Source organism: Mytilus galloprovincialis, chromosome 2, assembly GCF_965363235.1.
Source record: "Mytilus galloprovincialis chromosome 2, xbMytGall1.hap1.1, whole genome shotgun sequence".
Classification (NCBI taxonomy): Eukaryota; Metazoa; Mollusca; class Bivalvia; order Mytilida; family Mytilidae; genus Mytilus; species Mytilus galloprovincialis.
The window spans coordinates 46325271-46432683 of NC_134839.1; the positions used below are offsets into that span (position 1 = coordinate 46325271).

General features: G+C 32.5%; 3 protein-coding genes and 1 long non-coding RNA gene across 6 annotated transcripts; 2 read left to right on the forward strand and 2 right to left on the reverse strand.

Moving 5' to 3' along the window:
- Positions 1 to 12664: 12664 nt before the first annotated feature.
- Positions 12665 to 16509, forward strand: LOC143063695 (cytochrome P450 2E1-like). Its single transcript, XM_076236010.1, has 4 exons — positions 12665 to 13100; positions 13548 to 14066; positions 14875 to 15315; positions 15793 to 16509. Exons 1-4 carry the CDS (start codon positions 12710 to 12712, stop codon positions 15972 to 15974), a joined length of 1533 nt encoding a protein of 510 aa, XP_076092125.1. The 5' UTR covers positions 12665 to 12709; the 3' UTR covers positions 15975 to 16509.
- Positions 16510 to 21239: 4730 nt separating this feature from the next.
- On the reverse strand, positions 21240 to 29624 carry LOC143063696 (uncharacterized). The gene is made up of 4 exons (XR_012975079.1): positions 29490 to 29624; positions 23008 to 23153; positions 22116 to 22355; positions 21240 to 21411 (listed from the first exon to the last, which is right to left on the reverse strand). It is a non-coding gene; the product is annotated as an uncharacterized LOC143063696 (long non-coding RNA).
- Positions 29625 to 32604: 2980 nt separating this feature from the next.
- On the forward strand, positions 32605 to 42766 carry LOC143062037 (uncharacterized). The gene is made up of 7 exons (XM_076233888.1): positions 32605 to 32710; positions 33457 to 33526; positions 34233 to 34481; positions 37530 to 37670; positions 38053 to 38077; positions 38649 to 38922; positions 42362 to 42766. The coding sequence occupies exons 2-7, from the start codon at positions 33463 to 33465 to the stop codon at positions 42641 to 42643; spliced, it is 1035 nt and encodes a 344-aa protein (XP_076090003.1). The 5' UTR covers positions 32605 to 32710; positions 33457 to 33462; the 3' UTR covers positions 42644 to 42766.
- A 5122-nt stretch (positions 42767 to 47888) lies between these two features.
- Positions 47889 to 75002, reverse strand: LOC143063697 (uncharacterized). Of its 3 annotated transcripts, XM_076236012.1 has the most exons (10): positions 74936 to 74980; positions 71343 to 71400; positions 66756 to 66988; positions 63791 to 63910; positions 60584 to 60762; positions 58306 to 59244; positions 55873 to 57363; positions 53879 to 54039; positions 52889 to 53004; positions 47889 to 48904 (listed from the first exon to the last, which is right to left on the reverse strand). In XM_076236012.1, exons 3-10 carry the CDS (start codon positions 66985 to 66987, stop codon positions 48759 to 48761), a joined length of 3384 nt encoding a protein of 1127 aa, XP_076092127.1. In that variant the 5' UTR covers position 66988; positions 71343 to 71400; positions 74936 to 74980; the 3' UTR covers positions 47889 to 48758. The 3 variants fall into 3 exon arrangements, with proteins under 3 accessions (XP_076092127.1, XP_076092128.1, XP_076092126.1); XM_076236013.1 differs by lacking the exon at positions 71343 to 71400 and having other exon boundaries at positions 74936 to 75002; XM_076236011.1 differs by lacking the exon at positions 74936 to 74980 and having other exon boundaries at positions 71343 to 71472.
- Positions 75003 to 107413: the final 32411 nt, after the last annotated feature.

Here is a 107413-nt window from a genome sequence, read left to right on the forward strand (position 1 = left end):
ATAATGTGTAATACAAACCCATTCTGATTCACACCAAGAATTCAAATAAATTTTGACTTTGCAGTATTTTAATAACATGTATTTGAGGCCTTGTATCTACTTATCATGTTTGCGGTCAGTTTTCATGTTGCCGTTTAACATTTAAAAATATGATAAATGAATTATATTCCTGGTATTGAAACGATTTATATCCAACCCACAAGAAAATGCTCGGATAAAAGTGGATCGTTCAGTTAACCTTTAAAGGGCAACACCCACGTTTTAATGCACATGTCGCTGATTATACATCATTGATATTCCTTCCAAAAGATCAGTATAATATGTAATGCAAATTACCGATTAGAATATGTAATTAGTAAATAACACTTCTACTTCCGAAGCAAGGTCGTCCATTCTCCAAAGTTTTGCGATGATTGCGGAGTATATGACAGTCCGTCCTTTCTAGAAAGTTTATTAACACTTTTCACATTAGTTAATTGAAATGCAGACTGGTTCTAAATTATACAAATTGAAACGTCGACTATGGAATGCATGATAAGTTGAAAAAAGATTTACGATCGTTTGAAACAAATTTGTAATGAAAAATTCACTTTTTACATCAATATTTTAGCTTATCAAAAGATAAAAAATTAAACGTAAACAAAAGATTCAAGAATACTAATAATGCACAAATTTTGCTCCTTCTGCTATGTCTTCATTGCCGATAAAAAGATTAATCCCTCCAACGAGAAATAGCTCGTGCAATCGATCTCTAATATAGTGTCAACTATATATATATCTATACTATTAAACGAGAAGACCCCATTTTTGGTGTCGCTTCTCTTCTTTCCACAATAAATTAATCAACACGACTCTGTGTCCTACATGTACAGTGCATAGTTGCATTTGTCATCCATTCATATGATTATTCAGATTGAGTTATTATGGGAGAAAAACGAGAAAAAAGGCATCCGGATATTGTCCCGTCATTGGACGAAATTTTAAGTCAGATTATACTTCCGGTTTGCGTTTTTCTGTATACTTTGAACAAACAAATAGTACGAATAAGGTGTATTTTAATTCTGTTCAGAGTTTATTAAATGGAGAGGGTCTGTATACTATGTCAATTGACCACCATGGATCGATTACTAAACGAAGAATTGAAAGTAAATACACTTTATTTATATAGTAATATACAGATAAGCGCTAAAATTATTCATGTGAACTTTTGATACCTTTTCTGAAATTCTCCATTCATTAAATATTTTACAAAATTCATTGATTACAAAAAAAAAAGATGTGGTATGATTGCCATGTTGAGACAACTCTCCACAAGAGACCAAAATGACACAGAAATTTACGACTATAGGTCACCGTACGGCCTTCAACAACGAGCAAAGCCCATACCGCATACTCAGCTTTAAAAGGCCCCGAAATGACGATGTAAAAAAATTCAAACGAGAAAACTAGCGGCCTTATTTATGTACAAAAAAGGAACGAAAAACAAATATGTAACACACTGACACAAACAAACAACAACCACTGAACTACAGGCTCCTTACTTAAATGTTCATAACATACTAAATGTATGTTCATATTGAAATTGATAGAAAACCAAAAATTGAGAATTTTGGAAATGAAGGAGGAGGTATAAAATTTCTAACAACACTTTACATACTTTTAACTCCGCTTTGAATGCCCGCGATTTCGCGGGTGTGTTCTATTCTAGTATATATATATATAAGTACGTCTGAGTCAGTGACAACTCTACAACAGATGTATCCATCGGATCGCCATCATGGCTGTGTACATAATGTATATACAACTCGTCTAAACATCACCCAACAATGTTAGATCTGTAAATTTGCTTTCGCAAATTTTTGGTTCTTCCCTCGCCGGGATTCGAACCCATGCTACTGTGATATCGTGACACCAAATCGCCTGCACTGCAGCCGCCCTGCTAGACAACACGACCACCTGGGCTCTAAAAAAAAGAGCTTTCGCTGGCCGTGTGTTACCTTTCCTCGTCAGTTTTAATCTAGCGGCGTACTACAGTACATGATATATAAGGCATGAAGATGTTATAACATATATATATATACGTAATTGATAAATATAGTATTGCGATATAAATACTGCAAAGGGACATATGCATACCATGTAAATAACAGCTAGCATTTGCTATTTTTATAATAATTTTTCGCAGCAGAAACTTAAGACAGATGTTTGAATCTAAAAACTTCGCTTTTGTTTCACTTTTTATTTAAAACTTTGTCATCTTAATATGTACGCTATATTTGCTACTGGGCGTTCAGTGAACAACCCGCAGACCTTAAGCAGACAAAAAATAATCGAAGTTAAGCTTGATAGACTTTCGCATAACATTGATGAGGTACCTACATATGCATGCCGAAGACAAATGCTAGTGTACCATTGATCCATCAGATATACTTACAGCATATGTCGATTACTAGCAAAATTCTCCCAGTAATGGACTTCTGTTAATAGGTTTTATCGCTATTTTCTGCATTTTTCCTTTGATATTTTTTTGTGATAATTTTAATATCATGCTACTCGCTTGAGATGGAAAATTATCGCTAGAAACTAAGCATGCACGTGGCGTTGCTAACGAAATTGACATGAAATTGGCATGAAGTTGACAACGTCGCCATAGGTAAAATAGCGATAAAAAGATTATCATTTATCATCTCAACTCGAATGTCTTTCTCGCTTTCGCCGTACCCGGCTCAAGCGAGAAAATCAATCTCGTTGAGATGATCACCGATAATCTATCAATATAAGTTAAGGGTTGTGTTCAATATCGTAGCAGCTACGTAGCTGCTATCAATATCTATGTAGCAGCTAGTTCTATGGCTACACGTTCAATAGTCAAAATCTACGTAGCACTAAGTAGCAGCTACGATATTGAACGCGACCAAGTTCTAGCTTGCTTGCAGTAAGCGTTTTGCTCATTGTTTAAAGTCTTACGATGACAGATAATGTCTACGTCATTTTGTCATTGGGGACGTGTTGTCTCATTTGCAATCAAATGACTTTTCACCAGTTGAGCTATAATTTTTAAACCATAATTGCATACAAAACTTCATTTTTTGAATTAATTTAGAACACATCTTTAACATTCTCTGCTTGCAATGAATTCATTTTTGACAATCTTAATACTCCATCCTAATTGAGAGTAAAAAGTAAAATCACAAAAATACTCAGAGGAAAATCTAATCGGAAAGTCCATAATGACAGTCACATGGCAAAATCAAATGACAAAAACACATAACGAATGGACAAGAACTGTCATATTCCTGACTTGGTACAGGCATTTTCAAATTTCATCGAATAATTTTATTTGGCAACGTACTAACTATACGATATTCATATCGTAATGTATGGATTGGGTTTCACCGTGGCAGCCAGATACAATATGATACAAGATTCAGTGCTTATTCTTCTAAATCAAAAGGACTGTAACTGTAGTTTCTTGGTTTACAACTACAACTCAATATTCTTGTTGTAAAACGCGTGTATGTTACCAAATACCAGTCTCTATATAGTTAATTGTTTGTATTTTCTATAGAATAACAAGCCCGCCCCTTAACTCCATAATGATTAATAACCGAGTGTGCCTTATAATTGAATTATAAATTGTCATGACCATCACTACGAGTATCACGACTGGGTCATTATTAGCCTCCCTTGCAGAAACAAACGAGTTTACTCCGTGATTCACGATGGTTCATGTGCACAATCTATAGTTTCCTTTAGTTTTTCTTGGACTGTTGTTTAGTTTTTTGCAACAATCAACCAAAAGCATATTTTAAATGTACTAAGTGTCTGTTTAACTTTCGAAGAGACGCCTTCAAATCCTTAGTCAAGAAACCATTGTTTATCGAACTAAGTTTTATTTCTGGAATTGATCCCAAAAGATTGCTGTATCTTATAACAGTTGACACTTGAATAATGATTACTTTTTTGGCTTTAAAAAATAGTTATTTCACATGAAGTGACCTGATTGCATAAAACATTTGTAATATATTTCCGGGATCTATTTCGAAGAAACGCCTTCAAATACCTAGTCAAGAAACCATCGTTTATCGAACTAAGTTTTATGTTTGGAATTGTTCCCAAAAGATTGCTGTATGTTAAGATTTTTATAATAACTATTTTGGCTTTAACAAATATTTATTTCACATGGAGTGACCTGATTGCATAAAACGTTTGTAATATATTTCCGGGAATGTTTATTGCCAGATCTATTGCATTTTAAAGAGACGTAGACAAGTCATACGTGTAAAGATTATTATCTTATTTAGAATAAAGCTAAAGAGATTTTTAAAAGGTCAACTTTACAAAGAACAATTGCAGAACAATTTAGTGATTTTTGTCCTTTAAAGGATCTGTTTAAGGAGTTCCTTTCAAAGGTTATACCAAAAAATTCTTTCCAAATCGGCAAATTCTCCATTTACATTCGACTCATTCTCGGGAATCCTTTTTTTTAGATCTATTTCATTAAAGGTGTACCAGAAAAGGTTTCGTACGTGCATTCATTGAGTTCTCATTTTAAAATAAATCTGAATATGTTTTAAAATGTTTAACTTTACAAAGAATAATTTCAAAACTATTTAGTAATACTTCTATTTAAAAAGTTATTTTTTCGAGGATTTCATATTAAATGTTACACCCAAGAAATTGTTTCCAAATCAGCTAATTCTAGTTTTCCTTTTATTTAACATGCTTCCTGAAAAAAGTACAAACCAAAATGTCTCCGATGAAGAAATACTGGATATTATCATCCCATTTTCCGTCCGTCTGTCCGTCCGTCAGATCGATCGACAGTCCCATACAATTTTTGTTACATTTGTTCTTCTTTCTGTAAATCAGAGCGTCTTGAAATTTGATGCCAAGCTGTATGTGAGCATAGCAAATTGTGCTGTGCATTTTCATATTTATCGCTCAACAATTGCCTGTTTACCATTTTTTTTCTTCAAATAATGACCATCTTGATATGCAGTTTTTGTAAGCATTCTTTACCATGTGATCCGTTCTCCCATCCATTGCTTACCAACTTCCTATTTACCATATCTTTTAGCCGGGTATCATTCATGAGCAAAGACTCACAGTTCAATTTCTTTAATATTCCGATGGTACAACTTAAACGGATAACCTCTTCATATTTTTATGTTTTATGTTTTAATGGTTCACGGACTATACCAAACACCTAATTTTAGAAATATCTAGAAATATGTCCTACAATCAATGGATATAAAAAGGAGCAAGTAAGAAGACCTAAGATATAAAACACTTGCTTTATAGAATTGATACTGACATTTTCCTCCGACATTATTGATGTACAACTAAAGCGCGAAGACAAACTTAAGTTATTGCCAAAATCAAATGCTCTCCAACATGATGGTGATGAAAGTGCATGGTCGTATAGCACCGCATGATGCCAGTGACAAGTTGAGTGCATATTTAGGAAAAGACTAAAGTCACAATATGAATCTCTGCAGGACTAGTCACCCTTCCGGACTCTTTGTTTTGACTTTTTTGCTGGGCTTTCTCCTGAATGTCGAACGCTAAGCGAAGAAGAAGCAAATACATATTTCCAGGTCTTTGGTTTGACCTGACAGGGGATAAAAGCAACAACCTCCTGCATTAGAGGCGAGAACGGTATTAACAGACAGGGGATAAAAGCAACAACCTCCTGCATTAGAGGCGAAAACGGTATTAACAGACCAGTCAAGGTGGCTACAAATGAAATTACGAACTATTCACAATACGTTAAAATAAAATTTTGCAAAAAGAATCTTTCGTCATCCTCCTTTTATACTTTCTTTGTTGTAAAGAAATTGCAATACACTTCTTATTTTACCTATCTTCGTGATCTATTTACGGCTATTACAATACAAGAACATCTGTTCTCAAACATTTTAAATTGATTTTAACACATTAAACCATACATGGTTATTTAGATTAAATTTACGAGCTGAATATTCAAATGTGGTTACCTGTCACATTACTTAAACTTTTATGAATGACTGAAGTTTAAAACTTTAACTATATATGTCTTGGCATTAATTTCAATATTTTGATATGTAATTCAGTGAAACATATATTTATATATCTTACATAAAACACGTTATCAAATAAGGGAATTTCAAAGCTTAAAATTAACTCCCGAATGAAAATATCAGCAATTTTGCTATCTACAATGTAATCTAGAAAACTCTACGGGAATGATCAATCAGTACATGGTGATCTCAGGGTGCAGTCAGCTCCATATAAGGTTGCTTCCTTCGTGGTGAGACTATCTCCTTTAAAGGAATCATTCAGACAACATATTATTCAAGTGTATGTCTAAATGAACGATATTATCGCCAAACCACCATCTTAAAATTATGGATGGACAATGCGTAATAGCTCCATAGTTCTAGTATTTTTTGAAAGTTCAATGTACGCTGATTTTGTACTGAACAAACATGTTTGCACATCCATATGTAAAACCATTTGTAGCAAATCTCGCGTATGCTACAGACACTATTTGTCTTGCACAAACATTTGTTATTGTCAGGACAGTGATCATCAGAATGTTTTTAAAGATTATCTCTCTCTCTCGATCGTTCGACCCTCATGGGTAGCCAATGTCGTTTGAAATCACTTCAAGTCAAGTCAAGAGTCTGCAACATATTATACTGTTTAAGTTGTTTAGATAATAAGAGGGACACACGATGTTAATATGCTATTGGTCTAGTACTGACTGACCTATTTACATAAAAAACTAATTTCAAATTTCATGTTAATGTTGACATTTCTGCATCAAGACTATTATCTTTTATTTTTCCAACATTCATATAGGTTTGGAAAACTAATATTTACATGAAATTGTCTGTAAAAGTTGCCATTTATATTCATTTTCTTACATATTGGAAGCGGGTATCTACGTCAGAAGTCTCTGCCAACCAGGCTTATAGCCTGTAATTCAGTGGTTGTCGTTTGTTTATGTGTTACATATTTGTTTTTCGTTCATTTTTTTATACAAATAAGGCCGTAAGTTTTCTCGTTTGAATTGTTTTACATTGTCATATCGGGGCCTTTAATAGCTGACTATGCGGTATGGGCTTTGCCTATTGTTGAAGGCCGTACGGTGATAGTTGTTAATGTCTGTGTCATTTTGGTCTCTTGAGGACAGTTGTCTCAATCATACCACATCTTCTTTTTTATATTAAGATATGACAAGCTGAATTTGTGCAACATTTCTAAAGCATGGTTTCCTAGAAAATTATTATGGAGACGAATCACCGTGAAATTGTCCAATATGCAAATAATTTTTTGTACACCCCCCTACGGACCCGTTACCACAATTTTCAAAAATCAGTACAACTTTGGTACTCTTATACAGGCATTAATCAAACGGAATCATATTCATCCCCAAAATGAGATCCAAAATTAGCCGTGACTGAGTTTTTTGGTCCATTGACGTTTTGTTTTTAAATTTCCCTGCTTGTCACCGTACTATAAGAAAGTATTACCGTATACCAATAGATTTAAAAGAATGAGTAATGGGTTTGATGCATGTCATGTGATAGACTATTAACAAAATTTTCCCACAGGTATTTTTAATTCGATTCATTCATATTTATTGTGAAAGAATAAGGAACGGTTGTATTATCATTGCATCACTCATAAGAGTCTGCAGGAGATTTCTGTAAAAATGTGGAACGATAAAAAAAAGTACTATTGCAAAATTTTTGAAACATAAGCATGTGATACTGATTGCAGTGCAGACGACATGTTTCGAAATAAATGTCGTTACGTACTAATAAGGAGAACACATATCTCGAGATTTATTCAAATAAAATAAACAAAACAAAGCCGAGTAAGAACCATAAAACAACCCCTAAATGTCACAAAATAACTTGGATGAAGTGAGGTAAAATACTGAAATTTAAAATGAAAATGTATCATCAAATGATGACACTATCGGTGGTTTTATCAGGGGTCAATCAGGTTTTAGGGACCATGGGAATGACGGATAGAAAGTGGGACTCCAGTGGCTGGGAGAAGAGGGAAAGGTATTCAATAGAAAAGGGGAAGTAAATACTAGTAATGGTATTTTTAACGATTTGTGTCTTGTAGTAATGGGGAGGGAATTTAGAACAGAGGAGAGGGAAGTGCGAGTAATCTACGTTATGGTAGAAGTAGAACATTCGTTTTAAACGCAGAACATGAGTGACTGCATGTACCACGAAGCAGTCCAGTAAAGTTTAAAGTATGTGTTGCCATTTCATAGTCTGCTATGACATCAGTATTGGACCCCTTATTGAAAAACATCTATCCTACCTCCATGACAAATATGTTGTAACAGTGTTGTCCCCGCAGACAAAGCCCCAAACAACATCGTTTTTGTGAGTAAAACTCATTACATTAACTGCTTGATAAACGAATTAGGTATTGACAATTCACTTGGAAACTCAACATATACCCTCACGACACTTACCAAAGAGGAAATCCTGGATAATCATAGGTCTGTTCTATGTTCCTTTGGAATTTCAACCAAAGATGAAGAACTGGATCTTCCATCACTGTATTGGATACCTAAACTACATATGTGTTCTTACAAACAACGGTATATTGCTGGGTCTTTCAAGTGCTCCAAGAAAAAACCTCTTTCTAACATCTTTTTTTTTTATCAGCAATCAAAGACGGGCTTCAAAGTTATTGTGAAACTGCCTATTCTAGAGGTGGCGTGAATCAGATGTGGATACTTAAAAATTCCAAAGATCTTTTAGAGTACATACAATCTAACTCTCTTTCATCTTGTAACGGTATTAAAACATTTGACTTTTCTACTCGTTACACAAGTATTCCACATTCCAAACTAAAAGACAAATTGAAAGAGTTGGTATTGCTTTGCTTCATAAAAAAGAATGGCCAACGTAGATACAAGTATCTTGTCTTAGGAAGGGATAAATCCTACTTTGTAAAGGATCACTCTGATTCAAACAAAAAATTCTCTGAAACTGCTATTATCAAGATGCTTGATTTCTTGATTGACAACATATTTGTTACGTTCGGAGGACGTGTTTTTCAACAGACTGTCGGCATTCCAATAGGAACAAACTGTGCCCCTCGACTTGCCGACTTGTTTCTTTATTATTATGAGGCTGACCTCATGCAGGAACTTCTTAGGAAGAAAGATAAGAAGTTAGCAATATCCTTTAACTCTACTTTCCGCTATATAGATGATGTTCTTTCACTAAATAATTCTAAATTTGGTGACTATGTGGAACGCATATATCCCATCAAACTAGAAATAAAGGATACTAAAGATACAGTAAAGTCGGCCTCATATCTTGACTTATATCTAGAAATTGACAATGAGGGTCGGTTGAACACAAAACTTTACGACAAAAGAGATGATTTCAGCTTTCCAATTGTGAACTTTCCATTTCTAAATAGCAACATTCCAGCAGCACCTGCATACGAGGTATATATCTCCCAATTGATACGATATTCCCGTGCTTGTATTTCCTATCATGATTTTCTTGATAGAGGGTTGCTGCTCACAAGGAATGTGCCCTACCGAATTGGACTATTTACCGGATTTGTTATCACATAAGCAACACGATTGGTGCCACATGTGGAGCAGGATCTGCTTATCCTTCCGGAGCACCTGAGATCACCCCTAGTTTTTGTTGGGGTTCGTGTTGTTTATTCTTTAGTTTTCTATGTTGTGTCATGTGTACTATTGTTTGTCTGTTTGTCTTTTTTTATTTTTAGCCATGGCGTTGTTAGTTTATTATAGATTTATGAGTTTGACTGTCCCTATGGTATCTTTCGTCCCTCTTTTATTGCCTTTCAAATAACCATTTTATAAAACATCGTTAGATTTTAATTAAATGGTGATAACGAAGCTTTTTTGTGATAATGTATCTAAAGGTATATGCAGATTCCACGTAATATTATTTCACACTTGAAGGCAATATGATTAAAATCGACCCAATAGAAAGGGTATGAAATCATAGTTTTTCAATATATGAATAAATAACCTTTCCAGAATTTTATACCTTTGACACACAAAGCAACAGAACAGAAGAACTGCTTCGATACAATAATATTGTATATGACTGATTATAACCAATGCAATAGTATATCATTAAAATGCGTAGGGCACCATGATTGCGTTGTCCATTTAGGGACAGTCTCGCAGATCTTTTGATTACGATGCAAGTTTCTGTTTAATTGGCCTTTCAGAGAGTGCCTACTTACAAATGAAACATACTAAAAAATAATAAGATTAAGAGATTGATATGATTTGAAATAGTTTGGACCAGCATAAAAAAAACATTTAAAACCGAAAAAAATGTCAGACCGGAACAAGCAAATTACCATTAAACGTCATCATTGCTTGTAGGCACAATAACTATAATGTTGTTTTTTTTGGTGTTTTTGTTTTTGTTTCAAATTATATCACTGTTCATACATGATCACTTTTGCATTGCTGATATAAACGAAACAGCACTTGCAATGTATTAAACAACAAGGGTGATACGCCTGTTGAAATCGGCTGCTCAAGCAATTACAACAGCCGGCCAATATCGGCTTCTCAAGCAATTACAACAGCCGGCTGATATCTGCTTCTCAAACAATTTCAACAGTCGTCTGATATCAGCTTCTCAAGTTATTTCAACAGTCGGCTAATAACAGCTTCTCAATCAATTTCAATAGTCGGCTGATATCGGTTTCTAAAGCAATTTCAACAGCCGGCTGATATCAGCTTCTCAAGCAATTTCAACAGCCAACTGATATCAGCTTCTAAAGCAATTTCAACAGTCGGCTGATATCGGCTTCTCAAGCAATTTCAACAGCCGGCTGATATCAGCTTCTCAAGCAAGTTCAACAGCCGGCTGATTCGGCTTCTCATACAATTTCAACAGGAAGTTAATATATGTCTAAGACTTTAAGTGCAAAATCCATACCAGTTTCTTAATTTTTAAAAACAACATGTTCAATCCGCGAGACTTACTTGATATGACATTGACCTTATTATGGGTTTATAAAACTGTTTGAACAGTGCACGTTCAAATACAATAACTGTTTCATCTATTTCAAAATAACGTCAGATTTCCTTAAAGTTGAAAAAGTCGTCTTATATGTTGTACTAGGCACTTGCCTTTTCTTTTCTACATGCGAATTCAGCAAATGGAATTCCTCTATTCGATCCCTTTATAATTTTGAAGCCGTCATCAGTCTCCTTCTACAATGTAAATGGATGTCCAGGTGACATTGCCCAAACGGTTACTATTTCATGAGGACAATGAATTGTTTGATCCCAACAACGCCTCACTTTAAGGCGTAGTCACGTGCATGATATGTGTGAATGTGTCTCTGATTGGATCAAGAGAAACGGACCAGTTTTAGAGTACCGAGTGACCTTGATGATCCACTGACCGACGTGTGTATTGAATTATAGGGGAACAATTGGAACGGTTAACAATGTACCTCTCCCCCAACATTATAAAACTTCTCTAATTGAAGAAAATCTAAATCGGCTTTATTAGATCAAATTTACCTTTGATAACCTGCCTTTAACATGGCATTTCCATTTTTCATATAGAATGGTGACATTTTAAAGTTATAGATTAACCACTGAAATAATTTGTTCACACTACAGGGCATGCATCAGGCCAAGCAGACAAGTCTATTAAGTTTCGATATTGGTAGACATTATGTTTACAATATGCTTCTATTTTCGTGAGGAGTTGATTACTTGTTCCGCCAACATTTGATGTGTTGTTCACACCGAATACTTATAATTGTATGCTGTACTTTCATGAACTTTCAAATTAAAGCTGATTTTTATTAAGACTGAATTTAATAAATTATAGTTTATTTATTCCGCGACTTATAAAACTCGCTTGAACTCACCTTGATAAATAGAAGTGTTCATGTGATAATTTATGTGTTTATAACGGTAAAAAGTACATCAAGTGTGTTGAATATATATTTAAAATGATTTGAGGCATAAGGAAAAAATAAAATGAAAAATAGTTTATGAACTGAAATCTTTTGATGTAAATAATAATAAAAAAAAACATTGCAAGTTTGTTCAGCAGTCAAAAATAGAGATTCTGAATTTTTAAGTTTCTACTTGTACGTTCAGCTTTGATAACGATTTAATATTTTTTGCATTCCTTTGCAGATATTTTAAAAACGTAAATGATTTAAATGATCAATTGCGTGATATTTGAAGGCCCAAAAAATAAACTTACTGTATATAAGTGTATGTTGTGAATTTTTTAAATTCATTAAATTGCTGCGATAATCAATTATAATATCTCATTAAAACAACACTTCTATGACCGCATACGTCATTAAATACAAATGTCAAGATAAAACAAATAAGTTAATGCGACGTTGCAATGTTCACGTATTGTACTGATGATTGAAGAAGAGTCTAGATATTGTAACATCTCACTTCATTCATGATCTCTCCTGATATGGAAAACGCCAGATCAGATTTACTGGGTGTTCTATTTTTAGCTAGATTGTCGTCATACTTTGGGAGATTTAACAATGGATCGACTTATTAATCTTAACAACCATACACAATTATATTGAAAATGTGTATTACAAAATTTGATATTTATATATAATTTACATACTAAATAAACCGCCCCGGAAACTCACCCAAGTTGTAAGTTCCAGTATAAATACGATGCCCCATCTCCAAAAAAGTCAGTTTCATGAACAACTTGCAACCATGTTAAACTTTATAGATACTCTGGGTTACTTGAATTCTACATTACTTATAAGCATCATATTGGTTGTTCTATTATGGATCCGAAGCAGACGACCGACACATTTTCCTCCAGGACCAACACCTTTTCCAATTATTGGTAATTTTCACACCTTAGTTAAAGGAGATCTGTTCAAAGTAATGCGTGGCCTGCGAAAGGAATATGGTGATATCTTCAGTCTTTCCTTAGGAAAACAATGGGTGACTGTCATTAATGGAAACGAAAATTTGCGTGAACTATTGGTAAAAAGAGCTGATGTTACAACTGACAGGCCATCATGTTTTGTTTTCCGCCAAGGAAAAAATAAAGGTATGCATTTGAGATAAACAAAAGTTCATATTAGTATTATAAATTTGAAAACTTGCAATAAAATTTGCAGAAAGTGTCTTTTTCATTTATTGTCCGTACCTTCAGTGCCATTTTCATAACAAAGTAAAAAATCTAAATTAATAAATAAATACGCAATTTTGTTTGACTTACTTGATATACAAACAAGAAGGTAAAATATCCAACACCTTCACATTGATAATGATTTAAAACACTATAAGTTAAGCAACGATAGACGGTCGAAGGACCCAACTGGGGATCCCGGGTGGTAAAGACAAAATAGAGATACTAGACAGGACAAATAAAAATATCCCCAATAACCTGACTGACCAATTTTTTAGTTTTTTTCAATATTAATTCTTTTTCATAACTATTGTATGTACAGCAATAAATTTTTTTGTTATCACGTTGTAATATTTAATATTCTAGGTATTGTAAGTGCCAGTGGATCGTCCTGGAAGCAGCAAAGGGCATTCGCTGTTTCAAAGCTGCGAGACTTTGGGTTTGGAAAGCGAAGTTTTGAATCCAGCGTGTCAGAAGAAGTTGAACAACTCTGTAATTTGATAAACAGCTTTAATGGCAAATCATTTGACATATCTGGCATAATTCACACGAGCATATCAAATAATGTGATGTCTATTACCGTTGGGCGACGATTTGACTATGATGATCCTAAATTTCAGCAATTTGTTTATCTTCTAAATGAAAACGCTAAAAACTCTGCGTTAGTAGGACCATTAAACTTTGCTCCGTTTTTAAGGAAAATTCCTGGAGACCCTTTTGGGGCTAAACAGATATCAAACAATGTAAGAGAGACATTCAAGTTTTTCCGAACAGAAATCAACGAACACGAAAAAACATTGGATACAGATAATTTACGTGACTTCATTGATATTTACTTAAAAGAAATAAAGAACCAGGAAGAGGAGGAAACCAGTGAGTTTACAGGTACGTCAATAAACCAACTGTAATTGTATATAAAATAGCATATGAACGACCTATTAATTAAACTGTTAGAATCAGACATATTAACATTTTTGAATTAAATAGAATTATATCTTTATTTTTTTTTATTAATTCGCACGAAGCTAAACACTTGGACAAATGAGCGCAAGAAAAGCGAAAAAACGACAAGAATAGCACAATAAAAATAGTATACGAACTCCCACATGTGAATTTAGTTTGAACCCAATTACCTTTTGACAATACATTTATGAGCTATGTAAAGCTTTCCGATTCCTTAAAATAATATATAAATGAAAATTCTAAGCGATATGAAAATATTTAATGTAATTGACGCAAACGATTGCAATGAAAATTAAAGTTATAATAATGTTTATTTAAAGTGCCCATCAATGTGTTATTATATCATGAAACAGTTTGAGTTTATCCATTAATAGAATGGTCATACAAAAAGAAACACTGCTTGTTTGTATCCAAGTTCTTTCAAAGTCTCTTTAGTATTGTGTTTTGTTTTACTGTATCTATCAGTTACCTTAACCTTACCTTGACCTGATGTTTTGATATACATCTCAATTACCAAAAACTATAAATGAATTTAAAAGTTTAGAAAAATATCCAAATTACCCGATCGTCTGATATCGCAATTAATCCCGACCTAGCTTTGATCTTCCAAACAAAAATGTGCTTCAAAAAGGCATATATATAAGTCATACTTTTTATTACTTCTTTAATTATTGTATATCATTTTGAATGTATGCGCATAGACGTAATATTCATTTATTTTAAATTTTAGCTGGACAGCTGCTGACCATAATGGCCGATTTATTCGTAGCTGGAACAGAAACTACTGCGACAACAATAAGATGGGCGATCATGTATCTCCTAAATAATATGGATATTCAAAAGAAAATGCACAAAGAAATCGAAGACGTTATTGGAAGTGGACGTCCACCCTGTATGTCAGATAAACCAAATCTTCCATATTGTGAGGCTGTTATTTTAGAATCTCTCAGACTTGGCAATGTTGTGCCATATGCCTTGCCACATAAAGCTTCTGACGATATTGTTTACAAAGGATTTACTATTCCAAAAGATTCAATAATTCTTCCAAGTCTAGATTCCGTAGCATTCGATGAAAATCTTTTCCCTGATGCACATTCTTTCAAACCTGAACGTTTCATAGACGAAAATGGTAGACTCTGTGGCCAAGACAAAGTTTTATCGTTTTCTTTGGGTAGGTTGATATTAATTAAAATACAATTTCGCCTTTTTTTTCTTTTTTCATTTTTGCATTTTCAATATTGTGATGGAATTTAATAGTAACCTTGATGAAACTTACAAGAATCTGCAATACGAAGGAAGTTCTAAATAAGATTTTGACTTTTTGTTGGAATAAAATTGAGAATGGAAATGGGGAATGTGTCAAAGAGACAACAACCTGATGAAAGAGCAGACATTTAAAAGAATGTAGTAGATGATTGACTCGTATCTTCAATCAAATATGGTTCAAAAATATAAACCAAACGAAATAATAATAATAATAAATTGAGAATTACATAATATATATATACAATAAATTTGAATAGCAACAATTTCTTTTAACATTCTTGACGATCATTCACTACGATGTTTTACATTCAAACTTTTTAAAATAAACATTTGAGTTAAAAGAGCGATAATCGTTATTAAAATTTCAAATTGTTTATTACAGGTCGAAGAGTATGCCTAGGAGAAGCTCTTGCCAGAATGGAATTGTTTTTATACATAACATCCCTTGTACAGAGATTTGAATTCCTTCCGCAAGAAGGCAACAATCCACCAGCAATCAAAGGAAATCTCGGTGTAACATATTGCCCAGAAGCTTTCGAATTTAGAGCGGTCTCAAGGAGTTAAAAACTGAAAAATGAATGGTTATTGTATTTCACTTGTTGTATCATATTGTATCATATTTTCATGTTTTCAAATTTTAAAATTTCACATATTTCATAATTTCATATATTTCATATATTTCATATATTTCATATATTTCAAATATTTCATATTTTCATATTTCATATATTTCATGTAACATATATTTCAGATATTTCATATCACATATATTTCATATTTCATATATATCATGTATTTCATTTTTCATTTAAATGAATTGCAAGTTCATTGTTGTAATAGATTTTTTCTGTTAATGTACTACATGTATATTTGAAATAGGTGCTGTGAATGTACTACATTAGTCAATAACGTTTAACATATCAAGTTTATATACTATGTTTTTATTATGCTATAATAAGTGCTATCAGAGGTGGTAAATTTAGCTGCATCTGACAAAGATCTCATCTCAGTGAAATTCTTATGCCAAAGTTAATCACTGAATTATATACTGTTATTTTGTTGAATAAAATTATTGTTATAATAAAACTAATCAATGCTACACAGGTTTTATTCGTTATTAATGCATTCTTCGGAACAAGTAAAAAAATACATGGCTTAAATACATATTTTGATGAAACCCATGCTCTGTATTATGACAGGGTTTTAGAGGCTTTCTTGGTCAATAAAAGAACGATGTGGGAAAAAATCAAACACAGAAGAAATACAACAAAGGTCTTGACTTTTTACAGTGTTTTCTTTTTTTCTATGTTATTCGATTTTGTGCTTCGTATCAATCTGTTATCTTCAGCCAATTTCAATTGATTTTCAGTTTGTTCTTATATTGTGTTGTTACACCTCTATCGCTGGTTAGGACAAAGTTGAGCGCTCTTAACCCCCCCCCCCCCTCCCCATTCTTAATGTTGCCGACCCTTATAAAAAGTCGGTCATTCAGTGTTATTTGTTGCTGTTTGTTAGATTTGTTTTTTGTTAATAATTTTGTAATAAATAAGGCTATTGGTTTTCTCATCTGAGTTATTTCACATTTTGTCGTGTAAGAATCTTTTACACTAGTAGCTAACTATAGAGTAAGGAATTTGCTTATAGTTGATGTCCGAACAGTTCTCTTAGCTCCGCGTATTGGGGACTCCAATAAAAAAAATGACTTATTGGCAACCATTCCACCATCTCCTTTTTGTATATAAATAATATTCACAATCTTGGTTGCATTTAAAAAAAAAAAAAAACAGCTGCGCAAGGGTCCCAAGATATACTCATGGTTTACATATCAACTTGATGCAAGTATAAACTGGAATAAAATAAATAAAACATTAAATCAAAAGTCATGAACATTTCATTACAGAAATACTTTGGATATCCAATTGCGTATATAAGTAAAAACGTCCACATCTCTGGAAAAAAACACCCAAAAACTGGATATGTTTCAATCCTAACAACAATGACGAATTGTGTTGTAAATAAATTCGAGCACACTCAAGTTAGTGCATTACAAATGATATATTAACTCTAAAATTTGATGGTTTAATCCCATAACTCGAGCATGATAAATTGGAAATTATTTATCATCGGAGGGAAGCTTGACTCTACCAATCTAAAAAGAGGTGTTTCAAGTAAACCGACAGAACATACTCTGTCTACGAAATGTGCAAATCAAACATTGTCAAACCTAAATATGATGGTAAGAGTCCTTTTATTCTGAAACGACAAATATTTTATACAGGTCGGGATATAGGTTTCATGAGCAAACACGTCAAGATACCAGCCTTATAATTTGGTACACCTGACGTACGTCACTAGATATAAGAAGATGTGGTGTGAGTGCCAATGTGACAACTCTCCTACCATGTCACAATTTATAAAAAAATAAATAAACCATTGTAGGTGTTACGTCTACATACGACTCATAAGTGACGATAAAAACATTCCAAAGGCAAAATCAAAAACGGATGTTGACGTTCGGACGGAGGGACAGATTAACCATGGTATCTATGATGAGTTTATATACATTAAAATACAAGTACATTCCATCGTAGACGGGCGTATAAAAACTGACAACATGAATCGCATTAAATAGTACACTGTAAAGCACTGAAGCACGTTATACTTTTTGTATGCATTGAAAGATATTGTTTACACTTCGTATTATTGTTGTCCACCTTCAGATGGTGCGTTGCATATAATTCAGTCTGATTTTATGCATGGTCAATGTGATTGTGTCGGTCTCAGAACTTTTGAATGCCTTGAAAGGACCTTGTTTTATTGTTTCCTATAAAACTCTTGTGTTTTTGTTGTGTGTGTTTTTGTTGTGAACAAGGTTAAAATGACCGAATTCAAGGTCAACATGGTCAAGATCATTACTTTGTATATAAAGAATAATAATACAAGGGTGGGAATGCATTTTATGAGTTTTGCTACCTTACCATCTAATAGTAGTTGGAATGTCTGAATAGGTAAGTTAGTTTTTACCAAAATCATAATGTCTGTCTTGTTATCCTTTAAATCACAATTGAAATACTTGAAGCTGAATATGGTGAGACGAAAACATTAATTTTTTTTAACCTTGAAATTTAATTAACCGGGGGTACCACCTGGTGGCAAAAGATCTCCTTTTTAGCTCACCTGGCCTAAAAGGCCAAGTGAGCTTTTCTCATCACTTGGCGTCCGTCGTCCGTCGTCGTCCGTCGTCCGTCGTCGTCCGTCGTCCGTCGTCGTCGTTAACTTTTACAAAAATCTACTGGGCCAAATTAAACCAAACTTGCCCACAATCATCATTTGGGTATCTAGTTTAAAAAATGTGTCCGGTGACCCGGCCAACCATCCAAGATGGCCGCCATGGCTAAAAATAGAACATAGGGGTAAAATGCAGTTTTTGGCTTATAACTCAAAAACCAAAGCATTTAGAGCAAATCTGACATGGGGTAGAATTGTTAAACAGGTGAATATCTATCTGCCCTAAAATTTTAAGATGAATTGGATAACCCGTTGTTGGGTTGCTGCCCCTGAATTAGTAAGTTTAAGGAAATTTTGCTGTTTTTGGTTATTATCTTGAATATTATTATAGATAGAGATAAACAGTAAACAGCAATAATGTTCACCAAAGTAAGATTTACAAATAAGTCAACATGACTGAAATGGTCAGTTGACCCCTTTAGGAGTTATTGCCCTTTATAGTCAATCTTTAACCATTTTTCGTAAATCTCAGTAATCTTTTACAAAAATCTTCTCCTCTGAAACTACTTGGCCAAATTAATCCAAACTTGGCCACAATCATCTTGTGGGTAAGTAGTTTGAAAAATGTGTCCGGTGACCCGGCCATCCAACCAAGATGGCCGCCATGGCTAAAAATAGAACATGGGGTAAAATGCAGTTTTTGGCTTATTTCTCAAAACTCAAAGCATTTAGAGCAAATTTGTCAAGGAGTAAAATTGTTTATCAGGTCAACATTTATCTGCTCTGAAATTTTTAGATGAATCGGACAACCCGTTATTGGGTTGCTGACCCTGAATTGTTAGTTTAAGGAAATTTTGTTGTTTTTGGTCATTATATTGAATATCATTATTGATAGAGATAAACTGTAAACAACAATAATGTTCAGCAAAGTAAGATTTACAAATAAGTCAATATGACCGAAACGGTCAATTGACCCCCTTAGGAGTTATTGTTCTTTATAGTCAATTTTTAACAATTTTCATAAAATTTGTAAATTTTTACTAACATTTTCCACTGAAACTAATGGGCCAAGTTCATTATAGATAGAGATAATTTTAAGCAGCAAGAATGTTCAGTAAAGTAAGATGTACAAACACATCACCATCACCAAAACACAATTTTGTCATGAATCCACCTGCTTCCTTTAATATTCACATAGACCAAGGTGAGCGACACAGGCTCTTTAGAGCCTCTAGTTTAAATTTTTAATTAGTATGTTGTGTGTATTTCAAGACCTTGACTGCGATTAAGCCCTCGCACGGCCGGTATACAATTCAATATAAATATCTGAATTATTTCAAGAATTAAAATATGTAACCAAGCATATAAAATAAAAACGACAGTTGATTTTACCATCATAAAAGTAATTGAATGTCCAAGACAACTATTATATTTTTTTTTATTAAGATGTAGTATGACTGCGAATGAATGAGACAATATAGCTCTTCATCAAAATAAATTCTGTATAGATGTGTTACGAGTTGGCTTTTGGAAGTATATTTGTTAGCCTGAAAGAGTAACTCAATTGGTTATCAAAACAGAAGAGTGAAGTTAACTCTCAGCCATATAAAAATAAGGAGATGTGGTAGAAATTTTGTTTTTAACTGTAAAATATAGCTACACCTTTCACTTTAGAAATACATATTTTGGCTGCAAAATAATTATCCAAGGAAAAATTTCGTTTTTTAAAAGTTGCATAACACGTTTTGGATTTCTGTAACTTTGGCTGTTACCTTAAGTTTTCAGTAATGTTACAATAATCATTTAATATTGAAAATAAGCTTCAACTTCAAAATTGTCTCAATACTCAAGTATAATTCATTTTTCATGTGAAAAAATCTGTTCTTTTCATTTTTAATTTTTTCTTCTACTATAGCCGGTACTTCAATAGCCGGTAGTATATGATTTAAAATCTTCATCAACTAACAAACTATACATAATAATATCTAACACATACAGTAGGCTAATATAGGTTGCTAAGGTAGGTATGGATAAGAAATGGAGAAAGGGAGACATTGCAAAATTTAAGAGTAAATAATGAAAGTGGTATCTAAAGATGTAAATTCTGTGGAGTGCAGAATGAAGAATTGAGAGGATGAGGATTATGCTGATATTGGTAGGCAAAGAAGGAAGTTTGAGAGAGAATGATAATTTCTCTGAAAGGGTTTGTTGTGCTGGTCTAATGGTGGTGCAGTTTTCTAGTTTATCAAGAAATCTGTTCACATTCTAATTTCTGAAATAACTGCTGTGTAAAAATTTACAAGTTAACAGCCTTTCTTGTTACTGATTATGTGATGTTTTTATATAAACATTGTAGCACTTCTGAGTGACTAGATAGGGTTGCAGCTTTTCGTCAATTTTACCAGCATCCGCTTTACAGTTATATATGCACAGATATATATATTGTAATCATTAACAATTCATATATGCTTTTTTTTTCATTTTGAGAAATTTTGCTTTTAGTCTTTTAAAACGTATGCTTAGCATCTTTTTATATTTTCTTGTGTGGCCTTAAGGTTCATCATAACAAACTTTTGAAAAAATAAAAAAAAAATATTTAAAAATATTTCTGCTCAACAATTTATGACTTATTACATATCAATGTGTTCGTCATGGTCATTACTATCATATTGTCACATTGATTTGAATATAAAATGTCAAACAAAAGTAATATAATACCAAATGTAAGTCCTTTTGTAGAAAAAATGCCCTGTATATCTTCTGTCTTCTAAAACTATGAAAAATAAACAAAAACATTCTTTGTAACTATATCTATGTGCTACCAAGGTTATTTAATGCATTAATTGCTTGATTTCAATTAAATTCTAATGTTAGTGTTTGGTTTTTATTTGAAAAAATATATGAAATCTTCCATCTTGGAACTACTTTTGGGAAAAGTATGGAAAGCATGTTTTCAAAAATCATTTAATGGTAAAATGTTATATAATATAAATGAAGTTAGAAAGTTAACTTGGTCGGTGCTTAAATTGAACGGTATTTTACAAAAACAATGAACTACATCATTGGATAAAGGAAATATCTTGTTTTTTTTGGGTAAAATCAGAAAATATAATTTTTAATGCTTCTTACCTCCCTTTTTACATATTAAATTTAAGTATGTATACCAACAGTTAGGAAAACATTATGAACTATGTGCATTTGTTCCATGCGAAAGGCCATACATTGAACATAGTTTGTTTGAATCAATAGTTTTTTGTTTCTTGATTATATTGTTCTCTCTGGCAATCATACCACCAATGTCATATACATTTTATATTTGAAATATTGCTTGTTTCTTTGTTTGGATTATTTTTTTGATTATCTAGATCAAGCTCAGACATTGATATTTTTGTAGTATTGTTGTAGAATTAAATTATTTGTGAGAAACACATCCTCATGAAGCTATTGGTGCACATTAAATTATCATATTGTACTTACATCTATAAATCAATCAATTTCAAAGAGGAATTTGTAAAATCCTCTAACAAATGATCAATCTCATAAGGTTCATCACAGTCTTCATATAGAACTTCATATACAGCATCTTTGTCTCCATCTTTATTCTGGATTACAGAAATTACCCTGCCTTTATACCACTTTCTGTTGCTGTTTTCCTCCACCCATTCATGCAATATTTCTCTCCCTACAAATTTTGGTCCAGAACATTTGCGTTTTGATCTGAAAATAAAAGAAAAATTAATTATTTTTAATCTTCACTTACAATTTTAATAACAATTTTTATCATATAAGTACATGGGATGATGGCATTTTTTGTTAATATAATAAATCAACATTTATATGTGTTAACACTGATAAGGGACAACTTTAATTTGTGTATACGTAGGCCATAACTATCCTTTTAATCACCTGAGGTATATGAAAATTGTCCTTAAATTTATCAAAACTTTATTGTATAGTTATAAGTAAGATATTTTCATCCAAAACATGTGTTTTTCTACTTGATGCTAATCCTTTTTTTTCTGAAAATTAACCGACTAAATTACACATAGCACCAGGTTTGTAGTAAAAATAGCAACATGATGGGTGCCACATGTGGAACAGGATCTGCTTACCCTGCAAGACGATCAGAGTTCAAACCCAGTTTTTGGTGGGGTTGGTTTTGCTTGTCTTTAGTTTTCTATGTTGTGTTTTGTGAGAAGTTGTCTTTATAACTTATTTTTTTTGCCATGCTGCTGTCTGTTTATTTTGAAATTATGATTTGAAAACTCTTTCGCATTATTCCAATGTCTTTTGCAACCATACAAAATGTACTGTTACTTTTGATTTTTAGTAAACATTTAAATAATGTTATATTTTATAATAATTATACCTTTTAACAATTTTACTGGTAGTTGTTACCACTGGTTCATCTATCTCTGTGTCACTTTCAACAGTCAAGGATTTTCTCTGTCTTGTCTTCACTTTACCAGATGTCTGTTGACTTGAAGCGCTCCCTAAATATGGTACCTCAGTGTACTGAAATAATAAAGGAAAATGTAAAAACTAATTACTGATTGGTTGTTGATTTTTTATTTCTAATGTTCTAATAGTCGATCAAAATATTTTAACATACTTTAATTTGTACAGTACACAATAGGAAATTTTACATTGCCTATATTTTAATTGTGTTGTGCAAAATATCTGAACAAAATGTATGGTACCATCATAATTTTAATATATTAAGTGGACAAAGCCACAATTATTTCAAGCCAAATAATTCAGTTTTATTCATATTTTACAATAAAAAAATTTGCATAGTTGTTCTAGTATTAATTACTCCTTGCTTTATACTATTTTCTGCATTGTGTGAAAACTCTGAATGCCTATATTGCATGCATCAATAAAGAGATAAAAAAAATTAGCCTTATTTTAACACTATTGTTGTTCCCCTGTCTACATATACATCAGTTCCAAATACATTACAGTATTTGACTAAATGGATTTCAACAGTTAAATAGTCAATGCTTTGGTAAGGCTATATTTACTAACCATTTTTTTTTACTAAAAATTTGTATATATACTTTTACCTAAAATTAATATATGGATATAGGAACATGTGGTATGAGTGCCAATGAGACAACTCCCCATCCAACTCTCCATATATATATTTATAAACAAACTAAGTACAAAACTCTCTAAGGTAAACTTCACCTTAAAAAGATTTAGCTATTATATATGTTACTTTTGATTATATCAATATTCACATATATAAGTACAATATGGGATTTTTGGGGGGGGACATGACTGTACATGTGGAAAATTATTCCTACACGTTAAAAAGAAAGCAAAATAACCGTGTCAAACACTTCCTTACCCATATGCCAGGTTCTCTTATTCCAGGATATTTATTGTAGCGTGGTGAAACTAACTCTGGAAGTAAAGCATTATGGTAGAATGCTGTTAATTTAGGTATCATCTTGGTTTGCCAAAGTACTGTGTCCTTATATATTCTTTCTATATGTATATCATACGGATTTAATGTTCGCACCACAAAATCTATCCATGGTAAATTGCATACATTCAACAAACCCTGGCATTGAAAGTAATAGTTATGGTTTGTTTTCAGTTTTAAGTTGTTTGATATATTTTCTAGGCAAAAGTTTTTTACTGACATTGAAGCTTGTGTCAAATTAATATTCTTGTCATGAACTAGATTTTTAATTTCAATTAGTCCTTTAGCATTGTTTTCAGTGACTACACCGTCTGGACTTCCTCCTAAAAATTTATGATGTTTGTCAATGACAAGTCCTGATTGTTCAACCTTGGTGTGTATATTTTGTTTCTGTTTAATATTGACATACTCAGTAATGGTAACTTTTTCCTCTTTTAATCCAATTCTTGTAGTTTTGTTGCCTTTGAATGTACTGTACAGGAGTTGTTTAATCAATGGTGCTATTTTAATTTTTGAATTTCTTTTTACGACTGAGCCAAAATTTGATGCTGTAATGCGTTTTTTTCTTTCATCTTTCCAAATTTCAGAACATAGTTGAGACGTAGTGTTTTTTTCAATTTTGATGATTTCAGTTTCAGGAATATCTATGTTTTTATTCAAATAGTTAACTTTTAATTTTCCTAATTCTTCAGACGCAATATCTGTTTCGACCTGCAAAGATTCTTTTCCATAATGTTGTTTTGCTTTCTTGGTATTTGATTCTTTTATTGATGACATCTTTCTTTTCCATCGGTTTTGTTTAATAGTGCACTTGTCTTTGGTGGTATTGTTATTGTTAATGCATTGTTTGCGTTGTTCATATAGTTTTTCAAAATATGCACCAGGTGTTGATTCGGTAGCTTGCTCCCACACATTTGGAGACCAAGTTGGCCCTTTGTTAAATCTTAAAGCAGTGGCATAGCATCTTGTATGCCATGATCCTCTATTGCAGTGGTTAAGTATCTTTCCGCCATCAAATTTTGTTCTCATATGCATCCAACACTCCGCCAAATTAGTTGTAAAGTTACCTAATAAAGACCTAGCCTTACGTGCAACATTGTTCAGGAGGAGAGCAAGATCCTGTCTCATTCCAGATTGTAAATCAGAATTGGAAAGCATGTAGGAGCCTCTTGACTGCTCTTGAGCCTGTAAGGATGTACCTTGAGTCCACATTTCCGATTGTTGGAGAAAAATGTCATCATCACCATTATCATCATCATTATCATCATCAACTGCATCTGTTTGTGCTCCATTACTGTGGTTTTTATCTAAAGTCTGTTTTACCTTGCAAAAATCTTCATTGCATCTAGTGTGATCACCATAGATGTGTGATGTTGTATTTCTAATATCGTGTTCTAAATTTTTGATGGCTAGTGTTTTATTTTTTTCGGAGGACCTTCTTCTTATGGAACACCGGACAGCACTAACAATTCTTATTCTTGTCCTTTTGCACAACTTGCCTTTACCTTTATAACTTGGATTTTCATTTACTAAATTTTCTAAATTACCCCTAAGACACTTTGTAATATGATTAGCACACTCCATCTTTTGAACAAATTTTCCCCAAACAGGTACACGTTCCATAATTTGTGCATGAATAGATGAGTCGCCATCTGCAATAAAATGCATATAACGGACTCCAAAATCGTTAGCCTTCAAAAAACCTTCCACAATTATGTCAGACTCCATAGATTGACTTGATTCAGTCCAGTTTTTGAAGCATTCATGGTCTTTAGGTGTTATTCCTAGGGAGTTACATCTATTGCAAATGTAGCAGTATTTATTTCGGATACCTATGTGCAAGATTTTTTTAGTTTCTGCACCAATTACAACGGCAACGCCTCCAAGAGCATTATATGAGTGCTTGTGCGACCTTTTGCTCCATCCACCATCACAAATGACTGTTATGGATGGAATATCTAGAAGGAAATGTTTATTTATTAAAGTCATGATAGTATGATACTAAACCCCTAACAGGAGGGATTGTGCCTGATATTCATATGATGAAAACATAATCTTTCAATCAGTTTAATTGAGGTCTGGAGCTGGCATGTCATTGAACTGCTAGTAGTATGTTGTTATTTATGTATAATTGTTGTTTTATTTGTTTATTTTTTTTACATCTTCTAATATCGGACTCGGACTTCTTTTGAACTGAATTTTAATGTGCGTATTGTTATAATAGAGGTACATGTATTGGGGGAGGGTTGCGATCCCATAAACATGTTTAACCTCGCCGCAATTTTGGCGTGTCACAAGTCAGGAGCATCTGGCCTTTGTTAATCTTGTTTGATCTTTATTTCAGTTTCTTGTGTATAATTCTGAGTTTAGTATGCTTGTTTTTCCACATTTTTCGGCCCGTAATTTCTTCATGAATTGGACAATTACCCAAACTCAATCCCAATAAAATTAACGGTATCAATTTTCTTGCACCAGATGCGCATTTCGACAATACATGTCTCTTCAGTGATGCTCGTGGCCAAAATATTTGAAATCCAAAGCTTATTTAAAAGATGAAGAGCTATAATCCAAAAGGTCCAAAAAGTATAGCCAAATCCGTGAAAGGAATCAGAGCTTTGCATGAGGGAGATACATTCCTTAATTTATAATTATTTCTATCATTTTGTAACAGCAAATTTTAATAACACAAAAAAAATCCGTATTTTCATGCCAGTACCGAAGTACTGGCTACTGGGCTGGTGATACCCTCGGGGACTAATAGTCCACCAGCAGAGGCATCGACCCAGTGATAGTAATAAAATTAACGGTATCAATTTTCTTGCACCAGATGCGCATTTCGACAATACATGTCTCTTCAGTGATGTTCCCTTTGTGATATAGAATTTCTTGGTCAAATTGTTATACTGTAATTGTCCAGGAATATGCAAGAAATATATGCCACTGGGTGTTCAATAAGTTACAGAAATATATGCCACTGGATGTTCAATAAGTTATAATTAGTTTTCTGTGGTTGATTTAATCTGTTAACTGTTTGATGGTTCCCAACTGTTTTAATACTTATTTACCATTTTTGTATAAAGTATGTATCTGACAAAAGGGTGGTTGCTTGTGTCATCAAATCATATATGTGTATTATCAGCTCTTGATAAAACAGGATGAATGACCATGAGTGTTATTTTATACATCTGAAATCGGATTAATCCAATATAAAATCAGAATGGACGTTACAAATGTGAATCTTGTGCGATATGTTGATACTACACTGAGTCCTATAGTCTCTGCACCCTGAATAACCAATGTAACAAGTTTTTAGGGGCCATATTAATTGCGGAGCCTTATTCCAGTTAAATAAAATCACAATCTTTGTGCTAAACAACTGGCCAATCACCAAAGTTTCTTAAATTTCTGCTTGTAAAAATCATCTGTACAGGCCAACATAATAATAAATGTTGCTAAATATTTAATGAAATTGACATTCAGTTCTGTAGATTCTAAATTTATCGTGAAGACTTTTAAATCATTAAAAAATATTATGTAGAGCCCAATACATTGCAATAACAAATACTTGTCAATGTTCATTTGGGCCCCTATAATACAGGTGCTAATGGGCCTTTTGCTTTTGGTGATTTTTTACATTCTGGAAGGTTAGTTCTCTGTATGAAGATATATTTTCTTTATAAAAATTTATTATTCATTATATCGTCATTGTCCACCAACCTTATTAAGTGGCAGAAAGTGGAAGTTTTAACTGCCTTAGAGGGGGCCAACTCTGGTCATGCTTCATTGATTCCCTAAATAATCAACTATTTTTTTCAGCAAAAGTGGGGGTCCCCTCCCCCTTTAGAAAAAATATAAATCTTTCTCTTACAACATAAATTTTATAGTTGCTATTGAACATTATTCAAACAATAATAAATCGATCAATCATGTAAGGGATACTGTTATGAAATGCAGGACTGTTCCGCTCTATAATTATTATATTGGGGTTGTAAACCTATGAAAATCAATGGACATTTAATGTCTAAAATTAAGAAGTGCAACTACACCCATTAAATAATTATCTTACATTTTGTATATTTTACAAATGTAACTATTACACTTTTTGGTTTAGTTTTTTTAAATTTTATTTTATAATGATTGTCATTTTTCAATAATTATAGTAATTTTGGGGCCCTTTATAGCTTGTTGTTCGGTGTGAGCCAAGGCTCCGTGTTGAAGGCCGTACATTGACCTATAATGGTTTACTTTTTTTAAATTGTTATTTGGATGGAGAGTTGTCTCATTGGCACTCACACCACATATTCCTATATCTGTGAATAACTGTATTAAAATTATGCACACCTTCATGATATCTATTCTTTTCTATTGCTATCTTTTTTTCCAAGTCTATGGCTGATGCCATTTCTTCTTCTACCATCACTTTCCACCACTGATTTATTTCTTTTTCGATAACACTGAATGTATTCTGTGCCATAGTTGGGGAATCCATGCTTGCCAATTGTTCATTTAGATGAGCTAAACCGTTCCCGCTTACTATTGAACCCCACACAGCTCTGACATTGATGTCATAGTGACGTGTTCCACCGTTTAACAATTTGGGGCTAGTCTCAAAATGAAATTTTTTTCCACATCCTGTACATTTGGCAGCGAGAATTACAGCTAGTCCAAAATGAGCTACCTGAGATTCCAAAATTATTGGCACTGCACCTGAAATAGCCTTTTCTCTTGCTTTATCACAAAGAATAGCATGACATGTTATCTCGGAAACATGTTTTTGCAAACACTGTAAGTTGATTATTCTGTATCCTGTTGCAGCTATATTGTTAATTTCAACACTTCTGAGTACTCCATCGACAGACCTGTACACCTGGAATTTCTTCTTTATAGTTGGCTTTAATAGTTTCATAATCATTCTGTTGTTAGCAATTGCTCTACGCTTCTTTATAATTCTAACTCCAGCCCCCTCTTTCAAAGTACACTTGAACACATGTTTTACATTGCCTGAACCTACTCGTATTCTTTGTCGTTTTGCTCTGTGTTTACCAGGAGCTAAACCAAATATTCGGGACTCTTTCTTTATTCTTGCCATTGTGTAAACCACAATAAATAAATTGAAAATAACTATCTACAATGTAACCTATTGTAATGGCAACCAGATGCTCTCCATAGAAAGTGGAACTTAAAATATATATAAAAGAACACACACTTTTTTTTAAATTATATTTTTATTAATCTTTCATGTAAAATAGATAACTGTATATGCTGTAATATAAAACAAAATTCATTTATAACAATAAATATTGTATGACCTCGTCATACATGATCAATAGATCAACGGACATAACATGGGCTTCATGGGAGATCGAATGAATGGTTTTGTAATCAGTCCATGCATTTCAACAAAAAACATAGTATCTTACCACAATTCAATCTGTTTTTCAAATATTAATAACTGTTTTACTAAATTTCATTAGGTTTCACTTTGTGAAGATCTGTGATCAGCCTGTCAACAACTTCCGGTAAAATCAGGATATCACTACGCCTAAATATTCCCTACAAAAATACGGATAATTTATAGAATTTATGATCGTTTCCAACCAACAAACATATCACTGTGAATTTTTGTATGATTAATTAAATAATATTTTGTTCATCATAAAAAATCCATCATTATAATTGTGCGTAGGAATATTGAACTTTAAAAAGAAAGTAGAGACGAAGACAAATCAAAACAAACTGCTACACATGTTTATAATTTAGGTTTTACATGGTAATTGAAATTGTGATTGTGCATTGAATACGGCTAACATGTTCCGTTTGTTGAAAAAAAATCAATGTTACCTAAAAATAATCCTACTTATGAAAGGTTAATAATATTGATAAAGTAACTTTTGCACTACGCTGAAAAAAATGGCCACCTCCATGATTTCTCACATGTTGGTACGCAAATTGACATTTTAATTCATTTATCCCAATCTAAGGACATTTTCAAGTCTTGTATCCCATAGATGTAAACCCAAGGTATTGTAAATTTATTTAATATATATTTGAAACCCTCGTATATAGGCGTCCCATTTTTTTCCCAGAGCTGTGTATGAAAAAATCTAGCGTTGATTTCTTTTTTTGATAACTTTTAATCAATAACGTCTTATGCTTTTGCCATTGGATTATTATACAAAATGGGATGAATATTTATAGGAAACAACTAGAAATCAATGTTTGGATATGATATAATATAATTTTGAGGGCATTGAAAAGTTGGCCATTTTTTTATTCTTCAACAATTCTGTTTGTTATGATGAACCTTAATTTTTCTTTGTGCATCTTTGCTGTCAAGTTAATTTTTCTTTTTTTATCATATGTGTTTTATACCTGTCTTGAAATGCTGTATTTTTTTCTGTAAATTTCTACCAATTTTAAGAATACAAAATGGTTCACTTAGGCATTCTATTGATAACATTAACGGTACCAATTTTTCTGCACCAGATGCGCATTTCGACAAATAATATCTCTTCAGTGATGCTCGTGGCCAAAATATGTAAAATCCAAAGCTTATATAAAAGATGTAGAGCTACATGCATTATGGTATATTCAAGTATCTTTTAAATTGCCTCTGTGGTCCTGTGGTAGTTTTTGCCTCGGTGAAAAATGTTCTCAGTGTTTGAAGTCCAGCAGAGTCGAACTAGAATTGGCATATGCTGCTTCTTTCCTAAGCACATTGCGTTAAGAAGAAATAGCCAAGACTGGTCGGCTTAGAGTCGCCATAATGTTGTGAACTATCATTATAAATTCCAGCTTAGCGTGTTTGTCTACCACTAAGAAGGGTTTTAAAAGATACTTAAACACATTATCAACAAAGGTGAAATTGTAAGTTACTTTCGTATATAAGATATTGATGAGTGACGATTTTTAACCATTAATAATCTTGTATTTTTGCCAAAAAAACTATACTGGACCGAGTGAAATCAAAATAGAAAAAATATCAACAATAATATTATTTGGTTCCAGATACCAGAAGCATAAAATAAAACGGTTATATGACTAAATCAAATACAAAATAAACAAGCATTAAAAACGAAGATTCCGAAAAGTTGTACCAAACATACATTTTGTAGCTGAGACAAGATAAAATACTAACCTTCAAGTTAAAATGTGGTATCGTTAATTTCAAGTTTATTGGGGCAAATGCAGTCAACATAGTTAAAAAAACTTTAATCATTTTGTAAGATTACGTCATCTATACAGCGAAAAGTGAAGATAGAGGATAATGGTAGCTTTTTTTTTATCCTTCCTGAGAAAATAAAAAATAAAAAAATAAAAAGGTTTACTAGCATAAAAACCATATTTAAGTGTGTCTTCAATAAATATCAGCAGGTAGACTCAAATCTAAAAGTATAAGGTATTAAAATGCACAAAACATGTAGTTGTAAGGAGTCGTTCTGCTCATGTCCCAAATCAATTATAGTAAGAGTTTCGTTTCATAATGCAATCTCCAACGCTATTGTCATGTGCCTAATCAGCAATCAGGATTTCAGATCGCAATCGCCAGTCCTGCTTTGTCTTTTTATCAAACTTGTTTTAAATCACTATAAATAGGAATTAATTCTTAATGTTGACATTTTCATTGTTAAAAACCAAATAGTGATCATCTGTCCAGTGACCAGTATTTCAGAATGGACTTGATTTTACGATACATTTTGTATTGTTTAAACTAAGGTTGCAAATATATCTCCGCCAGTTTTGAATATTTTGTTAAGTTTAATGTCTTTTAATGTTCTAAAACAATTGATGGTTTTCGAACACTTGGTCATTCGTGGTGATGATGTTTATCCAGAAACACACATTTTTTTTTATCACTGATGTTTTTCAGTGAAAGTACAACCTTCTACACGATCACACTTCAATGCAAGTTCAGTGAAAGGTCACTTGTGAGAGAAAATCTTGTCTAAATACCTACCACGCTGAATGTACCTCTCCCTCTCTCTAAATGCGTTCTCTTCTTGAATTAGAACTTCTGATATGACACTTACAATGTAACTCGTTTTTGGATAAAAAAAACAAAACAACAACACTATATCTTTTGACCTGATTGTCTTATTTCGCTTTAAAAGTCTCTGTACAGAATTAATAAGGTTTGCTTGCTATTATTTGCAAGATTTTTGGTCTTTTTTTTTGTTAATGCAAATTCGAAACAGGATACCAACATACTGAAGTCAGAAACATAGGATCAAACTGAAAACTATAATACTATAGAGCTGTTACCCCGGTTAAGCACAGATCATGTTTTAATAACTTTTTATTCAAAACAATAATTATACATTTATAATTTTCTGTGTTGGTATTCTACGTTTATTACATATGTGTTTTACAACATTGTTTCGTTAGTACACAAGTAAATTTTTTCTTCATTTCATGCAACAGGACCATGTTATATTTATATAACTTACATTTTTACACCTTACATGCATTTTGTACATAGTAACTAATACATATATTATGTATGACATTGTAAGACCATTCCTTTTTTACATCGACAATTAACAAATCATGTCAAATTAATACATATATTTCGTAGTATCAGTGAAAAAAACATGTTTACTATATATCAACGTACAAGAACATTTAGTTAGTGCAATACACGGTAAGTTTGTTTTTGATTTTGGATAATATGCAATTTAAAAGAAAATCGTTAAACAAAGAATATTGCCAAGTTCAATTTCATTTAATTGTGTCTGCTAAAAAAAGAAACCACAAGTGCGTAGGATGTACCCTCGTTAATTATTTTCTGTGCTGCAGACATTCTAAAAAAATGAATCTTATTACTATTTTGTCTATTATCTTTTACTTGACTTAGTCTTGCTTATACCAACAATATCTTGCATCTAAAAGACATATTTTTGATTAAGGAATGTATTTCCCTCATGCATATCTTAGGTCTTTCGGGTGTGAGTCTTAATTTTGTTTTTTATGTGTATCAGCTCTTCAAGTGGAAGACTTCAATGTTTCTATGAGAATTTCGATTTTAATATATTTTGGCTCTTAGAGTCACTGAAGGAACATTACATGTGTAACTGGTGCGGTATATTTTGTTCCGTTTATGTCATAACTGCGATTAATGGAAGGTATCTGCACGGAAGAACGCGAAATATAATTGCCATTTCACGATGAACGAACAATTAAAAATTTCTTGCACGTTGATCTTTTTACCGATTTCATGAAACACGGTGAATAACGAACCATTTCACGGCTGCACGTCAAATAAAAATGGCAAAACACGTTGCACGAAAATAACCTTTTACCACCCTCATCTCCGTGTTATTTTCATCATTGACATGCTTGCGTTTCAATCACCTAAAGAAGTAACCACCACTTCACTTTTCCTTCCAGATAAAAATGAAATTCCTGCAAAAGCTGACCATAGTCTTAACAACGTTATCTATTTCATCTGGTCTTAAAAGTAAGATATTTTTTTTAGATTTGAATCTCTGTGTACAAAAACGATTTTATATCTGTAGAAGAACTCTTGAGTCTCGTCACATTCTTGTAAAGACTTCGACATTTTGTAAAATATTCGGATACAATAAAAATAAAGTCTTTAGTTGACTCATAAAAACTGCACCCAAGCTCATATAAAAATATCAAACATTTCCACACAAATAAAAGGATGGGACAAGTACTTGTATATAAATTAAATTTCACAATGAACCAATCTGTTTTTGCTTTATTTGCTCAAAATCGATAGGTCAGAAAAAATTTAGAAAGCAAAGGAAAGGGTATGATATCAAGCAAACCCTAAATTCTACCACAAAAATCAAGATGTTAATCATAATAAGGTGAGATCATATCTACTTGGTAAAATTACTCTACATTTTCTTATATAAAATGAAGGGTTCTGACCTATTTATTTCTGAATTATAGTACTTTTTTTTTAAGCAAAAATAACGTTTTCATTGCTGTTCTTCATCACTACAAGGCCTTCATCGTTGAGCAAAAGCTTTTAAATTATAACAAGTTCAAGAGACCCTTTATTTTAATCAAACTGATTTAAATGAATAAATCAATCTACATGTTGAAATCAAAGATAAAAAGTTTTGAACTCATTTCTGTATATCAATATATACTATAATGCAGCAAGAAAAAGCTTAATTTTGTATTTTGCCTAGTGTATATGGAAGAACGATGTGGAAAGAAGATCAGCATGGATGGATTAGGTATAACCTGGATGCGACTGAAACCGTCAAGACGTGTCCACTATTCCCCAAACCTGAATTGTACAGTCAACATTGAGACCGAACTGAATAAGCAAATAGTAATTGTGTTTATGTCCATAGACATTGAATTTGAACCTCATTGTGATGACGACTTTCTGCTCCTGTATGATGGAAACAGTACCAAAAGTAAACTTGTTAATGGTAAATATGAATACCTATATTAGATTTTTACACAAAAGCACTGCAAAAAGTATCCGACAGTAAATGAATATCTACCATGCAATTTGAAGTAGCTTTTAATGGAAGATAACACAAGGAAAAACATTCATTATACAAATTTTATTAAATCAACAACGTGCAGTTTTTTTAATGTAAAATTATATCACCTTTAACCTTATGATAAAAAAAATCCCAACATCTTAATGAAAGTTAGAAATGTGTCTAGTGGAGCCTGTTTTACGATAAGAAGTTAGCAACATCCTTTAACTTTACTTGCTATATAGAGATGTTCTCACGCTAAATAATTAAACATTTGGTGACTATGTTGAACGCATCTATGACATCGAACTAGAGATAAAAGATACAACAGATACAGTTAAGTCTGCCTCATATCTTGACTTACATCTAGAAATTGACAATAAGGGTCGGTTGAAAGCAACACTTTACGACAAAAGAGATGATTTCAGCTTCCCAATTGTGAACTTTCCATTTCTATGTAGCAACATTCGAGCAGCGCCTGCATACGGAGTATATATCTCCCAATTGATACGATATTCCCGGGATTATATTCCTATCAGGATTTCCTTTAAAGAGGGTTGCTGCTAACAAGCTTTTAAACTAAGTGTTCCAAATGAAGAAGTTGAAATCATCCCTTCGTAAATGTTAAGGCTGTCATCACGAGTTGGTTGACCGTTATGTAATAACCGTTTCACAGATGACATCGGATATGTTCCTTACGTCATAACTACAATCCCCTTCCCTTTTCGTGAATGTGACCTACCGAATTAGACTTTTACCGGGTTTGTTATAACATGAGCAACACGACGGGTGCCACATGTGGAACAGAATCTGCTTACCCTTCCGGAGCACCGGAGATCACCCCAAGTGTTTGGTGGGGTTCGTGTTGTTTATTCTTTAGTTTTCTATGTTGTGTCATGTGTACTATTGTTTGTCTGTTTGTCTTTTTTATTTTTAGCCATGGCGTTGTCAGTTTATTATAGATTTATGAGTTCGACTGTCCCTATGGTATCTTTCGTCCCTCTTTTATTGTCTTTAGTTTTCTATGTTGTGTCTTGTGTACTATTTTTGTTTTTCATTTTTAGCCATGGCGTTGTCAATTTATTTTCGATATACTAGTATGAGTTTGACTGTCCCTCCAGTCTCTTTCGTCCCTCTTTTAAAAATTATAACATCACAATACCCAATTTGCACCAAGTACCAAATGTTCACCAATTTTTGCACTAAAAAACATTTACCGATGGGTTTTCTAAGAGACTAAATAAATTTTTACATTTATCGTTATTTAAACAATCGTTTAACATAGCTTAATATTCCTAAAGATACACAGAACGGTCAGATTATACATCAGACGAATTCTCTATTCAAAAATGCAAAATTTAGGAAACGTTGCATGTGACGTCTACAAAAGGTCGACTTAAAAAATGAAAAATGAAAATATGGAGCAGACATCCATTTATTCAAAGTACATAATAAGCATGGACTATTGTCAAATAGTTAAAACAAATGTGAAGAAATAAAACAATCAGTTGTTTGTTTTAGATTTATGAGTTTGACTGTCCCTTTGGTATCTTTCGTCCCTCTTTTATTTGATTTTAACAGATATATTGTTGAGCATGTGCGCAATGTGGTTACTCATCATTACACCATCTATCAGTTCCATAGGGTGTCAATTCCTGTGCTTCAAATGGAATGATTAAAATTGTTCATTTTGTTTTTTATTTCTAGTAATCAAAAACCATAATTCGTAGAAAAAAGACAACACCAAGGCCAACAAAAAAAAAAAAAAAACGACGAAAAGCCACAAAGTGCAAATAGAACACGAAAGATTTAACAAACAAAGCATGTTAAAAATTAACCGAAAGCGTGTGATCGCCATGTTTTTTTTTAAATTTTAAATGTACAAGTTTAACACACAACAGATACTACTAATGGATCAGGAATGGCTTATCCTTTCGGAATACACGAGGTTACAACTGGTCTTAGTAATTGTGGAACTCAAACTTTCGTTTTATACTGATACTTTATGGACTGTAAAAGAGGGGCGAAATAAATCAGAGGGACATTCAAACTCATAAGACGAAAATAAACTGATAAAGTCATGACTAAAAAAGACAAACAGACAAACAATGGTTCACCAGTTTATTTTCGCAAAACGCAACATAGAAAACTAAAGACTAAGCAACGCGGACATCACAAAAAATTGGATGTGATCCCAGGTACTCGGAAGGATAAGCAGATCCTGCGCCGCATATAGCACCCGTCGTGTTGCTCATATTTGAAAATACCCGGTAATAAATCGAATTCGGTAGGTCACATCCGTGAAAAAAGAATGGATTTTAGGCACAGCCTTATGAACATATCCAATATTATATGTGAAACGGATATTTCATAACGGTCAACCAAATCGTGATGGTGTCTATAAAATTATGAATTCAAATACAATTTCAACCAAATCGTGATGGTGTCTATAAAATTATGAATTCAAATACAACATTTGGAACTTTTGGTTTAACAGCTTCCTTGTGAATAGCAACCATCTTTCAAGGAAATCATAATAAGAAATACAAGCCCTGGAATATCGTAACAGTTGAGAGATATAAACTCCGTATGCAGGCACTGCTTGAATGTTGCTACATAAACATGGAAAGTTCACAATTGGGAAGCTGAAATCATCTCTTTTGTTGTAAAGTTTTGTTTTCAACCGACCCTTATTTTCAATTTCTAGAAGTAAGTCAAAATATGAGGCAGACTTAACTGATCTGTTGTATCCTTTATCTCAAGTTCGATGTGATAGATGCGTTTAACAGAGTCACCAAATTTTGAATGCTTTAGTGAGAGAATGTCATCTTTATAGCGGTAAGTAAAGTTAAAGGATACTGTTACCGTCTTTTCTTTCTTCCTGAGAAGTTCCTGTATATAGTCATGTAAGTTGTGTTTTTCGTCGTTTTTTCTTTTTGTCATGATATTATCTTTTTTTTCGACTTATTAGGATATTTGCCACTTTTACAGGTTTAAGAAGAAAAGTTTGTGGGTCAATTTCGCCTTCGGGGTCATTCATAACAACGTCAAACATGTTGTCAGTCTATTTCAAATCCGATTCATGGTCCAATGAGAATGGATTCAACCTTGTTATTACAAGCTTTCACGAAGGTACGTTTCGTTGAGAAAAATACTAGTAAAAAAAAAGTAACGATAAACACGTTTGAACTCCAATTTATCATAAAATATTATGAAAAGGAAAAACTATCAAATTTTCCAACGAAAAACATTCATTTACAAAGCAAATGCATGTAATCAAAAGAATTCGACTTAATTGGACAGTGAGAAAAAAACGTGTTATTGAACACAGGGGTCAAATACATTTTGCAGAAAAAAATGAGTACAAAAGCCACTTAATTTCAAACATGAGAATAAAGTATTCCAATATCTGCAACAGCATTCAAAATTTTAAGCAGAACATATTTAATTGTAAAGTTTTAAGTTATTATATCGATTTTGAATTTTGATAAGAAATTAACTTTGTAAATTTTAGACCATTTGGGCACTTATTTACCTTGGTACAGTGTTTCGAATTTCACTACAAATAAAAAATACAGTGGCTGGTATCGTTTCATTTGTTAAAAAGTATACATTACTGATGTGTCGTATAGCATCTGAAGGCATTTGGAGATAATCCATCGTTACTTTATATGGGTGTACGTTCGTCTGATCTATCTATATCTATCTGTTAGATACTTTATGATTCGTTGCATACAATTCAGTTACTTTTTATCATCGGTCGGTGTACGTTTGTCTGATCTCCCTCTATCTATCTTCGATACTTTATCCTTTTATCTTTGAAATTGCTGGCTTATATCTGACAGCACACTTGTGTTGATAAGACTTTCGTCCTTCAGGCTTCAAACAAATAATTGTTCACAAATGACAACCCAGAGATAATAACATTGCGCTACTGGAATCAAAGTTTAAACAGGAGGTTACCTCTGGTTATTTGCTAGTATTATGGATTATTGCAACGATCGTGTTTTTTTTTGCGATTGGAATCAGTTTGTGTAAAAAAAACTTATTTAAAAGCCTACATTGAGGATTTAACATTAATAATGGACTCATGATACATTAAAAACAAAGTGTATACCATATGATATTCAAAATTGTTCCTCATGTGACAGGCATATGTAAAGCAAATGAGTTCCACTGTGAGAATGGAAGATGCATATCTGATTACTTGACTAATGATGGAATGAATAACTGTGGGGATGGCAGTGATGAATTTGATCTCAGCATTGGAGCTATCTGGGGAGTTGTAGTTGGAGTTTTCATAGTAACAACTATAGGTGTATGCATCGCAATAACCTCAAGAAGAAGGAAAAGAAAAACATCAAAAACTGTAAAAGACAAAAAGGTATGATTAAAGCTAATCTTTTGGTTTAATTTTGTGAACAATTGAAGACAGACTCTTTTCATCTTTTAAGGGTATTTGCATTGATAAGAGCACATATTATTGCAAGAAGAACTGGTGCATGGTTCTAAAGTAATGGAAAATATCTTCCGAGGAAGTTGTGCAAACGACACTAAATACATATAAAATTTATATTCGGGTCATAGGTTTACAATATCCAATGAGAGGTGAGATTGAAGAACATAAATAATCTTATATTCTCACAAATAGTACATATGCCATATTACTCTAGCAGCACGTGTCATGGTTATCATGGGGTTTTAAAAGTCAACGACATGTATTTTCGGTGAAATTTAATGAAATATCTGTATTAAATAAAAATAAAAAAATATTGACGCATTTTTTAAATATTTTTGTTTGATTGGAGTAGTACAGTAGTAGTATGCCTTAATCTTTTCCGAAATCAAATAATTGTTTTTTTCGTTAGCCATTGTTTTATTTTACGAACAAATTTTAATTAAGCGTTTGCAATTGCATTGAAGTTAACTATGGCCTATACCTATGTAAAAAGATTAAGAACTCAAAATTTTCGATAATTTTCCATATCATTGCATGAAGCGATGTCCCTTAATTGTATGTATTTCAACATATATTAAAATATTTGAAATCCTAATGATTGGCATTTTCCCTGGATTAAGTTTTATTTTGTTAGTCCTGTTTTGATTCCTCATAGTTACTTTCACAAATTCGTTATGTTTCACGTGCTTAACAATTTTATTGGTTTATTAACCACACGTGGTACAAGTCTTCTTAAAAAAGATTTTAATGTCTGTCATTTCTTCAAAGTATCAGGTTTTCTTTGACAAAACGCTACATAACGCCTATGAAATTGACACTAGACATATAACTATAACAGAATCCCTTCATAATTTTTAAAATTTAGTCTACAAACATAATAATTAAACTTAAAAATGTCATGATATATACCCACTTTATCAAAAGATAATTTATGATGAATTTGATATAAGTTATATTCTGATGTTAAAGGACAATGTGTAGTAAAATATTGTGTCTCGTATCTAGATATTTAAAGAAGATGTGAACAAATTTTGAAGATCAAAATCAAGTATTTAGAGCTTAAAACACACGATGGCAACTTTATGGAAAGTTTGATCCCTGTTTCATGATGCACCCTTTACAGCCCGTAACAGAGAAGTGATCGAATTGATGTTTCTTTACCGTCAAAATTAGCTACGTTATCGACAAACTTAATTGAGTAATGACCGAACTATTGGTACTTTAACGTTAAAAAGATTGACAATGCTGACAAACTTTCATGTGTCTATAATCAAGTTTAATACCGATAATATTGAAAATAATTCTAATAATATGAAACAAAATATGTCAATGCACCATTTCGATTGGGCGAAAAGTAGTCATTTCTTCAAAGTCAGAACAGAAAAAAAAGGTTTATGGAAGGACGTCTTGATAGTATTATTTCCTTTACAATTTTACCCAAAACTAAAAGAAATATACTGGTAAACAATTAAAAAGGTGTTTGATAGGAATGAAGTCCTTTATTTTTTCGGACTACAATGTGTACCGTATGTGTGATGGATTTGAATTCAATCAATAACTTTGATATGTTTTCTCATATGTATACACAAAAGGGAGGACTGGTATTTGTACTTCTGTTAGAATATGTCTTCGTCCGTTTCACATGCCAAATTTTTTTCTTGTACAGTTTAAACGGGAAAATTTTGTTGAGAATTTTTTTTAATATGACAAAATAACGAGCAAAACTATTTCTTGCAATGGCACACACAGAGAACATTTCCGTACATTAAATCTTAGGACGGTCAGAAAATTTTAAGGACGCAACAGATCGAAGTACAATTTTAAGTAGTACATAGATGTGCAATAATTCAGCTTCCTGTACATGTTCATGAAGTTCTAAATTTTGAATGTTGATTTCTTTAAAAAAAACACCATTTTTTTACAATAAAAAATCTCAAAATGTCCGTTAAAGATGAAAAAGTTTGACCATGAAAAATCACATATCTAAGAAAAGCAGTCGTTTAAATGATTATAAGAAAGTTTCAGTATATCATGTCAAATTTCTTTAATTTGAGAGTTTTCCTTTAGTTACAAATGTAGCTCCATGTCTGATGGTGAAATAAAAATGAATGTCTCAGAAAGTGGTGAATTAGTTTTCATAAATGACAGATGAATCGGGCCAAGCTTAGTAACTTACAGTAAACAGACTACTGTAACATTGACGCACTCGTCGAACTGTTTAAAAGATTTGTGTTTATGACCAAAAATTTATACACAACTTCATTTATAAATTAATCTGAATTTCATAGCGCGTCGTCACAATAATGAAAGTTATAAAATAAAATCTATAACCAGCAGATCTATACTTCTATAAGGAAAGTATTCTTGTACAAAACGGTATTTTTTTATAAAATGGTCCTAACTATAGAATAGATAGTTTACCACAGAAATCTTAAACGGAAGTTTCGACAATTTTAAACAGAAGAGATTTGAAAATAAATTTAACTTTAAACACTGAAATAATTTTAATACCTCGAAGGTGTAAAGAATAAACAAACAATCTCAATCTTTTAAAGTGTCTTAATTGCACTAATCGACGAGTTCATGTTTACAGTAGAAACAGTGGATGTGACTCCAATAAATTCATTATCATTGTAGTCATGAATATTTATCGAAAAACTAAGAAATATATGAGAAAGGGAAAGAAAAAAAATAAAGAAAAAATACACTGTAATTAAAGGGAACTATATTCGTAGGACAACGAAAAGCGGGATCATTAATTGTGGTCTTGGGCCTCCTTTGTATTTCATAATATGTGTCATGAACAAAGACATATATTCGATTGAATAATGATTTCCTCGTAACAAATGATAGAAATTTCGGAGATCCCGTATTTGATCCTTTACCGTTAAAATGAAAATGCCAATGACAAAGTTGGTTATAAAAAATGTTTTACTGTGTTAAAAAAATTTCGACTTAAACAATGAAAACTTACACGTTGGACATGAAATATTTTGTCGATGAAAAAAATAAAACTATGTCACTTCTGAAATAAGTTTGTCGATAACGTAACTTATTCTGACGGTAAAGAAACGCGAATTCGATCACTACTCTGTTACGGGCTGTATCTCTTTTAATTCATAATTTGATAAAAAAAAAAATGAATTTGCACACTTTGTTAGACGGTATTTTTTTCTAATGTGAATGCCGTCTAAACTTTAATTTTCAAACAGTTGAAAATTAATGAAATGAGTTTGCAATCTATTTCTGTTCCTAAATTTGTATTTTCAAGTTTTTTTTTAATATTAAAAAGTTTTACAAATGAAATTGAAACTGAGTGATAATATTATTGCCATTACTTCCTATATCTTTTTTTTTAATATAGAATCAAGTTAAAAATGAAAAACCTTGGAAACCGGAAGAAATTTCCCCGCCTGAAGGACGAAAAACTTACCAACAATGTGTGCAATCAGATATTAGCCAGCAATTTCCAGGTATCCAAGAAAACAGTCAAAATATTCACATGGAGTCAGACGATGGCAATCACAATTATAACACTGTAAACTGTGATAATAACTCTCATATGAATTTCAGTAATACTCAAATGGAAGAATATGTACGTGAGATATTTGAGTTAAAGAGTAAACGAAGTCAATCAGTTTGGTAAAATTAATTTCACGTGGTAAATTTGGTAAATTTATACTGCTTTAATCGTCCAGATTATTCTTCAAATACGATTGCTTTTGATGCAATCCCAATCATAATTAATAAAGGTATTCCTCTTTTTCAACTGTTTTATAGCATCGTTACAAACATATATTCATTGTGTTTGTGATCAAACAATAAACATACAATAAGTGATTAAAATTGGTATTTTTTTATCAATAACTATAGTTACCTTAATTGACGTATGTACCTTGACGCTGAATCGTTGTCGGTTATACAGTGCCTGTACTTCAATACAATTCAAAAGATTATAAAAACATATATAACGGTTTTTGTAACATTCGCATGTATTTTATTTCAATTAAGAATTATAAAAAAGTAGCTAACATATTTTTTTTAGATATTGCAACAATATGGAAGGTTGCAAGATATATTATTATTCAGTTCAGGTTTATGATGGGGTTTCAATGATTAACGTTTGGGTTTTGTGCAAGTCGAGTGGTAGTAATAGTAGTAAGTGTATGTCACAATAAAATATGGTCAAGTTACTTTAAGTGAATGATTTTCCAATGAAACTTTAAACGATTTTTTTTCATAAATTTTAGTCCGCTGTTTTTTCTTCTTCTAGGTTTTTTGTTTTTAGCCATCAGTGTACTCTTTCATAATTCTGAAAAGCAGCTCACACGACAGTAATGTGTAATTAGAAAGAGGCATAGTTTATGTCGATCATCAGACCATTCTTAAACTTCTATTAAGTATTGTGTACATAATGGAGATTTTCTACACCAGCTCTTCAACTTCGTACTTTATTTGGCTTTTTACTTTTTTTTAATTCTTGGTCACCGGTTAGTCTTTTCTAGATAAAACGCGCGCTTTGTGTGAAGAAAAATATAAGCCTTTTAACTTTGATGTCTTTTTTTACCATTGCATACCAACAGGAATAACATAAATAAAATTTATTAGTAACAATTCGTACAGTCTATAATGATTTGCCAGTTTTATCACAAAAAAACTTATCATATACGGCTCTCAACTTAAATTTAAAATAAAAGATGCTGATAATATTTTCAAAAGTGCAGACTTAATGTAAAATAATTTCAAGTTTGCACTCCAAGCTGTTCAGTTGTAATGTCAAATTGCGTCTTTATAGAGACAATCAAATAAAATTGTGAACATTTTCGTTCACCAGAAGCACATTTCGAAAATTAATGATGTATTTTCATTGACACTTGCGGTCAAAATACATGAAAACCAACAGGAAAAAAAAAAAAACGGCGGAGAGCTGATATTTATTAGTTACGAAAATACCGAGCTCCTAAAAAATAGATTAAAAACAGATAGGCGATAATTAAATTGCAAAATCAAAAGCTCAAACACATCAAACAAATGGATAATAACTGTCATATTTCTGACTTGTACATGCATTTTCTTATGAAGTAAATAGAGGATTAAACTTGGATTTATAGTTAGCTAACTCTTTCTTATATGATAGTCGCATAAAATTCCATTATATTGACAATGATGTGTGAACAAAACAGACAGATATAATATGTGAAAATAAGGGCACAACAGTCAACATTGTTTAGAAATACTATATCCCTTCTGTAGATAAGCTCTTACAGGGACAAATTATTCTTCTGTTGATTAGGGACTAAAGGAATGAACACTGTCACAATGAAAAATCATAGAGCGATACTAGAACCAGATAATATGATGTTGACACGAGACTTGAACAAAGTAACTTTGTCACAAAAAGAAATCCATTGTACTGTACAAAAAAAAACATAGAACATGTTGTTTTATCGAGTAGCGGTTGGTGAAGAAGCAACAATATCGTGTCGTAAAATCCATATTATAATACATTTTTATGTAACAATTTTTTGTTTTGCATTACCTTAAATGTACCGTAATATCAACAATTTTCTTGAATTCAGAAATGTTCGATAAATACAAAATCATAGAAAAAAAACCATAACTTTCATAATATTTTTTCATCCAAATCTGAATCGTATGTACATGATGTAGGTAACGAAATAACTTTCAGTTTTAAAGTTTTGCCATGGTGTTTATGCGCCAAATTCATTAATGTAGTTTCGCGGAATCTATTTTATCTGAAATCTATATAATAAATTAATATTTTCCAAGCTGTAATGTAAAATATTTTTCTGTGATGCATTAGAATATGATTAATAGTATTGTATTTCAAGGTCGCATATATCTGTTTTACTGGCTCCAGTACGCGTTGTAAGTAACACTACATTAACGATGGTCAAATCATCAATGGACGACGACAAGTTTCAAACTACAACATTGTTATATATGTAAAATTTGAAATTACAAAGGTTTCAACTCCCTCAGTCAAAGATTTCAAGTAATTTACGTCATTTTGTATTATATAGCTCTATGTCTTTTGATTGAGTAAAGACATTTTAATTGATATTGTATAGTGTGTCTTTCTATGTTGTGATGTAGTATTATTGTATCAGGTAAGGGTGAACTTGAACCTATTAAAACGTTTAAACCCGCTGCATTTGTTTGCACCTGTCCTAAACCAGGAACCTAATGTTCAGTGGTTGTTGTTTGTTGGTGTGGTTCATAAGTATTTTTCGTTACTAGTTTTGTTATATGGAGAAGATCATTGGTTTTTCCGTTTGAATAGTTTTACACTAGACATTTTTTTTTTGCCCTTAATAGCTTGATATTCGGTGTTTAGTGAAGGTTCCTTGTTGAATACCGTACTGTGACCTATAATGGTTTACTTTTACAAATTGTGATTTGCAAGGAGAGTTGTCTCATTGGCACTCATACCACATATTCTTATATTTATCTATATTGTCTCCTTGGCACTCATACCAAACATTCTTATATCTATCTACAACTGATTTGGTTTTATATATCATTGGCTTTCAAATATTGGGGTAAAAGGTTTCTGATGAAGGTAAATCCAGAAAAGCGCTTCAGACGCATTAAATTGATAACGTGTTGTTTGCAATTTTGCAACACTGTGTCGATACATCTGCTGGTGGATTATCAGTACCCGAGGGTATCATCAGCTCAGTAGTCAGTACTTCGGTACTGACATGATTAATACCAAATCTTTCTAAATTTGCTCGTCTATACACTTTGAAATAATGAACAAAACTAAGGTTTCAACTCTCCAGCCAAAGATGTCCTTAGAAGAATTTGACTATTATTTTTGGACTTTTTTTTAATTATTATTTAGCTCTCCAACTGATTCGGTTTTATATATCCTTGGATTTCAAATATTTGGCTATATGCGTTCCTGATTAAGGTAAATCCTGAAAAACGCTTCGAACGCATTAACTTAATAGCGTGTTGTTTCATTATTACAACACTTGGTTGATACCTCGACTGGTAGACTATCAGTCCCCGAGGGAAACATATTATCATCAGCCCAGTAGTCAATACTTCGGTACTGACATAGTTTTAACAAACTATTCTAAAATTGCTCGTTTATAAATTTTGAAATTACAAAGAAACTAAGGTTTCAACTACCTCAGCCAAAATTGTCCTTAGAAGGATTCGGCTATTTTTTAGGCCATGTTTTATTATATAGCTATCCAACTGATTTGGTTTTATATATTCTTGTCTTTTAATGTTTTAAGAATTGAATGCTTCTTTTTGGAAATTCATTGAGGTGTAGAAGCGTTGACCGAATTACATTTTGTATGAAGCGCGGAAACGTACATGCAATGTAATAATTCGGCTACGAGAGTTCCTGATGATGACATATCCAGAAAAGCGTTTCGGTCGCATTAAATTATTAACGTGTTGTTTTCATTATTATTCCTTAAGTTTAATACAAGAACGAGCAAACCAGTCTTTCTGTCGAGTAGAAACTAGTGCAATAGCAACCGTTTGTCAGAATAAAAGAAATGCATAGTACGATACTTGAACGAGACAACTTCTAACCATTCTGTCGAGTAGAGACTTGTAAAAAAACGTTTGTCACAATGAAAAATCTACAGTATGATACAAAAACGATACAAGAACGAGTTAACGTGTATTTCTTTCTAGTAGATACTGGTGCAGTAGCAACCATGTCACAGTGAGAGAAAAAAACATAGAACGATACAGGAACGAACGAATCTGTATTTCTGTGGAGTAGATACAAAAGTAACTACCAGTGTTTCAAAATAAAAAAAAATCCATAGTACGATACAAGAACAAAAGAACATGCCAATCCATAGTAGGAACTAGTCAACGCAGGAACTACCCTTAAATAAAAAATATGATCAATATAGGAGTACGTAGACAACAAACAACATTGAAACTAATCCTAGACAAAACAAACTCGTATAAATTAGATAATTCATCAGTGATGAAGCTTAATGTATAAATTACATCAAACATTACCAGTTTGTGTTTTATAGATAACGTGTTTCAAGCTAATAACTTATTTCGAAAATTGAAGTCATAATTCCTGATTTAAAGCATGTTTAGAGTTGTATATGATTTTCAGAAAGTTTTGTAAATCATTGAAGGACTTATTTTTATTTTCAATCGACTACTCTTCAACTTTAGACTTGCAGTAAAATGAGAGCGTAACGTAGTTGATTGTTCCAAATAACCATTTTCGGAATATACATCTCAAATCTTTAAGAGAGGCGAAAAATACTAAAAGGACATTCAAACTAATAGGTCGAAAATAAAGTGACAAAACCGAAAAGCAAATGGCTAAAAGATAAATAGCATTAGTACACAGAACACAACATAGAATACTTAGGACTGCGCAACACGAACTCTACCGAAAACCGGAAATGATCTTAGGTTCCTTGGAAGGGTAAGCAGAACCATCATACACTAGCGGATTTGTAATTCACTCTTATCTAACTCTAGGCCAAATATTTTATCATCGGTTATGTAAAACTTTCTAACCCTGAAACTAGACCGAATGTAAAATTTTGAAATTAAAACATGTTTTTTTCCGGAAAGAAGATAGTAAGGATAGTTAAGCAGCATAAAAAAATCACCAAATGTTCAATTACTAAAGAATAACATGCATAATTGACAGACGAAAGACACCCAGTATGTCAATTTATTAACGCATACCTTGTTTCAACTTATATCACTATTGGCAATATTTTTATTAAGACCATTTTTCGTACTTGTTTGAATGAAAATGGACATAAGAGACACAGACACTGTAGAAGTCCTTCATTAACATGATGATAATAAACATACCGTTTACCATATCTCTTTGTTTGCTTTCAATTAAATACATATAGAATCATGATGATTTATTTATATACATTAACAAATATTCGAAATGAAACAAAACATGTTAACAACAAAATATTTTTTGGCGATTGAGCATTTAGAATTTCACATTGATCGTGATATCTACTTGAGTATTGAACATATAATTAAACAGTAATTCCCCCCGCGCAACGAGTTGAAGGGGGACAAAGAAATACCGGGAGTCTGTCTGTCCGGTCTTGTTAGCGCTCTAACATGTACAATTCTTGCCAAATTTTTTATAAAAATTATACTGTAGGTTTATATGAGCAATGTCTTTGACGGATTAGAATATCAGTGTCTTTTTTTAGGCCCCTAGGAAACGTTAATTATAAAATTATATTGTGGGTTCATATCAGCAATGACGAGTTCGAAAATCAGTGCCGATCAATAATTTAAAAAGAGTTGTATCTTTGGAAACATTAAATATCTGAAAAAATGTTAGCGCTCCCATGTGAACATTTCTTGCAACAAAATTGAAGTGCAGATTTATATCAGCAATATCTGAGACAATTAAAAAAATCAGTGCCGATCAACTTTTTGTACCCCTTAATAATATAAGTTATATGAAAATATGCATTTTTAGTGATCTCACATGTACAAATTTTGTCAAATGTTTATCAAATTCTTTTCAATGGTATATAACATCAAGGTCTCGATAATTCGAATATAAGAGTCAATCAAATATTTTTCAGGAGTTTCCCTTTGCAATTTATTATATATATATATGCAAAGCGGAGGACATTGGAACTCTGTTCTTTAATTTTATATTCACTGTATTTGGTCTATGTGTAACCAGTTAGTTATATCTTTAAAATCCACCAGTCTCATAGAAACGATACAATTAACATAGTGAGTCATATATTGGTATCCCTTACAGTTATACCAGAATCGGCTGAATTATTTGGCGAATCCGTAGACCGTTGATATCCGTTATTGCCATCTCGATTAGTGTCAGAAGGTGTCAAGTATGGATCAGTGGCATCTAGATAGGTATCGTCATCTGAAATATCAAACATAACTTTGAAAAAAGGAAATATAATATAAAAACGATGTTATACATTTTGTAGTTGGCATGATTTAACTTCAGTCACTGATTGATAAACAAATTTCATATTAATAAAGAATGCAAAACTTTACTTCAGCACAAATGGCTTAAGTCGTAGTTGTTTTCATTAATGTCACACTGAAATAAAATCAACTCTCTTCTCTTAGTAATGCACAATAATTAAATATATTCACATTTCTGTTCTCAATAATACTATAAAGTTAATTGAACTACTTACAACTGTAGGTTTTGCATGAATATAAACAAGTTCATCTTACAAAATAAATATGTGAATGTTACCGTTATTCCTGGTGTCATAAAAATGGACCTTATTGTCATCATCTCAACAACAAAAAACACGTCCCTATGACATGGTATTGGTTTGCAAAAAATCGATACTTTTCATTTAAATGCATTTTTTTTTATTTAATTGGTATATTTCTTAATGCAATATTTATTTGAATGGTATAATTTTTTATTTAAATACAATATTTTTCATTCAAATGCAATATTTTTTATTTAATTGGTATATTCTTCATTTGAATGCAATATTTTTTTATTTGAATGGTATATTTTTTCATTTAAATGCAATATGTTTTCATTTAAATGCAATATTTTTTATTTAAATGGTATAATTTGTCATTCAATTGCAATATTTTTATCTAATTATTATTTTCTTCATTTAAATGCAATATTTTTTTATTTGAATGGTATCATTTTTCATTTAAATGCAATGTTTTTTCATTTAAATGCAATATGTTATATTCAATTGGTATAACTTTTCATTTGAATGCAATATATTTTATTCAATTGGTATAGCAGTTTTTTTTTAATTTATATGCAATAATTGCATTATGGGAAATTCTTTGACGTCAAAAGGTCAAATTTGCAACAACGTGTGTGATTGGTCGGGATTTGTTTCTTTCTCAACACGAGTGACCAAACATTAAAAAAAGCGTCAGAATATCGCCCCTCTGACTAAATCTGGCGTTCGTACAAGTCCTGCACAGGCAGTTAAAAATCTTCCATTCCTTACTATTATTTCTATTTCAAAATTTCGATTGTCAAAACGTTCGGACCACCACTTTAAAAAAACTTATATCGTCATTTAAAAGTCCTGAAGAAAAAAAATGTTTTGAAATATGCCCTGAATACTTATTCATGCAAAGACATATAGAAGTTATTGAACTACTGTGGGGCTTGAAAAAAATCTATTCAAGCGATTCGGAGATGGGAACAGAAAAGCTCAGCAACAAATCCTAAATGTAAAATGATATGCGACATCAGGCATGAAGGCACATATTATAGATAGTCCAATATATGAAGTTCACGCCTTAAATACACTGTACATCCCATGTCATAGGACTATTGTTGTAACATAGGTTAGTAACTGGTTCCAATTTATCCCGAATTGTCTTTATTAAGAATTAGTTCCGGAGTATCACAGCTCAGGTCTCTTCTTGTGGGTCTCTGGTTCTGCTGTCGTAATTAGGAGATTTTTTTCTACATGTAGAAAAAAAAGAGGGGGCTTTGTCCAAATAATTATTTCGTCCAGGAAGGTTTTTTATTGTTTTTTTTATGTTTGCATTCCTGCAACGTCTCTGAGGATCAAGCAAATTAAAAAATGATATAGCATCATAGGACGTTATGATTACATGTATCTGGACTTAGAGGGGGAGGGGAGGGGGGTGGAGAGCTAGCTATGCATTTTTTTCTACTTTAATGTGTAGACTGTAGTGGAGTTTCTTCAGAAACTGCCGGCGCATCGGTTCAGCATGCAAAAAAATTATTGCAAAATTAAAAATTTATAAAGGAAATTTTAAAGGAAACACATATGTTGTCACTTTTTTAATTGATGAAATGCCATTAAATAACGGCATTTGGTTTCAAAATAGAAGTTTTATTGGAGATCATGCATGACAAAATCGGACAGTAACTTGTATCTTTTACAAGATTCGAATTTGTTATACTCAGTCTAATACATGTAGTTTCGGAGCACATTTTACAGAGTACGGTTTATCTGTTTGGAATGAGATGTACCAATCGGCATAAGATTTATCAGAACCCTTCAATATCGTTGAAATTATGCCATGGCGATGTGTTCGACGGACTACCAGAGCCACTCATCCTGCAAACACGCCAAAACAGTTTTGGAAAGTCTCATTATATTTTGCGTTTATAGACCATATGATAATGGAACTGAAGGTGGAGTCGCGTCTGGTATTATCAGAAAATCGCTTCTTTGTGCCGTATCTGGTTCCTCGTGTTGTAGGAAATTTAGCAAACGAACAAATCTCAACATTGTCTGAGATATACGAAACTGACCTGGTATGTAATTTTGACGAATTCAATTGGGAGGTCGCTCGATGGCGAACACGTACACTGGTTTATAACCTCTCGCGAGTGCTACCATGGAGATCTATCAGTGTACTACGTCTGTTCAAATCAAATGTACGATCAACAATGAACAATGACAGGTTAATATCATCGCTAGCATTACTGCATATTCATCGGGATTGCAGTGTGAATATTGACAAATAAATAGAGAAGCTCGTTTCTGCCTAGACCCAAAGAGCAGATTTGGGACAATTTTGAGTAAATTCTGTATCGGAAAAATGTGTAGTTTATGTTTTCAATTAACCATGTTTTACTCTATTCAGAAGCTTTATGAATAGTTTTACATTCATAAATTGTTTATAAGTCCTATTTGCATGTAGCTCCTCTTTCAACTGTCCTATTACCGAAAACCGAAAAAAAAACATTTTCCTGCATAAAAGGGTCCCAAAATTTTTTCGCCTAGCTCCGCTCGGCTGTACTTGCTTGCAAATCGTTTCTTTCTAGCTACGCCTTTGAAATTTAAGGGTTTTCATTGGGGCGTGTTTGCCATCTATTTCTATCCATGGACAGGTTGTGTGTCAAATTAATTATTATAACTTGTCACTCGCATGTTTTGCTCGACCTTGTCATTATTGGCATTAACAGCCAGTACACGAACTCGCACGAATCCAAAATTTAATTAGTGGGCGATATTCCGACGCGTTTTTTTTTTTAAATTCTTTGTCTCTCATGTTTAAAAAGAAAGGAGAGAAATTCAAACAATTACCGACCAATCACAAACGTTATTGCAAATTTGACCTTGTGACGTTACAGAATTTCCCATAATGCAATTATTGCATATAAATTAAAAAGAATACTATACCAATTGAATAAAAAATATTGCATTCAAACGAAAAGTTATACCAATTCAATAAATAATATTGCATTTGAATGACAAATTATACAATTTGAATAAAAAATATTGCATTTGAATGACAAATTATACCATTTGAATACAAAATATTGCATTTGAATGCCAAATTATATCATTTGAATAAAAAATATTGTATTTAAATGAAAAAATATATCATTTAAATGACAAGTTATACCATTTGAATAAAAAAATATTGCATTTAAATGAAGAAATATACCATTTAAAACAAAAATATTGCATTTAAATGAAGAAATATACAAATTAAATAAAAAGTCTTGCATTTAAATGAAGAAATATACAAATTAAATAAAAAGTCTTGCATTTAAATGGAAAATATAAAATTTTTGCAACCAATACCATGCCGTACGTCACTCTATTTTCAATATCCGAAAATGAATTTCAAAATCCGAACCTTAGTAATGTTAAACCCTCTAATAAGCAATCAAGCGTCTAGTAATAATTTCAAGATGGCGTGTATCTCGACTGATCCTGTTGGCTTTGCACCGTGATGCGAAGTTATAATGTTACAATGTAGATTAATGATTTTAATTATAAATTAATGAACTTAGAACCAACACAAAAAGTTCTGATTGTTATTATTAATGAGATAAAGTAGAAAAGTGCAGTTTATCGACAGCGGTATGTTAGACCGGAAGTACTCACATCCTTAAGCTAAATAAACATCTTACCTGGGTATCGATTCCGTTTCATCATCAAAATACATCCAACCAAAATTGTCACAGCCAGTGTTAAAACACCGACAAATGCTCCTAATACGGTTGTAACTGTTTTGTTGCTGTCAACACTACAAAAATGTACACATTTATATGGAGTATTTATATTCAAATTAAACTTATTTCAAAACAGCGTACAAGCGGATTACTATTCCTATATAAGTTGTAATTGGATTTAAACTAGCTTTCAGTAACTTTTGTTTTTTTTTGTCTTATTGTTACTTTTTTTGTTGTGTGCATCGTGAAGTTCTGATGAGAAAAAGTCTTTTCAACTGATTTTTACAGTTTGTTTTTATACACAACTTGCATAGGATTATAGAGGATTGATCGCTTACAAATATGTTTATCCCCGATGCGTTCTTTATATGCTAGACATGAACCTGTTACTCGGTGGTTGTTGTTGGTTGCTGTCTGTAGATATATATAGGAAGATGTGGTATGAGTGTCACTGAGACAACTCTCCATCCAAATAACAATTGATAAAAGTAAATAAATTATAGGTCAATGTAAGGCCTTCAACGGAGCCTTGGCTCACACCGAACAACAAGCTTATAAAGGGCCCCAAAATTACTAGTGTAAAACTATTCAAACGGGAAAACCAACGGTCTAATCTAAATAAAAAAACGAAATAACACGTATAAATTACATAAACAAACGACAACTGCTGTACGTCAGATGCCATGTTTGTTTCTATCATATTGTAAGTTTTTCTATTATACTAGTATATTTGCCTGTTTAATCGATTGAATTGATATTCATTCTCCATACGTCGGATTTACAAGACATTTTAATAAAAGTAATGCAATATCTTAGCTTATTTGTACAGAAGTTATTCTTAGAATTTTATGTACATAATGTAGACATATAAGTGCAAAACCTGTTTCACAAGATTTCTAATCATGAATGTCCGCTGTAATGTATCTAGGTGAATAATTTATATTTTACCTAATCTCTCGAACATCATTTGGCGTATTATTTTCATTCGGAAAACATTCACTGCAAGCTTTTGTATTTGGACACACTGCCGGAAGTACCATGCCATCGGGTTTCACCAACGTTTCCGTTTCTAACTTAAAATTTGCTTCATCCAACGGTGACTGTCCTACCTGCAAGAACAGGAAAGTTCAAAAAGCAAAGTCCGTAATCAAATGGCAAAATCAAACACATCAAACGAATGGATAAACACTGTCATATTCCTGACTTGGTACCGGCATTTTCTCATGTAGAAAATGGTGGATTGAACCTGGTTTTATAGCTAGCTTAACCTCTCACTTGTATGACAGTCGCATCGAATTCCATTATATTGACAACGATGCGCGATAAAAACAAACATACACAATAGGTAGAAATTGTAACTGCAACAAAGGAACCAAAAATTATTTCAGTATGTAACTGCAACAAAGACAACACAAAAAAGTATCAGTATTTGTAACTGCAACAAAGGCAATATGAAACAATTTCAGAATGCAACTACAACAAGGCAACATGAAACAATAATTCAGTATGTAAGAAATCTTATCAAAAGTACCAGGCATATATTTATCTACGCACGACACGCGTTTCGTCTACAAAAGACTCATCAGTGTTACCCGAGTCAAAAAGTTAAAAGGCTAAATAAAAAAAACATAAGAAACTGTAACGCAGGCAACATGAACCAATTTCAGTATGTAACTACAACATGGGCAACACAAATAATTTCAGTATTTATCTAAATGAAATTTGTTTAAGATTTAATGATTTTCAATTGCAGTCTATTTCAAGTTTTTCACCTATCAATGCGAGATCGTTTCAATCTAAAAACAATATTGGATACATTGTTTGTCTTGCTATCTCAACCTACAATTAGAGCTGCAAATTTAGTATTTTGTAGGATATTCATACTCATAATAAATGTGTGCATGGCAACAGGATTATGATTTTTTTTCTCAAATATTCTGAAAATGACAGGCAGTTGAACTTTGTCATTTTGTGGTACCAGCTACAAAAAGAGATCTTGCATGGTTTATCCGGCTATCTCCTCCCACAGTTTTGGAGATACAGCTTTAATATTTTGTAGGATGTTCATGCACATAATGAAGGTGCGCAAGAATACAGGATTTTGATTGTAAAGAGAATGACAGGTATTTGGCTTTTTTGGTCAGGCGGGGGCATCATTTGTGTCTTACAGACAGCGTTACAATTTCAATGTGTATGCCAACATCACTGTTGGTCACATCTAAAATATGTGAAACAATATTCATGCATATGGCAGAGCATAAAATGGCAGATTGTCAATACCTAATTTGACTTTTACTAATAAAGCAATTATCGAAAAGCAAAAATATAATTTTAAAAGAATAAAATATGATTGAAATAAAATACTGAAGAAATACTCAACTTTACATCATAGAATAAAACATAATAAACCGGAAATAATAAATTCATCAACAATGGGCATATATCCTGTTTCCACTCTTATAAAACAGAAGATGTGGTATGATTGGCAATGAAACAACTCCCACAAGAGACCAAAATGACACAGAAACTATAGGTCAACGTACGGCCTTCAACAATGAGCAAAGCCCATACCGCATAGTCACCTATAAAAGGCCCCGAAATGACAATGTAAAACAATTCAAACGAGAAAACTAACGGCCTTATATATATAAAAAAAATGAACGAAAACAAATATGTTACACATAAACAAACGACAACCACTGAATTACATGTGGCGGGGTTAAACATGTTAGAGGGAACCAAACCTTCCACCTAACCCGAGACAGTGGTATAACAGTACAACATAAGAACGAACTATAAAAATACTTAGTCCTTCAATATTTGAATGAAACAGTAAATTTCATCACATTAATGAAACAGATTTAGAATTTGGAATATTTACTTTAAATGAAACCTTCATTATCATCATCGTGTATATCATTATAATCGTTATAACTATTTACCTGTTCGTATAACAACACGTTAGTATCTAATGGACTTCGTTGAATATTATAAATTCTGTATCCTACATTTCCGTCGCCATTGTCATCAAACATTCTGATCTCATTCCCGTCATTTGCAATATCGAAAGTTTGCTGCAACACCCGATTTCTAACAGTATCTGGTTTAAGTCGAAATTGGTCGCAAAGGCTAGGGGAGCCTGATCCACATAGGTCGTTAAAAGCATCACTAGTGCCCGACAGTAAAACCAGCATTGCATTTAAAGCAAACGGAGTCCAAATTTCTTGTTTAAATGACGGTGCATCTGTCAGTCGTAAGTTTTCGTTGCAAGGGTTTTCAGATGTTTTATCAAAACTTGTATTAAAATAACAATCAAATTTCTTTTCAGTATATTCCCTTAACCATGGATCATGAGTATTTGTATATACGTTTAAATCTCCAAGATATGATGTAAAATTTTCGTTTTCTGCCATCCTAAGAGCCAGAGTAATACTTCCTACTAATTTTTTCTTTTCTTGGAATTGATCAGGTCTATAACCCCATGCTTCAGATCCAATAAACATGAATTCTCCATAGTCCATTTTCTCGTTTATCGCTGAAGTCACCAAATCAACTACATGAGAGCGTAAAAACATTATTACAATTTTGGCAGAAGGATTTTCTCTCAATTTATTGAGTATTTGGTAGTAAACTTCTCCTTCCATCACTACTATTTCGTTTCGTATACATATTTTTGCTAACTGTGCTTCCTTTCTAATTGCATCTCTTCCACCTTCTCCGTACGTACCTTCGCTATACACAACTTGAATGTAATTTGATTGCATTGTCTGGATTATCTTAATCATTGCTTTAGCTTGTTTGTCGTCAGGTGTGCACGTGCGCATGAAGTATGGATGTTCGTTTCTATCACTGAGAACAGCTGCCGTTGAAGCATATGCAATTTGAATATAACCAAACTTTGATAAAATTTGAGAAGCAGCCAAACTGATACTGCTTCCATAAGCTCCAATCCATCCAACAAGTTTATGTGAGATTGGCGTAAAAGTTCCATCTTTTTGCAGCACTCCTTTCTGAAGTAATTCTAAAATTTTACTTTGAACAACTAATGGTTGATTACAGCTATTGATGAATGCATAACCAATCTTTTCCCCCGGAAAGATATTTTGATACTTTCCAATCCGTCTATTTACTTCTTTAACAGCAAATTCCATAGCTTCGGCAATTTCAACGCTGAGTGTAGTTCTTATTCCATTGCATCCAAGTGGGTCGCCATTATCTTTATTGTATATAGGTATAATGCCAGCCACTATAATATCCCCGTCTTCGTACAGTACTTCTTTGGTTAAATCATCTAGGATGCAAACTGAACATTTTTGACCAGCAAGACATTGAGCACGGTTTATATTAGGCCATGTTTTGCCAATACTGCTTTTATGATAATCTCTGACCAATGATGTGTCTAAAGTTAAGCTACTGTTGAGGTACTTACCTATCTGTTTCAATGATAAAAAAGAAAACAATGAATTATAATGTACGTAGATAGATATAAGAAGATGTGGTATGAGTGCCAATGAGACAACACTCTCATCAAAGTCACAATTTGTAAAAATAAATCATTATTGGTCAAAGTACGGTTTTCAACACGGAGCATTGGCTCACACCGAACAGCAAGCTATAAAATGCTCCAAAAATGACATGTAAAAACCAACGGTCTAATCTATTTGAAAAACGAGAAACGTGTCTCATTATTTCGAAATGGTTATTTAACAGAAGTCTGTTATTATTCTTACTATATATTCCCATGATAAACATGTAATATGAATGCAACTCCACCAAGCCTAAAATGCCACTACACCGTTTCGCTGTTTTGTTTTAAACCTTTTTTGCTATGTGATTTCCATCTTTTATCTAATGTTCTATCTATTTGTCCTCCAGTCATTATGGCGATGGTTATTCAATATGTCTCGCGCACTGGAATCGCTATGATACGTTCATTTTGTTTTTACATATTTTGTTATATAACACGAAGGACTATAATATCATATACATGTATTCTAAAATGAAGCTATTAACAAAGGACCAAACTGAAATTATTCAGATAAGTTCAATGCACAAGATACCGTGCTAAGCATTTCCCTCACACAAACACAACGTTTGAGCAAAAACAATAAGTAGGTATCTGTCAGATCTAAAAAGCTCACACGTAGCAAATCAACACTGTCGCGCTGCTGACCAAATATAAAGTTATACGGTTCAGTAGTATTATAGAAATGCGAGACTAAATTTTTAAAGATCATTCAACATATTGAAAATTCAAAGTATCTGCAAACAGGAAGAGTTTGTTAAGATCCGAAATATACTTACTTGTCACTGTCAAGCACTTGGCCAAATATAAAGCAATGATATATAACTGATATAACTATATGGATACTCACCTCAACGAAACAGAATTTTGAATCGTCTGTTAGACATTTTCTTGTGTTGTAAACATTATACTGTGTATCAGAAATCACATCTGCTGTAGTTGCAAAACTCAACGTTTTGTTTTCCAGGACCTCAGGTAAAAAGGGCATTTCTTTCTTCAAATCGACTGAAATATCTTTAATTTTGTCCAAAATAAAGCCTTTCTCATTGTAGATTACTGATTTCATACTTTCACAAAATCCATCTGATCCAGAACATTTGACGGTATGCACATCTTTTAGAAGTTTTGCAAGAAGAGAAGCAGATTCAATTGCGTAGCTGGTGTACAAGTTATTCTCACCAATCTTATCAATTTCTGATTGGGTAAGTTCGTTGCAGCCCGGGTTGGCAGATTCATTTGAAGGAAAGCAATTGTTGTCTGAATAAAACGAAAATACATTTTTGAGCCAGCTGTTGGTTTCCGATTCTTCGACAAGGCGAGAAATATTTTTAAACATATTTTTCCAGTAACTTTCAAATTCATTTACGTAAGACCTCGGTGGGGCTGTAACATACGCACCTTTAGCGGGTTCGTATACGTTATCGTTATTATCTCTCACGGAACTTCTTGTCAGGTCAATACCTTCAGAAAACAGAAAAGATATCTGGTCACTAGTTTCAGCTAATCTCAAACTTGCCGCGTTTAAAAGAATTTTGATATGAACAGCGGTTGAAAAAACAACAGCCCCCGTAACAGATAGCTGAGCTGTATCGTCAAGAAACGTTCTCAATGATGACGAAGTGACTGCGCCGTTTTCATCAATTGGAATACCAAATGATGACTTGATACAAATATTTTCATTTTTGACTCTAGTTTTCAGACTCTCATACCCTTCTTTCCCGTAGTTGTCCATATCGTAAATTACAACTATGTAATTCCATTCTAGCTTCTTGAGTAAGGAAACCATTACCTGAAAAAACAAACGGTTGAAATTTGAATCTTAGTAAAATTAACGAAACCCCAAATAAATCGTACATTTGTAAACCTCGTCGAGTTGCTCATATTGAGCCATTTTTTCTTTAAAACGATTAACCAAATCATCATGACGTCCGTTAATGTAAGCGTCCAAAGTTCAATTTTACCATTAACAACCACTTGCTTTACAACTTACTTTTATTATGTTTGAACGTTTATAATAAGTCACTATTATCATAGTTTATTAACCAACTAAGTGCATTATTGCCAAAAGTGACTGTTTATTAAAAATTACATATTTTCTGTAATGGCCCTGTTTTTCTGTAATGGCCCTGTTTTTTTTTCTGTAATGGCCCTGTTTTTTTGTAATGGCCTGGTTTTTCTGTAATGGCCCTGTTTTTCTGTAATGGCCCTGTATTAATGCCCAGTTTGTCTGTATTAAACTAAACTGTCATTAAAAGAGTAAGACAGTACACCAAGTTAGCAGCAACACATACACTTTTGTTCAGTTAGTTAATAAATGTATTAAGAAATGGGTGTTTTTATAATGGCCCTGTTATATGTCCTCGGTCAGTAATAATGGCCTCGGATGTCTGTAATAGCCCTCGGCGTTGCCTCGGGCCATTGCAGACTTCCTCGACCATTATTACAGACCTTGGACATATGACAGGGCCCTTGTAAAAACACCCATTCATTAATACCATAATATTCGCAAGCAAGAGTTGGTTGATCAAGATACACGTGTTCCCTTTAAATACATACATAACCTGGATCGTGTTTGATTGCTTTGATCACAGAACAAGAAGATGGTTGCTGTATGCATTATTCTATTTTCCTACACTTCCTGAATAGCCAAAATAACTTGTTGAATCGTTTGAGGTTGTGTTGTCTAAGACTATTTGCTTAAGCTGTTTATTGTTCACACATGTATACTATTAAAAGGACATATCTAATAATTTTCATTTTCGATGTGTACGACGGACTTTGAGTGTCACTTCACTATTGAGTCCTCCTTACGTATCAACGACAACAAGTTTCTAAATGCCTTTTTTCTATTTATATTTTCAAATGCAACTAGGGCGCCTGTTTATTAATATATACTTGAAAGAAAGATATTTTACAAGTAATTCAATGTATATTGACAAAAATCTATAAATCACGAAGAGAAAATTGTGATATTCGAGGACAACGAGAATTGCCGATATCTTGTAGAGGTCACAAATCTATTTCATACATCTCGATTAACTCCTCTTAACTATGACTCTTATTTTTTTAATCCAAAACAAAAAGGAACATCGATTTTTTTAACCGCATAACGAATCAGTACCTCTCACCTCTACTTGTATCTCGTCATTTGGAACTACTCGGTAAAAGTTAGGATATATATTGGTATTACTAAGTGAAGATGCCGTTGTGGAGTAACCAATCTGTATCAATCTGTCTGTTGGTCTTTGTGAGCTAAGGAGCACTGATATGCTTCCGGCTTCTGAACTGTGTCCTGGTCCGATAATGCCTTTAATATGTTTAATAATATAGAAAAAGCACAGTTTACAATTATTACTCTACAATGGTTCCACATGTTTAAACACAAACAAACCTTAAGGGATATTTATTTTTTCCTGTTTTGTTTCCAATGCACACTTTTACATCGTCAACAAACATTTGTATTCTTTTTATTGTCTTTACTTATGTTTTACGCACTAAGTTGATCTAATCTTATGTTAAAATAGAATAATGGATATATAATAAGTATGCTCTTTGTCAAAATACTGTATGTATTCATGTATATAAATATAGCTTTAGCGAAATAATTTATGAAAACGTAAAACTTGATTTGCGTGCGGGGAACACATGATGAGTCATGCGACAGTAAACAAACAAGCAAAATACACATGCTAACTATCAGTAACCATCAGGAACTAACCGGGTAACAATTGTCTCATTTCAAAACCCTTGAATGATGTTTAGTGATATTGTAAGAACTATTCATTCGTGCAAAAAATGTCAATTCATATTAATTAGAATAACAGTTTCCAAAAATGATATACATTAGGCAAGTACTGGTTCCATAAGATATGCATTATGCAAGTACTGTTTCCATAAGATATGCATCAGACAAGTACTGGTTCCATAAGATATGCATTATGCAAGTATTGTTTCTATAATATGTGCAATTTAGACAAGTACTGGTTCCATAAGATATGCATTATGCAAGTACTGTTTCCATAAGATATGCATTAAATTTAGACAAGTGCTGGTTCCATAAGATATGCATTATGCAAGTACTGTTTCTATAAAATATGCATTAGGCAAGTGCTGGTTCCATAAGATATGCATTATGCAAGTACTGTTTCTATAAAATATGCATTAGGCAAGTGACTGGTTCAATAAGATATGCATTAGGCAAGTATTGTAGGCATTTCATTAAAACTCAACCAACACAGCGGTAATAAAAAAGTCTCAAAGAGTCGATTAAGTTGATTTTTTATTGGCTAATTTATCTCTAAGGTTGTAAAGCAAAATCAATCATTGTTAACCACAGTTAAGGGTGTTCGCGTGTACTGATTTGGAATTCTTGACCCCCATTTTTCTTTTTATAAATTTTTTACATGTATAACTATAAGGCATCTGTAAAAGTCTTATAAAATCCTTGTTATTTTTTAATAGTTTTTGAACACTTGTCAATGATAAATCTATGAAAAATCAAGAGAGAACATTTTCCCGCCAACATTTCAATGGATAATATCTTAGACTAGAAAACGAGCACATTGACCTATATATTTTTTTTTCTCTTTTGGTTCCTTTAATAATCCCCTATCAATATATACTAGTTTTATGAAAAGCTTGTTATTTTGAAACTGAGTAGCGAACCTCCTCAATCGTATTAGGAGGGTGCAATGATTTCTTTCACGTTAAAAAGTAGATAGCAATAAGCGGAGTCTGATAAGACTGTTTTCAACGTTATCCTAAGAATCTACCTGTTTGAATTTAATGGTTGAAAATATAAAACTTCCGCATTGGTTGAACTTTTTTTTTAAAACTGAAATATATACAATATATTCGAAAGAACTGCTAAAGATTACAAAGTGCATTGACTGAGATTTCATATCCTTATTTTTGTCTTCAATGTTGCCAACTTTTTAGGTAACGATATTGTATGAAATATTTGTTGTTTATAGATGTGAAACGACCAACAATGGAAAAGTAAATGTATATGACAGCTAAATTATTCGCTTTTTTTACAAAGAATAATGATGTCGATTTTTTGTATGGGAAGGGCTTTAAACTTTATAAAGATTCGAAAAATTATCAAATGATATAATTGTAAAGATGTGCGCCAGTCATTTTTAACATTGTATTTATTCATTAAAACTTAAATTACATGTAAGCGATAGCATAATACACATAAAGACCAGAACCGTTTTGATACAGTTAATGTTTAAAATATATTTAATAGATGAATACAAAATATTTTAAATAGTGTACCATCGAATTGTTAGGTAATATTTTAAACATGCAGTCTACAATTTATAGAAAAATATCTCATTCTACTGATGAATATCGTTATAACTCATTTTGCGCCTGTCCAAAGTCTGGAGTCCTTGGTTTTTGTAAGTCTTTATGATTTTTGATTTTAGTTCATTTATATGTTTTGGAGTTATTTCATTATCTCTTAGTTATTTCACATTTTTGTTGAGGGGCCAGCTGAAGCACGTATCTGGGTGTGAGATTTTCTCGCTGTGTCGAAGACCTATCGGTGACCATCGGCTGTTTTATGCTCTTTGGTCGGGTTGTTGTCTCTTTGACACATTCCCCATTGTTATTTTTAATTTAACATATACAGAGTATATAGATTAATTGATTGATTTGATAAGTGGTTGTTTAACATCCATTGACAAATAATTATGATAGAATAATGTTATTTTAACCCTTAGAAATACTCAGATCAACATTTTTATGAGTTTAAGATATTTTTTGTTCATAAAGTCAGAGATGGATGTTTGGAAAAATGTAGGTGTTTTTATTCCCTGTGATAAGAGGAAATATGCTTTTTTCAATCTTAAAGATAACGCCACTTTAGGCAAACCCATTATTTTAATTGGTCTACGGCTAAGGGAGCTACCATTCGATTTTTATGGGGGGGGGATAGGATGAAATTTGAAAAAAAAGGCAGGACAGGAGTTTTGAGTAAAAAAAAAAGGCAGGATGTGACACTTGCAAAAAAAAAAAGTCAGGACGACAATTTAGGTAAAAAAAAGTCAAAATAAACTAAAAAAAAAAAAAGGCAGGACCGATTAGAGTGAAAAATAAAAAGGCAGGACAGAGATTACAGCTAAAAAAAATGCAGGACAAAATTTTTCATCCTAGCCCCCCCCCCCCCCCCCCCCCCCATAAAAATCAAATGGTAGCTCCCTAAATATGTATCGCTTCTTGAAAAGAAGAACAGAAATTAAGGTGATATTTTAGTCCAACATTGCTATTTAGTCCTACATTGTTAAGGTCAAGAACGTTTCGTACCATTACTTCAATATTTTACCTACCGATAACAGGTGGAGATTGATAGCTGGTATCCATTTTGTCTGAATGGACTTTATTGATAAAATCTATAGCTTTATCATTAGCTTCTGAAACAAGACCACAGGTCGGCCAGGCTTGAATTCCTGTTATATAAATACATAAAAAATAAATGAATATAAACTGACGATTATGAAAATAAATGCATCTCTATCTCGTTTCATATTAGATATTAAACCTACAAGTACAATCTAAATAAAATAAAAGAAGACCAAAATTTAACGTCATTGAGGGACCCCCCCCCCTAAAAGTGAATCCCCAAAAACAAATTCAAAAGAAAAACGTATAATTTATCATATGTGAACCTGGTTTAAATTATTATGTACTAGTAGTGTCAAAACAAAACATGATAAAAAAGTAAAAAAAATTAATACGGGAATATTAAACAATACAACAGACTGCATAAACTACCATCGACCGATTCCCCTTTAAAATAGGCGTTCAAACAAGGGACAACAAACAACACATGGTCCAATTATCCTGACGAGGTACATACACATAGTATTACTAAGGTTGATTTCAACAATTCTTAAATAATACAATTTAAAAATTTAAAAATTTAAAAATTAAATGCATACAACCTTTCCCCTTCGTAATGTTCTTTTTATTGGTTTTGTATTGCTACTATCAAAAAAGAATGACATTTGTATTCAAAAATTAAAATTTTTTTCTTCTCAATATATATATTACCCTTACAATTTAACTATCATGAGTGTTTCTTCTCTTGTATCGGATGCTGATAAGAAACGTTTGGAGCTTAATTTAAAGTTCGTTCAATAAGAATAAATGATAGCATGTTAACCGTATAACGTTCATGATTTATTCCCTTTGTTTATGTTAAAATGGATTTTCATCAGTCCCTTGGGTTCAAGCGTACGAAGCTGGTGCCATATGATACAAAAGCCCTGTTCTCTACATTTTCTGTCCACATTTTGATTAATCTCTGTTCTTTTAAATTTGATATTAAAAGAAAATGTCATGTTATTAAGAGGTATCTCGTAATTGAGCAGTTTATACCTTTGGTATATGATGACTGGAGATTATCCAGTCTAACATTAAAGGAGAAGTTCAGTAAGACCCCTTTTTGGCCCCAAAATATAGCAGTTTTACAAAATTGTGAAAATATATTTTTTTAGCTATTTATTTGAAAGTATTATGCTTCTGCTACATTAATATGGGCTGTTTTTGACAATACAATGCACATATATCGGGTACTAGCATCATTAAGTCATGCTAAATAACTAAAATCTTCACAATTTTAGCATTTTAGTTTTATTTTAGATGGTTTCCGTCTGAAATGAAAGTGGCCGCATTCGTGTTCATTTATAATATTGAAATGAAAGTTGTATTTGATGATAATACATATCATATATAAAGGTTTAAGATGATCAAAAACCATCTGAAAAGTGACGTTTTTTTGGCATATTTTAAAAGATTTTTCATATCTAAGCTTGAATCGGAGCGATTTTAATGACTAAATCAGTTAAAATCTTTCACAAAAACTAATCGAATCAATTGAAATAGACACTTAAGTATTTAAAAGTGTCCAAAATCTTTCGTTAAATGAACCTGAAATTTAAGGCCAAAATCGGCCCTTACCGGACCTACTCCTTTAATTTATGTTTCGCCAACAGATTGCAGCTATCAAGTTCCACAAGGAAGAACATAAATTAGTTTTTGTTTTACAGTTAGGTGATGAATTGATATTGTATCGCTCAGTCTTTAGTTTTCTATGTTATGTTTTGTGTACTGTTGTTTGTGTGTAGTTGGTCTTTTTTTTAGTCATGACGTTGTCAACTTATTTTCGAGTTTGAATGTCCCTTTGGTATCTTTCGCTTCTCTTTTTTCCAATTTAGATTACTTTATAGCACTTACAATTGCTTCTTCTACATGTTTTTAGAGACGAGTTTCCAGGTGTCTTGTTTTTATTTTCTTTACTTTAATGTAATGAAAATATCTTTCAGATGATTTAGTCTGCGGTAAGCCATATAACAGGAGATGATAAACAAGAAATATTTAAAGGAAAAGTCAATTTCAATAAGACGCTAGTGCTTTCGGTCAGTAGATTAGAGTAAAATGTGTAAATTTGAAAGAATGTAAAGCTTTATGTAAGTAAACGCATCCAAATATCAGACACTGGAGGGGCGTTCAAATGGTTGTCAGGAGTATATTTTAGAATGCGTAGTCTCGCCAAGTCAGTTAACTCAATGTCACGTTTTGGAGAAATACCAATGACTAGTGCAAAAATTCGTAAAAAGAAGTTACTTGTATTGTGTCAAGACTTTGACGACATAGATTCCAATTTTAAGACTCGATACTTGTCTCATATACTCTTTTAATTTATTTTGTAGGATAAAGTTTTTTCAAGCTTAAAATTGTAGAATTTTATTCTTGTTACTTTATTTGTTTAGGGGTTAGCCTAAAAGACATATGCATAAAATAGAAAGCTTAGCGCATTGTACAATTGGTTTCAAATAGGCAGACTGTAGTGGTTATTAGTACAAAAAGTATTGTCAAAATATCAAACTAAATTAAATTTTCGGTGAAAAGAACACATGCAATTTGTAGATTTAAACAATATTACTACTAGTGTTTGCTATAAACAATCGTTAAAGTATTATCAAATGACTTTTCAAGTATTACCAATTTTAATTTCAGGTACATAATTGTTGCTGTTGAATCATCCGTAATGTCCCCTTTTTTGATTCATAGTTTTCAACAGAGGAATTGGACTGATTTCTGAAGAACATCTGCCATTATTCAAATCAAAATAGCAAAATTTAATTTAATTTCCCTGGAAAAGACCTCTTGCATCTATTTATTTGATTGTAGATTAAAACAATATTACTTCTATTGTTCACTTTAAATTAAAAAAAAAAAACAAAAAAAACTATCGTTAAAATGATTATCAAATGACTTTTCAAGTATTACCAATTTTAATTCCAGGTACATAATTGTTACTGTTGATCATCCGTAATGTCCACTTTATTGCTTCATAGTTTTTAACAGAGGATGGACTGATATCTGAAGAGCATCTGCCATTATTCGAATCGTATATATCAAAAAGTCCATTTATAATAACATCTCCATTCATCAGAGAAACCTCAGCTCCTGCTTCATGTGTTAGAAGTAACAAAGAGACGAACTTCAAAACGAATATCATGCTGTAACGAAAGAATAATAAAATCACATTCTATATTATATATGCATACGTATATATATAATTTAGTAGTCACTCCGGGGACTGGATCGTAACACTGGGCTCGCGAAGATGGTTAAGAGAAGAACCATGATGAACACAATTGTTCATAACGATAGGAACTGGGACGAATAAATTTAATGTACTTATATCAGATATGAATGAAGGAATGGGCAAACAAATGAAAGGCCAAGAAGTTTTATTCACGGAAAGTATCAAAGTATAAGGAAAAGCAAACTAAAGGCTCTAAAGAGCCTATGTCGCTCACCTTGGTCTTGTGCATATTAAACAATGGACACAAATAAATTCATGACATAATTGTGTTTTGGTGATGGTGATGTGTTTGTAGATCTTACTTTACTGAACATTCTTGTTGCTACAATTATCTCTATCTATAATGAACTTGGCCCAGTAATTACAGTGGAAAATATATTCTAAAAATTTACAAAAATTTATGAAAAATGTTAAAAATTAACTATAAAGGGCAATAACTACTAAAGGGGTAAATTGACTATTTTGGTCATGTAAACTTATTTGTAGATCTTATTTTGCTGAACGTTATTGCTGTATACAGTTTATCTCTATCTATAATAATATTCAAGATAATAACAAAAAACGACAAAATTTCCTTGAAATTACCAATTCAGGGCAGTAAACTAACAACGGATTGTCCGATCCATGTGAAAATTTCAGGGCTGATAGATCTTGAACTGATAAACAATTTAACTTTGTCAGATTTTCTCTTAATGCTTCGGTTTGGAGTATTAAGCCAAAAACTGCATTTTACCCCTATGTTCTATTTTTAGCCGTGGCAGCCATTTTGGTTGGATGGCCGGGTCACTGGACACATTTTTTAAATTAGATACCCCAAAGATGATTGTGGCCAAGTTTGGATTAATTTTGCCCAGTAGTTCAGAGGAGAAGATTTTTGTGAAAGATTGCTAAAATTTACGAAAAATGGTTAAAAATTGATTATAAAGGGCAATAACTACTAAATGGGTCCACTGACCATTTCGGTCGTGCTGACTTATTTGTAAATCTTTCTTTGCTGAACATTATTGCTGTTTACAGTTTATCTCTATCTATAATAATATTCAAGATAATAACCAAAAACAGCAAAATGTCCTTAAAATTACCAATTCAGGGGCAGCAACCCAACAACAGGTTGTCTGATTCATCTGAAAATTTCAAGGCATATAGATCTTGACCTGATAAACACTTTAACCGCTGTCAGATTTGCTCTAAATACTTTGGTTTTTGAGTAATAAGCCAAAAACTGCATTTTACCCCTATGTTCTATTTTTAGCCATGGCGGCCATCTTGGTTGATTGGCCGGGTCACGCCACACATTTATTAAACTAAATACCCCAATGATGATTGTGGCCAAGTTTGGTTTAATTTGGCCTAGTAGTTTCAGAGGAGAAGATTTTTGTAAAAGATTACTAAGATTTACGAAAAAATGGTTAAAAATTGACTATAAAGGGCAATAACTCCTTCAAGGGTCAACTGACCATTTCGGTCTTGTTGACTTATTTGTTAATCTTACTTTGCTAAACATTATTGCTGTTTACAGTTTATCTCTATCTATAATAATAATCAAGATAATAACCAAAAACAGCAAAATTTCCTTAAAATTACCAATTCAGGGGAAGCAACCTAACAACAGGTTGTCTGATTCATCTGAAAATTTCAGGACAGATAGATCTTGACCTGATAAACACTTTAATTGCTGTCAGATTTGCTCTAAATGCTTTGGTTTTTCTGAGTTATAAGCCAAAAACTGCATTTTACCCATATGTTCTATTTTTAGCCATGGCGGCCATCTTGGTTGGTTGGCCGGGTCACGCCACACATTTTTTAAACTAGAGGAAGTACACCACTAATTCATGGTCCCATTGCTTTCTATGTTAAATTCCTCCGTTTCAAGAAGGAGCACCTCTTTTGTTTTAAGTTCAAATAAAGTGGCAATCATTGCATTTCAAAGCAACACTTTATGGTGTCTTCTACTGAAAAAATCAACATACCTTACATGGCATATAAGAAAGAACTGGTTCCCGGAACTTCGAATGTACCAAAACAGGTACTTCAAATCTGACAAACAGACAAAATGAACCCTCTTTTTAAAATTTGATGCAGTTTTTTTAATATTCATAATTAAAAGTCCAAAAGTGTTCTACAATGATCACCAGTCCTTCAGCTTTCATTTCATACCAAAAACACCTAAATATTCTACATATTTTGGAAGTTACACTCATGCGTAGGAACTATTTTGTGTTAAATATGTACTACTTTCTGGTATGTGCTTTCTGGCCGGGCCTTAATTAGTGGTGTTACACCTAGATACCCCAAAGATGATTGTTGTCAAGTTTGGATTAATTTGGCCCAATAGTTTCAGAGGAGAAGATTTTTGTGAAAGATAACTAAGATTTACGAAAAATGGTTAAAAATTGACTAAAGGTCAATAACTCCTAAAGGGGTCAACTGACCAGATAAACAATTTTACCCCCATGTCAGATTTGCTCTAAATGCTTTGGTTTTTGAGTTATAAGCCAAAAACTGCATTTTACCCCTATGTTCTACTTTTAGCCATGGCGGCCATCTTGGTTGGTTGGCCGGGTCACGCCACACATTTTTAAAACTAGATACCCCAATGGTGATTGTGGCCAAGTTTGGTTTAATTTGGCCCAGTAGTTTCAGAGGAGAAGATTTTTGTAAAATTTAACGACGACGGACGACGACGACGACGGACGACGGGCGACGGACGACGGACGCCAAGTGATGAGAAAAGCTCACTTGGCCCTTTGGGCCATGTGAGCTAAAAATGTAGCGTTCAATTGTTAATCGATTTAGACAAAAAGACAAAATGATCTTTACATTAACAGCGTTTATATTAAATTTTTTGTTATAATTTTTCAATATAACCATTGTTCTTTGTAATACTACTGCTCATTATTATGCCATGAAACCGCCTGAAAAAAAAGTCTGATTCAAACGGCAAAATCAAGGAATTCGTATAAATAAATTGTTAAGTCAATTCGAGTCCGGGACTGTCCTGTTTCGCGTGCTTGTTACTCTTCAATATTGAATAGACGGCTAAGACGTTATACTAATTAGCAATTATTTCATAAATATTCAATTGAAAAGGATTTTTTTTATATTTTAACAGTTAAAAAATAGTCACAGCATTCCAATTCATATATAGATATCATATTCAATGTATCACAAACCAATGGAGATCTGGATTGGGTATCCTTGATTTCAGGATTCTTTCAATTTTTATGCCATTTTCTTTTATTAATAAACTTTTGTCCATTATTCTCTATAATAATTCTTTATATTCTATCACCTTATTGTTTTCTATTCTTTAATTTAAAAAAAATCTATTCTTTATATTTTGTGCCCATTATTATCTATTCTGTAAACCTCCATCTCCTCCCTCAAAAATATTTTATGAAAAATGGTTTAAAAAAAAAAGACAAGTAATCCTCTTACTTTCAATTGCGTTTTTTGAAATGCAGACAATCTGTTTATATAAATATACGGAATAAATATCGCAATCAATTACAGGAGCCGTGCTTCGAATTGCTTCCTCAATTTAAAAAATGGCGATGAAGTGCTTTTGCACTGATTTTGGTGGGGTTGGTGTTGTTTAGTCTTTAGTTTTCTATGTTGTGTCTTGTGTACTATTATTTGTCTGCTTGTTTTTTTAATTTTTTAGCCATGGCGTTGTCAGTTTATTTTCGTGAAGAGTTTGACTGTCCTTCTGGTATCTTACTCCCCTCTTTCATTCATGATTCCATTTGGAATAAATTCCCATTTCTTAGCCAATTACAGTTTTATAGAGGGATCGTAAATATTAATTGCAGTCGTACATATCCATAACTATTGAGGTTCTTTTGTGAAGGTGTTTTTTTACAGTTTTAAAACTCGTTTTTATTTCTTTTCAAGAGTTTGACATCGAAGTTACAGTATATAAGCACGTATTTAAATAAATAAAATGGCACATGCCTAGACGCGATTGATAATAGTGTATATATACATTTTTGGAAGGTTGAAATATTTAAACATAAAATGAATAGACACATTGCGTTTTCCTTATTTGAAATCCAGTCTAAAAATTATCTCCTTTTGATTAAAATGATTAAATACTATTTTCATTATAAGATTGCATTTGTTATACTAATATTTATATATGAAATAAAAAGGGAAAAGTATTTAATACGATTTATTAGTTAGATGAACATAAAAACAATTAGTACTAATATAAGTATATGAAATCAATTAGAAAATACACTTATAATAAGATAGGTTTGTCATACCTGAATGTTACTGTTATAATGCATGTAGGTATAAAGTAAGTGTAGACCTCATCTCAGTCTGGAATTTAAAAAAAATCGTTCAATGCTTTGTATTCATTTAATTTAAAGGTAAAAGCAAATGCAAAAAAAAAAAAATAGTTTAAAAGAGAACTAGGTCATTTATTAACTCATCGTTGAATACAGACAGGATGGTCATGTGTAAAATGAATTTATAGAAAGGTTCCTCATAATTGTGGAAACACAGGAACAATGAAAATATTTGTTATGATACAAAAACTTCCTGGTTTGTTGACGGTTCATTTGTTTCCATCAACTTTTGTATATAAATAATGTCTGGTGCTGTTTTACACAATATTATCTTGAAGATGAGTATCCTGACAAAGATCTATTATCTTAACATTATTTTTTTTGGGGGGAAAATTCGGAAGATACCTACATGCATATAATAGGATTGACCTGGTTTTATATGCAGAAAATTGAATATTAAGTTGTTTCAAAAGATGTATTTAAAAAAGAATTCATTAGATATTCTTCCTTATATCATACAATTTTGTGCGTGATTTAAATCGATTATACATATATATATGTGAAAATAAACTATTACATTTGTATTTAATAAATGTCCCAGACCGTAAAATCCATTGACAACGACTATACGGCTTTATTCGTTTATACCATAACAGTATGTTATGCGTACTTTTTTTTTTTAATAAGGTGGAATCCGAATAGAAAAAAGTCAGTAACTTGGAACTGACATGAATTGTAGCCTATGTAAAAAAACTGTTTATCCGTTGAGAAAAATAAGAAAATTGCAAAGAAACGTAGATTTCTACTCCCTCGGGCAATGTTGACCGTTAAGTTAGCGGAATTTGGCTATTACTTTTTAATTCACAAAGCTCCTCCTAGTGTTCAACAATGTACACATTTCTGGCTTTCAAATGTATGGAATGAACGTTCATGATGAAGTTAAAATTCATAGATGTGGTTCGGACGCCCAAATGTATTTAGCATTATTTTGCTTTAGTTCCTATATAATACGTATATTTCATTTGTCAGTTTTGTCATTTAGAATGGAATTGGTCACAATTCAATATTAAATTTATGTATGGTTGCATGACGAAAGATTATTGTAATAGTTCCCGTCTTTCCGTCATTTTGCTGTCATGAATAAAAAAATAGTTCATAACATTTTTTATATGAATTGACAAAAAATATGACAGTGTTACAGACCACAAGACTCATACCAGAACAGACATACAAACAGAGACAAACAAGAACCAACACCACATGGTCCAGATAGCCTGGTTTGGTATAGTATGGGCAGAGGTTAAATACGTTTATGGTTTCATATGCAATAAAATTGAGAATGGAAATGGGGAATGTGCCAAAGAGACAACAACCTGACCATAGAAAAAACAACAGCAGAAGGTCATCAACAGGTCTTCAATGTAGCGAGAAATTCCCGCACCCGGAGGCGTCCCTCAGCTGGCCCCTAAACAAATATATACTAGTTCAGTGATAATGAACGCAATACTAATTTCCAAATTGTACACAAGAAACTAAAATTAAAATAAAACAAGACTAACAAAGGCTCCTGACTTGGGACAGGCGCAAAAATGCGGCGGGATTAAACATGTTTATGAGATCTCAACCCTCCCCCTATACCTCTAGCCAATGTATAGAAAAGTAAACGCAAACACTTTTTACTTGTTCTATGTAAATTAGAATGGAAATGGGGAATGTGTCAAAGAGACAATAACCCGAACATAGAGCAGACAACAGCCAAAGAAAACCAAAGGGTCTTCAACACAACGAGAACATCTCGCACCCGGAGGCGGTCTACAGCCGGCTCATAAACAAAACTGTGTACTAGTTCATCCCTCAAAACTCCAAAACATATAAATGAACTAAAGTTAGAAAATAAAACGAGTTTAAAAGTCTAACAAAGGCCAGAGGCTACTGACTTGGAAAAGGCGCAAGAATGCGGCGGGGTTAAACACGTTTTGTGAGATCTCAACCCTCTCCCTAAAACCTCTTGCCAATGCATTATAAACAAACACCCATTATTACGCACAATAACATTAAGTTCAAAGGAAGCCGGAGAAGATGTCCCTGGTGGTATACAAGTAGATATATGTGTCAGAATAGGTAACCATGGTAACAGAAGAAATTAAGTCAAATGATAATGATAAACAGGGGACTACTAACAGTTACTGACATACCAGCTTGCAAAACATGTACTTATGTTCCATTTTCCGATCTATTACCATTCTGCCAGTACATATTTATATCATTTTAAATAGTTTGTCATTAAAAAAAACACAGTTTTGAGATTATATGTCACGTTGACCTATAAGGGTTTACTTTTTACAAATTGGGACTTGGATAGAGAGTTGTCTTAATGAAACTCATATCACATCTTCTTACTTATAATAAAGATCCCTGTAATTTGTAATGTAACGTGCAAAGCAACTTCCGAGAAATTAATATTCCACATTAACAAAAATTTAAGATGAACAATCATTATGGGTACATCTTTCATATCGATATTATCAAGAATGGCAAGCTTTTACTCGTAACAACAATATACCACGGCATCACTGGTCTTACCTTTTACTGGAATGCTGCGCATATTCTAACTCATGTACATTTTTACATATTTCAGCAGTAATTGCTAATAAATAAACTTCTCATAGATACCATTAAATTTGGTATTTGCGCCAGACCCGCGTTTCGGCTACAAAAGACTCATCAGTGACGCTCGAATCAAATTCCTTTTGATTAAATATAACTAACATAACAATTAGTTGTTCATAATAAAATATGTATCAAGATATATTGATCAAAATATATTAAATATCAATTATCAACAACTGCTCTTGTTAATTTCCTATATATACTTACTTTTCAAATGTTTATATAACTTATCTGTTTTTCAACTTGGAAAGAACATATCAGGTATCTATTGAAACGGCTATTTCGATATCAAAACTCTGTTATATCAGTTCTGGATCTCAGTATTAAATACAGATAAATCCACATCATATAAACTTGTTTTTGGTTATAACTATCATGGACTAACAATTCAAACGCAACATAATAATTCTTTCTATCTAATTAAAAGTTGGTAACGTTTCTGGTCAAAGAAATACTGAGCCGTGGCTCACACCGAACTGCAACTTATGAAGTACCCCAAAAATTACTAATGTAAAACCATTCAAACAGGAAAACCATCGGTCTTATCTATATAAAAACAAGGAACGAGAAACACGTATGAACCACATCTACAAACGGCAACCACTGAACAAAGGTTCCTGATTTAGGACGAACCAGAATATAACATCCCAACATAGAAAGACACACTATAAAATGTCAATTGAAATGGCTTTACTCAATCAAAAGATATATTAACAAAAAAAACCCAAACATACACTGAACGAATAAATTTGATCTATGATAAAATGTAAATACAATATCAATAAAAAGGGGGGAGATATATTAAGTTGGTTTTTTTGCATTTTTTAAGACGATAAGAAAAATCGGAATACAACATTTTATATACTATATACACCTATGAGGTAAACGTGTCTTACCTTGGAATCGAGCAGTCTCAGGTATATTTTACAATATAAACGTCATAATGATTTTATAGCTTCTTTCGAGGAAGTCAAACAAAGTTTAAAATGTCGACATGAGCTTTCGAAATTAAAATAATGTATTACCTATGACTTTAATTCATTCTTTTTATATATTTTATTTTGCATATCATAGGATTTTTTTTGTTTTGCCTTTTAAATTTGCTTAATAAAAGTATCATTACACATTTTACAATGTAAGAATCTCATTCATGTGTTAACAATGCAAATAACGTATCTCTTTAAAATTAAAAGTCAATTTATGTCTGAGTTATGCCGCTTTGTTCAGCGAACTTATAAAATCTCAAACTCATACAATTTAAAATTTTTAGTTACATCAACCTGGAACATCATCATAGTATATTCTATAATAACCGTTTCACAAATGATATCGGATATGTTCCTTACGTCGTAACTACAATCCCCTTCCCTTTCATGAATGTGACCTACCGAATTAGACTATTTACCGGATTTGTAATCACATAAGCAACACGACGGGTGCCACATGTGGAGCAGGATCTGCTTACCCTTCCGGAGCACCTGAGATCACCCCTAGTTTTTGGTGGGGTTCGTGTTGTTTATTCTTTAGTTTTCTATGTTGTGTCGTGTGTGCTATTGTTTTTCTGTTTGTCTTTTTCATTTTTAGCCATGGCGTTGTCAGTTTGTTTTAGATTTATGAGTTTGACTGTCCCTTTGGTATCTTTCGTCCCTCTTCTATCCACCATACAGAACGTCATTTTATTACTTTAGACGATATAGCGTGACTTGCTAACTTTAATATTCAATAAAACTGTTTTTTTCTTTGAATCGGAAATTTCAAATTATAGGAGATTGACGAGATTGTTTATATTTGATTAAAGGATTAATCGAATCTGTTATCAATTAATTATTTAATAACGATTAAAGTCACTATATATCTGCATTTCAAGATGAGATATGATTGATTGATTGTTGTTTTCTAAACTACAGTGGCAAATATTTCATGCATATTTATGACGGAGAGAAGAATTTTAAAACAAGAAATATGAATTGCATGCGTTGTCGTTGAAAAAGAAATAAACGCCATTACCAGAGTGAGACGACAAAAAGACAAACAGCGAAATATAAAGTATATATAGAATAATACATGGCAAAATCCGTATCGCATGCTGTATCACCACGAGAAACCAATATCAGTCCCGAGGGCAGAAGGTCCCGAGGGCTGATATTGGTCGAGTTGTGATACAGCATGCGATACGGATTTTGCAATGTATTATTCTGTTTATCATATATTTTCATAGAATCAGATTTATGGGATATCCATTTTTTTTGTTTTAAATCGTCTGAAATTATAAGTTAGCAAAGACCCTGGCAGTGGTGGACCTCAGCTGTTGTCTGCTCTATGGTCGAGTTGTTGTCTCTTTGACACATTCCCCATTACCATTCTCAATTCTAATATGATTTTCCTGTATTTTCCCAGCTTACTTGTTGTTGTTTTTTTATAAACATCCTTATTTGCCTAATATCCACATCGTAATGCCCCCTATAATCTTTAAATGTTGCTAGGTTGCTGTCTAATTGGCGTTTACTTCATATTGTCACATTGATGCACAATACACAAGTATATATTTTAAATAAAACATGAAGTTAAGATGTTATGTCATGCATAATTAAGTGCAGAAAACAAACAAAAGCAAAAGAGAGACTCAAAGAACTAAATTAAAAAAAAGACGAAATGATCTGATTTTCAAAAGTGACCTGTTTGGTCGCTCGTAATCGGTTGTCTACAAATATAGTACCTGGCATTTTGTATGTATCAAATATTTAAGTACTGTGTTTTTTTACATATAAAAATCAAATGCTAAAAGTAATGGTAATGTTATTTCTTGTATAGTGAAGTTGATGATATTTTTGTATTATATGGTTTATATCATTGGGGCATTTTGGGACTATATGTCAAATTGTATGATGGGCAACTCTGCCTATTCAAGCAGTGACGATTCGCACGTGTCTTGTGACTTCATTTCATGTTCAAGCAGTTCCGAATTAGTAAATTCTTGAGTATAAGCCGAGACAAGCATCATCTTTTCAACTTTTGTTTCCTTTTGAAGACTGTGTACCTCAAATGTTTTATCTGAAAAAAAATGTCTTCACTGGGAACCCCAGAGCTGAAACGTGCACACGTCAGTTTAGCAGGGACAATACTCTGTACCCCTGTTTTTGTCATTTTTGCACATGGAATCTTTACAGACACTGTCAGCGGTGCAGAGTAGTGCATGTCAACAACATGTCTAATAAGATAGTGAATGCAGCATTCGAATAGGGACTGTTCGATTCATACTCAGAAATTTTGCAATCGTCGAAAATAGAAAACACCCTTTTTTATTCAATAAAGATATTCTACATTATGAGGTGTCGACATTAAGTTAGCAATGGAACTTTAAAAACTTTAAAACAAAGTTGAAATTGGTACAAGACTTTAACAAGAAGGTTGCCACATATGTAAAATGATGGACACACCAACCTTCAAAAATAAGTCCCTTAATCCCATGTTGCTATCATCTTTTCATCCCAACAAAACTTCTAAATTTTAATCATTCCTGTTAAATAGTTTGCAAATGATGAAAATAACATTTCCTTTAAATTCTTCCATTCCTATAGGTATTACAAAGTTGCTAAGATGAAGAGTTTGTTCAGCAGCACATATTACAGTCATGTCCAGATTCATCATTATACGATGCTGGAAAATCTCTATCGTCAAATTCAAATTCAAATAAATATCGCCTTGTTTAACAAAAATAAGATCTGTGTGTGAAACGTCTGAAATATACAATGATTGATTTATTCATTGTTGGTCTTTAACGCCACTTTAATCATTTGTTTGTTATTTCATGGCGGCGAGCTTTTTTTATTGTGAAAGAAAGCTGGAGCGCTCGGACAGAGCCACTTACCGTCGGCTGGGAAACTGTCAAACATAGTTTTGGAGTCGAACTAAGCTACCACGTGTAGAGCATGTAGGGTTTGAACCCTGAAATAAGCAATGGAGCAATAATTTGTACTAATGACACAAGCTTTTTTCTCATTTTATACAGTTTTCGTTTGATCGATAGTTTTTGTCTTTTTGAAATATATATTGAATATAGCAAGATGTTAAAAAACGAATTGAAGAAAAAAAACGGTAGCTGAAAGCATAGTTCTTTAAAAGATATTTTTGTCGTTCAGATGCTGTCTCGTTGAGAGAAACTAAATGTATATATCTGGCTTACACTCAAACCAAGCATATATCCTTGATTATTAATGTTGCTAGGTTGCTGTCTAATTGGCGTTTACTTCATATTGTCACATTGATGCACAATACACAAGTATATATTTTAAATAAAACATGAAGTTAAGATGTTATGTCATGCATAATTAAGTGCAGAAAAAAAAAGCAAAAGAGAGACTCAAAGAACTAAATTAAAAAAAAGACGAAATGATCTGATTTTCAAAAGTGACCTGTTTGGTCGCTCATAATCGGTTGTCTACGAATATAGTTCCTGGCATTTTGTATGTATCAAATATTTAAGTACTGTGTTTTTTTACATATAAAAATCAAATGCTAAAAGTAATGGTAATGTTATTTCTTGTATAGTGAACTTGATGATATTTTTGTATTATATGGTTTATATCATTGGGGCATTTTGGGACTATATGTCAAATTGTATGATGGTCAACTCTGCCTATTCAAGCAGTGACGATTCGCACGTGTCTTGTGACTTCATTTCATGTTTAAGCAGTTCCGAATTAGTAAATTCTTGAGTATAAGCCGAGACAAGCATCATCTTTTCAACTTTTGTTTCCTTTTGAAGACTGTGTACCTCAAATGTTTTATCTGAAAAAAAAATGTCTTCACTGGGAACCCCAGAGCTGAAACGTGCACACGTCAGTTTAGCAGGGACAATACTCTGTACCCCTGTTTTTGTCATTTTTGCACATGGAATCTTTACAGACACTGTCAGCGGTGCAGAGTAGTGCATGTCAACGACATGTCTAATAAGATAGTGAATGCAGCATTCGAATAGGGACTGTTCGATTCATACTCAGAAATTTTGCAATCGTCGAAAATAGAAAACACCCTTTTTTATTCAATAAAGATATTCCATATTATGAGGTGTCGACGTTAAGTTAGCAATGGAACTTTAAAAACTTTAAAACAAAGTTGAAATTGGTACAAGACTTTAACAAGAAGGTTGCCACATATGTAAAATGATGGACACACCAACCTTCAAAAATAAGTCCCTTAATCCCATGTTGCTATCATCTTTTCATCCCAACAAAACTTCTAAATTTTAATCATTCCTGTTAAATAGTTTGCAAATGATGAAAATAACATTTCCTTTAAATTCTTCCATTCCTATAGGTATTACAAAGTTGCTAAGATGAAGAGTTTGTTCAGCAGCACATATTACAGTCATGTCCAGATTCATCATTATACGATGCTGGAAAATCTCTATCGTCAAATTCAAATTCAAATAAATATCGCCTTGTTTAACAAAAATAAGATCTGTGTGTGAAACGTCTGAAATATACAATGATTGATTTATTCATTGTTGGTCTTTAACGCCACTTTAATCATTTGTTTGTTATTTCATGGCGGCGAGCTTTTTTTATTGTGAAAGAAAGCTGGAGCGCTCGGACAGAGCCACTTACCGTCGGCTGGGAAACTGTCAAACATAGTTTTGGAGTCGAACTAAGCTACCACGTGTAGAGCATGTAGGGTTTGAACCCTGAAATAAGCAATGGAGCAATAATTTGTACTAATGACACAAGCTTTTTTCTCATTTTATACAGTTTTCGTTTGATCGATAGTTTTTGTCTTTTTGAAATATATATTGAATATAGCAAGACGTTAAAAAACGAATTGAAGAAAAAAAACGGTAGCTGAAAGCATAGTTCTTTAAAAGATATTTTTGTCGTTCAGATGCTGTCTCGTTGAGAGAAACTAAATGTATATATCTGGCTTACACTCAAACCAAGCATATATCCTTGATTATTAATGTTGCTAGGTTGCTGTCTAATTGGCGTTTACTTCATATTGTCACATTGATGCACAATACACAAGTATATATTTTAAATAAAACATGAAGTTAAGATGTTATGTCATGCATAATTAAGTGCAGAAAAAAAAAGCAAAAGAGAGACTCAAAGAACTAAATTAAAAAAAAGACGAAATGATCTGATTTTCAAAAGTGACCTGTTTGGTCGCTCATAATCGGTTGTCTACGAATATAGTTCCTGGCATTTTGTATGTATCAAATATTTAAGTACTGTGTTTTTTTACATATAAAAATCAAATGCTAAAAGTAATGGTAATGTTATTTCTTGTATAGTGAACTTGATGATATTTTTGTATTATATGGTTTATATCATTGGGGCATTTTGGGACTATATGTCAAATTGTATGATGGTCAACTCTGCCTATTCAAGCAGTGACGATTCGCACGTGTCTTGTGACTTCATTTCATGTTTAAGCAGTTCCGAATTAGTAAATTCTTGAGTATAAGCCGAGACAAGCATCATCTTTTCAACTTTTGTTTCCTTTTGAAGACTGTGTACCTCAAATGTTTTATCTGAAAAAAAAATGTCTTCACTGGGAACCCCAGAGCTGAAACGTGCACACGTCAGTTTAGCAGGGACAATACTCTGTACCCCTGTTTTTGTCATTTTTGCACATGGAATCTTTACAGACACTGTCAGCGGTGCAGAGTAGTGCATGTCAACGACATGTCTAATAAGATAGTGAATGCAGCATTCGAATAGGGACTGTTCGATTCATACTCAGAAATTTTGCAATCGTCGAAAATAGAAAACACCCTTTTTTATTCAATAAAGATATTCCACATTATGAGGTGTCGACGTTAAGTTGGCAATGGAACTTTAAAAACTTTAAAACAAAGTTGAAATTGGTACAAGACTTTAACAAGAAGGTTGCCACATATGTAAAATGATGGACACACCAACCTTCAAAAATAAGTCCCTTAATCCCATGTTGCTATCATCTTTTCATCCCAACAAAACTTCTAAATTTTAATCATTCCTGTTAAATAGTTTGCAAATGATGAAAATAACATTTCCTTTAAATTCTTCCATTCCTATAGGTATTACAAAGTTGCTAAGATGAAGAGTTTGTTCAGCAGCACATATTACAGTCATGTCCAGATTCATCATTATACGATGCTGGAAAATCTCTATCGTCAAATTCAAATTCAAATAAATATCGCCTTGTTTAACAAAAATAAGATCTGTGTGTGAAACGTCTGAAATATACAATGATTGATTTATTCATTGTTGGTCTTTAACGCCACTTTAATCATTTGTTTGTTATTTCATGGCGGCGAGCTTTTTTTATTGTGAAAGAAAGCTGGAGCGCTCGGACAGAGCCACTTACCGTCGGCTGGGAAACTGTCAAACATAGTTTTGGAGTCGAACTAAGCTACCACGTGTAGAGCATGTAGGGTTTGAACCCTGAAATAAGCAATGGAGCAATAATTTGTACTAATGACACAAGCTTTTTTCTCATTTTATACAGTTTTCGTTTGATCGATAGTTTTTGTCTTTTTGAAATATATATTGAATATAGCAAGACGTTAAAAAACGAATTGAAGAAAAAAAACGGTAGCTGAAAGCATAGTTCTTTAAAAGATATTTTTGTCGTTCAGATGCTGTCTCGTTGAGAGAAACTAAATGTATATATCTGGCTTACACTCAAACCAAGCATATATCCTTGATTATTAATGTTGCTAGGTTGCTGTCTAATTGGCGTTTACTTCATATTGTCACATTGATGCACAATACACAAGTATATATTTTAAATAAAACATGAAGTTAAGATGTTATGTCATGCATAATTAAGTGCAGAAAAAAAAAGCAAAAGAGAGACTCAAAGAACTAAATTAAAAAAAAGACGAAATGATCTGATTTTCAAAAGTGACCTGTTTGGTCGCTCATAATCGGTTGTCTACGAATATAGTTCCTGGCATTTTGTATGTATCAAATATTTAAGTACTGTGTTTTTTTACATATAAAAATCAAATGCTAAAAGTAATGGTAATGTTATTTCTTGTATAGTGAACTTGATGATATTTTTGTATTATATGGTTTATATCATTGGGGCATTTTGGGACTATATGTCAAATTGTATGATGGTCAACTCTGCCTATTCAAGCAGTGACGATTCGCACGTGTCTTGTGACTTCATTTCATGTTTAAGCAGTTCCGAATTAGTAAATTCTTGAGTATAAGCCGAGACAAGCATCATCTTTTCAACTTTTGTTTCCTTTTGAAGACTGTGTACCTCAAATGTTTTATCTGAAAAAAAAATGTCTTCACTGGGAACCCCAGAGCTGAAACGTGCACACGTCAGTTTAGCAGGGACAATACTCTGTACCCCTGTTTTTGTCATTTTTGCACATGGAATCTTTACAGACACTGTCAGCGGTGCAGAGTAGTGCATGTCAACGACATGTCTAATAAGATAGTGAATGCAGCATTCGAATAGGGACTGTTCGATTCATACTCAGAAATTTTGCAATCGTCGAAAATAGAAAACACCCTTTTTTATTCAATAAAGATATTCCACATTATGAGGTGTCGACGTTAAGTTAGCAATGGAACTTTAAAAACTTTAAAACAAAGTTGAAATTGGTACAAGACTTTAACAAGAAGGTTGCCACATATGTAAAATGATGGACACACCAACCTTCAAAAATAAGTCCCTTAATCCCATGTTGCTATCATCTTTTCATCCCAACAAAACTTCTAAATTTTAATCATTCCTGTTAAATAGTTTGCAAATGATGAAAATAACATTTTCTTTAAATTCTTCCATTCCTATAGGTATTACAAAGTTGCTAAGATGTAGAGTTTGTTCAGCAGCACATATTACAGTCATGTCCAGATTCATCATTATACGATGCTGGAAAATCTCTATCGTCAAATTCAAATTCAAATAAATATCGCCTTGTTTAACAAAAATAAGATCTGTGTGTGAAACGTCTGAAATATACAATGATTGATTTATTCATTGTTGGTCTTTAACGCCACTTTAATCATTTGTTTGTTATTTCATGGCGGCGAGCTTTTTTTATTGTGAAAGAAAGCTGGAGCGCTCGGACAGAGCCACTTACCGTCGGCTGGGAAACTGTCAAACATAGTTTTGGAGTCGAACTAAGCTACCACGTGTAGAGCATGTAGGGTTTGAACCCTGAAATAAGCAATGGAGCAATAATTTGTACTAATGACACAAGCTTTTTTCTCATTTTATACAGTTTTCGTTTGATCGATAGTTTTTGTCTTTTTGAAATATATATTGAATATAGCAAGACGTTAAAAAACGAATTGAAGAAAAAAAACGGTAGCTGAAAGCATAGTTCTTTAAAAGATATTTTTGTCGTTCAGATGCTGTCTCGTTGAGAGAAACTAAATGTATATATCTGGCTTACACTCAAACCAAGCATATATCCTTGATTATTAATGTTGCTAGGTTGCTGTCTAATTGGCGTTTACTTCATATTGTCACATTGATGCACAATACACAAGTATATATTTTAAATAAAACATGAAGTTAAGATGTTATGTCATGCATAATTAAGTGCAGAAAAAAAAAGCAAAAGAGAGACTCAAAGAACTAAATTAAAAAAAAGACGAAATGATCTGATTTTCAAAAGTGACCTGTTTGGTCGCTCATAATCGGTTGTCTACGAATATAGTTCCTGGCATTTTGTATGTATCAAATATTTAAGTACTGTGTTTTTTTACATATAAAAATCAAATGCTAAAAGTAATGGTAATGTTATTTCTTGTATAGTGAACTTGATGATATTTTTGTATTATATGGTTTATATCATTGGGGCATTTTGGGACTATATGTCAAATTGTATGATGGTCAACTCTGCCTATTCAAGCAGTGACGATTCGCACGTGTCTTGTGACTTCATTTCATGTTTAAGCAGTTCCGAATTAGTAAATTCTTGAGTATAAGCCGAGACAAGCATCATCTTTTCAACTTTTGTTTCCTTTTGAAGACTGTGTACCTCAAATGTTTTATCTGAAAAAAAAATGTCTTCACTGGGAACCCCAGAGCTGAAACGTGCACACGTCAGTTTAGCAGGGACAATACTCTGTACCCCTGTTTTTGTCATTTTTGCACATGGAATCTTTACAGACACTGTCAGCGGTGCAGAGTAGTGCATGTCAACGACATGTCTAATAAGATAGTGAATGCAGCATTCGAATAGGGACTGTTCGATTCATACTCAGAAATTTTGCAATCGTCGAAAATAGAAAACACCCTTTTTTATTCAATAAAGATATTCCACATTATGAGGTGTCGACGTTAAGTTAGCAATGGAACTTTAAAAACTTTAAAACAAAGTTGAAATTGGTACAAGACTTTAACAAGAAGGTTGCCACATATGTAAAATGATGGACACACCAACCTTCAAAAATAAGTCCCTTAATCCCATGTTGCTATCATCTTTTCATCCCAACAAAACTTCTAAATTTTAATCATTCCTGTTAAATAGTTTGCAAATGATGAAAATAACATTTTCTTTAAATTCTTCCATTCCTATAGGTATTACAAAGTTGCTAAGATGTAGAGTTTGTTCAGCAGCACATATTACAGTCATGTCCAGATTCATCATTATACGATGCTGGAAAATCTCTATCGTCAAATTCAAATTCAAATAAATATCGCCTTGTTTAACAAAAATAAGATCTGTGTGTGAAACGTCTGAAATATACAATGATTGATTTATTCATTGTTGGTCTTTAACGCCACTTTAATCATTTGTTTGTTATTTCATGGCGGCGAGCTTTTTTTATTGTGAAAGAAAGCTGGAGCGCTCGGACAGAGCCACTTACCGTCGGCTGGGAAACTGTCAAACATAGTTTTGGAGTCGAACTAAGCTACCACGTGTAGAGCATGTAGGGTTTGAACCCTGAAATAAGCAATGGAGCAATAATTTGTACTAATGACACAAGCTTTTTTCTCATTTTATACAGTTTTCGTTTGATCGATAGTTTTTGTCTTTTTGAAATATATATTGAATATAGCAAGACGTTAAAAAACGAATTGAAGAAAAAAAACGGTAGCTGAAAGCATAGTTCTTTAAAAGATATTTTTGTCGTTCAGATGCTGTCTCGTTGAGAGAAACTAAATGTATATATCTGGCTTACACTCAAACCAAGCATATATCCTTGATTATTAATGTTGCTAGGTTGCTGTCTAATTGGCGTTTACTTCATATTGTCACATTGATGCACAATACACAAGTATATATTTTAAATAAAACATGAAGTTAAGATGTTATGTCATGCATAATTAAGTGCAGAAAAAAAAAAGCAAAAGAGAGACTCAAAGAACTAAATTAAAAAAAAGACGAAATGATCTGATTTTCAAAAGTGACCTGTTTGGTCGCTCGTAATCGGTAGTAGTGCATGTCAACGACATATATATAGTTCCTGGCATTTTGTATGTATCAAATATTTAAGTACTGTGTTTTTTTACATATAAAAATCAAATGCTAAAAGTAATGGTAATGTTATTTCTTTTATAGTGAACTTGATGATATTTTTGTATTATATGGTTTATATCATTGGGGCATTTTGGGACTATATGTCAAATTGTATGATGGGCAACTCTGCCTATTCAAGCAGTGACGATTCGCACGTGTCTTGTGACTTCATTTCATGTTTAAGCAGTTCCGAATTAGTAAATTATTGAGTATAAGCCGAGACAAGCATCATCTTTTCAACTTTTGTTTCCTTTTGAAGACTGTGTACCTCAAATGTTTTATCTGAAAAAAAATGTCTTCACTGGGAACCCCAGAGCTGAAACGTGCACACGTCAGTTTAGCAGGGACAATACTCTGTACCCCTGTTTTTGTCATTTTTGCACATGGAATCTTTACAGACACTGTCAGCGGTGCAGAGTAGTGCATGTCAACGACATGTCTAATAAGATAGTGAATGCAGCATTCGAATAGGGACTGTTCGATTCATACTCAGAAATTTTACAATCGTCGAAAATAGAAAACACCCTTTTTTATTCAATAAAGATATTCTACATTATGAGGTGTCGACGTTAAGTTAGCAATGGAACTTTAAAAACTTTAAAACAAAGTTGAAATTGGTACAAGACTTTAACAAGAAGGTTGCCACATATGTAAAATGATGGACACACCAACCTTCAAAAATAAGTCCCTTAATCCCATGTTGCTATCATCTTTTCATCCCAACAAAACTTCTAAATTTTAATCATTCCTGTTAAATAGTTTGCAAATGATGAAAATAACATTTCCTTTAAATTCTTCCATTCCTATAGGTATTACAAAGTTGCTAAGATGAAGAGTTTGTTCAGCAGCACATATTACAGTCATGTCCAGATTCATCATTATACGATGCTGGAAAATCTCTATCGTCAAATTCAAATTCAAATAAATATCGCCTTGTTTAACAAAAATAAGATCTGTGTGTGAAACGTCTGAAATATACAATGATTGATTTATTCATTGTTGGTCTTTAACGCCACTTAAATCATTTGTTTGTTATTTCATGGCGGCGAGCTTTTTTTATTGTGAAAGAAAGCTGGAGCGCTCGGACAGAGCCACTTACCGTCGGCTGGGAAACTGTCAAACATAGTTTTGGAGTCGAACTAAGTTACCACGTGTAGAGCATGTAGGGTTTGAACCCTGAAATAAGCAATGGAGCAATAATTTGTACTAATGACACAAGCTTTTTTCTCATTTTATACAGTTTTCGTTTGATCGATAGTTTTTGTCTTTTTGAAATATATATTGAATATAGCAAGACGTTAAAAAACGAATTGAAGAAAAAAGAAACGGTAGCTGAAAGCATAGTTCTTTAAAAGATAGTTTTGTCGTTCAGATGCTGTCTCGTTGAGAAAAACTAAATGTATATATCTGGCTTACACTCAAACCAAGCATATATCCTTGATTATTAATGTTGCTAGGTTGCTGTCTAATTGGCGTTTACTTCATATTGTCACATTGATGCACAATACACAAGTATATATTTTAAATAAAACATGAAGTTAAGATGTTATGTCATGCATAATTAAGTGCAGAAAAAAAAAAGCAAAAGAGAGACTCAAAGAACTAAATTAAAAAAAAGACGAAATGATCTGATTTTCAAAAGTGACCTGTTTGGTCGCTCGTAATCGGTTGTCTACGAATATAGTTCCTGGCATTTTGTATGTATCAAATATTTAAGTACTGTGTTTTTTTACATATAAAAATCAAATGCTAAAAGTAATGGTAATGTTATTTCTTGTATAGTGAACTTGATGATATTTTTGTATTATATGGTTTATATCATTGGGGCATTTTGGGACTATATGTCAAATTGTATGATTGGCAACTCTGCCTATTCAAGTAGTGACGATTCGCACGTGTCTTGTGACTTCATTTCATGTTTAAGCAGTTCCGAATTAGTAAATTCTTGAGTATAAGCCGAGACAAGCATCATCTTTTCAACTTTTGTTTCCTTTTGAAGACTGTGTACCTCAAATGTTTTATCTGAAAAAAAATGTCTTCACTGGGAACCCCAGAGCTGAAACGTGCACACGTCAGTTTAGCAGGGACAATACTCTGTACCCCTGTTTTTGTCATTTTTGCACATGGAATCTTTACAGACACTGTCAGCGGTGCAGAGTAGTGCATGTCAACGACATGTCTAATAAGATAGTGAATGCAGCATTCGATTAGGGACTGTTCGATTCATACTCAGAAATTTTGCAATCGTCGAAAATAGAAAACACCCTTTTTTATTCAATAAAGATATTCTACATTATGAGGTGTCGACGTTAAGTTAGCAATGGAACTTTAAAAACCTTAAAACAAAGTTGAAATTGGTACAAGACTTTAACAAGAAGGTTGCCACATATGTAAAATGATGGACACACCAACCTTCAAAAATAAGTCCCTTAAACCCATGTTGCTATCATCTTTTCATCCCAACAAAACTTCTAAATTTTAATCATTCCTGTTAAATAGTTTGCAAATGATGAAAATAACATTTCCTTTAAATTCTTCCATTCCTATAGGTATTACAAAGTTGCTAAGATGAAGAGTTTGTTCAGCAGCACATATTACAGTCATGTCCAGATTCATCATTATATGATGCTGGAAAATCTCTATCGTCAAATTCAAATTCAAATAAATATCGCCTTGTTTAACAAAAATAAGATCTGTGTGTGAAACGTCTGAAATATACAATGATTGATTTATTCATTGTTGGTCTTTAACGCCACTTTAATCATTTGTTTGTTATTTCATGGCGGCGAGCTTTTTTTATTGTGAAAGAAAGCTGGAGCGCTCGGACAGAGCAACTTACCGTCGGCTGGGAAACTATCAAACATAGTTTTGGAGTCGAACTAAGCTACCACGTGTAGAGCATGTAGGGTTTGAACCCTGAAATAAGCAATGGAGCAATAATTTGTACTAATGACACAAGCTTTTTTCTCATTTTATACAGTTTTCGTTTGATCGATAGTTTTTGTCTTTTTGAAATATATATTGAATATAGCAAGACGTTAAAAAACGAATTGAAGAAAAAAAAAACGGTAGCTGAAGGCATAGTTCTTTAAAAGATATTTTTGTCGTTCAGATGCTGTCTCGTTGAGAGAAACTAAATGTATATATCTGGCTTACACTCAAACCAAGCATATATCCTTGATTATTAATGTTGCTAGGTTGCTGTCTAATTGGCGTTTACTTCATATTGTCACATTGATGCACAATACACAAGTATATATTTTAAATAAAACATGAAGTTAAGATGTTATGTCATGCATAATTAAGTGCAGAAAAAAAAGCAAAAGAGAGACTCAAAGAACTAAATTAAAAAAAAGACGAAATGATCTGATTTTCAAAAGTGACCTGTTTGGTCGCTCGTAATCGGTAGTAGTGCATGTCAACGACATATATATAGTTCCTGGCATTTTGTATGTATCAAATATTTAAGTACTGTGTTTTTTTACATATAAAAATCAAATGCTAAAAGTAATGGTAATGTTATTTCTTTTATAGTGAACTTGATGATATTTTTGTATTATATGGTTTATATCATTGGGGCATTTTGGGACTATATGTCAAATTGTATGATGGGCAACTCTGCCTATTCAAGCAGTGACGATTCGCACGTGTCTTGTGACTTCATTTCATGTTTAAGCAGTTCCGAATTAGTAAATTATTGAGTATAAGCCGAGACAAGCATCATCTTTTCAACTTTTGTTTCCTTTTGAAGACTGTGTACCTCAAATGTTTTATCTGAAAAAAAATGTCTTCACTGGGAACCCCAGAGCTGAAACGTGCACACGTCAGTTTAGCAGGGACAATACTCTGTACCCCTGTTTTTGTCATTTTTGCACATGGAATCTTTACAGACACTGTCAGCGGTGCAGAGTAGTGCATGTCAACGACATGTCTAATAAGCTAGTGAATGCAGCATTCGAATAGGGACTGTTCGATTCATACTCAGAAATTTTGCAATCGTCAAAAATAGAAAACACCCTTTTTTATTCAATAAAGATATTCTACATTATGAGGTGTCGACGTTAAGTTAGCAATGGAACTTTAAAAACTTTAAAACAAAGTTGAAATTGGTACAAGACTTTAACAAGAAGGTTGCCACATATGTAAAATGATGAACACACCAACCTTCAAAAATAAGTCCCTTAATCCCATGTTGCTATCATCTTTTCATCTCAACAAAACTTCTAAATTTTAATCATTCCTGTTAAATAGTTTGCAAATAATGAAAATAACATTTCCTTTAAATTCTTCCATTCCTATAGGTATTACAAAGTTGCTAAGATGAAGAGTTTGTTCAGCAGCACATATTACAGTCATGTCCAGATTCATCATTATACGATGCTCCGTGTAGTTACTACCATAGTATTGTGCATCCAATCCCGCTGGAATATCCGATATTTATTTGAAATAAGCCAAGATATATGAGGTTGTGGATGAGGTGTACAGCATAATAAAGAACAAAGTCGCTGTTTGTTTTTTACTTTGTTATGGTGGGACAATTTAGTGTAAAAAAATGGGCGCTTTTACGTTACCTTTATTTTGCAAGTTTCGGACTGATAAAACATACACCAAAAAAAAAAAAACCGATTGAATGTGTTTTACATTTTGAGTTATCTCCCGTTTTCAAGAAAATATCTCAACTGAAAAATAACTGAACCATCAACAATTACAAAATTTAATGCGCTATGTGTGTTTATGTGATGACTATGACCTAAGTGAATGACAAATTATGCCGAGATTTTTGATTGCGCTATCTTTTATGATATAAATGATGTCCTCTAACTGAATAATTCAAAGTTTGGCGCCTGTTGGTTGCACTTTGATAATGATACCACGTAAACAGTCAAGTCTGCTTTTGATCTTTTGGTCTTACATTTAGGACTTGAAAATGAGGATCAGTTGAAAAGTTGACTGACATAAAAAAAAAAGGTGATTACAATTTTTCCATTATGAACTTTTCATTACTGCAACACCTGCATGCAAAGTTGGTAGATACTTTTACAGTTTGATACGATATTCCAGGACTAGTGATTCCTGCAAATTACATTGGCATAATATTGCTGCTTGCAAGTAAGCTTTTAAGCCAACTATTCTTGGGTAATGACAAATCTGTGGAATCTCTTTTTCAAAGATTACCTCGGATATAATCCACTTGTTTAATATCATCTTTTACAAATTGCAGTATAATATATATATAAGATTTGAAACTGGACTGTAAACCAAACACCATTAAAATTAATCGTAGTTACAATATTGCCCTTTTTGTCTCGATTCAACTGCTTATAAATCTGAGAACATTAGTTCCTTATCCGGTTCTTATTGGGGTTATTTTATGGCAAGCCGTTCTCGTCAAAACTATGTTTAAACCATTTTTCGAAAAATTTACACACTGAGAATTACAACAAAGCACACTGAGATTTAAAAACTTCAAAACGCACATTGAGAATTGAGAATTACACACTGAGAATTGAAAATTACACACTGAGAATTAAAAATTACACACTGAGATTTCATAAAGACGCACTGAGATTACAAAAATGAAAAACGCACACTGAGAATTGAAAATTACACACTGAGAATTGAAAATTACACACTGAGAATTGAAAATTACACACTGAGATTTCAAAAAGACACACTGAGAATAAATAAACTGTAAACACACACTGAGAATTTGAAATTACACACTGAGAATTTAAAATTACACACTGAGAATTTAAAATTGCACACTGAGATTTGTGCGCACTTTTTATGCGCACATATCTAATTAGCATACTTAATCTGAATCTATTACAAGCTTAAAACAACAAGGGGACAAAACTCGTTAGTCCTTCGATTTGGTTCCAAATTATCAATAAAAAAAACCTTTAGAAATACAAGAACAAGAAAAATACCCACTTACTCTTATTACAAAATATAACCAAATGGTGAAAAACTTTATTAAAATTATAAGAAAACATTGGAACAATCTGCAAAAGAATGCAGTGAAATTTTTACTCAAGTGTCTATTATAGCATATAAACGTAACAAAAATATAAAAGATTAACTAACGAAATCAGGGAAACAGTTGGAAGACTTTGAAAAGGGAAACATGTTTAATTACTAGTAGTAATGATCTGAATTATAGGCAACAAACTTATGAATATGAGCGATGTTAAGTCTTGAAATTTACTACGAATGTTGGTTGAAGGAATCGCATTTCATTATAATGACAAGAGTTCTTGAGATCAAGATATAAATCTGTTGAATTATTCATCTCATGAATATTCATTAGTAATTTGCTTATTAATCTCAGTGCGTATTTTTGAAATCTCAGTGTGTAATTAACAATTCTCAGTGTGTGTTTTTCAATTTATTTCATCTCAGTGTGTCTTTTTAAAATCTCAGTGTGTAATTTTGAATTCTCAGTGTGTGTTTTTTATTTTTTTAAATCTCAGTGTGTAATTTCGATTTCTCAGTGTGTTATTTTAGGTTTTTAATTCTCAGTGTGTATTTTTTTCCGAAAAAAGGGTTTAAACATAGTTTTGACGAGAACGGCTTGCCATATTATTTGTTATTTGTGGTATATTCTATGCTATGCGTGATTAAATAAGCAAGTAATAGTTATCCCACGAGGACGCAGTTTGTCAGTGTAAGATCACCCCGATGGCCGCGGGCCAGAGACGAAAAACTATTTACAATTCACAAAATCTAGTTTATAACGCCACACAACCATTATAATATATTTTATATATAACAGTATAATGAATACTACGGAAGCCGGTTAGTGTCAAGTTAGAGTTTTATTTTAAGTCGTTATAACAACTTAGCTTAATTGTTATAACGACTTAGCATATTTATCTTGTTATAACAACTTAGCTTACTTGTTTAAACAACTAAGCTAACTCGTTTAAACAACTTAGCTAACTTGTTATAACGACTTAGCTAATTTAACTCGTTATAACAAGTAAGCTAACTTGTTATAACGACTTAGCTTACTCGTTTAAACAACTTAGCTATCTTGTTAAAACAATTTGGCTAAGTGGTTAAAACGACTTAGTTATCTCGTTTAAACAACTTAACTGTCTTGTTTGAACAACTTAGCTAACTCGTTTAAACAACTTAGCTAAGTTGTTTAAACACGTAAGCTAAGTGGTTTTAACGAGTTAGCTAAGTTGTTTAAACAAGTAAGCTAAGTCGTTAAAACAACTTAGCTAAGTTGTTATAACAAGATAAGTATGCTAAGTCGTTAAAACAAAAATATGCTAAGTCGTTATAACAACTTAGCTAAGTCATTATAACAAGTTAGTTACGTCGTTATTACGAATTAAAAATAAAACTCCACTCTGACACTAACCGGCTTCCGTAGAATACCCTTTATGACCCCCAAACACGATGAGTAGATATAAAACCGACTCGTCCCACTTTTGAAAAAGTGTAAAATCAAATTAAACAATCAATCTGACAACTTACTTATTAACGATAAGGGTTTAAACCTCACTGAGTAAAGGTCTACCAACTCGCCCCAATTATAAGAATATCTTGCTTCCTTTAAATATGTTAAATTACTGATAGTTGGTATTCAGTCTTCCTGGTGTAGTGGTATGTGTCGTGGATTGATATGCTAATGGTCTTGAGTTTGAATACCAGCATATACACTGGATTTTTTCGACGTTAATTTTAATAGATAGTCTTTTCCGTATAATTATAAGTTTTATAGTGGATTTGACCTCCCCGCAAAAATGTTACAGAACAAAGGAAAGCATGCAAAACAAAGAAACTCTATCTGGGATGATCCGGCTTAGATCACCCCTGTTAAAACAAAGGAGCTGGGATGTAAGTTTATAAAGAACATGTTTTTTCTATATCCCGAACTAAAAGATCCAACAGCTTCTATAGTGGTGCAATAATGTACTGTATACAATTATAATAATAAGAAAATGATACTGCTGTCAACACCTTTTTTGTCTATAATGTCCATATATAAATAATATAATCCTACTTTATGTTATTTTACTGAATTTTCAAGCATAATGATATCAAAGCAACCACTAGTATTTTTTTCATAATGGACTTAAAAGTTAAAACTGTAATAAAAATGAATATAACTTCATTTGTACTGAAAACCAACGTAGTTTGACATTGATTTAACTACTCTTCGGAGTTAAAACTTTAAGAACTTTGAGTAAAACTGTAAACAGTGAAATGACAATCAATAATGCATGTTCCGTTCATACGACAGTCTAAATAGCACGCTCGTATACAAAAAAAAAAAAACAAACATAGAAAACTAGAGACTAAGCAACACGAACCCCACCAAAAACTGGGGGTGATATAAGGTGCTCCAGAAGGTTAAACAGATCCTGCTCCACATGTGGCACCCGTCGTGTTGCTCATGTTATTACAAACCCGGTAAACATTTTTTGGGGGGAATTTTGGGTCCTTAATTCTCTTCAACTTTGTACTTGTTTGGCTTTATAACTATTTTGATCTTGTTGGCTTTATAACTATTTTGATCTGAGCGTCACTGATGCGTCTTATGTAGACGAAACGCGCGTCTGGAGTATTAAATTATAATCCTGGTACCTTTGATAACTATTAATTCGGTAGGTCACATTGATGGCGTCCGTAAAATTTACGAATGGGATGATTTCAACTTCACAATTTGGAACTCTTAGTTTAAAATCTTCCTTGTGAGAAGAAACCCTCTATCAAGACAATCATGAAAAGAAATACAATCGCGGGAATATCGTATCAATTGGGAGACATATACTCCGTATCCAGGCGCTGCTGGAATATTGCTACATAGAAACGGATAGTTCACAATTGAGAAGCTGAAATCATCTCTTTTGTCGATAAGTTTTGTTTTCCACCGACCCTCATTGTCAATTTCTAGATGTAAGTCGAGATATGAGGCAGACTTAACTGTATCTGTTGTATCCTTTATCTCTAGTCCGATGAGATAGATGCATTAAACATAGTCACCAAATTATGAATTATTTAGTGAGAGATCATCATCTATATAGAGGAAAGTAAAGTTAAGGATATTGCTAACTTCTTATCTTTCTACCTAAGAAGTTCCTGTGTGAAGTCAGCCTCATAATAATAAAGAAACAAGTCAGTAAGGAAAGGGGCACAATTGGTTCTGATTGGAATGCCGAGAGTCTGATGGAAAACACGTCCTTCAAATGTAACCATATGTTGTCAATCAAGAAATCAAGTATCTTGCTACATTTAATGTCAGTTACAGAGATTTTTTGTTTGAATCAGAGTGATCCTTTGCCTAGTAGGATTTATCCCTCCATAAGACAAGATACTTTTATCTACGTTGGCCATTATATTTAATGAAACAAAGCATTAAAAACTCTTTCAATTTGTCTTTTAGTTTGGAATTGGGAATACTTGTTTAAAGCGTAAAAAAGTCAAATGTTTTAATACTATTGCAAGATAAATGAGTCTTAAAATGTATGTACTCTAAAAGATCTTTGGAATTTTTAGTATCCACATCTGATTCACGCCACCTCTGAAATAGACAGTTTCACAATAACTTTAAAGCCCGTCTTTGATTGCTGATAATTAGATGTTAATAATTTATAAAGAAGTTTCGTGGAGCGCTTGAAAGACCCAGCAATATACCATTGTTTATAAGGACACTTATGTAGTTTAAGAATCCAATACAGTGATGGAAGATCCAGTTCCTTATCTTTGGTTGAAATTCCAAAGGAACATAAATTAGGCCTATGATTATCAAGGATTTCCTCTTTGGTAAGTGTCGTGAGGGTATATGTTGAGTTTCCAAGTGAATTGTCAATACTTAATTCATTTATCAAGCAGTTTATGTAATGAGTTGTACACACAAAACGATGTTGTTTTGGGGCTTCATCTGCGGGGGCAACAACATATTTGTCATGGAGGTAGAACAAGTGTTTTGCACCATTGTGTCCGAGACCACAATTGTCGTCCCTTGATTTTCGTTGTTCTCCCTTGATTTTCGTTACGAATATAGTCCCTAGTGTTGACAGTGGGTTACTTGCCATTAATTTTTATACCCCTTCCAAATTTCCTTCTCCATGTTTAATGACTCAAATTGCAAGTAGGGGGTTAAATTACACTGTAAAAAAATTTGAGTCCAGAATTTTAAAGGAAAGTAGTGATTTGGTCCAGCTGAAAAAGGTTAAAAATTAGCACTTCGGAAGCTGTCAAAAGATTTCAAGACGCCCTAAACATAAAATTGTCCATATTTTGAGTAAGAGCCGATGAAGTTTTCTATAATTTTGATATGATTTGTCCCAAAAGTAGTACAACACACTGTAAAAATTTCATTGAGAAAGCGCAGGTGGGATTTTAAAATTTTGCATTTATGTTCTAAAAGAAATGCACTACGAATTTATTGTGGTCTCGGACCATTTGCTGTTTAAAGATTGACGTAGCATGGGTATTGGTAATTAGATATAGGAAGATGTGGTATGAGTGCCGATGAGACAACTCTCCATCCAAATAACAATTTATAAAAGTAATCCATTATAGGTCAATGTACGGCCTTCAACACGGAGCCTTGGCTCACACCGAACAACAAGCTATAAAGGGCCCCCAAAATACTAGTGTAAAACCATTCAAACGGGAAAACCAACGGTCTAATCTATATAAAATAACGAGAAACGAGAAACACGTATAAATTACATATAAAACAAACGACAAGTACTGTACATCAGATTCCTGACTTATACCCATTTAGTTTCTTAATTCTGATTTGTATCAACGACCCCACAGCCTTAATCCATTAGGAAAGAGTATCTACGTCTTTCTTCTAGCGCTTAGTCCATTGCCAGGCATAATTCTCGACGGAACCCATCAGTATTTTGAAGTTGTATTTCCAATTGGTGCATTTAGGCTCACGATATTTCGGACCTTTGGATAACACATTTCGTAGGTGTTATTGACAATGTTGAGGTCACCGGTAATAACGTGGCCAGTCGGATTATATGTGAATTGGGAACTAGAACGAGTCCAATCAGGAGGTTGGAGTCGTCAATATTGAGATGCTGCAAATTAAACGTGTTTATAATTGAAAATTTTAGTTGCAATTGGTTTGGAATAGGTATAAGAAATGATTGGTTCAGAGTGATCTTTCAAATAAGGGAGTATTTTCGACTAAACTAATTTATGATGAAGGATATTGGCTAAGTTGACGCCATCGAGACATTTGCTTGCAAGGGAAATTTTAAGAAAATATCTTTTCTCTTTATTATCTGTTCCAATGCGAACTGGTTTGAAAAGTTTTCTGACTTGCAATATCCGAAATGATAGTTGTAAGTTTGTATCGGTGAATATTGAATGAGGGTTTGTAAAAGTGGTTTCCAAACATAAATTGAACAGAGAATGAGGTTTTGAAAGGGGTAATGAATAAAGTCTAGTGCGAATGTGATGAATACCTAACGGCTTTTATTATAAATGGCAGGAAGTCACTTATAGAGACATCATGCAGGGTAGGTGATGTTATTATATCACCGTTATTACAAAACATGAGACTGAGTTACCAAGAACCTTGTCAAGTATGTTGTCTTAACTTTTCTTTATGTCATAAAGTAAAAAAGGTAATGAAACTTTTTTTCTCTCTCTAGATTTACTATGACACTCTTTGTTGCATATAACACCAAAATAAAGCACATGATGACAATTCAGGCTGAGCAAGAAAATAATACAATGGAATCACGGGTTTTCTCATACTGAGTAATTTTCATTGAGAAGTTATATGTAATACTTCATGTTTAGATTTTGTACCTCAATGGATATTTACTTGGGTTAATATTTAAACAGATACACGATTATATATACTGTTGAGTTTTTGTAAAGATCAATTGATAAAAATGTACTGATTAGACTCTGTGAGATCACATTAACATTAAGATTTTAAATACAATTGTTTTGATTATTTACAAAGTGTTGAACGGATCATGTAGAGGTGATGATCTTTTGATTCACTGATGGTTCTAAACAATAATTTAAAATTATTCATCTCTGTTGGATATGGATATAAACGCAGACATGCGCAGGTGTGCTTTTAAATAAGAATGCCATTATTTCTTTAATTAGGATTTATCATATTTCCTTATATATGCATTCTAGGATTAATTGGAGAAATCTGCATTCCGAAAATGCGCCCAATGACCAACAACTCATTTGCGCCAGTAATACGTTCAGAGTCCATAGTATCATTCGCGTCTTAATAGATAAAACTTTATTTTTTAATACTTCAAATTCTTGTATTTTTTTTTTTTTTTTTTTTTTTTTATTTTTCGTCTGACCATGAAACAGTTTTCATCTTTCTCTGCACATTAATTGTCGGACTAATTTGCATCAGTCCTTTTGAGCTGCTATGCATTAATATTGAAAATCCTTTATAGCCTCTTGGTCATCATTTTTTTTTTGCCTAACCACTGGTGAAAAAGGAATGCAACCATGTTAATTCGGGGTACACACATATTTCTCATGGGGTTTACAAATTTGCCCATTCGACATCTATGGGTTTTGATATTGGTGATATCAGTGGGTATTCGTTTGCATTTTTTGGCATCTGCTGGAATTTTGAGTTAAATCTGTTACCCAATGTCGAAAAAATACCTCGCTCTCTGCATGTAGATAATTAACTAGAGGCTCTAAAGAGCCTGTGTCGCTCACCTTGGTCTATCATCATACTAAACAAAGGACATACATAATAGATGAAAATAGAATTCACGAGAAAATTATGTTTTGGTGATGATGATGTGTTTGTCAATCTTACTTTACAATTTTCTCTATCTATAAAGAACTTGGCTAAGTAGTTTCAAGGGAAAATATTTTGTAAAAGTTTACAAAAATTTACATGAATTTACGAAAATTGTTTAAAATTTTCTATAAAGAGCAATAACTCCTTAAGGGGTCAATTGACCGTTTTGGTCAAGTTGATTTATTTGTAGATCTTACTTTGCTATACATAATTGTTGTTTACAGTTTATCTTTATCTAAGATAATATTGAAGATATTAACCAAAAATTGCAAAAGTTTTGACTTGATGAACATATTTAAATGAATGAAATTTGCTCTAAACGCTTTGAATTCAGAGATAATAGCCCAAAATTGCATTTTACCCCTATGTACTATTTTTAGCCATGTCGGCCATCCTGGTTTGTGGACGAAGGTCATTGGACACATTATTGAAACTACATACCCTTAAGATGATGGTTGCCAAGTTTGGTTAAATTTGTCTAAGTAGTTTCAGAGGAGAAGATCTCTTAAAAAGATTACTAAAATTTTAGAAAAATGGTTAAAAACAGACTACAAAGGGCAATAACTCCTTAATCATGTTGACTTATTTGTAGATCTTACTTTGTTGATCTTTGTTGAACATTATTGCTGTTTACAGTTTATCTATGAGTTTGACTGTCCCTTTGGTATCTTTCGTCCCTCTTTTATCTCTATCTTTTATAATATTTAAGATAATAACCAAAAACTGCAAAATTTCCTTAAAATTACTAATTCTGGGGCAGCAACCCAACAATGAATTGTCCGATTTGTCTGAAAATTTCAGGGCAGATAGATCTTGACCTGATAAACAATTTTATCCATGTCAGATTTGCTCTAAATGCTTTGGTTTCAGAGATATTAGCCTAAAATCTACATTTAACCACTATGTTCTATTTTTAGCCATGGCAGCCATCTTGGTTGGATGGCCGGGTCATAGGACACATTTTTTTAAACTAGATACCCCAAGGATGATTATGGCCAAGTTTGGTTAACTTTGGCTCAGAAGTTTCAGAGGAGAAGATTTTTGTAAAAGTTTACAGACGCCGGACGCCGGACGCCAAGTGATGAGAAAAGCTCACTTGGTCCTTTTGGCCAGGTTAGCCAAAAAGGCAGTTTATATGTTCTGTAGATAATTTATGAAAAGGAAATTGTTTATTCTACCCAACATACCATCTTGTTAAATTTAATTCCTGTCATGCCATTTATCCTGGTTAAACATATTTGAAAAAAAATATTTTCAAATTGTTTTATTAGTTCTTGTCCAGGATATACAAGACATATTTGCTAATGCATAATTGTAGACAAAGAACGAAAAATGTTTTTTTTTCTGGTAAATAAACAAAGTTGAAAGTCATAAAGACCCTTGATCGTCTGGTCTGTCAGTTTAAGTAACATATTTGAAAGAGAGAGAAAAAACCACAACTCAAACAATTTTAAAACAAATAACACACTATATAGAATTAAAAAACAAATATCTCAATCGAATGGAAACTTTAAATTGATCTGTCAAAACATCGAAAAGTAGCCTATTTTTTCTATTTTGACATTGAGCGTATTTCAAAAATATCCTGAAGATTTTTATATCGATTCGTGTAAATATACACTCAAAAATTTCTCTGCATCTAGGTTTTTCTCAAAGGTATTATTTGAACCTTTTGTTTTCTCAGTTTTATTTTTGTTAGAAGTGTATATGGCAAGAAACAGAATTGATTGGGTTGTCTACAATAGTAACATAAAATCATAACTGCATTTCTTCACAATCTGTACATTTTAGCCCTTGTCTAGAAATTTGATTTATCATGTTTTTTGTTTTGTTTTCCAGCAATGGTTGCCATATAAGATGCGAAAGTCATCATAATTCAAAAATCAATTGTCAGTAAATTCCTCTTGTCCCAAAAAGTTAAGATTCAATTAACCACAAAAAGAAGTTTTGGGTTGGTTTAAAAACATCTAATTTGATGTGTAAAGCTAGCAAACTTGCTTGAGTCGGAAATAAGAATTTTTCAAGAGAAATAATGCATCGTTTTACCAATAGTTGGAAAGTATGCAAAATGTTCTCAGCTGGATTTTAAAATACATGTATTTATTTCAACTTATGTTTTGAAACAGTGGAAGACCTCATAGATGATAATAATTAAGCTCCAAAAATACCACACAGAACTACAAATCCCCAAAAACCACCATCGTTCGACTACTCCGAAAAAAATGTCAAACGTTGTACCAAATAATTACAAAAAAAAACATGGTTGGTGGTAACGGCACGAATACTGATGTACGATCTCTATTAATAGTATGTTTAAGTAATTCACAACTTTTCTAGTCTATTGATGATTTAGAGTTTTACATATTGTATATACACGTATCTATGATTTGTGATTGAGTTGTTGGGTAGCTATTTCATTTGCATATACTTCGCATCACCAATTGTTGATTTTAAGTTTGTTCATTCCTGAAAACCAAGGTTGACCGAAAAGATGGGTTGATCCACTGGCTAATTGTTGTTTACTTAACGTTTAGTGACAAATTAGTCTTGGATATTCCGGGTAAAACAGATTAAACAATAAATTCAAGAGTAAGGTTTTATTATTATTATCATTGGATTAAACGTTTAAATTCTGATTGGAGAAAGGTGGAGTGAGAATATATATATATATATATATATAATTGAGAATGGAAATTGGAAATTCGGAGTGCTTCAAAGAGACAACAACCCGATCAAAGAGCTTCAGCTCGCCCCTAAACAAAAATGTGTACTATTTCAGTGATAATGGACGTCATATTAAAATACATGCATGTCAGAAATTAAAATAAAAATGTGTACAAGACTAACAAGAGCCAGTGGATCCTGACTTGGGACAGGCGAAAATATGCGGCGGGGTTAAACATGTTCCTCCCATATACCTCTAGCCAATGTAGAAAAAACAAACACACAACCATATATACGTATCCAGCAAACCATTCGAAGGTGAAAGTTAAAAGTTTTACACATTACCAAACACTTACATGTTATGAAAACATGATTTAAATTTTTAAAAAGCAGCAAAATATTCTGAAATTTTCATGTAATCTCTTAACTGGTCACTACCTACGTCATCCAAGTTTAAAAGCATTTAAAATGGTAATGAAATTTGATTTTATGATTACAAGATTTATAGGTTTTTAATTCTTTGAGGAATTAAGCCTTGAAGTGAAAAAAAACCTTTAATAACTTAAATACTGATTTTTTTAAAATGAGTTGAACCACAGTACAACTGTGACGGATAGAGACCAAATATCTTCGATTAAATTACGTTTTTTTCAGTGTTAAGCTCTTGGATAGGAAGTTTAAAAGTTTAAGGGGGCTTAATTTGCCTAGGGGGAATAAAGTATTAACACCAATTTGACAATCTTCTAACTGTGAACACTCGAGTTCATAGTAAAAATCGTTTCAAAATATGAAGGCTGAACAGAAAAAGGATAGCATAAATCGTTTTTGTCATATACATTTTTTGATTATAACATATAGTATTTCATTGAAAAAAAAATCTAACTGTTTTCTTCAACCACAGTCCATGTCTTTCTATCAAGTCTGTCATAAAGTACGAATACTGCTCTGTTCATGTTACAAGATGACAAATATGTGTGTGTGTTTGTGTGTGTGTGCTCTGTTCATGTTATAAGATGATGTGTGGGTGTGTGGGTGTGTGTGTGTGTGTGTGTGTTTGAGGGGATGTTATTTTGCCAAAAAAATTAACTTGATTAAGACTATGAGTTTGAACCACAGTGCAACAACATATGGGTCTGCCTTGTTTTTAACATGTTATAATACAATTGTATTTACAAATTATACAATTCTTATTGTCCAAAGTTCCCAAGTCGAGTACAAAGTCCAGTTAATGAGTTCAATAATACAACTATTTTGAAAGAACAAAAGTTTCACACTAACTGTCCAAACTACAGGGAGAAAGGCAGTAAATATTGGTTTAATTTTTATATTGACATAACCGTGGATCGAATTCACGAACTCTCTCATTCAACGCGAGTTTTAAAAAAAAAGCCAGTCTTTTTAAATTGGCGAACATAGAAACCAATCTCTTGTCTGAACATAAGCTGGCCATACATGCAAAATATTGAAACCTTTTGTTCAACCATTGTGCATGTGGTTCGAAGTTGTATTTTTTATATACTAGGTTTTTTTCTAATTCGAACAGATGATAATTATCTCTGACAAATAACTGTTAGGTACACAATCCTTTAAATAAATGACCAATCTTGTGTATAAATTGAATTAGTTTATTTGTGTATTGGATATTTATCACATAAAGAAAATAATCGTATCTATTTTGACTATAAATTGTATTGTTATTTTGAATTAAAGATTTTCTATCGTTGAAGGAATTTAAATGTAGTGTAAAAAGAAGTTAATATTGCTAATAGGCTGCCGAACTTTAACAAAACCTACGGATTACTTATACACAGTTGGGGAGTAATTGTGTGACATTGAGATTTCACTCTTATTATGAAGACATTTTCGTTACAAATATTTGCATTCAACATTCATGATAATTTATAGACTTCGGACAATACCGTTTTACAAAAACCGTTGACACAAGATAAAATATATATTTGACAAGGAACCTGCCTTTAATAAAAAGATTAAATATACTGTGTATATATATCTCAGGATAACAAACGGTGTGTTAGTTATAACATTAGATTTGAGTGACGAGACGGATTACTTTTAAATGTTTCTTGAAGTTTCCAAAAGAAATTTTATGGTACACTTTACTGAATCTAAGGAGTTATATACTTAAATATATTGTGCAATTTTATGTGAATTATTTCATTTTGACTGGATATGTCTTTCAACGTTTCTTATCATGGATTAGCAACCAAAAACATCAGACATATTTATTCAACAAGACAGAGTGTTCATACAAATCCATATCGAAGGAGCAGAATTTACAATCCACCATCTTTGTCGTATGAATATGCCATGAGGAAAAGACCAGATGTTAGTAAGAGATTAATGGCGTATGATCCGGAATACGGCACTGTTTTACCAAGAGCACCCGCATTTCGCACGTTACCAGAGTATAATTTAGAACGCATGGTATCCAGACTTACAAAACCAAATAAAACAAAACAAAACCCAAGAGAATGTCAGCATTATAAAAAAAGTTTTAATGAATATGAATCTGATATGGAGAGTCCTAGGGATGAATTCAAAAGAACCAAAAGTGATGTGCGCAGAATCACAGAAAGATTATTGGAACCAAATGTTTGCCACAAACACCATCATTATTCGAAACATGACAGAATTGACGAAGATGGGGACTTAACTCCTATACATATGTAGGTTTAGGCAGATTACACTTTATATTATTCAATTTTAAATAAATAAGCCGTACTAACTCATATGCAATTCAGTATTACGCAATTTTGTTCTTTCAAATATTTATTATAATGTCATAATATATTATATAATTCACAATCATAAATTTTATTGGGAAGTTTTTGTTTTATTACTTTGCTTTTTCCAATCATTTCTTGAGTGCTACCACTCCACCTGTCGTCTGCATGCAGATGTAAATTGTTATCCCAATACATGTATTTATTAACCAACTAAGTGCATTATTGCCAAAAGTGACTGTTTATTAAAAATTACATATTTTCTGTAATGGCCCTGTTTTTCTGTAATGGCCCTGTTTTTTTCTGTAATGGCCCTGTTTTTCTGTAATGGCCTTGTTTTTTCTGTAATGGCCCTGTTTTTCTGTAATGGCCCAGTTTTTTCTGTAATGGCCCTGTATTAATGCCCAGTTTGTCTGTATTAAGCCCTGTTAGGGTTTTTAAAAAAGTTAATAAAACTAAGTTGTAAAGAGTATAATACCTTTTTGTATTTTATTTAATTTAGTAACCAGCAACCAACATTAAAGAACCATATGAAGTGATCACTGTTCATCCTGTTTTTTATCACATATCTCTATCAACTTAATATCTTGGATATTTTGTATATTTAAAGCTTAATAATGGTGAAGTACAAATTATTTTGTTCAAACTAAACTGTCATTAAAAGAGTAAGACAGTACATCAAGTTAGCAGCAACACATACACTTTTGTTCAGTTGGTTAATAAATGTATTAAGAAATGGGTGTTTTTATAATGGCCCTGTTATATGTCCTCCGTCAGTAATAATGGCCTCGGATGTCTGCAATAGCCTCGGGCCATTACAGACTTCCTCGACCATTATTACAGACCTTGGACATATAACAGGGCTATTATAAAAACACCCATTCATTAATACTATAATCTAAAACTGCTTACCATCTGTTAAAGTGTATATACACTTTTTTTAATAATTAATAACGGGTAATTGATATTACATCGTTAAATTAATACTAATATGAACAAGAGATGTAGGGTACACGCCACTGAAACATCAACACAATAATACATGTACCATAAGTATTCATTCAGCCGCTTCATTTGAACTTTGGTGGACTGTTGTCTTATTGGCTATCATACATGTAACACATCTCTATATTTTCATATAGTCTTGATTAATAGACATGATGTGTCTATATAATTAGTCAAGCTCTTCGACAAAATCGTCCCAAGTCTAAAAAATATTGACTATTTTATACATGTTCCTTTTTCGCTCACTAAGAGAAAATTCCTCCTAAAACTGAACAAACAATTAGAACGACAGTGTGTAGCATAGTTTCCACAAAAAGCTGTGTATAAAATATGCAATAGCTAACTATGTATGATGATATCTGGACACGTTTAATTCTGACCAGAACGACCAATTGCATTTTTTGTAATGATATTTTCACTGGACACCAGATTGCAAAACAATGAGCAGTATATATAAGTTTTAGTTATTATCCAATGGCTATTATCGGCGGCCATCTTTATTGTTCAAATCGACATAAAAAGAATATTTGGGTTTCATTTTGGAACCGTATCACAATACATTTCAAAACCTCGAAAACTTGTATATATGTATTTATCACAGGCACCGAGAAATAACCATGTTTCCTCAAGTCAACTATCAGGAATTTCAGATCAGCAATCATCCTCCATATGTCGTCAGTGTATAGGTATAAAACCAATTATTCAAAGCCCCATTGCTTTCTATGTTAAAGTCTGCAATTTCAAGCATTAATGGCTATTTTGTCTAAAATTCAAATAGAGAGGCAGTCATTTTATGTCAAAACTATACCTTATCCTGACTTATTAAACGTACTTCCTATAATTCAGTGGTTGTCGTTTGTTTATGTGTTACATGTGTGTTTTTCATTCAATTTTTGTACATAGAAAAGCCGTTAGTTTTCTCTTTTGAATTGTTTTACATTGTCATTTTGGGGCCTTTTATAGCTGATTATGCGATATGGGCTTTGCTCATTGTTGACTGAGGTCGTACGGTGACCTATAGTTGATAATTTCTGTGTCATTTGGTCTCTTGTAGACAATCCAACAATCTAATATTTGGATTTTTCACCAATAAAAGGATTTGATTTGATTTGATTTGTAGATAGTGTGTCTTTGTCAATCGCCCTTTTCTTTTTTTATATTTAATTACATATTAGAACGTTCTGGTTCCCGGTAGTTTGACAGTACAAATACAAATTTAATTTGGAAAACAGGGACTTCCGATCTGAACAACTGGCCAAATGTGCCTTCCAAAGTATAATTTTATATCCTTTTTATTATTGAAACGAAACTTAAAGCAGAGGTTCTTCAATATTCACAAGTCCCAAAGCTTTCATTTGTTACCAAATAAGGCAGACTCAAAGACCATACTCTGAACGTGCACTTTCCTTAGGGTCAATGCTTATGCAGTTCAACTGCAGCAACTGTACCAATGTCAAAGTAATACGATGATTCCAATATGAAAGCATTGATAACATGAAACGCTGCCAATGTTATAGTAAATGATGTATATTTCTGCTCAAATAACTCTTCAGTGATGAGGCTAAAATAATTACCTAATAATAGTATTCAAAACCCAGTATAACCCTCAAAGAGCTGTGTATATCCGCAATAAAAAAAAGTAATAAAAAGCATAGAAAAACTCGAATAATATGCACGAAGAGGATAACTTCCGGAATTTCAAAAAAGATGTTCTAAGTCTTATCACCGCAAATTTCATAGACACAGTATCCATATTTTCACGTCTGTATCGATGTTCAACCAATTAGATTTGCCGTTCGCAAGTTGTTTAGTAGCAGCTTAGCTAAACAACTACAGTTTGATTAATTGAAGAACAGTTTTGAATCAGTAAAAGGAGAGAAGGAAAAACATCCGACATTCCGCTCTTATAAAGCCATGCAATATTTTCGATTTACATATTTTAAAATTTGAAAGTCTTAGGTTTTTTTTTCTAATTTCAACCAATTATTTAAATAAATGTTTTTTGATTGGAAAACCCTGATTTTTTTAAGATGTTGTGGTAAGTTTACTTGAAGCTTCGAAATTAATCACCATTGCAAATATGCACTATATCATTTCGATCAGTAAAAAAGAAGAGGTGGTATAATTGTCAATAAGAAGATGTGGTATAATTGTCAATAAGAAGAGCAAATGACGAAGAAATTAACAACTTTCGGTCAGCGTGTGTAATATTGTAAATTATCTTCATTCGGAGGATTATCTCAAAGCTAAAATTCATTCTAATTATTCTTAATAGGAATTAAAAGCAAGTTAATGTTAAAAAAATAGACGTTAATTCGTATTGATGTAACAACGAAAATATTTGTATATTCTGTTGGAGATAATTTATAAAAACAAAATTTCTATATATTTGTGTATAGTCACCTGACTTTTCCTTACATAATATATTGAGTGTTTACCAGTTCTGGTATTAATTGAAGTTGTTAATATACCGACATTAAATTGGAATGAGAGGGAAGGGGGTCGTAAATTTGAAAGATTTATTTCCGGGGGCATAAGTACTAACTACTTCATTTTAATCGTATATAATTTTACTAGAACAAATTTTCTGATATGTAAGTATAGGACAATTAAGGACCATTTCACCTTAATTTGGTTCTAATTTGCTAAGAAATTACAACGAAGTAGACAAGAATATAAAATTTAGGTATTGAACCATATGGACAAT

Bases quoted from the DNA above. Each gene is read 5' to 3' on its own strand.
- LOC143063695 (XM_076236010.1), top strand. From the start codon at position 12,710: ATGCCCCATCTCCAAAAAAGTCAGTTTCATGAACAACTTGCAACCATG. The intron at 14,067-14,874 runs GTACGTCAATAA...TTTAAATTTTAG, and splicing joins GGAAACCAGTGAGTTTACAG to CTGGACAGCTGCTGACCATA. The intron at 15,316-15,792 runs GTAGGTTGATAT...TGTTTATTACAG, and splicing joins AGTTTTATCGTTTTCTTTGG to GTCGAAGAGTATGCCTAGGA.
- LOC143062037 (XM_076233888.1), top strand. From the start codon at position 33,463: ATGAAATTCCTGCAAAAGCTGACCATAGTCTTAACAACGTTATCTATT. The intron at 37,671-38,052 runs GTACGTTTCGTT...TGTAAATTTTAG, and splicing joins TATTACAAGCTTTCACGAAG to ACCATTTGGGCACTTATTTA. The intron at 38,078-38,648 runs GTACAGTGTTTC...TTAAAAACAAAG, and splicing joins TTGGGCACTTATTTACCTTG to TGTATACCATATGATATTCA.
- LOC143063697 (XM_076236013.1), bottom strand. From the start codon at position 66,987: ATGATATTCGTTTTGAAGTTCGTCTCTTTGTTACTTCTAACACATGAA. The intron at 63,911-66,755 runs GTAATACTTGAA...TTTATATAACAG, and splicing joins TGTACCTGGAATTAAAATTG to GAATTCAAGCCTGGCCGACC. The intron at 54,040-55,872 runs GTAAATAGTTAT...CTGTTCTTGCAG, and splicing joins ACGTGTTGTTATACGAACAG to GTAGGACAGTCACCGTTGGA.